Here is a 144,179-nt window from a genome sequence, read left to right as displayed (position 1 = left end):
ATGAGAGCACCAGCTGTTCCGGACGACTGTGTGATCACGCTCGCCGTAGCCAATGTGAGTACGACCTTTAAAGAGGTCAACATTCACAAGTTTGCAGGGCCAGACGCATTACCAGGACGTGTACTCCGAGCATGCGCTGACCAACTGAAAAGTGTCTTCACTGACATTTTCAACCTGTCCTTGGCCAAGTCTGTAATACCTACATGTTTCAAGCAGACCACCATAGTCCCCGTGCCCAAGAACAGCAAGGTAACCAATCTCTATTGCACTCAACACTGCCATTTCCCACCTGGACAAAAAGAACACCTACGTGAGAACGCTGTTCATTGACTACAGCTCAGCCTTCAACACCATAGTGCCCTCAAAGCTCATCACTAAGGTAAGGACCCTGGGACTACTCCTTCTGCAACTGGATCCTGGACTTCCTGATGGGCTGCCCCCAGGTGGTAAGGGTAGGAAACAACACATCTGCCATGCTGATCCTCAACACATGGGCCCCTCAGTGGTGAGTGCTTAGTCCCCTCCTGTACTCCCTGTTCACCCATGACTGAGTGGCCAAGCACAACTCCAACGCCATCACTAAGTTTACCGACGACAGCCTATAGGGAGGTGGTCAGAGACCTGGCAGTGTGCTGCCAGAACAACAACGTCTCCCTCAAAGTGATCAAGACAAAGGAGATTATTGTGGACTACAGGAAAAGGAGGGCCAAGCACGCCCCCATTCTCATCGACGGGGCTGTAGTGGAGCAGGTTGAGAACTTCAAGTACCTTGGTGCTCACATCACCAACAAACTATTATGGTCCAAATACACCAAGAAAGTCGTGAAGAGGGCCGACAAGGCCTATTCCCCCTCAGGAGACTGAAAAGATTTGGCATGGGTCCTCAGATCCTCAAAAAGTTCTACAGTTGCACCATCAAGAGCATCCTGACGGGTTGCATCACTGCCTGATATGGCAGCTGCTCGACCTCCAACCGCAAGGCATTACAGAGGGTAGTGCGTACGGCCCAGTACATCACTGGGGGCAAGCTTCCTACCATCCAGGACCTGTATACCAGGCGGTGTCAGAGGAAAGCCCTAAACATTGTCAAAGACTCCAGCCATCCTAGTCATAGACTGTTCTCTCTGCTACTGCACGGCAAGCGGTACCGAGGCACCAAGTCTAAGTCCAAAAGGCTTCTTAACAGCTTCTACTCCCAAGCCATAAGACTGCTGAACAACTAATCAAATGGCTACCAGGACTATTCACTGATTATTATCTATGCATAGTCACTTTACTTCTACCAAAATGTACATATTACCTCGACAAACCTGCCACATTATTGTTATTTTATCGTTGCTCTTTTAATTTTTACTTTAGTTTATTTAGTAAATATTTTCCTTAACTCTTATTTTTCTTAAACTGCATTGTTGGTTAAGGGTTTGTAAGTAAGAATTTCACAGTAAGGTCTACACCTGTTGTATTCAGGCGCATGTGACAAATACAATTTGATTTGACGTTTCAAACCTTGAGTTGACTGTAGATGAGAGAGCACTACTGACACCTTCTGGACACAGTAGGAACAAGTGATGCCTGATGTGTACCTGTGTCTTTGTGAACAAAACGTTCACAGCAGCTTTCTTCACAGGCTTTGCTCTTTCGGCATTCTTGCTGGCTGTCTCCAGTGCCACCAGTTTACCAATTCTTCTCTACAGCATCTTTCAACACATATACACATTCGTGGCCAAAAGTTTTGAGAATGACACAAATATAAATTCAAAGTCTGCTGCCTCAGTTTGTATGATAGCAATTTGCATATACTCCAGAATGTTATGAAGAATGATCAGATGAATTGCAATTAATTGCCAAGTCCCTCTTTGCCATGCAAATGAACTGAATCCCCAAAAACATTTCCACTGCATTTCAGCCCTGCCACAAAAGGACCAGCTGACATGTCAGTGATTCTCTCGTTAACACAGGTGTGAGTGTTGACAAGGACAAGGCTGGAGATCACTCTATCATGCTGATTGAGTTCGAATAACCTCTTGGGTAGGGGGCAGTATTTTCACCTCTGGATGAAAAGTGTGCCCAAAGTAAACTGCCTGTTACTCAGGCCCAGAAGCTAGGATATGCATGTAATTGGTAGATTTGAATAGAAAACACAAAAGTTTCTAAAACTGTTAAAATGTCTGTAAGTATAACAGAACTGATATGGCAGGCAAAACCACAAGGACAAACCATCCAGGGGAAAAAAATTGAGGTCATAGGATTTTCCAATTGTTTTCTATGGGATCCCCTTATTATTAGGAACCTGGTTGCAGTTCCTATGGCTTCCACTAGATTTAGAAATTGTTCAATGTTTTTCTTTTGAGAAATGAAGAAGTAGTCCCATTCATTGTAAGTGTCACTCCAGGTGGACTACTGTTTTGGTGCGCATGAACTGGAGCGCGCTTCACGTTGTTTTTATCCGGTATTAGAAACAGTTTGTTCCGTCTTAAATTTTATCGATTATTTACATTTTAGGGTACCTGAGGTTGGATTAGGAACGTTGTTTGAAATGGACCAAGTTTACAGGTAACTTATTAGATACTTTGTAGGCATGTTGGGCGAGTTGAAACCGGTGTATTTCTGAATCAAACACGCCAAATAAATTGACATTTTTGGGACATAATCGAACAAAAGGACCATTTGTGATGTTTCTGGGACATTGGAGTGCCAACAGAAGAAGATCTTCAAAAGGTAAGGCATTAATTATATCGCTATTTCTGACTTTTGTGGCACACCTGCCTGGTTGAAATATGATTTTCATGTGTTTGTATGCGGGGCGCTGTCCTCAGATAATCGCATGGTTTGCTTTCACTGTAAAGCCTTTTTGAAATCTGACCCACAGCGGCTGGATTAACAACAAGTTAAGCTTTATTTTGATGTATAACACATATATTTTCAAGAATGTTAAATATTTGAATTTGGTATTTTTGAATTTCGCGCTCTGCAATTTCACCGGATGTTGGCCAGGTGGGACGCTACCGTCCCACCTGCCCATAAGATGATCACAGACTGGAAGCTTCAAAAGGAGGGTGGTGCTTGGAATCATTGTTCTTCCTCTGTCATCCATGGTTACCTGCAAGGAAACACGTGCCGTCATCATTACTTTGCATAAAAAGGGCTTCACAGGCAAGGATATTGCTGCCAGTAAGATTGCACCTAAATCAACCATTTATCGGATCATCAAGAACTACAAGGAGAGCGGTTCAATTGTTGTGAAGAAGGCTTCAGGGCACCCAAGAAAGTTCAGCAAGCGCCAGCACCGTCTCCTAAAGTTGATTCAGCTGCGGGATCGGGGCACCACCAGTACAGAGCTTGTTCAGGAATGGCAGCAGGCAGGTGTGAATGCATCTGCACACACAGTGAGGTGAAGACTTTTGGAGGATGGCCTAGTGTCAAGAAGGGCAGCAAAGAAGCCACTTCTCTCCAGGAAAAACATCAGGGACAGACTGATATTCTGCAAAAGGTACAGGGATTGGACTGCTGAGGACTGGGGTAAAGTCATTTTCTCTGATGAATCTGCTTTCCGATTGCTTGGGGCATCCGGAAAAAAGCTTGTTCAGAGAAGACAAGGTGAACGCTACCATCAGTCCTGTGTCATGCCAACAGTAAAGCATCCTGAGACCATTCATGTGTGGGGTTGCTTCTCTGCCAAGGGAGTGGGCTCACTCACAATTTTGCCTAAGAACACAGCCATGAATAAAGAATGGTACCAACACATCCTCCGAGAGCAACTTCTCCCAACCATCCAGGAACAGTTTGGTGACGAACAATGCCTTTTCCAGCATGATGGAGCACCTTGCCATAAGGAAAAAGTGACAACTAAGTAGCTCTGGGAACAAAACATCGATATTTTGGGTCCATGGCCAGGAAACTCCCCAGACCTTAATCCCATTGAGAACTTGTGGTCAATTCTCAAGAGGCGGGTGGACAAACAAAAACCCACAAATTCTGACAAACGCCAAGCATTGATTATGCAAGAATAGGCTGCCAGCAATCAGGATGTGGCACAGAAGTTAATTGACAGCATGCCAGGGTGGATTGCAAAGGTCTTGAAATAGAAGGGTCAACACTGCAAATATTGACTCTTTGCATCAACTTCATGTAATTGTCAATAAAAGCCTTTGACACTTATAATTATACTTCAGTATTCCATAGTAACATCTGACAAAAAATTTAAAGCCACAGAGGCAGCAGACTGAAAATTTATATTTGTGTTATCCTCAACTTTTGGCCACGACTGTACACACACAGACTGGGCTCACAGATTATACTTATCAATAGTGATAAATATAACACTTAATAAACTACTTTAATATCAATCAAATATGTTAAGAGTTTCCTGTACTGTTTGTGATCTCTATGACTCATCAACAGCTGAGGGGGTTGAGGTTTTTCCTCATGACCTAACGGAAATTACAGTATGTCGTTATGCAAACTGTGAGCATATTCAGGTACAACACTAATGCCGTGTTGTTCACCAATAACTGAGCTGCTACAACAAAGGCCAGGAGTTTTTCCTGGCCATGTAGACAGGAAAAACTCCTAGCCTTGGTAATTACAGATGATGTCTGACCTTGTCAGCTTCCTGGTGCCGAGACTCCAGAACCAGCCCTAGGCCCAGAGTGCTCAAGTTGTTCTCAGCAACACTCAAAGTATTTCTGCCCATGCAAAAACACACAATTAGTGATGCATAAGCATGAAACATGGGAAATATGTCCCCAGTCTTTTTAACTTTCAGCGTTTGGTCAAATGGATATTTCCTTCTAAGGCGATGATGACATTTTACCAGAAACTTGACATATCCTGCAAGAAGAAACAGAATTGGTGAGTCCATTTTAGACAAACCACCACTTCATATACATACACAATGAAGACAGACATTGAACTGTATCTAAATATGGTATCTGTGGTGAGATTCTCTCACTTTGAGAAGAGTCCTCCTCCTGCTCCACACAGAGGTGCAGAGATGTTGAGAAGTATCCACATGCCACTACTAGTTCTGTGGAAACAAACACACTGGAGACAGAAAGTAATTTGCTGGTTCACTTGTGACAATCTAACACACAAATCATGTGAAATCTTAGAACTATTGTGGATATTATTTTGAGCACACATTGTCTCTCGAAGGGTGTCTCAGGGAGAGTTGGGATATGCAAAAAGAACATTTCCAATGCACTGCATATAATACACACTTGTGTAAAATAAGATGAATATAAGCACCCACTAAATTATTATTATTGGTAGATTTGATAGGGCATGTAGGGGTGGGGTTAGTTCTTGTTTGTCTTGTATAATGACATGTGGAAGGGTTAGGTCTTGGTTGTCCAGTGTATTATACTGAGGTACCTTGTGGCCCTCCTTCCTCATCCCCTCCATGGCCTGCCTCAGACGGTTAAAGATGTTCTTCCTCACCCTCTGACGACCCAGGGCCACGCGCACACACGAAAGGGACTGATTAAGGGTACGAGTAACTCTCATTACACTACTCATAAATAAATATTGTTTTACTGTCACATAGGTGCAGTGAAAGGTGTGGTTATACAGGGTCAGCCATGGTAATACGGTACCCCTGGAGCAAATTAGGGTTAAGTGCCTTGCTCAAGGGCACGTCGGCAGATTTTCACAAACAGTCTATCTTGGTTAGCATCATATCTCTCAACACCAGGAGACAGTGATTATGTGGATCTCTCTGTGTCTGATCAGCGCTTTCCTTCATATCACTGCAGGTGAGTCCTACAGTAGCTACAGAATGTGATATTACATGCATTTTCAACTGTTACTCAGCACAAGTGTCAGAGAAATGTATCCCAAAATATCTTGCATGTGTTGAGACATACAAATTTAGCAGAATATCTTGCAGATTCAAAATACATATGGTATGCTTTAGTACATCTGAAATTATAAGAGTGATGCTGGTTTCTTTTATAAGTCTGTATTTATCAATACATTTATCAACAGTCAGTCAATACAGATGGATGTCTTGTATGGTTTACCCAAAATGTTTTATAGCATAGATCTGTATTGCCTGGAATAAAAACCTTTGCTAAATCTCAGACCTGTCAATTCATGTTCCAAAGTTAAAGAAAATATATTTTGGTATTTTTTTTCATTAGTCCACTGTTCACACAGTAAAATGTTTTTCAAGTCAACAATCAAGCTTTCAAGATATAGAACTGTCGAAATACAGAAAGTGTCACAGTATGATGCGTTTTGCAAAAATGTTACAGTAAGAGTTTGTAAACTGACCATCAATGCAAAATAACCTGTAGATACAGTAACTGCCCATGTCTTATATTTCATGGTGTTGTGTGAATGGAGAAATGTAATCCTGCTGCATTGATGTAAAGAACATTAGAAAAGGATAATGTTGCTGTGTTTCAGCAGGCTGTACTCTGTCAAACACAATTAGGGCTGTGGTGGTCATGAAATTTTGTCAGCCAGTGATTGCCAAGCAAATACTGTCTTCTCACGGTAATTGACTATTAATTAACATAAACACAGCATCTTCTGGCTTCCACACATGATGTAGACCTTTGGAAAATCTACATTTTAAAAAGTCTAATAAATCCATGTAATATAGCCTACACGTTCACAATAAATCCATAATTTACTTTAGACAGGTCTAAAGAAACATGATATAAAGAAAATGTAGTCTATTTCAGAAGAACAGAATAGCATACTCAGTTGTCCTTATGTTAGGTCCTGATATGGCAATGCCATATGGCTGTGTGCTACACTAGTTAATTTAGCAGACAAGATTTGGTTAGAATTCCATAGCATTATTTTATAGTATATTGAACAAAGCTGAATAAAATAGAAAGGATATTTTGTCCAAACGATATGAGGGAGTGTGCACATTTGGCTATTCTATGTTGAGCGGTTAAGAAAGAAATAGTTACTCCTATATTATTAATTTAGAGTTTTTAATGTAACTTTAGTAGTTCTGCAAACATTGGGATATATGTTTTGATTTTTAATACATTGCAAGGCTGCATGATCCAACTCTAATGATGATTTGGGAAAAGTATCTTGAAAGGCAAGAGCTCTGCTTTGTTTTTTGCGCAGGCTGTTCACACTTCATCAGTCTCTCATTTGCAATTTGAGAAGCACTTGATAATGATTCGAATTCCCGGCAGCATCCCCTTTGTGTGGCCTTAATGCACCCTAAAAAAAATCCATGCCTTCTGAGGCCCTTCTCCCTGAGTGCTGCATGTTCCGAAGCACCTCTCACTCACATGGCTCTCCATCACTACAAGTGAGGAAAGACACATCGGGGACGCAACTGCACCCGTCCTTATCCAATTCCGAGGTGAATATTGAAAGAACTATCCACATGTACTTTTCATCTGCCAACAAGATGAGTAGGCCTAACTAACAGCAAAAGCATTAGCCTATGTCAATCGACTATCTTCCATAGTACAAAAGTTGACCTATTTTATTCTGTGAGAGAAATAAATATTCCAAACATAGTCTGGGACAGTTGTGGATTGCGAAAGATCCCAAATTAATACATCCACTAGCATAAAAAAAAACAATTACGCAATGAGGATGACAACAGATCAGAACTTTAGCTTAAAATGTTGATAAACGATTAGGCTATTCTTCACATTATAAGCGCAGCAATGCGCACACAGCAGTAGGCTATAAGTGTGAATGTTCCATTAGCGGGAAAACATCATTATCAAAAGTGACCGCAAATGCAATTATGCATGTAATGCTTTTATTATAAAGGTGCATTTTCTTGGTGAAAATTATCATCCCCAAACTTGAAACTCACAAACTGCTTATGTATGCCAGTTAGGCCCTACACCGTTTGTAAAGTGGATTAATGTGCTTAATTTTAAGAAGTTATTTGGCCACTTCAGTTGTGATACTAACCTTATCAAAACATATAGGCCTATGTGTTAAGCTACATGAGGTGTGCGACTATGACTCTAAAAAGTAGCCCCCCAAAAAAAGCATTGTTTCTTGCCTTACGCAGGGCATCATTCACAAATAATAATATATAATTCAGAAGTGATATGTTGTCTTTACATATTGTGAATAATATGGACCATTATCATGCACCTGTCTCGAAACAGGGGCTGGGGAAAAAATACATGTCATCTCTGCACCTAAATAGCGAATAGAGGATGTATTTTACCGTGGTTCATTCTTCATGCCAGCCAGGTAGGCTATACTCCTGTTGTAAAGAGAAGCAATGTGCTTAATATTAGGAAAGTTGAGAAATAAATATAGTAAGCCTAGCCAATAGAGTAGAGGCCATCACTAAGTTCTTGCGCAAATTTCATAGCCTTTAGAAATGTTGTGCAACATGAGCGCATGGGCTCTCATGAAGTGTTTGATTAGATTTTCGATTACACTTGCATTGACGTCAGAGTGATTAGAGGGACAATAGAGAGCTGAGTACCAGGCAGTTAGCAAGTTTGGTAGGCTACTAATGACCATCAGTAGCAGGGGCGAAAATCTGATATCCACTTTGGAGGGGACAATTATATGAAATTTTCTCAAGAGCAATTCCTGAGGGGGACACCAAAAGTAGTGCTGTAACACATAGCCTACATTGTAATATGGTAAATGTATATTGAGGAACCAAAGAAATAAGGTGTTTGCCGTACTCCTAACTACCGGTACCCAAAACTACACAACTAATCACAACAGCAATACCATTGCCTTTAACAAATCTTAGTTCAGTCACCAGTGTAAGTTGAGAGTGGGGGTATCCATGGCATTTTCCAATGATGTTCCTATTTTACAAGTCAAAAAAATTGAGAACCTTTCATAATGTTGCCAAACAAAGACTCAACAAACTTACCTGAGACTCCCTGTCTCTGCCAGTCTGTCCCTGCATATCTGTCCCCAACTCTGCTGTCTGTGTGCCATCTGTTGCCTGCTCTGCCTAATGACATCATTGTGAAACATTTCCATTAGAATTTCATTTCTTTCTTATGAACATTTTATCAACTAGTCTTTGAGATATTAGGCTACTAGGGTTCTTACTATGCATTTTGGTGTATTGAAAAATACTCTGATGTCCGTCTTTTATTTTTCTGCCATTTTTCTACCTGGCTGGCTCGGCACACACACAGTGTGTAGGTTATTTACAGTAGGAGATGGGCTTCTATCATCTTCAATCATTCTATTTGGGCTTCGATCTAAAAGGTAGCTAGCAAATGTGAAACGGATTAAAATGACAAGAGTTGACAGCTGTATGAGTTCACCATTTACACAACATATGCTGCAACCTTTTGTAATTTTAATAGTTTGTTTCATATTGGCTGGCTTCCAACAATAGCTGAATTTGCAAAGCTAGCGAGCACCAATTCAGTTTCAGTGGTGTTTGCTATAATCTTTGCTACCCGGGTTAAATAAAGGTGAAATTAAATAAATAAAAGTTCCCTTGCGACAATTTAGCTTTTGCAACGAGACCATTAAATATATTTAAGACAATGGTAGATGAGAGTGTAGTTCTGTTCAGTTTGGACTTCAGTTTATCGCTAACCTTATCACAGGGACTTTGAAGCACTAACTTACATCATCTGCATGCTGATTCCATCTTTGACGACGCCACATAAATGGAATAGGTACTAGCTAGCTTAATAGTTAATATTTGCGCGCTAGGTCTGTATATTCAGCTAGTGTGTGTGTGCGCGATTGACTGGATGAACCTCACGGCAGTTACGTAGCAAGCTAAGGAACTGGCAGTGGATCAAACCATTGTGAGGCAAAGGGCGGGGGGGGTCGCAATCTTTTGAAACTTAAAAACGCGCTATTAAGTGTCTATAATCAGCACAATTGCTTTCATTGCGTATTATTAATATTATTTAAATTACATAGTTATGTTTCAGTGATATATTGGAGGGGACAAATCATATTTTTCCCAGGATGGGGGGGGTCGTGTCCCCCCCCGGGATTTCCGCCCCTGATCAGTAGCATCAGAGCTTGCCTTCATGATTTGTGACCGCCGGTGTGGCAGTAACAGTCATAATGCAGCCCTAGGCACAATCCACTACTATTCACTACAATCCACAGACATTGCTATGGCAGATTCAATTAATTGAATTCCAACTTGGACATATTTTGCTCTGTGTCTCTGTAGGTTGTACTCTCGTAGAATGTAATCTGAAGGAGATCCACGTCTTCTCAGGCCAGTCTGTTCTCCTGCCCTGCACTGACCTCCAAGCTAAACCTCAAAGCCTCACATGGAACTTCCAAAAACAAAACAGTGAGTGTTGGATACCAATAACCCAGAGTGATCTCTACAGGTACAGCGTGGATATTTTAAATATTGTGAACTCTCCTGGGAACCTCTCTCTCCACCTCTCACACATCACTAAGGAGGATCATGGGGTGTAAAGGTGTACAATCAAGGATAGAGAAGACAGGAACACATACTGTACATCAGACTCTTTGTAAAAGGTAAGAGATGCATCTCAGGCTTAGACAGCTGTGTATAGAAAATATGACAGGAAGTAACAGTATAAGGCAAACATCTGTACAAACAATTCATGGTTTGTTCCCTTAAATATATAAGTTATTTCAGATTACTACAGTATATGGCATTGGTAATACTGAAGGCTAGCAGTAATACTGTTAGTAATGGGTAGTCTTAAGTGTTCATGGTAGCAGTTGTAGAGAACCATCATCTAAAATTGATAAAGTAAATAAAACACATTTCTACATATTTCAACGGGCTGCCCTTTGTTAGACACTACAGCCCTCCAGATCGTTAGATCCACACACCAGTCTGCTTCTGCCCTGTTCCTGTTCTGAACTTCAGGCTAAACCTCCCAGAATCACATGGACTAAATTCAGAGATGGACAGAGACCTGAAACTATATTAACCCAGAGTGATCTCTATAAAGGCAGAGTAAAGATGTTTACTGAGAACTCTCCTGGGAACCGCTCTCTCCTCCTTTCACATCTAACGAGTGAGGATGAGGGGTGGTACAGGTGCCAAATCAGTGCTGTAGAAATCAAAGAACTCCAACTCTATGATAAAAGGTAAGAGATCCCACTCCCGATAAATCTTGGGGCTCATTTTATCTTTAGCTACATAGTATTGGCAAGGACCTAATGATCCACTTTTCTGTTAGTCAGAGCAAACCAAAACACCCACCACCAAACATCCAACAGTAACTCAAACCAAAACACCCACCAATAACTCAACCCACAACTAGAACATCCCTACCAACAACTTCCTCTAAAAGTCAGTGTAAATCATTAAAATGTCTTATATTGCTAAAGACTGTTGCTGGTTAAAGCCATACTTATATAAAAGGATCAGTACATTTCCTACCCAACATAATGTCACGGCTCCTCCTCTGCAGTGCAGGGGCGGTTCCTCCTGCAGGCAGAGGAGGGTCGTTAGTGATTGGAGCTGGTGTGATTGGAGCCACCTGGGCACAGGGTATTTAACAAACTGCTCCACTCTCTCTCGCTTGGCTTGCTCTCTCTCTCCCTGCTCCTCCAGGTATGATCCTGTTTTGGTTGTTCCTTTGTTGGTTTATTTAGTTTCCACTCAGTCATGTTCACACACACATATTCACGCATCCATGCACCTTACATTATGACATTTCCACACCTGATTCCTTTTTCTTTGTGTAGAGTTAATAGTTTTGTTTTATAATAAATAACTTTTTGAATTGGCCTATACCGGTTGTTGATGTCCTCATTTTTGCCACAGGCTATGAGCCGGCCTGTGACAATGCTCAATGGACGATGTGTGAACAAAAAGCTAGATCGATATGCAAGTGATCACAGATTCTCTTTTTAGCGTGTACTGGAAAAGTCACCAAGTCCTGTAGGGACAGACATTTGGGGGACTTCAGAGAAAGCTCAATCTACAATCTACATTGTACTGGCTGTTCTACCAGTCATTATCATCATTGCTGGAGTTGCTCTGTACAGATACAGGATAAATAATGGTTACTTGTCCACAATTGCAACCACTTAGAAAAGCAATGAGTTTAGTTGGTGAAAAGTGACAGGACTTAGTGTGTATTAATTCCTCAATCAAGTACAAGGGAGGAACGAAAACCCAGACACTCGGCCCTCCGTGGAATGAGTTTGACACATGCTCTATCACATTGAGAGTGTGGGGAAATCAAGATCTGACAAAAGAATACATCCCATTTATCATTGTGTTATTGATATGAGGATGGTCAATTAGACAAAGTTACTGTTTGTGTCTCATTGTATCTCTCCTCTATAGGATGATCCCTCTGCAATGTAATCCATGGTTGCAGACAGAAACACTGGTTTAGGTGACAAGACAACCACACCACTCATTACACCAGTAAGATGATGTGTGTGTGCATGTGTTTGTCTTTAAGACTGTTACTGATTAAATCATGTCAAATTCAGTGGGAAAAGGAAGGTCTCACGAAAGATTGCATCTCAATCATTGTGCTACTTATGTGCTAATGGTTGTTGCATCTGTATTGTGTGTTGTGTGTATTACATGTCTCATTGTATTCTCCTCTTCCCTCTTTAGGATGATGATCCCTATGCAATGTCTGCTGCCTGTTCACACAAACATCAAACAAGAGGAGGCAACAACACTCCACAGTGCACCAGTAAGAGAAGTGCAGTGTGTGTGTTAGTATAAATACACTGAGTGTACAAAATTAAGAACAGCCTCAATTTGTCAGGGCATGGACTTTACAAGGTGTCGAAAGCAGTCCACAGAAAATATGGCCTATGTTGACTCCAATGCTTCCCACAGTTGTGTCAAGTTGGATGTCCTTTGGGTGGTGGACCATTCTTGATACACACAGGAAACTGAGCGTAAAAAACCCAGCAGCGTTGCAGTTCTTGACAGACAAACCGATGCACCTGGCACCTCCTACCATACCTCCTCTTCAAAGGCACTTAAATCTTTTGTCTTGTCCATTCACCCTCTGAATGGCACACATTGACAATCCATGTCTCATGCCTTAAAAAATCCTTATTTAATCTGTCTCCTCCCCATTCATCTACACTAATTGATGTGGATTTAACAAGCAACATCAATAAGGGTAGCTTTCACCTGGTCAGTCTATGCCATGGAAAGAGCACTGTGTGTGTATATATAGTGTAAATTAGCTTGAATCTACATCCCTGGATGCTGCAGTGCCTGTATCTCTGAATGTATCTTGTTTCTTATTGTCCCTTTATACAGTGGGGGGAAAAGTATTTGATCTCCTGTTGATGTTGTACGTTTGCCCACTGACAAAGGATCAGTCTATAATTTTAATGGTAGGTTTATTTGAACAGTGAGACAGAATAACAAGAAAATCCAGAAAAACGCATGTCAAATGTTATAAATTGATTTGCATTTTAATGAGGGAAATAAGTATTTGACCCCCTCAAATCAGAAAGATTTCTGGCTCCCAGGTGTCTTTTATACAGGTAACGAGCTGAGATTAGGAGCACACTCTTAAAGGGAGTGCTCCTAACCGCAGCTTGTTACCTGTATAAAAGACACCTGTCCACAGAAGCAATCAGATTCCAAATGGCCAAGACCAAAAAACCTCTCCACCATGGCCAAGACCAAAGAGCTCTCCAAGGATGTCAGGGACAAGATTGTAGACCTACACAAGGCTGGAATGGGCTACAACACCATCGCCAAGCAGCTTGGTGAGAAGGTGACAACATTTGGTGCGACTATTTGCAAATGGAAGAAACACAAAAGAACTGTCAATCTCCCTCGGCCTGGGGCTCCATGCAAGATCTCACCTCGTGGAGTTGCAATGATCATGAGAATGGTGAGGAATCAGCCCAGAACTACACGGGAGGATCTTGTCAATGATCTCAAGGCAGCTGGGACCATAGTCACCAAGAAAATAACTGGTAGCACACTACGCCGTGAAGGCCTGAAATCCTGCAGCGCACACAAGGTCCCCCTGCTCAAGAATACATATACATGCCCGTCTGAAGTTTGCCAATGAACATCTGAATGACTGAGGACAACTGGTGAAAGTGTTGTGGTCAGATGAGACACAAATGGAGCTCTTTGACATCAACTCAACTCGCCGTGTTTGGAGGAGGAGGAATGCTGCCTATGACCCCAAGAACACCATCTCCACCGTCAAACATGGAGGTGGAAACATTATGCTTTGGGGGTGTTTTTCTGCTAAGGGGACAGGACAACTTCACCGCATCAAAGGGAAGATGGACGGGGCCATGTACCGTCAAATATTGGGTGAGAACCTCCTTCCCTCAGCCAGGGCATTGAAAATGGGTCATGGATGGGTATTCCAGCATGACATTGACCCAAAACACACGGCCAAGGCAACAAAGGAGTGGCTCAAGAAGAAGCACATTAAGGTCCTGGAGTGGCCTAGCCAGTCTCCAGACCTTAATCCCATAGAAAATCTGTGGAGGGAGCTGAATATTCGAGTTGCCAAACGTCAGCCTCGAAACCTTAATGACTTGGAGAAGATCTGCAAAGAGGAGTGGGACAAAATCCCTCCTGAGATGTGTGCAAACCTGGTGGCCAACTACAAGAAAAGTCTGACTTCTGTGATTGCCAACAAGGGTTTTGCCACCAAGTACAAAGTCATGTTTTGCAGAGGGGTCAAATACTTATTTCCCTCATTAAAATGCAAATAATTTTATAAAATTTGACATGCATTTTTCTGGATTTTTGTTATTGTCTCTCACTGTTCAAATAAACCTACTATTAAAATTATAGACTGATCATTTCTTTGTAAGTGGGCAAATGTACAAAATCAGCAGGGGATCAAATACTTTTTTCCCCCACTGTATAGGATCATCAATCAGTGATATACTCCACCATTGTCCACATGAAAGGAAAAGGGAAGGCAGCAGTGAGTCTGGAGATGTCACGGTCGTGATAATGGACGGACCAAGATGCAGCGTGTGTTGAGTTGCAGTGAAAACTTAAAGAAAACAATAAACATACAACGACCATGAACTACGTGGTACTGAATGCACTCACACAAAACAATATCCCACAAACACGGGTGGGAAAAAGGGCTACCTAAATATGATCCCCAATTAGAGGCAACGATTACCAGCTGCCTCTAATTGGGAACCATACAAACCACCAACATAGAAATACAAATGCTAGAAACCTCCCTAGTGACGCTCTAACCTATACACAATAGAGAACTCAGAGGGCTCTCTATGGTTAGGGTGTGACAGGAGAAGAGTGGAGAATTTGTGTTTATTTAACTTTTATTTAACTAGGTAAGTCAATTAAGAACAAATTCTTATTTACAATGACGGCAAGAGTATGCCAGCATTAAGATGAGCAGATCCTCCTAGAGCCATTATACAGTAGGCCACAGAATATGAGTGGTTATTGTTACCATGTATTACTTAACTGTAAATATGTTTCCCTCTTCACATTAAAATCTTGATCTTACAACACATTTAAAATACCATATGATAGAAATCAAATTTGATACAAATTACATTATGTATTTTGTCTTTCACTTTTCTTCTGCTATAATACCATAAATTAAATGCATTCTGTAAATATGTACGATATATACATTTTGTAAATTAAATTAATATCATTACTTTTATTAACAGTGTAAAGAATCGGGAAATCTATGGCAATAAAGTTTGAACAAAAAGTTCGGTCTTCTCTTCATTTTGATAAGTTGTGTTGTTTTATGTACGTACATTGGCAATGTTTAGAATCATAGTTCTGCTAAATTCATGCTTAGTCTCTAATGGTGGTACGTGGAGTTATATTGCAATGTGTAACGTCCGCTTCCAACTCACACTCTCAAACACATAGATCCCCTAAACGCAGCTCACTTTCCAGCTCACACTCTCAAACACATAGATCCCCTCCCGTGTGGCTCAGTTGGTAGAGCATGGTGTTTGCAATGCTAGGGTTGTGGGTTCAATTCCCACAGGGGTACAGTACGGGGAAAACATTTTTTTTATGAAATGTATGCATTCACTACTGTAAGTTGCTCTGGATAAGAGCGTCTGCTAAATGACTTAAATGTAAATGAACGCAGCTCACTCTCCAGATCCCAATCACCTGTTCACACACCTGTATGTCATTTACACACACAGTGTACTGTAGTTTTGGCCATCCTCACTAACGAAACCTTTTTGCCTATTCCCTGTACTTTTGCCTATCAGATTTCCTGTCGTCAACCTCTTGCCTTATCTCCCGGACTACGTTATTAGCCTTTTCCCTGCTTGTACTGTTACCTTTTTGGAGTCCCTGGACTTCTGACTTCTGCCTATCACTGGACCCTGCTACCTGCCTCCTCCCGTGGTCCTTTGCTAATAAACACCTGCTGCGCCCTGCGCTTGAAAACCAGCTCTCTGTCTCCCGTTGTATTGATTACACAATGGTGATAGAAATTCTCTTCCACCAGTATGCCTTTGTTGATTTTGGGGAATTATGCAATACCTGCATCATTTTTCTAATATACTGTATGTAGGGTCTATTTTGTTATCTAAAGAGGCTGAGCAGTGTTCCATTTATGAAATGACAGATTGGTGGATTGATGGTCATTTTGTCATGGATAAGATTATCATGGTCAAATGAACTATGATTCCATTCAAAAACTGACATCATTTTGAGAAGAGCTGACCATAACATAGACTGTTTCTGTACAGCACTTTGTGACATCGGCTGATGTAAAAAGGGCTTTATAAATACATTTGATGATGATGATAAGGAGAGGAGAATGACTAGTTAGAGAAAAAGGAGAAGCAGAGAGGTATGTAACCAGATGTGGGCTGAGAGTCAGGACATACCATTCACACACTCTACTTTTACTTCCCATGTGTCACACCCTGACCATAGAGAGCCTTTCTATTTCTCTATTTGGTTAGGTCAGGGTGTGATTTGGGTGTGCATTCTAAATTATGTATATCTATGTTTTATTTCTATGTTGGCCTGATATGGTTCCCAATCAGAGGCAGCTGTTTTTCATTGTCTCTGATTGGGGATCATATTTAGGCAGCCTTTTACCACTTGGGTTTTGTGGGAGGTTATTTTCTGTTTAGCGTATGTGCCTTACGGAACTGTGCGTTTTCGTTTTTCCCTTTTGTTTCTTGAAAATAAATATCATGAACACTTACCACGCTGCGTTTTGGTCCCCTTCTCATTCTAATGACGAGCGTTACACCATGTCACACAGGTACACATATTGTCAGTCTACACTCACAGGGAAGAGGAGCGGCAAACTCAGTCCTTCTTTCAACACACACACACAGAACATACCGTTTCTGTCTTTCAACATCAGGAGACAGTCATCATCATGTGGATCTCTGTGTTTCTGATCAGCTCAATCCTTCACATTACTGCAGGAAATGAAGGTGAGTCCTACTGTCTTAACCTGTATGTGGTTATGGAGGTCATGGAGACCTCACTGTTACTGAAAAAAAAGAGTGTGTGGGAAAAAATACTAATGTTATTTATTATATAAAGTGTACACAATCACATAAAGTGTTGCTTGTTGCTCTTACTCTGGGGAGATTGTTTATCAACAGTCATCCTTCTGCAGTTCTTTTTCTGGTTCATAAACAATGTTTATGGCATATCTTTTTACTTGTGGTCAAATAAACCACTGATTCACTTTGGATAAAAGTGTCTGCTAAATGGCATGATTGGATTCTGTTGCAGATCTCTCAAATAATTATTTATAGTTTCAGACTTAATTTTAGAGAGCACTGCCCATAATGGATTGTACTGTGTACATGCAGAATTGTAATAATACTCATAGTAATAAGAATTATGTTGCTCTGTGTTTCAACAGGCTGTACTCTGTCAGGCACTAACCATCCACTGCAGGAGATCACTGCATTCACAGGCCAGTCTGTTCTCCTGCCCTGCTCCTGTACTGTACGTCAGTTTGATACTCCCAGACTCACATGGACTAAATTCACCCTCAGTCAGGAGCCTGTGATATTAACCCAGAGTGATCTCTACATAGACAGAGTGGAGCTGTTTAATAGAAAATGTCCTGGGAACCTCTCGGTCCTCCTCTCACACCTCACTCAGGATGATCAGGGAGATTACAGATGTACAATCGATGATAGAGAAAACTGGGACAGAGTGAGGGACATCAGGCTCCATGTTAAAGGTAAAATATTCATCTCAGGCTTAGACAGCTGTATATAGAAAGTATAACAGTATAAGGCAAAAATCTGTACAAAACAATTCATGGTTTGGTCCATCAAATATATAAGATATTTCAGATTACTATATGGCATTGATAATACTGAAGGCTACCAGTAATACTGTTAGTAATGGGTAGTCTTACGCGTTCATGTTAGCAGTTGTAGAGAGCTACCATCATCTAAAATTGATCAAGTAGGTTTCCCTCAACAAATTGCTCTGTTTTGTTGTGGAAAATGACATAATTAGTCATGCTATCCCGTGTTTTACTGCTTAAATAATAGTCTCTTGTTATATGCAAGTGTTTTTTCTAACCTGATACAAACTTGTCTTGGTGTGACTTAGTCATAAGACTGGTCTTACAGCTAAAAGACATTTGGGTGCCACCGCAGCATGTGAAATCCTGTAGGTTTACTATCTACAGAAAGTCACATGTATAGAACCTTGCAGAAAGGAGTACAATATAGTGTTTGTTGTTGTGAATGCAGTTAGACGTTTGAGCCCTCTGGCTATCAACCTTGTGCCATCTTAAGTTTACACAGACAACGAATTACCTTTTACACACTATCTGCTGACTGCCACGTATACAGAAAGGGTAGAAGTATGGTAGAAGTTGTAGAGAACGACCATCATCTAAAATGTATAAAGTAAGTACAACACATTTTTACGTGTTTCAACAGGCTGCAGTTTGTCAGACTCTAACCAACTGGAGATAGTTCGATCCCCGGGCCAGTCTGTGCTCCTGCCCTGCTCCTGCAATGAACTCCAGGCTAAACCTCATGGACTGACATGGACTAAACACCCCGATATACCATTAACCAAGAGTGATCTCTACAGAGACAGAGTGACGAAGTTTAATACTGAGAGCTCTCCAGGGAACCTCTCTGTCCTTCTTTCATTCATCACTAAGGAGGATCAGGGGTGGTACAGGTGTACAATCAACAACCTAGACTCTAGAGACATACATATCACTGTTAAAGGTAAGAGATCTGATAATGATCCATTTTATCAGAGAGGTTTCTCCGTAAATAACTTAACATCATAAGAACAGAATGGCCAAGAATGCGTACAGAGCAGCAGTTTGTAGAGTACCTGACAATTGAGTAGAATGTAGCAGCATGGTAGGGTTATTATCACTAGTAGTAACTGTTAATAAGTGAGTGTTGTCTGCACACTGAAAAACAAGCACTGCATTCACCATTTAAGTTGACTTTTTCATGCTCATATAAGAGGTACATAACAAAATAAGTCTGGAAGGGGATAAAGATGGGTATTCAAAACACCTTGAACTCACATTCATAGCACATTTTCATTCATAATAACATAACGCATATTCAACATCAATGTCAACACTGTTGAAGGCCTACCAACCGACATAGTGCAATTGAGTGAGTGGAATCTCTCTCTTTAAACACAACAAACACAGCCAAGATATTTAAAAAAAAAAATTGAAACTAATTTGGGGCTCATGTCATCTTCAGTTGCATAGTATTGGCAGAGCTCTTTCTAACATGTGCCTCTGTTTAGCTGACACTAGGCTAATGGTCCTCTCCTCTATTAGAGACAGATGGGAAGAAAGAAAACACCATCACCAAACACCCAAAAGTAACTCCAACCAAAAGATCAGAGACTACAGAAGCACTACCAACAACTGCTTCTAATGGTCAGTTTATGTCCAATGAATATCATGAAATTATACTCCACAGGCAGAATATCTAAAGGAAATTATTCAAATGTCTCAAAATTACACACATCTGCGACTGGTTTCTATCAAATTGTCAGTACATTTTCTGTCTGACAGGCTCGAACAGATGACATTTGAACAAAAAACGACATCAGCATTCAAGCTGACCACAGTATTCTGTTTTGCACTGGGCAAAGCTCTCTGTTATACTGTAGACTGACTAAACATGTCCATATCCTGTAGGAACAGACAGAGTGAGGACTTCAGGAGAAGCTCCATCTGCATCCTCTCTGCAAAACAATACAATCCAATACATCTTAATGGCTGTCCTACCAGTCATACTGGTCATCGCTGGAATGGCTTTGTACATATACAAGAGAAAAAGTATTTATCCACAATTGCAACCACTAAAAAAAGCAATGTGGAATGTGGGAATGGCTCATTTTGTGTATTAAACTGGTTTTTTTTATCCCAGGAAAGAAAACCACAGGGGATGATAGTAGTGGGATCAAAACAGAAGGAGAGAAGAATGATGAGGTTAATGAATCATTTCGAAGCTCTATCACAGTGAGAGTGATGGGAAATGAAGATAGAAAGAATACACCCCACTTATTATTGTGTTGTTATATGGTTAAGGGTTCAAAGTGACTGTATGCGTGCCTTATTTTCTGTCTCCTAGGATGATTCTACTGCAATGTATTCCACGGTTGCGGACAGAAACACTGGTTTAGGCAACAACACAACACCACTCAGTGCACCAGTAAGAGAACGTTTGTGTTTGTGTGTTTGTTTGTTTTTAAGACTGTTCCTCGATTAAATCATGTCAAATTCAGTGGGAAAATGAAGGTCTCAAGAAAGATTACATCTCAATCCCTGTGCTATTTGTGTGCTGATGAATGTTGCAACTTCATTATACAGTATGTGTCGCATTGTATCTTCCCTCTAAAGGATGATCCCAATGCAATATATGCTGCGGTTCAACACAGAAACGCAAACCAAGAGGATACAACTACACCACTTAGTGCTCCAGTAAGAGAAAGTTTAGTGTGTGTGTGTGTGTGTGTGTGTGTTAGTATAAGCGTTATATATAGTGTGAATCTGTACATCCCCAGATGTTAGCAGCATTGCCTGTGTCTCTGAATGTATCTTGTGTTTCTTACTGTCCCTTTATATAGGATGATCCCTCAGTGATATACTCCACCATTGTCCACATGAAAGGAAAAGGGAAGGCAGCAGTGAGTCTGGAGAGCAGTGGAGAAATAGAATACGCCAGTGTCAAGACAGGCAGATCCTCCTAGAGCCACTATACAACGCTCACAAGGCTCACAGCCTTATACTACAGAGAGATCTCAAACAGTATTGTGCCCAGTATCATGAGGCTTTATCTGGCACACTTAACTGTAAATATATTTCAATCTCCAATAACACATGTTTAGTGGTTAGCTTGGCACAGGAAATCAGGGGCGAACATATGGAATTGTTTTAAGATGGTCATACTATGTATCGTTTAGCTACTTGATTTTCATTTTTTGTTGTGAAGCAGAGACATGCAAAGTGCCTTAAATGGCTTGTGATTTACCTAGTTCCCTTTTTATTTTGCTGTTTTGTAATAGAGACGGATGACTTCAGCCATTTAAAAAAAAAAGGGAGATGTGGTTTTGATGTGTATAGAAACATCTTTCGCAATCACTATTGCAAGAGGTTTCATTGGTGGCTATTCAAAGTGATATATCACCCATTTTAACATATGAATCTTATCTTTCTGCCAAGTAGCTGGTACACCTTGAAGAATTCATAATTCTTGAAGTTGACAACAAAAATGTAAAATGTTTGTATTTTTAAGCCTAAGTTTGTTACAGCCAACTATCTTTGTAAAAACAACCTATTGTCGAAACCAGTCAGTTAGCTACTTCCTCTTTGGTCTAACGGACAAATCACAAATTGTTGTATTCCTGAACAATAAAAGCACTCTAGCAATGTCATCAACTGAAGCATACCCTTTTAAAGTGCACAATTAACAGGGAATGCCATGTTTAAGTGTGTATGTTTCTGTACAGACAGTATCGCCATTTGACAAAGTCAGATTTTCCAATGACTTACTTCAGCACACTCCCACAGACCACAAACAGATGGCCATCTACAGCATCTTTTGCAATATAAAGTGCTTTTGGTGATATTTCAGGTTTTTTTTAATTGCTAAAAACCTGTTTTTGCTTTGTCATTATGGGGTATTGTGTGTAGATTGATGAGGGGAAGAATTATTGAATCAATTTTAGAATAAGGCTGTAACGTAACAAAATGTGGAAAAAGTCAAGGGGTCTGAATACTTTCCGAATGCACTGATCAGATCTATTTTTGATATGTCCTCATTCTCAGCACTAACATGTCTGTGACTTTTCCTTTTAAAGATGATAATATTAACATGCTGGTGTAGTAGACGCTTTTATCCAAAGTGACTAATACGAAGTAAACATATTTAGTAGCCTATATGTAGCCCATGGGCAAGTAGCTAACCTTGTGGATGTTGCCAACCCTATGCTGATAAACTTTACAAAACAAGTGTGAATTAACTGTTTTTGCCTGTCTCTTAAACATTGTTACCATGTTACGAAGTACAAGAAATACAACTGGAAATGGCAAGTTGGAACTCTAAATCCAACAGGGGATTATTGGTGAAGACCCACCAGAATAGACACAAGTCAAACACATTGAGGTGATTTGACCAATAAAATGAAAAGGAGAGGGTAGAACATTGAGAAGAGATTAGGATTAAACAGCTGGAGAAGAAGGGGGTTTGGTGGTAATAATGTGTTCCAGGCATCTGTTCTTGCTGAGCGTGGTGTGTGCTCCCACCTGCTGGAGATACGTAGGTCTCCAATGCCATGCAGTAGGTACGCCAGTCCTTGCCCATGGCCAAGAAACCTACAGAGCAGAGCAATTATAGTAAAGTATTGCACTTCTAACTAATAAAGAACATTGTTGCAAAGTTTGACAATTCTGTTTCAAGACATTAAGATCTGTAGTGTCATATCAAATCAAATTGTATTTGTCACATGCACCGAATCGAATCCACAGGTGTAGACCTTACAGTGAAATGCTTAATTACAAGCCCTTAACCAACAATGCAGTTTTAAGAAGAAGAAAAAAGGTAAGAGATAGCATAACAAATAATTAGACAACATAGTAAATAGCAATAGCGGGGCTATATACAGGGGATGCCGGTACATAGTCAATGTGCACGGGCACCAGTGTCAATGTAATTGAGGTAATTATGTACATGTAGGCAGAGGTATTAAAGTGGCTATGCATAGATAATAACAGAGAGTAGCAGCAGCGTGGAGGGAGACTGTCTATGATTAGGGTGGCTGGAGTCTTTGACAATTTTTAGGGCCTTCCTCTGACACTGCCTGGTATGGTGGTCCTGGATGGCAGGAAGCTTGGCCCCGGTGATGTACTGGGCCGTACGCACTACCCTCTGTAGTGCCTTGCGGTCGGAGGCCGAGCAGTTGCCATACCAGGCTGTGATGCAACCCATCAGGATGCTATCGATGGTGCAACTGTAAAACCTTTTGAGGATCTGAGGACCCATGCCAAATCAATTCAGTCTCTTGAGGGGGAATATGTTTTGTCATGCCCTCTTCAGGACTGTCTTGGTGTGCTTGGACCATGTTAGTTTGTTGGTGATGTGGACGCCAAGGAACTTGAAGCTCTCAACCTGCTCCACTACAGCCCCATCGATGAGAATGGGGGCGTGCTCGGTTCTCCTTTTCCTGTAGTCCACAATCATCTCCTGTGTCTTGATCACGTTGAGGGAGAGGTTGTTGTCCTTGCACCACACGGTCAGGTCTCTGACCTCCTCCCTATAGGCTGTCTCATCATTGTCGGTGATCAGGCCTACCACTGTTGTGTCATCAGCAAACTTAATGATGGTGTTGGAGTCGTGCCTGACCGTGCAGTCATGAGTGAACAGGGAGTACAGGAGGGGACTGAGCATGCACCCCTGAGGGGCCCCTGTATTGAGGATCAGCGTGGCGGATGTGTTGTTATCTACCCTTACCACCTGGATGCGGCCCGTCAGGAAGTCCAGGATCCAGTTGCAGAGGGAGGTATTTAGCCCCAGGGTCCTTAGCTTAATGATGAGCTTTGAGGGCACTATGGTGTTGAACGCTGAGCTGTAGTCAATGAATAGCATTCTCACATAGCTGTTCCTTTTGTCCAGGTGGGAGAGGGCAGTGTGTAGTGCAATAGAGATTGCATCATGTGTGGATCTGTTGGAGCGGTATGCAAATTGAAGTTAGTCTAGGGTTTCTGGGATAATGGTGTTGATGTGAGCCATGACCAGCCTTTCAAAGCATTTCATGGCTACAGATGTGAGTGCTACGGATCGTTAGTCATTTAGGCAGGTTACCTTAGTGTTCTTGGGCACAGGGACTATGGTGGTCTGCTTGAAACATGTTTGTATTACCGACTCAGACAGGGAGAGGTTGAACATGTCAGTGAAGACACTTGCCAGTTGGTCAGCGCATGCTCGGAGTACACGTCCTGGTAATCCGTCTGGCCCACCGGCCTTGTAAATGTTGACCTGTTTAAAGGTCTTACTCACAACGGCTGCGCAGAGCCTGATCACACAGTCGTCCAGAACAGCTTATGATCTTATGCATGTTTCAGTGTTACTTGCCTCTAAACGAGCATAGAAGTTATTTAGCTCGTCTGGTAGGCTCGTGTCACTGGGCAGCTCTCGGCTGTGCTTCCTTTTGTAGTCTAATAGTTTGCAAGGCCTGCCACATCCGACGAGCGTCGGAGCCGGTGTGGTACGATTCGATCTTAGTCCTGTATTTACGCTTTGCCCGTTTCATGGTTCGTCGGAGGGCATAGCGGGATTTCTTATAAGCTTCCGGGTTACAGTCCCGCTCCTTGAAAGTGGCAGCTCTACACTTTAGTTCAGTGCGAATGTTGCCTGTAATCCATGGCTTCTGGTTGGGATATGTACGTACAGTCACTGTGGGGACGATGTCCTCGATGCACTTGTTGATAAAGCCAGTGACTGATGTGGTGTACTCCTTATAGCCATCGGAAGAATCCCGGAACATATTCCAGTCTGTGCTAGCAAAACAGTCTTGTAGTTTAGCATCTGCTTCATCTGACCACTTTTTTATAGACCGAGTCACTGGTGCTTCCTGCTTTAATTTTTGCTTGTAAGCAGGAATCAGGAGGATAGAGTTATGGTCAGATTTGACAAATGGAGGGCGAGGGAGAGCCTTGTACACTTCTCTGTGTGTGGAGTAAAGATTGTCTAGAATTTTTTTCCCTCTGGTTGCACATTTAACATTCTGATTGAAATTAGGTAAAACTGATTTAAGTTTCCCTGCATTAAAGTCACCGGCCGCTAGAAGCGCCACTTCTGGATGAGCATTTTCCTGTTTGCTTATGACGGTTTTAGTGCCAGCTTCTGTCTGTGGTGGTTTGTAGACAGCTTCGGAAAATACAGATGAAAACTCTCTAGGTAGATAGTGTGGTCTACAGCTTATCATGAGATACTCTACCTCAGGCGAGCAAAACTTTGACACTTCCTTAGATATCGTGCACCAGCTGTTGTTTACATAAATGCATAGGCCCCCACCCCGTGTCTTACCAGAGGCTGCTGTTCTGTCCTGCCGAAAGAGTGTTTAACCCGCCAGCTGTATGTTCTTAATGTCGTTGTTCAGCCACAACTCGGTGAAACATAAGTTATTATAGTTTTTAATGTCCCATTGGTCGGATATACGTGCTTTTGCAACATTATGTACAAAACAACTTACGAACAACGTGAAAAGACAAACAAAATAGCATGGTTGGTTAAGAGCCGATAAGACGGCAGCCCTACCCTTCGGCGCCATCTTCCTCAACACAGCAATCAATAATATAGATTAATAGGGTCAAAATAGGCTCTAGGTAAGTGAAATATTTGTATTAAAAATACATACCAAGTTGTTTCAGAACTTTGGTTGGTGCATTTAACTGAGGCTTGGCTGGTAGAGGAGGAAACTAGAGGGAGAAGAAGTCACATTAGTTATATTGAGGCTTGCATTATTTTACTTTATTTGAAAACAATTTACCAGATTGAAGCTTTATATAGGTTTGTTTGTTAGGGTCAGTGTCCATAATGAGACAGGTTTAGGTAGGAAGAGATGGGATACTAACGATAACACCCAGCATCCCAGGCACCTCCTCCTGAGAGAACAGACACTGCTGCATAGCCCTCGTGAGTCCTGGCCACATGGTTCTCCCCACTGTCTGACAACTGGGACACACAGAGACAGAGAGACAGAGAGAGAGAGAGAGAGAGAGAGAGAGAGAGAGAGAGAGAGAGGCGACAGAGAGCGAGATAGAGAGACCCCCCCCCCAATATGGATGTGAAGTTTTTGAGACTTAAGTATTAGAACAAAACGGAGAACACCATCGTGTTCGTGAGGGTTTCATCTTCGTTCGGACTCTATGGACGTTTTCGCGAGAAGACCGATTTTCGGCATGTCTCATGGTCTGACAAACACCGTTGTAGCTCAGCCACCGTCCACCACAGATGCGAAAAGTTGACATAGGCGGATGTTGAGGATTGAAACCCAACTCATGCAAAACTGACGGATTAGTTTAACTAATGGATTTTAATGGGGATTTTTGTATTATGTTACGTAGATTGATGCATGGGTGTGTCAATAGAATCTTAAGGATTTTAAATTAGGAATATTCTGTTTATTCATAGATACAGGGATACTCCTGAGTGGTATACGCTGGCCCGGGTTGAACCAGGCAAAGGCCCATCACATCATCAGTGAATGTGGGGAGGGAGGAGCATAGGGTTGCCAACTTTCTCACTACCAAATAAGGGACAAAAGGTTGCGTGCCAGTGCACGGTGCCACGGCGGTATGGGTATGGTGTTGTGTGAATGAATGAATATACAGTGTATATTCATATTCTTATTCAATTGGAAAGGCAAAACATTTGTATATTCCATTTAGTCTATATCTTTACTAAAACTGTATCATTATTGTAAGGTATGCGTACCTGGCTGCAGGGGAGTCAGGTGCAGGAGAGCAGAATTTGGGTAGCAAACGGAGCCTTTTATTACGGCGAACAAAACACACGGCACTAAGAACACTAAACAAAATACGGGTTGACATAACCCAGCGCAAACCAGTCTAACGTGCACATACACGAAACAACAAACAATTCCACACACAGACATGGGGGGAACAGAGGGTTATATACACGTCAAATAATGAGGGAATGTAAACCAGGTGTGTGGGAAAACAAGACAAAACAAATGGAAAAAATGAAAGGTGGATCGGCGATGGCTAGAAGACCGGTGACGTTGACCGCCAAACGTCGCCCGAACAAGGAGAGGAACCGACTTTGGCGGAAGTCATGACAATTATGTAAACTGATGTGAATAAACCTCAAAATAAATGATCAAAGAAATCACAATTTGGACCTTTACAGCAAAAAAAATACTTTTCAAATGCTGCTCTTGACTGATTCAAGCAGTCTTTTCTCTTTTTGCATAGCCAGAGAGAAGTCATTACACGACAAGTCACAGTTCACAGATATTTGGAGTTCATTTTTGATCAGCTCTGTGCTACAACTGTTTCTTGAGTCTGACCATTTCATGGTCATCAGACAGAAAATCCTCTCTACAAAGGCATTTGAGCCTGGCACACTGAGGACAAATGAGACAATCCTGAACATGATCAAGTTGGCTTTCCCTAGGTTTTTGAAAACTGCCACCCACTTCTCACTGGCGGATTTTGTGGTATCCTGTCTGGCTTTCTGTATTTCCTCCCGGCTAGCACAAAACTTTTCATAGAGTTGGTCCATACTGAATGTCTCTGTCATTTTGAGGACAACCACCACCTGCTCCAGGTCAGTGAAGGAGAGCTCCTCATAGAGGCCTATCAGTTTCACCATTACATTTTCTGGTGAGAAATGAAACCACTTGTGTGTAATGACAGTGTCATAGAACTTCAAAGTCCTGTTGCTGCTTGGACCTTTGTGCTGACAATTGTTTGTCCATCAGCTGCTTGGTCTGGTATCCAAAAAAAACGGTCCTGTTTCAGCTGAAGCATCTTAATTTTGAACTGTTGGACTTCCTCGTAAACATCTGTGATGCAGAGCATTGTTTCCTCCAGCTTTTTACGAGCTGGTCTAAAACACACCCACGTTGTGGAAAAAGCACAGATAAATCTCAGCAGCTTCCGTTTTTTCTTCATACTCAAGAATACTCGAGTGCCACAGGAGTATGATGTAAGAGCTGGCCAGCTTTGCAGGAGACGATCGACAGCTGGATGAAGAGAGAGCCATCGTGTCCAAACATGTCGCAGAATTTCACGCCACTCAATCTCAACAAAGGCAAAAAAATGCACGCAGTTCCTCTCTTCGGGAAGCAGATACTAATAAGTGGCTGTAGATCTATAAAAGAATTGTCACAATATCCACTGACAGCTGATCGCAGGCGTGCTTGCAGGCATTATGAGCTATGTGAGCTGGGCAATTACAATCTTTGACAGTGGGAGTGAAGTTTTTGGAAAAAGTGGACCCTTGGCTTTTGGCTGATCCATTTGTGGTTTCTGGGTGGGTGAAACCAGAGTTGGGAGCTGTGGAATCGGTGAAGGTAACCAGAAGTGGTCTTGTGATAATTGTGTTTCTGCTGGTCAGAGGGAGCAGGCGCTCCGCGTTAAACGAATGGGGACAAGAGATGTGAATTGTTTCGCTCTCAAGAAAAGGGCGTCATTGAAAGGAGTTATTACTGGGGTAGCGGTAAATGTGAAAGTTTACCAACTGAAGGGGAAGCTTCCCGGTGTTTGTGATGCTCGTCGTTTGGTGCGACGCAGACTGGGTGGCGTGAGTGGTGAAACAGAAGAGTCGTTGTCTGTTGTTGAGTCTTTGCCTGACAAAGTGATGTTAGGATATATAAGTTATCCTGTACGAGCTTTTGTGCCGAATACATTACGTTGTTACAGGTGTCAAGCTTATGGGCATGTGGCAGCAGTGTGTAGGAGGGCAGTTCAAAGGTGTGAGAAGTGTCCAGAAGGGCATGAGACAAAGGAATGTGTAGCATTGGGAAAAGTAGTGATACAGTATGTGTTCATTGTAGGGGTGCCATAGGGCAGGGTATCAGAAATGTCTGGTGCAAGAGAGGCAGGTTGAGGTTTCCAGGGTTAGAGTAGTGCAGAAGTGTTCATATGCTGAGGCAGTGAAGAAAGTAGAGGAAGATGAGTCAAGGGGGAGGGATCCTGAGAAGAGTGGTGTCATGGCTGTCTAGGACCAGTGGAGATGTGGAATCAGGAGCAGTAGACAGAGGGCCGGAGCAACTGTGTTTTAATAGTAATAGTAACACGCAATAGCCGTAGGGCACCAGGCGCGTGGCGAAGTCTGCCAGGGGAAAAACACCTTCCCAAAATAAGCGCACTGGAAACAAAAGCCCGCAGCCCGGCAATAATAATCGACAATAACAATTTACAATCACAACTGTCCTGAGTGGACAATAAACAATCCCGCACGAGAACCCCAACTGAAAATACACACTAAATAACCCCCCACTAATGACAAACACAAAACAGGTGCGAGATAGACAGACAGACAAAACCAAAAGACACAGAAACAACGATCGGTGGCAGCTAATAGGCCGGCGACGACGACCGCCGAGCGCCGCCCGACCGAGGAGGGGCGCCACCTTCGTTAGATACTGTGACAGTACCCCTCCCCTGACGCCGGCCTCGGGGACGGCCCGGAGGGCAAGGCGCCGGCCGATCCGGACGGCGACGGTGGAATTCTTGTAGCATAGGTGGATCTAGAATGTCCGCCGCCGGAACCCAGCACCTCTCCTCCGGACCGTACCCCTCCCAGTCCACGAGGTACTGCAGGCCCCCGACCCGACGTCGGGAGTCCAGGATGGCTCGGACTGTGTACGCCGGGGCCCCCCCGATGTCCAGGGGGGGCGGGGGGACCTCCAGCACCTCATCGTCCTGCAGTGGACCAGCTACCACCGGCCTGAGGAGAGACACATGAAACGAGGGGTTAATACGGTAATATGAAGGGAGTTGTAACCTGTAACACACCTCGTTTATCCTCCTCAGGACTTTGAACGGCCCCACAAACCGCGGACCCAGCTTCCGGCAGGGCAGGCGGAGAGGCAGGTTCCGGGTCGAGAGCCAGACTCTGTCCCCCGGATTATACACGGGGGCGTCACTGCGGTGGCGGTCAGCGCTCTCCTTGTGACATTCACCAGCCCTCCTTAAGCACTCCTGGACACCATTCCAGGTCTCCTGAGAGCGCTTCACCCATGCCTCCACCGCAGGAGCCTCCGTCTGGCTCTGTTGCCATGGCACCAGGACCGGCTGATACCCCAAAACCACCTGGAAGGGTGATAGGTTGGTAGAGGAGTGGCGCTGAGAGTTCTGGGCCATCTCGGCCCATGGCACGAACTGCGCCCACTCCCCTGGCCGGTCCCCGCAATACGACCGCAGGAACCTGCCCACATCCTGGTTAATGCGCTCCACCTGCCCATTACTCTCGGGGTGGAACCCCGAGGTCAAGCTGACCGAGACCCCCAGCTTCTCCATAAACGATCTCCACACCCTGGACGTGAACTGGGGACCCCGATCAGATACGATGTCCTCGGGCACCCCATAGTGCCGGAAGACATGGGTGAACAGGGCCTCCGCGGTTTGCAGGGCCGTAGGAAGACCGGGCAAAGGGAGCAGACGGCAGGACTTAGAGAACCTGTCCACAACGACCAGGATCGCCGTATTCCCCTGGGACGGCGGGAGATCCGTGAGGAAATCCACCGAGAGGTGAGACCAAGGCCGCTGTGGAACGGGGAGGGGCTGTAATTTCCCTCGAGGCAGGTGCCTAGGAGCCTTGCACTGAGCGCATACCGAACAGGAAGAGACATAACGCCGAACATCCTCAGCCAAGGTGGGCCACCAGTACCTTCCCTTCAGGCCCCGCACAGTCCGTTCCACCCCAGGATGACCCGAGGAGGGTAGAGTGTGGGACCATCGGATCAGGCGATCGCGAACACCAAGCGGAACGTATTTCAGGCCCACGGGACATTGAGGAGGAGTGGGTTCTGACCGACCCACCCGCTCGATGTCCGCATCCACCTCCCATACCACCGGTGCCACCAGACAGGAGGCGGGGAGTATGGGAGTGGGATCGATGGTCCGCTCCTCGGTGTCGTAGAGACGCGACAGTGCGTCAGCCTTCCGGTTCCGGGAACCTGGAATGTACGAGAGGGTAAAGTGAAACCTCGTAAAAAACATGGCCCACCTTGCCTGACGGGGATTAAGCCTCCTCGCTGCCCGAATATACTCCAGGTTACGGTGGTCGGTCCAGATGAGAAAAGGGTGACGTGCCCCCTCAAGCCAATGTCTCCACACCGTCAAAGCCCTGACCACGGCTAACAGCTCCCGGTCCCCCACATCATAGTTGCGCGCCGCCGGGCTCAGCTTCTTAGAAAAGAAGGCACATGGGCGGAGCTTCGGAGGAACGCCCGAGCGCTGCGAAAGCACAGCTCCTACCCCAGCCTCGGACGCGTCCACCTCCACTATGAATGGCAAGGAGGGGTCCGGGTGCGCCACGACAGGTGCATTGGTAAACAGAACCTTCAGACGATGGAAGGCTCTGTCCGCCTCTGCTGACCATCGTAGCCGCACCGGCCCCCCCTTCATCAGTGAGGTAATGGGAGCGCCACCTGGCCAAAACCCCGGATAAACCTCCGATAATAATTAGCGAACCCCAAGAACCGCTGCACCTCCTTCACAGTGGTTGGGGTTGGCCAATTACGCACAGCCGTCACGCGGTCACACTCCACCTCTACCCCCGAGGTGGAAATGCGATATCCTAGAAATGAGACGGCTCGTTTGAAGAACTCGCATTTCTCAGCCTTGACGTATAGGTTATGCTCCAGCAGCCGCCCAAGCACTTTACGCACGAGGGACACATGCTCGGCGCGTGTGGCGGAGCAAATCAGGATGTCATCGATGTACACCACCACACCCTGCCCGAGCATGTCCCGAAGGACCTCGTCCACAAAGGATTGGAAGACAGCGGGAGCGTTCTTTAACCCATACGGCATGACCAGGTACTCATAATGGCCCGATGTGGTACTAAATGCGGTTTTCCACTCGTCTCCATCTCGGATACGCACCAGGTTATATGCGCTCCTGAGATCTAATTTCGTGAAGAAGCGCGCCCCGTGAAATGACTCCACTGCCGTAGCAATGAGAGGTAGCGGGTAACTGAAACCCACTGTGATAGCATTTAGACCTCTATAGTCAATGCACGGGCGCAGACCTCCCTCCTTCTTCTTCACGAAAAAAAGCTTGAGGAGACGGGGGACTTAGATGGCCGAATGTATCCCTGTCTCAAGGACTCAGTGACGTATGTATCCATAGCCACTGTCTCCTCCTGAGACAGAGGATACACGTGACTCCTAGGAAGAACCGCTTCGGCCTGGAGGTTTATCGCACAATCTCCTCGTCGATGGGGGGGTAATAGAGTCGCCTTTGGCGATAGCCAAATCGGCATACTCTGAGGGAATGTGCACGGTGGAGACTTGGTCTGGACTCTCCACCGTAGTCGCACCGATGGAAACTCCTATGCACCTACCTGAGCACTCCCTCGACCACCCCGTAAGAGCCCTCTGTCTCCACGAAATCTGCGGGTTGTGCGTGGCTAGCCAGGGGATTCCCAGTACCACCGGAAACGCTGGGGAGTCAATGAGGAACAGGCTGATACGCTCCTCATGACCCCCCCACGTCTGCATAACCAGTGGCACTGTGACCTCCCCTACTTGGCCTGACCCTAGCGGTCGACTATCTAGGGCGTGCACGGGGAAGGGGTGGTCCAGCTGAACCAGGGGAATCCCTAACCTCTTCGCTAACCCACGGTCCATAAAACTCCCAGCTGCACCTGAATCGACTAGTGCCTTATACTGGAAGTGAGGCGAAAAATCAGGAAAACAAACAGAGGTGTACATGTGATTGACAGGGGGCTCTGGGTGTGGCTGGTGCGGACTCACCTGGGGGGTCGAAGTAGTGCTCTGCCTGCCCTCCGAACTCCCGGGGGGACCACTCCAGCACCGGTCCACAGTGTGTCCTCTGCGTCCACATCGGGTGCAGGAGAGACCCCCCCCTCCAGTCCTCCTCGACGCAGTCCCCCCTATCTCCATGGGCTGTGGAGCGGGGGGACTGGGAAGCGGAATGAACAGGCCCCGACTGGAACGTCCCCGGGAAGCCAGCAGGTTGTCCAGTCTAATGGACAAATCCACCAGTTGGTCTAGGGTGGAGGCGTTGTCCCTACAGGCCAGCTCCCGGCGGACGTCCTCGTGAAGGCTACACCTATAGTGGTCTATCAAGGCCCGCTCGTTCCACCCCGATCCAGCGGCGAGAGTCCGAATTCTAGGGCGAAATCCTGAGCGCTCCTCATCTCCTGTCTCAAGTGGAATAGCCGCTCACCCGCCGCCCCTGCCCTCCGGGGATGATCGAAAACCGCCCGGAAGCGGCGGGTGAACTCAGGGTAGTCGCCCCGAGCCGAGTCTGGGCCATCCCAGACCGCATTGGCCCATTCCAGGGCTCGACCCGTGAGACAGGAGACGAGGACGCTCACCCTCTCTTCGTCGGAAGGGGGGCGGACGGTCGCCAGGTATAGTTCCAATTGGAGCAAGAACCCCTTGCACCCAGCGGCCGTCCCATCGAACTCCCGGGGAGGAGTAATCCGGATACCACCGGCGACCGCTTCAGGGGGTGTGTGTAGGGGCGCAGGGTGAGGGACCGGAGCTGGTCCAGCTGGGGAAGCACCTCTCTCCCAGTTCTCCAACCGGGCCAACACCTGGTCCATGGCCGAGCCTAGGCGGTGGAGGAGGCTGGCGTGTTGAGAGACCTGCTCAGCCATGGATGGCGCTTCTGCTCCTGCTGACTCCATATTGGGTGCGGGATTCTGTCACGGCTGTCTAGGACCAGTGGAGATGTGGAATCAGGAGCAGGAGACAGAGGGCCGAAGCAACTGTGTTTTAATAGTAATAGTAACACGCAATAGCCGTAGGGCACCAGGCGTGTGGCGAAGTCTGCCAGGGGAAAAACACCTTCCCAAAATAAGCGCACTGGAAGCGCACTGCAGCCCGGCAATAATAATCGACAATAACAATTTACAATCACAACTGTCCTGAGTGGACAATAAACAATCCCGCACGAGAACCCCAACTGAAAATACACACTAAATAACCCCCCACTAATGACAAACACAAAACAGGTGCGAGATAGACAGACAGACAAAACCAAAAGACACAGAAACAACGATCGGTGGCAGCTAATAGGCCGGCGACGACGACCGCCGAGCGCCGCCCGACCGAGGAGGGGCGCCACCTTCGTTAGATACTGTGACAAGTGGTGTGAGTAGTAGATCTGTACCAGTACAGCACGGAAGCCAACAAGTGATATATGTTTCAGTAAGATTGGATTTTTTGCATTTATAGCAATGGTTATCAACTGTACTCCAGGGAAGGAACGTGCGTCGCAGAAAATTGAGGTTGTGGTGGCAGCTGCAGAGAGGCATTTGGGTGTGCGAGACTTGACATCAGAAGAGTTACAGGGTGTGTTAAGTGGTGGTGTCCATCCTTTCAGGCTGTTTGCCTGAAGTAGGACTAAATAGATTTAAATAGTGGAGTAGGGTGGTGTTTTAAAAATATATATATGTTTTAGTGAGTTTAGTTTTAGGGTATTGGTAGGGTATTTGTTTATTTATTTTTTCAAGCAAAGTATAAGGGAGTTATACTCCAGTCTAGTAGGTGGTGGTAATGTAACATTTATTGGATGCCAACCGCTGTTAAACTTCCTCGAAGAAGTACACATTGTTGGATTACTTCATGGAGCAAAACATTTCTTAAATGTAATAATGAAGCATTTTCTACATTCAAATGAACCCCCTGCAACTAGACATGGAAGTTTGAAGACATGTTGTCTTCCAAGTCGGTAATTGAGAAAGTATCATCACCAAGTAAAGGTTGGTTGAACATTTGTGCTATGCTTAACATTACATTTTAGTCATTTAGCAGACGCTCTTATCCAGAGCGACTTACAGTTTTGCATTCAGACTTGCATTCATCTTAAGATAGGAGGGACAACCACAAATCACAGTCTTAGTAAGTAGCCTACATTTTTCCTCAATAAAGTAGCTATCAGCAAAGTCATAGATAGTAATGGGGAAAAAAGTAAAGTGCCAAGTGTTAATTCACGAAAGGCTCACCCAGCTGGATCAGTAAACATAGTCTGATTAGGCGATTATATGTTTAATAGCATGCCCAGTCTAGTAAATAAGCAGCAGCCACAAGATGTTCAAAGTCGTCTTCCCTTTGAATTTTAAGATTATATGTGACAAGTTATATAATTACCCAAGCTCTGCTGGTACCTAAAAGGTTATTTCAGCTTTCAGTTTAGGCCTTTTAAGCTATGAAGCACAGGGAAAGACTCTTTTCACGCCACTTCGATACCAAAGTGACTTTTTCGTAGCAGGTTAAGAGAATTAACGCAGAAGGTTAGGTGAATTAATGCAGCAGGTTAGGAGAATTAACATAGCGGGTTAGGAGACTGAGGTTAAGCTTAGCAAAAATTCTCTCCTAACCTGCTATGAAAGTCCCATGAAGCACCACCGCCAGCAATGCATCTTGGTCTTGTTTTCCAGCTGTACGCACCCCCTAACCCCACTTTCTTCAGGCAGGTACAGGATCACCTGTCCTCTTGCAGGCCCCGTCGTGTCGGAATCTTCTTCTTCTATGGTATATTGGCGATGGTATATCGCCACCTACGGTGCGGGATGGAAACAGGATTCCCAAAAATTGAACAAAATACCAATAAATAATAAAAATATACATGTATATAAAAAGAAATGAACTAAAATAAAACTACCAAAAAATAAATAAACTAAATCAAACAAGTTTTCTGTTAAAAATGTAACAGATCTGATCCATACACAGGCTCAAGGGGAACCTGGGAGAGCGGGTCTTCCGACGCCAGTACCCATTAAGCCCCAAAAACGTTTCTGCCGCAGCCACAATAATGTCCAGTTTCTTAGACTTCTTTGAGATACACACAGGGTATCTTTTGACTGGCAGCAAACATTTACTACAGGCTGTGATGTATCCACTACCATATCTTCACTAGCATCACTTGTGTTCTCAATTATTTTAATCGCCTCCGCATAGGAGATTCGATAGACTGCTCTAACTTTTGCCACGTAAATCTCCTTCACCCTTACAGGGCATTCCAGGAACGTGGGACCATGATCCCCACCACAATTGCAACGCTGTCCTCCTTCAACACACCATTCTTCAATATACTCTTTCCGTCTGCACATACTTGAAACATGGCCAAATCCTTTACAAAGCTTACACTGCAATGGTTTGGGGATGAAATATCTTACAGCGTATCTTACATAACCATGCTTCACATGCGTATGTATTTGCTCTTTATCAAAAAACAACAGGACCGGCAGACTTTCTTATTTTTCTCCATTCACCCGCCGGGAATTGTCTTCAGGTATTCAACCTGAACATCGATTTTCACCCCTGAGATGACTCCTTTGATGGGTGCTCTACTCCAAAGTTCAAAACACAAAACTTCTGTTGTTCGGATTCTTTTGAGGCTCACTGCAATCTTACTCTATTCTTCAGAAATACAATTAATCAAAATAAGGTCACTCCTGGTCTTTCTGACAGACTCCACTCCACTTTTCCCAGCGCATACTTAACCATTTGACACCTCAAACGTGTTTTTCCCACATATGCATCCTTACTCAACAAACACATTACAACAAGAAGTGATTCATTATCATTCATACACATATCCTCCACTCCAATTTTAGCCAATTTAATTTTTGTTCCAGTTTTCACTACTACTGTTGTCCATTCAAAACATTTGTCTTCACCAACTTTGCTCGACGCGCTGCTTGATTCGAACTCAGCATCCACTTCCGCCATCTTTTCCCTCGTGTCGGAATCACCCCACAAGAGGCGCTCTGATGTCGTAATTAGCACAGGCGGTCGGTAGTGGAAAGACAGGAAGAAGAGAAAGCAGTGGAACGTCTAGTAAAGAAAGCATAAAGAGGGCCAAGGTAGGAAGCAATAGTAGTGATGTGTTGGAGTGGAAAGTGGTGATAGTGTTGGATGAGACCACAGGGCTTCACTTACACGCTATCTGACTAACTAATGCTGTAGAGAAAGAGGTAGGTGATGTGAAATTAGCCCGGTTCATTGGAAATGGTAGATTGTTAATATTGTGTGATAGCCAGGCTCAGCAAGAGAACATTTTGAAAATGGAAAAGCTTAATGGGAAGAAGATTAAAAGCCATGTCCCTGGTGCTTATCCTAGATTGAGGGCAGTCATCACTGGGGTCCCAATATCTTTGTTCATAGATTATATTAAAAAGATATAGGCTCAGTCATGATGTAAGGTTATCAATACGACCCTGGTTGTGGAAAGCAAAAATGCCAGGTTGAAGGTTATTGTGGAGATGACAAAAGAGATATTGGGGTTAACAGATGTAACTGTTGGTTGTTGACATGCTGAACAATCCTAAGGGTGGAGTGTTTCAGCATGATATAGATCAACTTTAATGGGGTTGGGGAGGTGTTTTGGGGGGAGGGTGTGGTAGAAGTTAGGGATTTATTTGGTTTTGAATGTTATTTTCATGGTAGTACAGAATTGGGCAGATCATGATTGATCCTACATTCCAACACAGTAGGTGGCGGCATTCACTTTAACGATTGTTTGCGGGCCGCCATAATATCATAGAATAATTAGAATTAGCGCAAGCGCAGCAAGTCTGGTGTTTGTTTTCATCCCCTACGTCCAGTAGATGGCAGCAAATCTGCAGGACGATGTGGAAATATTTTTGGAACAGTAGAGGTAGAAAATCTTCTTCTCTGGTGGTTTTGTTTTGCGTCTTTGGAGGACCAAATAACACGACAAATAATGTGTTAAAAGCCCATAGGAATGATAGTTAAACATTTGTCTCACATTCGTAAAATAGAAATACCATCAGCTAACATCGAAAGTACACCGTTCCTTTTGCGTTAAATGCTCCTGAAGTCATCATTTTGGTAAGTTCTTTGACGGCTAGTCATAGGTAATTTAGATAGCTAACGTTAGCGGTGTTACCAGACATCTTCAACACACTGTGTAGCAGCTGAATGCCTGTATCGAGTTATCTTGCACAATTGTACCATGTGACTTTGCAGCTTGTACGGTTGCGTTAGCTAGCTAGCAACAAAAATATGCACCGGTTAGCTAGCTATATTAATAGCTATAACGTTAGCTAGCTCTCCTTCAGCTACCTTCCCGGGTAAGCAACCTGGGCTGGGCCGTGATTTAAAATATATATATATATATATATATAACATTTTATTTACCTAGGCAAGTCAGTTTTAAGAACACTTTCTTATTTACAATAACGACCTACTCCGGCCAAACCATAACGCGGACGACGCTGGGCCAATTGTGCGCCGCCCTACGGGACTCACAATCGGTTGTGATACAGCCTGGAATAGAACCAGGGTCTGTAGTGACGCCTCTAGCACTGATATGCCTTAGACCGCTGCGCCACTCGGGAGCCCAGGGGCTAACGTTATGTCGCTAGTTAACATGTTTAGCTAACCAGCTCGTTAGGGCCAAGGTTGCTATTTACCTCTTAAACAGCAAGAGACTGTTGTCTATAGCCAAGTCTAGCTAGCTATGTTAGTCTCAACAGAGATTGTCTTACATTTTTTATTTTCTTATTTAACCTATGTTTAACTAGGCAAGTCAGTTAAGAACACATTCTTATTTACAATGACAGCCTACTTGTAAAGCCCCCCCGGCCGAACCCTCCCCTAACCCGGATGAAGCTGGGCCAATTGTGCACCGGCCTATGCGACTCCCAATCACGGCCGGTTGTGATACAGATGGGATCGAACCTGTGTCAGTAGTGACGCCTACTTAGTGCCTTACCCACTCTGGAGCCTTGTTGTTTAATGTTCCTATACTACATTTGGTCTGTATAATTATACTTTCCACTCACTTCTGTGTTTGTCCAATCAATGATTTTAATTGCAAGCGTTTGTTCTCGCAGATGCCATTGCCTAAGTTAAATCTACACAATTTAGCTAGATAACGGTCACACATATATTTCAACTTGTTAACAACCAACTTGACATGTATCTTTCAGATGCCATGGTAAAGGATTTCATTGGTCCGAAGAGCATCTGAGCTACAGTCATTATCATGGAATGGAAAAGGCTTTCAGAATAAGTCACTTGCCCACACACATGAGTGCTGTGTTCCCCTTGCGCTGGGCCAAGCGCCATGCCTGACCTGGACAGCACCTACCTGTCAGGTGGTGGTGGGAGCAGCAGCAGGGTGGGTACTAGTGTGAGCGAGGAAGTGGGGTCTGGTTTAGGAGGGGGCACGGGAGAAGGCCGGGGGGGATCCGCAGGAGGTGAAGACAGTGGCTCTGGTTCTGGAGGCATGGGTGGAGGAGGGGCCCTGGGGAATGGGAACAACTGCAGGGGAGGTGGAGCCGGGGACCCGGGGTCAGGACCAGCCCCGGATGGGGTCTGCAGAGACTTCTTGAGGAACGTGTGTAAGAGGGGCAAACGCTGCCGCTTCAAACACCCCGACTTCAACGAGGTGCCAGACCTCGGGGTGCAGAAGAACGAGTTTGTCTTCTGCCACGACTACCAGAACAAGGAGTGTGTCCGCTCCAACTGCCGCTTCGTCCACGGCTCCAAGGAGGATGAGGACTACTATAAGAAGTCAGGGGAGCTGCCCCTCAGGCTGAGGGGGAAAGTAGCTGCAGGACTGGGCCTGTCCCCCATGGACCTCCCCCACAGCCGAGGTGAGGTCCCCATCTGCAGGGACTTTCTGAAGGGTGAGTGCCAGCGGGGCAACAAGTGTAAGTTCCGCCACGTCAAGAAGGACAACGAGTACGAGCCGGCAAGAGTGGGTGTGGGGAGTGTGTTGGGCCCAGGGGCCAGTGGGATGGTGAACACAGGTGGGGGGGGTTGGGGTGGGTGCCTGTGGAGGCATGGCTGGACTAGTGGGGGGTGGAGGTGGGGGCAACATGATGGGGATGGGCTGCCCCAGCCTTGGGGGTTGCAGAGACCCGGGTATCTTAGGGGTGGGAGGAGTAGGGGTAAGTGGGATTGGGGGGTTGCATCTCCATGGGGGCCTCAGGACCTCGTCGCTTTGACAGGGGCCCCTGCTCGGCGTACGACCCCCTGTTTGAGAGCGGTCTGTATGAGACATCGCCTCTGGAAGCCCCTGTTGACCACACAATGCTGCAGCTGAAGAGACGCAGGCTGGAGGGTCTCCGGCTGGACGGGAACGTAGGGGGGCACTATGAGCTGGGGATGCAGGCGGCCCTCTCACCCCGGCCCCTGGAGTACAGGTTTCTGGAGGAGGAAAACACCCTGCTGAGGAGGAGAGTGGATGAATTGAAGAAACAGGTCAGTCTAGCAGACGTGTGATGATGAACATCCCTCCACACATAATCAACAACCACACATAATAATACAATGTATCTATTAACCTTTTAAGATCACTCCTCAAACACCTTGTTAATCTTTTCTTTAGGTGTCAAACCTCATGGCCACCAACGAGGTGCTGCTGGAGCAGAATGCCCAGTTCCGGAGCCAGACCAAGGTGTCGGTGATGACCCTGTCCTCCACCCCAGCCCCCTCTGAGCAGACCATGGCGTCCCCCATGGGCTCGGTCAGTTCCTACAACCACAGCATCGCCCAGACCCATACCACCCTGAGCAGCGCTGGGCTGCAGCCTCGTACCGTCACCCTCACACAGCAGGACCTAGTGGCCCCCACCGGTGCCCCTACAGTGCCCCCATCTAACGCTGCCCCACCCAGCACTCCCCTGCCCCACCTCAACCCCGAGATCACCCCGCTCTCAGCCGCCCTGGTTCAGACCATCGCCCAGGGCATGGTGCCTCCCGTCTCCATGGCACCCGTCACTGTTTCAGTGGCGCCGGTGGCTGTATCCATGGCACAGCCTCTGCCTGGCATCACTATAAGCCATGCCACCACCCCCATGGTGTCATACCCTATCGCCAGCCAGAGTATGAGGATCACCACCATACCTCACTGATGCAGCACACTCTCTAGGACCCTCCCATGGAACTAAAGATGGAATTCTACATACCATCCCTAGCTCAAGTTTTAATTACCCACTGCTGAATGACTTGAGGGGAGACGTTGAGGTGGGTGATCCTTAATGCCCACATGCCATGGGCAGAGAAAAGGTTAATGATGATAGGATGCCTTCACCACACAAACCCTGCTCTGTGGCAGCGTTGCAGGTAGTCCTTTGAGGTGACCTCTGAACTTGTTAAAGGTTTGTGTGCCAAAGGGACTTCTTCAAACAGACACCAAAAATAACGACAAACTGTAAAAATGTAAGGGTGATATTCATAGTTCTTTGACAAATTTGACTGTCATGACATTGCAAGGGGTTTATGACATTTTTCAGTTAGCTTCCATTATTTATGTTTATGGGTTTTGCTTGTGTAACTTAGATATTTTGCACACATTTAAGGGGAATAACAACCACAAGAAAATGAATCTGTCCTGTTATTACTAATTAATCAAGGTATCTAGAGTAATGTTATGGGAGGATAAGGTTACTGATTGACACACCATCAGATACATGTTTCAGTGTTTGAAGCATTGGTATCTTTGCCCTTTCCAGCCTAAACTCATTTGAGCCTAAACAAAGGTACGTCTACCATGATGTGAATAGGTAAGCTTGGAATAGAAACACCTTTTAGTAAACATGTTTTTGATCAATTCCAAATGTACTCGTCGTTTTATTCATTTGTAATTTAGCAGACGCTCTTATCCAGAGCGACTTAGTTAGTGCATTCATCTTAAGATAGCTAGGTGGGCCAACCACATTTCAGTCATAGCTACTTTGAGGAAAGATGTACTTACTATCTGTAAAGTCAGTGCTCAGGGGGTTGCACCTTGGGGTGCCAGGACAGAGAAAAGCTTTGACTGAGCTGGAGCTGCCCTCCTGTAGGGGCGGGAGGGCCAAGAGACCAGAGGTGGCAGAATGGAGTACTTGGGTTGGGGTGTAGGGTATCAGCATAGTGTGCTTCACGGTGTACTTCTACACCTGCATTGCTTGCTGTTCGGGGTTTTAGGTTGGGTTTCTGTACAGCACTTTGACAGCAGCTGATGTAAGAAGGGCTTTATAATAAATTAGACTGATGATTGATTGAGCCTGAAGGTAAGGAGTGACAGTTCCTCTTGCTGCTCCGTAGGCAAGTACCTTGTAGTGGATACGAGCTTTGACTGGAAGCCAGTGGAGTGTACGAGGAGCGGGGTGACATGGGAGAACTTGGGAAGGTTGAACACCATGCGGGCTGCGGCATTCTGGTAAGTTGCAGGGTTTTGATGGAACAAGCAGGAAGCCCAGCCAACAGCGTTTGCATTAGTCCAGATGGGAGAATACAAGTGCCGCTTCCTGTGTGAGGTAGGGTTATGCTCTGTTGCCACCTGGGTGTCTATGTCATCTGCATAGCAATGATAGGAGAGACCATGTGAGGATATGACGGAGCCAAATAACTTGGTGTGAGAAGACAGGACCTAGAACCAAGCCCTAGGGGACACCAGTAGTGAGTACGTGGTGCAGACACAGATCCTCTCCACGTCACCTGGTATGAGAGACCTGCCAGGTAAAATGCAGTCCAAGTGTGGAGAGGAGGATCTAATGTTTCACGGTGTCAAAGGCAGCGTATAGATCTAGGAGGATAAAAGGAGAGCGTGTCAGCCTCCGTGTCACAGGAGAGCAGTCTCGGTTGAGTGACCGGTCTTGAAGCCTGACTTGTTAGGGTCAAGAAGATAGTTCTGAGAGTGATAGCAAGAGAGTTGGTCAGAGACCGCACACTCAAGTGTCTTGGAAATAAAAGGATACCGGTCTGTAGTGTGATGCCAGAGGGGTTGTGTGTTGGTTTCTTGAGGGGATCGACTCAGGCCATTTTGAAGTCAGAGCGGACGAAGCCTGTGGTCAGGGATAAGTTGAGGGAAGTAAGGAATGGGAGAAAGTCTCCAGAGATGGTCTGGAGGGGATGGGGTCGAGCGGGCAGGTTTTCGGGAGCCGGACCTCGAGTCCCGGATTTCATCTGGAGAGAGAGGCGAAAGATGTCTACGAGTAGTTCTGTGTGAATGGGACAGAGAGGGAGGGGGTGGAGGCTTGAGGAGGAAAATAGTTTCCTAGGGTTAGAGGCAGAAGTTGGAAATGTAGAGTGATAGTGGCTTTAGCAGCAGATAGAGGGGGGAGTGAAAGGGAGATTTAGTTACCTCCATTTTCACTCAGCAGCCTGCAGCCCTGTTCTGTAAGTTCACAATGAGTCACTCAGCAGGGGGGGAGGGCCGAGACGGACAGACGGGAGGAAGAGGGACAGTGTGAGTCATTGGATACAGAAAAGGAGGAGAGTAATGTTGAAGAGGCAAAATCGGGGGATAAAGATTTAGCAGAAGGGAGAGAATTGCGACGGCACGTGACCGTCTGGGTAGGGGTTGAGTGGATAGGGTTGGAGGAGAAGGAGACCGACACTGAAACAAAGTAGGGATCAGCGACCTGGAAGGGGGTTTCAGTGAAATTAGTAGGCAAACAGCCTCTAGTAAAAATGAGGTCAAGCGTATTACCAGCCTTGAGTGGGAGGGGACTAGGAAAGGGTAAGGGCAAGGAGGGAAAATAAATAAATGAATCGATGGCAGACGTCGGGAGGTTGAAGTCGCCCATTACAAAGAGAGGTGAGCCATCGTCAGGAAATGAGCTTAAGGTGTCAAGCTCATTGAGGAACTCTAAGGGCACCTGGTGTGCGATAGATGACCATGTTTGAGAGGACAAGTGACAGTGACTGCATGGAATTCAATTGAGGAGATGGACAGGTAGGTGAGGGAGAAAAGAGAATCTACACTTAGGACAAATCAGTAAGCCTGTGCCACCACTGTGATAACCAGGGCCAAAAAGTCTAGGGACTGAAGGCAGCATAGGCTAAGATGAACTTGGTGTTCTTGACCACAGATCAGCAGTTCCAAATGCTGCCGAGACCAGGAATTCCACATGGGTTGTGCGCGCAGGGTACACTAAAAGGGTTGCAGCCAAGGGGTGGGGAGCATCTATAAAACCTACAGGGAAAGAAGCAAACAGGTATAGAAAACACACATAGTTGACAAAACTACAAAATAACAAAATGAGACCTGAAAATAACTAGCTAAGATATTCAAATCAAATTTTATTTGTCACATGCGCCAAATACAACAGGTGTAGACCTTACAATGAAATGCTTACTTACAAGCCCTTAACCAACAATGCAGTTAAGATAAAATACCTGTAAGAAATAAAAGTAACAAATAATGAGTGAGAGTGGTGTTAAGAATTCCTCTTTCCTTCCTCGTTCAACTCTGCAGAACTGTCTTTGTTTTGGGGACACCGCTTACAGCTGCCACTGAGGAGACTGAAGTACTAACACTAATTGGCAAGCAGAGGTGAAAAGCACACCTCCCGGTACTAATTCTTGATTGCCTTTAAGAGGATAAACCACTCCCCCTTCAATTCAGCCAATGATGAACAAAATGGCAACAATCACAAATTGCCCGGCCTCATAATCCTGGTTGATGTGCCAACAATCAGCTGCAAGTTATGAGCTGGTAGCAGTTCACACACCAAGTAGGCTACTGGGAAGACAGGCAGTACTTAAAGTACACTGAACTCAAATAAACGCAACATGTAACAATATCAACGATTTTACTGAGTTCGTTTATATAAGGAAATCAGTCAATTGAAAAATGAATTAGGCCCTAATCTATGGATTTCACATGACTGGGAATACAGATATGCATCTGTTGGTCACAGATACCTTAACAAAAAAAGTAAGGGTGGAGATCAGAACACCAGTCCGTATCTGGTGTGACCACCATTTGCCTCATGCAGCGTGACACATCTCCTTCGCATAGTTAATCAGGCTGTTGATTGTGGCCTGTAGAATGTTGTCCCACTCCTCTTCAATGGCTGTGCGAAGTTGCTAGATATTGGCGGAAACTGGAACACTGTCGTACACGTCGATCCAGAGAATCCCGACAATGGGCTTCAGGATCTCGTCACGGTATCTCTGTGCATTCAAATTGCCATCGATAAAATGCAATTGTGTTCGCTGTCCGTAGCTTATGCCTGCCCATACCATAACTCCACTGCCACAATGGGGCACTCTGTTCACAACGTTAACATTAGCAAACTGCTCGCCCACAAGATGCCATACCCGCTGTCCACAATCAGCCCGGTACAGTTGAAACCGGGATTCTTCTATGAAGAGCACACTTCTCCAGCATGCCAGTGGCCATCGATGGTGAGCATTTGTCCACTGAATTCGGTTACGACACTGAACTGCAGTCAGGTCAAGACCCTGGTGTGGATGACAAGCATGCAGATGAGCTTCCATGAGACTGTTTCTCACAGTTAGTGCAGAACTTCTTCGGTTGTGTAAACTGACAGTTTCATCAGCTGTCCAGGTGGCTGGTCTCAGACGATCCCCCAGGTAAAGAAGCCAGATGTGGAGGTCCTGGGCTGGCGTGGTTATACATTGTCTGCTGTTCTGAGGCCGGTTGGACGTACTGCCAAATTTTATAAAACGATGTTGGAGGCAGCTTATGGTAGATAAATGAACATTCAATTCTCTGGCAACAACTCTGGTGGACATTCCTGCAGTCAGCATGCCAATTGCACACTCCCTTAAAATTTGATAAATCTGTGGCATTGTGTTGGTGACAAAACTGCACATTTTAGTGGCCTTTTGTTCCCAGCACAAGGTGCACCTGTGTAATATAATGCTGTTTAATCAGCTTCAGTCGGCAGGTTTCCATTGACCCAGGTTTATTCAAGTATGGCTATCTGTAGAGTATGGAAAGCGAATCAGCTAATTGGGCAGATTTGTTGCCACTCCAGCTGATTTTGCGTGGCTGATTGGGCTGCACAACGAGTCGATAATAAGCCGGCAACCAGTGCACCCATTTCCACCCTGCACTAGATAGCACAACCACAAAGTCAAAGTGCCTGCCAGCTAATATGGCGACAGAAGAGGAATATTGGGACGGGGACACAAAGGTGGATTTCTAAGGAGGATTGGAGATGAAAAAAGAGGGAAGAAGAGGGTGGAGTTGAATTTTAGGAAGATGGCAATAAAAATGGAGATTGGGTGACGAAGAAGATTGGTGTCAAGTGCAAAGTGCAAACAGAGTGAGCCGTGTGCCAGACCGACTTCTGGAAGTGAATGAGGGTGAATTAGGTGGGGTGGAAGGTGTGGTGAGGAGCTGGCATTGATGGACATAATGATGAAGAATCTGGTCCAGCAGGAGTGCCATTTTTGGAGAAAGTGGATCCTTGCCTTTTAGCGGATACATTTGTGGTTTCAGGGTCGATGGGAAAGGAGTTGGATGCAGTTCAATCAGTGAAGGTAACCTGTAGTGGACTTGTGATATTTATGTTTCTTCTGGGCCCTCCGTGTCTTGCAACTTGGGTCGGTTTCTTGCTTTGTGCTTAAGAATAGGGCACCATTGAAATAAATTATTTCTGGTGTAGCGTTACGTGTGGAGGTGGAGCAATTTGAAGTTGAAGATTCCTGGTGTTTGACGTTCGCTGTTTGGTGAGATGCAGACCCGGTGGTGAAAGAGGAGTCACTGTCAGTCCTTTTGAGTTTTTACCTGACAAAGTCATGTTAGGATATATCAGGTGTACTGTTAGAGCTTTTGTGCCAAATCCACTGTGCTGTTTCAGGTGTGTAGGTGGGAGATGCCAAGATGTGGGAAGCGTGCAGGATGGCATGGGACAGAGGATTGTGTTGTTTCGGTGGCTAAAATTGTGTGTGTCAATTGTAGGTCTGCCCATGCTGCTGGGAATCGGAAGTGCCCGGTGCGAGAGAGGCAAGTTGAAGTGGCCAGAGTCAGAATGTTACAGAAGGTGTCATATGCTGAGGCAGTGGATGGGTGAGGGATCCGGAGAGGATCCCTATGAGTAGTAGATCTGTGCCAGCACAGGAGGATAGGCCAACGAGTGATATATGTTTCACTAAGATTGGATTTTAGCGTTCATAGAAATGGTTGTCAACTGTACTGCAGAAATGGAATGTAAATCACAGTATATAAATGTGGTGGCAGCTGCAGAGAAGTACTTGGGTATATGAGGTTTGATTTCAGAAGAGTAACAGTTGAGTGGTGGTGTCCCATCCTCTTAGGTCGTTGATATGGTGCAGGAGCAGATGGGGTCAAAGTAGTGGAATGGGGTAGTGGGTTTTTAATGAGTGTAGGGCTGTTGGAAGGGGGCATTATTTTATTTTTCTGTTTTTATGAAATAGTGGTGTGTAGGGTTAGTTGGTGGTGCAATTGTTATTATAATTATATATTCTTTCCTTTCTCCATTTTTGTATCACAAGTGTAACGTGATTGACCACGCACTACCGCACAGTGGGTGGCGGCATGCACAAACAAAATGTGCGAACGCCATGATATCGAAGAAGAAGAAAGTGCCTGCTGACTTGAGATGATTCCACAAAACCAAGTTATGCTTGATCCAAAAATGTGGTCGGAGGCGGTAGGTGGGGGCGGCATGTTCTGTATAAACAAACTTACTTTCTTGACAACTTCCTTCACAATAGCTCTGCTCCGCTAAGAGCAAGAAGTATGAAAGCACTGACATCTACGGAGGCTGCATCACAGTAAATGCTGTATGGCCACTTCAGATTCGGATTGACCATTCAGATCATTTTATGCTTGATGTGACAATGAGATCCAGAGGCTCGCTATGGAGCGTGTGACAATTGCGGAGCCTCTTGAGGTTTGCGGAGGCCAAATCGAGTTCCACCCCGCATCTCTGTGGGCCTCCCAATTGTAGCAATGCAGAGGGCTCCGTATAGCTCCGCATTTACATAATTGGTTACGGTAGGTGGGGGCGGTACATCCTGTAAAAGCAGTGGAGGCTGCTGAGGAGAGGATGGCTCATAATAATGGCTGGAACGGTGCGAATGGAATAGCATCAAACTATATGTTTGATGTATTTGATACTATTCCACTTATTCCCTAACAGAAAGCGCCCCAGGTTAGCGAGTCCTTATTCCCGCACTACACACTCAGTGCCCCCCTGCCAAAAAAAAAGCACCATTCTGCACTAACTGTAATTTTTATTCAGACATTTGGAAAAACACAAATAAACAATCATAACATTTAAAACGATATAAATATAAACATATATATATACAAAGAAATACTCATAAATATCAAAAGAAGTAACAAAGACAAAAATAAACATTTGTGATGATTTGGCACTCCGAGCATCAAAACGTTACCCATCCCCCAACACTGTCAACCAAGAGTCAATACTAAACCAATTCACCTTGGTGGTGTGCAGACTGGTTTTATATTATTCTTCGCGATTTCGCACAAACCAGAAAAAAAATGCAACAATAAGTCTGTGAAACTATATTTTCAAAGTATTATGAATTCATTGAGGGTTATTTGATAGCAATTCGTAGTGTGACTGATTTTACTAATTGCGTTAGTACTGTCCAAAGTTAGAGGTGCGCTATTTGATAGATTCTCCCGCTCCCCCTACCTCGGGCTTCCAGTGGGGAGACCCGAGGTCAACCTAACCCGCCTGTCTAGCTCACAAACTAGAATCAGGACGCCCACTTCGACAAGGTTAATTGACCCACAGTCCCACACGGTGACATGATATCATTGACGTGACGAGCAAATGAGCCATAGGAAACCGATCGCACAAATGTCACCATTCCAAAGAATTGTGCGGGTGCCCCTTGCCACCCCCGGCAAGATGCTGCCCATGTAGTCTATACCTAAATCCGCCACTGTACACACTAGACTACTGCAATACAGTTTCCCCTGCCATAAACCCTCACATTGGTGCCACAAAAGAGAGATGATTATGTGGAGGTTCGCACACAGAAATTCCCAAATGTGTCTTTTAGTTCAGATTATTTGTCTGCAATATGTGATCTTTATGGATTGTGAGGTTTGAATAGTGTGAAGACAATATATTTGGTGAGAATCACAACATAGGGTACAAAATCTATTCTAGCTCTTAAAGGGGCAGTAGCCTGCCTTGGGTGTACAATTTTCAATTACAGTATTATATATTCTGGTGTTATTCTATTGCTATTTATTCTGTTACCAATCAAATGTACATGTTAATAGTAGCTTCTGATTACAATTATTATGTCTCATATTACAACTAAATGCAATCTATTTGCTTCCAAAATGTAAGTAGGTATATCTAGCTGTCCGATAACACATTCTAATTTGAATGGCTTGTCCTGTACTTTGTAAAAACCCAGAGCGCATGTTGGAAAAAGATCTAGCTTCCTTTCTAAACATAGCAATGTGAATGCAAAGAGGACTCGGCCCACAAAATAAGTGAAGTGAACTGGCAAAAGACTTGAGTCCTGAGGGCAGTGTGAATACAAAGAGAACTGAGTTGTTTAGCTTTTTTTTTACCCCGGAGTTCACTTTAAAGAGGACAGATCAGTTATTTTAAAGAGGACTATATGAGAAAACACCCTTAGTGATTCAGGGTTAAACAAACTTTGCTGCCCTGTTTCCAATTGTCCACATGACTGGGAGAACCTATTCAAGTAAGTAAATACATTTTGAAAATGTAAAAAAACGATGTATTATTAGCTAACTAGCTACAGTGGAGGCAAACTCAAATTAGCTGCTAAATGAGCTAGCTAGCTATCTAGCCAACTTCACATTCTAAGTGAATGAAATATCATCATCTACCTAACTTAATATTATCTAGCTATCATAGTGTATTTATCACTGTAAAAAACAAACTCCAAATGCATTTGTAGGTAGCTAGCTAACAGCCATGGAGGAGGGTGAAAGGATAACAGTCCCAACTGTCAAAGTGAGAGAGTAGGCTATTCTGGATAGGGCAGGTACTTTTGTGTAGTTCCTATCCCTAGAAGTGAGGATGGAGATAATAGTAACATAATATTCAGTCCGGTGTAAATTGACTATAATGAAGTCTGTTTCTGTGATGTTTTCTGTCCTCAGATAAAGAGAGCTGCTAAAGCCTGTCTACATATGAAAAGGTTCCAATGAAGAGCAGTGGTTCTCACTCCTGGTCCTGGGGACTCAAAGGGGTGCACATTTTGCCTTAGCACTGCACAGCGGATTCAAATGATCAACTCATCATCAAGCTTGAAGTGGTATTTATGTATTCATTTGTGATGCTATCCTTGTTATGATCCTGTTATTGTCACATGCTACACGTGCACATTTATTTATTTTATTTTTATCTCACCTTTATTTAACCAGGTAGGCAAGTTGAGAACAAGATAAAGCAAAGCAGTTCGACACATACAACAACACAGAGTTACACATGGAGTAAAACAAACATACAGTCAATAATACAGTAGAAAAATAAGTCTATATACAATGTGAGCAAATGAGGTGAGATAAGGGAGGTAAAGGCAAAAAAGGCCATGGTGGCAAAGTAAATACAATATAGCAAGTAAAACACTGGAATGGTAGATTTGTAGTGGAAGAAAGTGCAAAGTAGAAATAGAAATAATGGGGTGCAAAGGAGCAAAATAAATAAATACAGTAGGGGAAGAAGTAGTTGTTTGGGCTAAATTATAGATGGGCTATGTACAGGTGCAGTGATCTGTGAGTTGCTCTGACAGCTGGTGCTTAAAGCTAGTGAGGGAGATAAGTGTTTCCAGTTTCAGAGTTTCACATACAGTGGGCTCCAAAATTACTGGCACCCCTGACTGGCAATGCACAAACAATACTTAAAATAATATAAACAATATAATTATAGAGAGAAACTCAAAATACCAACATGTGAGAAATACTGTACTTTATTAATGTTTCAATGAAACCCACCAAAATCATACAATTATTTAATACAAAATACATTTCACCAAAATCAAGGTTTCATAATGATTGGCACTCCTCACTCAGCACTTAGTGCCACCACCTCTGGCAAGGATAACAGCATGGTCTTTTCCTGTAATGTTTGACAAGGTTAAGGGAACACATTTGGATAGATTTTGGACCATTCCTCTATGCAGATCCTTTCAAGATCCTTCACATTCTTGGGTTTGCGCTTATCAACTGTCCTCTTCAACTCAGCCCACAGGTTTTCGATTGGATTGAGGTCTGGCGACTGAGATGGCCATGGCAGAACATTGATTTTGTTGTCACAGAACCATTTCTGTGTGGATTTTGAGGTATGTTTTGGGTCATTGTCTTGTTGGAAAGTCCACATACGGCCAAGTCCCAGCCTTCTGGCAGAGGCAACCAGATTGTCAGCCAAAATTGACTGGTACTTGGTGGAATTCATTATGCCATCAATCTTAACCAGTGCCTCTGGACCTCTGGAATTAAAACAGCCACAAAACATCACTGACCCACCACCATATTTCACCGTGAGTATGAGGTGCCTCTCCTTGTATGCATCTCTGTTTCGACGCCAAACATGCCAATGCTGTATCTGACCAAAAGGTTACATTTTGGTCTCATCTGACCAGAGCACCTGCGTCCAATCATAATTTAAATGACGTTTGGCAAACTCCAAGCGCTTGCGTCTGTGTCTTGGGGTCATTAAGGGCTTTCTTCTGGCAACCCTTCCAAAGAGCCTGTGGTTGTGGAGGTGGCGTCTGATGGTGCTTTTTTTAAACCTGGTGACCAAGACACCACCAAGGCCTGCAATTCTTTCACAGTGATTCTTGGGGATTTTGTTGCTTCTCTCACGATCCTCCTCCCTATCCTGGGGGGCAAAATGCATTTGCGTCCTCTACCCGTGAGGTTTTCAATGGTTCCATATCTTTTGAATGTTTTAATAATCGCCCTGACAGTGCTCAGTGGTATATTCAATCGTTTGTGGATCTTCTTGTAGCCATTATTAGATGTATGAAGGTCTACGACCATCTGTCTCTTTTGAACTGCCAGTTCTTTTCCTTTCTTCATGGTGTTGGATGACAAAGGGATATTGCATGCCTGTTACCTTATTTTTATACCCTAGTGAAAAAGGAAGTGATGTAATGGCTCAATATACACTGCTCAAAAAAATAAAGGGAACACTAAAATAACACATCCTAGATCTGAATGAATGAAATAATCTTATTACCGTAATTTCCGGACTATTAAGCGCACCTGAATATAAAATATATATTATTTTGAACATAAATAAGCCGCACATGTCTATAAGCCGCAGGTGCCTACCGGTACATTGAAACAAATTAACTTTACACAGGCTTTAACGAAACACGGCTTGTAACAAAAAATAAAAAATTTGCAGTAAGCTTTAGTTGTCTTTTTGCACTTAGTCAATTCCTCACGCTGCTGTTTCCAACGTCTTATCATCGACTAATTAAGACCAAGCTCCCGTGCAGCAATAAATCAATGGAAATCCAATTTATCAACCCATGGAGGTCTGGATTTGGAGTCACACTCAAAATTAAAGTGGCAAACCACACTACAGGCTGATCCAACTTCGATGTAATGTCCTTAAAACAAGTCAAAATGAGGCTCAGTAGTGTGTGTGGCCTCCACGTGCCTGTATGACCTCCCTACAACGACTGGGCATGCTCCTGATGAGATGGCGGATGGTCTCCTGAGGGATCTCCTCCCAGACCTGGACTAAAGCATCCGCCAACTCCTGGACAGTCTGTGGGGCAACGTGGCGTTGGTGGATGGAGCGAGACATGATGTCCCAGATGTGCTCAATTGGATTCAGGTCTGGGGAACGGGCGGGCCAGTCCATAGCATCAATGCCTTCCTCTTGCAGGAACTGCTGACACACTCCAGCCACATGAGGTCTAGCATTGTCTTGCATTAGGAGGAACCCAGGGCCAGCATATGGTCTCACAAGGGGTCTGAGGATCTCATCTCGGTACCTAATGGCAGTCAGGCTACCTCTGGCGAGCACATGGAGGGCTGTGCGGCCCCCCAAAGAAATGCCACCCCACACCATGACTGACCCACCGCCAAACCGGTCATGCTGGAGGATGTTGCAGGCAGCAGAACGTTCTCCACGGCGTCTCCAGACTCTGTCACGTCTGTCACGTGCTCAGTGTGAACCTGCTTTCATCTGTGAAGAGCACAGGGCGCCAGTGGCGAATTTGCCAATCTTGGTGTTATCTGGCAAATGCCAAACATCCTGCACGGTGTTGGGCTGTAAGCACAACCCCCACCATGGAGTCTGTTTCTGACCGTTTGAGCAGACACATGCACATTTGTGGCCTGCTGGAGGTCATTTTGCAGGGATCTGGCAGTGCTCCTCCTGCTCCTCCTTGCACAAAGGCGGAGGTAGCGGTCCTGCTGCTGGGTTGTTGCCCTCCTACGGCCTCCTCCACATCTCCTGATGTACTGGCCTATCTCCTGGTAGCGCCTCCATGCTCTGGACACTACGCTGACAGACACAGCAAACCTTCTTGCCACAGCTCGCATTGATGTGCCATCCTGGATGAGCTGCACTACCTGAGCCACTTGTGTGGGTTGTAGACTCCGTCTCATGCTACCACTAGAGTGAAAGCACCGCCAGCATTCAAAAGTGACCAAAACATCAGCCAGGAAGCATAGGAACTGAGAAGTGGTCTGTGGTCCCCACCTGCAAAACCACTCCTTTATTGGGGGTGTCTTGCTTATTGCCTATAATTTCCACCGGTTGTCTATTCCATTTGCACAACAGCATGTGAAATGTATTGTCAATCAGTGTTGCTTCCTAAGTGGACAGTTTGATTTCACAGAAGTGTGATTGACTTGGAGTTACATTGTGTTGTTTAAGTGTTCCCTTTATTTTTTTTGAGCAGTATACATTTACCATATTACAATGTAGGCTATGTGTTACAGCACTACTTTTGGTGTCCCCCTCAGGAATTGCTCTTGAGAAAATTTCATGTAATTGTCCCCTCCAAAGTTGATATCAGATTTTCGCCCCAGCCTACACACTCATGTATCAATCTGATTGATGGATTGTGTTGTGCGGTAAGCAGGCTCAGGTGTATAACTGTAGCCCCTTCCACCTTCAAAGAATAGGCAAGAGTGACAACCATGGAGAATAGTAAGACACTTCATTATTGCTATATTGTTTGTCCTTGTGTGTCCGTTCATGTTTTTCAGCATAAAGTACTCTGCAGCCACTTAGTGTGGTGTGGACACCAGGTGAGGCCACATGTAACAGTATAGCTTCCGTCCCTCTCCTCACCCCTACCTGGGCTCGAACCAGGGACCCTCTGCACACACCGACAACAGTCACCCTCGAAGCATCGTTACCTATCGCTCCACTTTCACACCAGTTACACAGATTCCTGTTGAACACTGTCTCTTTAACTACCTTATTTTCTCAATAACAGTCTCTCTCCTTCACTTCATCCCTCTCTCCTCTTTTCCCTAAATCCTCTAGCTTATATCAGCTGTGTCGGTGAACCCCTCCCGCATCTGAACTGGCTACATAGAAGGTACAGCATGATCAGAGGTGAGAGGTCAATTGGTCAGGTCAACAGGAAGTATTATTAAATATGCTTTACATTGAAATACAGATAGAGATGCCGTAGTCCCAGATTTAATGATCCAAGGTCAGTTTTACATTTCACCTCCTGATTATTATGATGACTAACAATGTTAGAATAAAAAAATAAACAAGGCTTAAACATGCTATCGCTCTCTCTCCATCTGTCTCTCGTCTGCAGATATGTTTTGATGTGAGAGAGGATGCCAACCCCCAGTCCCATCATCACCACCTCACCCGCTTTTAAGATAACCTTCGGGTCGACTAGAGACACTTATGTAATTGTGATTAACTGGGAGAATATTTGGGTTCCACTGTGATTCATTAATCATATGCTGCCTTCCCTGCTCCTATGTTCTTACCTCTTTCCCTTTCTGTCTTAAACACCTCTCTCGCCACCTTCTTTCTGACCTATGTTTTTATAATGCACAACAGATGTGCATTGAAGTACAGATTGAACTTTTATTTATAATATTACAATTATAATATTTATAATGCTTGTATTTATAACACTTGGATAATGAACTTCTTTCAATAACGCGTTTCACATTCTCTGCTGTTGGAAATTAACTCCCATTTGATGAATACTACACCTATCCTGTTTATCAGATCAATGCAGATGAAGGGCATTAGATATTGAGATGAACCAGTTTGAGTATTTACATGAGGCATAGGAAGTGTAGTGTACTGTTTTTTAAAATGATATTTCTGTATATATGAAATACAAATCAGCCTTTAACTAGTTAAATCCTATTTCTAGTCTTAGTTACAATGTGTAACCATTGATGTCCCAGGACCAAGATTGGTAAACACTTTTGAAGTGTATAGTTGTAATACATACATGCAGACACAGCATCATACAAAGACTGGAATGTGATACTCCTGGTATTGGATATGACTGAAAAATAATCTCAAAGACATTCATACCTGAACTGCACCTTTATTTGCCAAGGTAGAGTACATGATCAGTGAATATATTAAATGTACAGGCTACAATGTGGGGATCTCATGCTATAATAACTACATGTATATACAGTTGAAGTCGGAAGTTTACATACACCTTAGCCAAATACATTAAACTCAGTTTTTCACAATTCCTGACATTTAATCTGAGTAAAAATTCCCTGTTTTAGGTCAGTTAGGATCACCACTTTATTTTAAGAATGTTAAATGTCAGAATAATAGTAAAGTGAAAGTATTATTTCAGCTTTTATTTCTTTCATCACATTCCCAGTGGGTCAGAAGTTTACATACACTCAATTAGTATTTGGTAGAATTGCCTTTAAATTGTTTAACTTTGGTCAAACGTTTCGGGTTGCCTTCCACGAGCTTCCCACAATAAGTTGGGTGAATTTTGGCCCATTCCTCCTGACAGAGCTGGTGTAACTGAGTCAGGTTTATAGGCCTCCTTGCTCGCTCACACTTTTTCAGTTCTGCCCACACATTTTCCATAGGATTGAGGTCAGGGCTTTGTGATGGCCACTCCAAAACGTTGTTGACTTTGTTGTCCTTAAGCCATTTTGCCACAACTTTGGAAGTATGCTTGGGGTCATTGTCCATTTGGAAGTCCCATTTGCGACCAAGCTTTAACTTCCTGACTGATGTCTTGAGATGTTGCTTCAATATATCTACATAATTTTCCTCCCTCATGATGCCATCTATTTTGTGAAGTGCACCAGTCCCTCCTGCAGCAAAGCAACCCCACAACTTGATGCTGCCACCCCTGTGCTTCCCGGTTGGGATGGTGTTCTTCGGCTTGCAAGCCTCCTCCTTTTTCCTCCAAACGTAACGATGGTCATTATGGCCAAACAGTTCTATTTTGTTTCATCAGACCAGAAGACATTTCTCCAAAAAGTACAATCTTTATCCCCATGTGCAGTTGCAAACCGTAGTCTGGCTTTTTTATGGCGGTTTTGGAGCAAGGGTTTCTTCCTTGCTGAGCGGCCTTTCAGGTTATGTCGATATAGGACTCGTTTTACTGTGAAAATAGATACTTTGTACCTGCTTCCTCCAGAATCTTCACAAGGTCCTTTGCTGTTGTTCTGGGATTGATTTGCACTTCTCGCACCAAAGTACGTTCATCTCTAGGAGACAGAACGCGTCTCCTTCCTGAGCGGTAGGACGGCTGCATGGTCCCATGGTGTTTATACTTGCGTACTATTGTTTGTACAGATGAACGTGGTACCTTCAGGCTTTTGGAAATTGCTCCCAAGGATGAACCAGACTTGTGGAGGTCTCCAAAAAAATTTCTGAGGTCTTGGCTGATTTCTTTAGTTTTTCCCATGATGTCAAGCAAAGACGCACTGAGTTTGAAGGTAGATCTTGAAATACATCCACAGGTACACCACCAATTGACTCAAATTATGTCAATTAGCCTAGCAGAATCTTCTAAAGCATGACATAATTTTCTGGAATTTTCCAAGCTGTTTAATGGCACAGTCAACTTAGTGTATGTAAACTTCTGACACACTGGAATTGTTTTACTCTACATTAACTAACATTCCTGTCAACTGTCAATTTTTTGCATGATTCGTTATGACGTTATAATAACTTACATTTTATATTTTTCACCGCCTCCCACGCCACCTTTGCACCGCCCAAAGATCCCCCGCCCTCTCCGCTTCTCACTGCTTCTTACCGTTTTTCTTCCATTGAAATTAATGTGAAGCGGTTTTTCAGTACGGAGCGAAATGGCCCCTGCAAGCCTTCGGAGGCTCCGCAATTGTGTCACACCCTCAGTATGGTTAGTAAGTGATAAGCAGTAATGGGCAGTCACAACCATCAGGGGTCTTTTATAATTTTTTTATTCTGTGTTACAGCATTCAACCCACAAAATGCACAGTGAATGTTATATTTAAAAAAATATATCGAAAACGAAAAAAACATGATTATTTTTAAAATTACCGAAACGAACCATGCTAAAAAAGCACTAATCACTCAGCACTAAAACGCCGCTAAGGGTGGCAGAGTTTTGTCAAGAAGGGAAACAGCTTTTGTCAAAATGGACTTTCCGTAGCACTAGCAGGTTATGATAATTAACGTAGTAAGTTAGGATAATTAGGTTACGGTTAGGTGTTACGTACCCCAGCAAGAAAACCAAAAATGTTGCTCAAACAGAGGGGGGAACTAACAGGTGGGATTTTAGGAGGGGTTCTGAAAGTTGACTGGCAACAACAACTGGGACCTAAGACACCCACCATGAGCACCCACTAAATTTGCCCAAGAAGAGCCAAACAAAATAAAAACCCACACCAAACTTAAAGACAGGAAGCAAAACATAAAAATGAGGTAAATCAGATAAAGGATTGTTTTTTAGAAATTAAATAGGGAAAGCCAACCAAAGGTATTAACCCTCCACATCTCTCAAGCCAACTGGGGCACTGACTAAAGAGGCGCCCAGTGTGCTAACGTCCAACCTCGAAATATAAACGGAAAAACCAAAGCCTTTAAAAGTTAGGAAAAGGGTTAGGGTTAGCTAAAATGCAATAAATAAATAGTCTGACATCAATTTGACAAAAGCTGTACCATCTAGCCATGACCCTGGTACAGGCTTTAGGGGGGATTGCATTGGCGACCTGTCATTCAGGGCAGGTAGAGCAGTTTGCAAACAATGTAAAAGAATATATGAAAAAATAAAGCTGCATACAAACATGATCTATTTTTTTGCTTTCTTGAGAACGGCGGCTCCAAAATGCAGGTGTTTGCCCCACTAAGGTGTACTAAAATCGCCACTGGGGGATTGGGAAAGAATAGGAGCTCTGCAAGTGTAAAATAAACAGAGGTGCATGGGTTATAGTCTGTGAATTTCTTTTCTGTATTGACTATATGGGTAATTTTGGGTACAACTCTGAAAAACATAATGAATAGGCCTAGGCCTACTGCATGTTTTGGGGGGGATCCAATGTGTTAATTTCCCCCGCAGCTGTGCCTTTCCGTCTCTCAAACCGAAATAGACGCCTGGGGTGGGAGGATTTTTCATAGACATTTTTACAGATTCGATCAATTTAATACTGCTTTCGCGGCACTTCCGCACGCAGTGACAGTTCGCTTCAGTTTTTCCGCAACCCTAACCTTTAGTTGCCAACTATCGACCCATGACAAGTCAAGCATGCGAAGTCAGGAATGAGTCAAATAATTCGACTGCAGTTTTTATCTTCGGTCCTTGCTAACTGGGATCCTTAAGACGTCGAACTCTGACGTCACCCCATTGAAATATACATTTTAACTGGTAATAGTTTCATGGTTAAGGGAAGGGACGTCCGAAGAATCCCAGATAGCACTAATCATTTTCATTTTATGGGCTGGGCGTATTTCGGTTCTGCTAACGGCACAGGCTAGATTCTAGAACACAGCCCTAGCCTAGTCTAGTGTGTTCATATTTTTTTCCTTCTTGAAAGACAACACATGGAGGAGTAGCTAGCTACGTATTGAAATGTGTTATTGTACTTTTTTAGTAAATGGCTTATGAAGTTGTGTACTCAACGTTTAATGCCACGCATTGTCTAAATTTGGCAGTACCCGTACAGTACCCGCTAAGAAGACTGGCTGGATTATGAACATATAGAGATGCAGTTTTAAAATCAACTAGATACCTAGCCTATTCGTCAGTACTGAGTTGTAGCCTACATTAGATAGCAGTCTGTTGAAAAGTAGACATTGAAGAACTTGCGCTAGCTTACATTTTCTGTCAGAAAACGCCACAATGCAAAATCCGGACTCGGGGCAGGGAGAATCCACCAAGGACGCATCTGGGTCGGCCCATTCCGAAAAGAATACACCGAATAGCATAGAAATTGAAACCACCAAATCACAAGGTGTTGACGCTGTATCGGTTCTTTGGACATTCGGCAAGTGCCTAGGTGCCTTGCTTCCCGTTTATCTGGCAGGGTACTACCGGGTTAGCACCAGTCTGTTGGTGTTCGGGCTCATGGTCTACACGGGATGGAAGCACTCACGCGAGGCAAAAGAAGCTCGTCTGCGGTCCGCCATTCATCACAATGACAACGAACAACAATATACAGACATGAAACTGTTCAAAAGTAAAAAGGATCTCCCTGCTTGGGTAAGATAACTTTGATAACCATTGGTCACTGATAAGGTGCTCCATTATCTATGTTTAACGTGGTCCCCTTCCCCCCCATCAGATGCCACAAGTCGACCTCCTCCTCCTAGCTAGGTCTATGGTCCTAGCGAGCCAGTCTGTTCCACACAGAAAATATCAAAGGACCAAATATATCCTCGCAAATGTATCCTAAACCATAGCTAGTTTGATCGAAATGATTACTGTGCACTAGGAAACATTAACATCATTTGAACAATGTTATTATACAGTTATTACATCTACATGCTAAAATCCCTGGCTCTAACTGCCTCCAATATTTGTATAGCTGGTATACTGTATGCAGGCCCTATGCCATCATCCCCATGCAGCTGAGCTGAGACAGAATTGATTTTTCTTCTCGTATACAAAGGTGCCTGTAAAGTAATAATCTGAAGCACTCAGACCATCGATGCCTAGGTATAGAGGCCATTTGAGATGTACTGATTGAGGCGTGGTCTTTTGATGCTGTCTCTTTTTCTCTACAGTGTTTCTCTCTATTCTCTCTAGTTTAATTCTCTTCCTTTCTCTCTCTCTCCCTCCCTATGTATGATTCCTCCGCCTCCTCAGCTTCTTCTATATTAGGCAATTCTCAATATGTCTTCCCTCGAGACTAAGAGGGAAAAAAGGAGGGAGTGAGTCAGAGAATGAGTCTATTTCAGAATAACAGATAAGGGGAATAAACATGCTTTCCCAACTACTGGTCACAACATAACCTTTAGCACTTAGTCTGTTTGGGGTGTCAAATCTGTTTGGGGTGAAGAATGGTGTTTGTTTACACTATAATCAGTGCTTGACTGAAATAGGTTCCGGTACTCATTTTGTGTGCCAGTACTGTTTATATTTAGGTGCAGGAGCTCTACAATACTTTTGAGTTAATATTCTATAAGAGGAACAGTAGCTCAAGCGGTAGAACATTTGAGGTGCCTGTACTCAGCTCCGGTGAGCTCCTGCCCAAGTCAAGCACTGACTATAAGGGAGTTGTGTTTAGTGCCAAAAGAAGGCATTGAGATGATGGTGCACTTATGTCTTTCTCACCCACTTCCTGTCCCTCGGATGTAGACAGTTTCCGTTGTGGCATTCACTAACAACACCGACAAAGCACTGGGAAAAGCTAGTCCGATAACCCTAGCTATACAACTCATTATGTACATGATAAGACAACTCTTGTATTCCTCCTAAATCTGTGACTGATTTATTTATTTATAATTCCTCACAGGTCAACTTCCCAGATGTGGAAAAGGTGGAATGGCTCAATAAGGTACTGCGACATTACCTCCCTACATCAGTTTTCATCTGGTAACCTCTCCGCTTACAAATGCCTGCCCTTTAGAGAGTGCAAAGAGAAACCCTATTCATCATTCTCCCATTAAACACACAGCAAACACACATGCCTATCGCTGTCTCTGTGAGCCAGCTGCTATGTTGATAGACAGATGGTGGGGCATGGTAGCTGAGCGATTAGTGCTGCTGCTGCTACACTGCTATGTTACAGCAGGGACGCCCACCCCAGTAGCCTCGCCACTGTGTCTGGGCTGTAGGCAGCTTTCTCCCCTCCTACAGTAGAGAGCAGAGCAGGCCCATTGCCAGGCCACTCTGTCAACCTTTCCATATTAGTGCTGCCTGACTCACAGGAAGAGGGAGGGGCCAACTAAACCCCTAAAATCCAATCAAATGGCAACAATTGTCCCTTCTTCCCCAACCTCTCTTTCACTCCGTCTCTTCCAGCCCTGTAAATTATTGTAATTATTTTTAAATTGAACCTTTTTTTTAACTAGGCAAGTCAGTTACAATGACTGCCTACCCATTGTAGCGGCCCAGCCTGCAAACCAGGCTGGGCCTGTGTTCTAAGTATAGGCCTCAGCCAAGACTGAAATTATGATTTTCGCTACAATGGGAACACGAGGTCCGAGCACAGCTATCTCTTAGACAAAGCAGATATTTGAGTTGGATTTTCCTACAGGGGCATCAGCAGACTCTAGGTGCCATTGCCCAGAAACCCTTGCTGTTCATGTTGCTGATGACTCACTCTAGATTTACCAGACTGGACCCAGATGTAATTTCTTTCTATAGCACGCATCTACAGTATACAGTGCATTCGGAAAGTATTCAGACCCCTTCAAGTTTTCCTCATTTTGTTACATTACAGCCTTATTCTAAAATTGATTAAATTATGATTTTTCCTCAATCTACACATAATACCCCATAATGACAAAGCAAAAACACATTTTTGCAAATGTATTACAAATAAAAAACAGGTACTTTACATAAGTATTTACATAAGTATTTACATAAGTATTCAGACCCTTGCTCTGAGACTTGAAATTGAGTTTAGGATGCACATCCTGTTTCCATTGATCATTCTTGAGATGTCCACCAGTGGTAAATTCAATTTATTGGAAATGATTTGGAAAGGCACACCTGTCTATTTAAGGTCCCACAGTTGACAGTGCATGTCAGAGCAAAAACCAAGCCACGAGGTTGAAGGAATTGTCTGTAGAGCTCCGATACAGAATTGTGTTGAGGCAAAGATTTGGGGAAGGGTACCAAAATAAATTTTGCAGCATTGAAGGTCCCCAAGAACACAGTGGCCTCCATCATTCTTAAATGGACGTTTGGAACCACCAAGACTCTTCCTAGAGCTGGGTGCCTGGCCAAACTGAGCAATCGGGGGTGAAGGGCCTTGGTCAGGGAGGTGACCAAGAACCCGATGGTCACTCTGACAGAGCTCCAGAGTTCCTCTGTGGAGATTGGAGAACCTTCCAGAAGGACAACTATCTCTGCAGCGCTCAACCAAATCAGGCCTTTATGGTAAAGTGGCCAGACGGAAGCCACTTCTCAGTAAAAGGCACGTGAAAGCCCGCTTGGAGTTTGCCAAAAGGCACCTAAAGGACTCAGACCACAATAAATACGATTCTGTGGTCTGATGAAACCAAGATTGAACTTTTTGGCCTTAATGCCAAGTGTCATGTCTGGAGAAAACCTGACACCATCCCTATGGTGAAGCATGATTTTGGCAACATCATGCTGAGGGTATGTTTTTCAGTGGCAGGAACTGGGAGACTAGTCAGGATCGAGGGAAAGATGAACAGAGCAAAGTACAGGGAGATCCTTGATGAAAACCTGCTCAGGACCTCAGACTGGGGTGAAGGTTCACCTTCCCACAGGACAATGACCCTAAACACACAGCCAAGACAATGCAGGAGTAGCTTCAGGACAAGTTTCTGAATGTCCTTGAGTGGCCAAGCCAGAGCCCGGACTTGAACCCGATCTAACATCTCTGGAGAGACCTGAAAATAGCTGTGCAGCGACGCTCCCCATTCACCCTCCCTATCCAGCTTGAGAGGATCAGCAGAGAAGAATGGGAGAAACTCCCCAAATACAGGTGTGCCAAGCTTATAGCATTATTCGGGGCTGCAGGTAGCCTAGTGGTTAGAGCATTGGGCCACTAACTGAAAGGTCGCTAGATCGAATCCCCGAGCTGAGGTAGAAGTTTGTCGTTTTGGCCCTGAACAAGGCAGTTAACCCACTGTTCCTAGGCCGTCATTGTAAATAAGAATTTGTTCTTAACTGACTTGCCTAGTTAAATAAAATAAAAATATATATACCGTAATTTCCGGACTATTGAGCGCACCTGAATATAAGCCGCACCCACTGAATAAAAAATAAAATAAAATGTTTGAACATAAGTAAGCCGCACATGTCTATAAGCCGCAGGTGCCTACCGGTACATTGAAACAAATGAACTTTACACAGGCTTTAACGAAACACGGCTTGTAACAAAAATAAATAGCCTTTAACGAAACACGGCTTGTAACAAAAATAAATAGGCTTTAACGAAACACGGCTTGTAACAAAAAATAAAAAATTAGCAGTAAGCTTTAGTTGTCTTTTTGTACTGAGTCAATTCCTCACGCTGCTGTTTCCAACGTCTTATCATCGACTCATTAAGACCAAGCTCCTGTGCAGCAGCTCTATTTCCTTTTCCAACAGCCAGATCAATCGCCTTCAACTTGAAAGCTGCATCATATGCATTTCTCCGTGTCTTTGACATGATGAGGGTGACAAAATGACTACCGTAATCAGAATGATGGGAAGTTTGAGAGCGCTCGATTTAATCTAAACAGTAAACTAAAAAGTTGTTTGACCTTAACCCGTTCGGCAATTTCATTGGTCTAATGAAAGCTTCATGCCGGCAAAAAACTGAGCACGTCACAGAATGTGTTTTTTTGGAGAAAAAAAATTGAAAGCGGGAAAAATCCATATATTAGCCGTGTCATTGTTTAAGCCGCGAGGTTCAAAGCGTGGGAAAAAAGTTGCGGCTTATAGTCCGGAAATTACGGTACCCAAAAAGACTTGAGGCTGTAATAGCTGCCAAAGGTGCTTCAACAAAGTACTGAGTGAAGGGTCAGAACACTTATGGAAATGTGATATTTCTGTAATTTTATTTTTTATATATTTGCAAAAATGTCTAAAAAACTGTTTTTGCTTTGACATTATGGGGTATTGTGTGTATGTTGATGAGGGGAAAAAACGATTGAATCAATTTTACAATAAGACTGTAACATAGAAAAATGTGGAAAAAGTCAATGTGTCCGAGTTCTTTCCGAATGCATTATATATTCACTGCCAGGGAGGGAGTCTGGTCCTGCTTTTAAACAAACGTGAAACCCCCCTAGAACTGGACAGAGATCAAATGTGAGGCGGCCTACGAGAATTGGTCTGATGTCGTGCAAATTCATTGTTGGGAAAAAGACAAAATGCAACAAAAATATTTGTTGTGGAAATTGAGATTTTGGTTGTTTTGGATACTTTAAACCATTTATTTTATTGGAATGTAAAAAATATTGTATGATTATTTAAGGAAAATAGTTAATTTACAAGTTGTTGTTTTTATGTTAGATAGCATGCCCAACGTGAAAACGCTAGTGCTAACTTCCCAAACCTGAGAGTGTTACTGTCACGTCCTGACCAGTTAAGGGTTATTTGTTGTTGGAGTTTGGTCAGGATGTGGCAGAGGGTATTTGTTTTATATGGTTTGGGGTGGTGGTGTAGGCAGTAGGTCGTTTTATTTATGTATTCCGGGGGTTTTGGGCACTGCTCTGTGTTTATGTATTTCTAGGTTTAGTTAGTTAGTTGTGGGTATAGGTTCTAGGTTTGTTTTCTATGTAGAGTTAATTGGGATTGGACTCCCAATTGAAGGCAGGTGTGTTGAGTTGCCTTTGATTGGGAGTCCTATATTAGTAGGGTGTGTTTGTTTGTGGGTAATTGTTTGTGAGCATTGCTTGTTTAGCCTGCCACACTGTTTGGTCGTGAGTATCGTTTATTGTTTGTTTTTTCTGTGGATGCTTTACGTATTTCATTAAAAGAATGAGTATCCACATTCCCGCTGCAGTTTGGTCAATTCAACAACGCACCTTTTGTGACAGTTACAGCTGAGTTGACCAATTCAAAATAACATGCTACAGAGAAATTCAATCAGGCTGGTTTAGATACAGAATAATTAGCTAGCTAATTAGTAATGTAGTATAACGTTGTAATTTACAATCAACAATGTAGTTATGAATTTTCATTTGTCTATAATTAGCCGTACGCCAGTGCTAACGTTCATAAGAGGTTCACACTTTCTTCCGATGTTGCTTGATCAGTGTGTAGGCCTATTAGCTGACCAAAATGACAAAGTGATCAAAATATATTTACAGTATTGCAGCAGTTTTAGCCATTCAGAATTATTTAGATTTTAGGTAGCAAAGCAAACTAATCAATATCCTATCTTAAACTTGGAAGCGAGAGGCATCTTGCTGTCATTCGTTAGCTGTGTCATTTTGAGCTGCATCCCATTTCTTGCTAGCCCTGGCCACTCCCCTCAAAGATGTACAACTTTTGGATCGGTGTAGATTAATTATCTACCACTACAGTTACACCAATCCACTGCTTTTAATCTTTGAAGGTGTGTGAATGAGTGCACAGGTGAGACAGAGTGCAAATTGGGATTGTGCTCCTGTCATCCTAGTAATAGCACACATCCGCAGTCTTTCTGTTTTCTACCCTGAACAAAAATATAAACGCACCATGTAAAGTGCTGCTCCCATGTCTCATGAGCTGAAATAAAAGATCCCAGGATTTTTCCATACACACAAATGCTGATGTCTTGTCAAGATAATCCATCCACCTGACAGATGTGGCATATCAAGAAGCTGATTAAACATCATGATCATTACACAGGAGCACCTTGCACTGGGACACTAAAAGGCTACAATGTCTCAAGTTTTCAGGGAGCATGCAATTGGCATGCTGACTGCAGGCTTGTCACGAAGAGCTGTTTCCAGAGAGTTGAATGTTAATTTCACAACCATAAGCCAACGTCGTTTTAGAGAATTTGGCAGTACGTCCAACCGACCTCACAACCGCAGACTACATGTAACCATGCCAGGCCAGGACCTACACATCAGGCTTCTTCACCTGCAGGATCGTCTGAGACCAGCCACTCGGACAGCTGATGAAACTAAGGAGTTTTTCTCTGTAATAAAGCCCCATTGTGGGGAAAAACTAATTTTGATTGGCTGGGCCTGGCTCCCTAGTGGTTGGGCCTGTCTCCCAAGTGGCTGCACCCCTGCCTAATCATGTGAAATCCATAGATTAGGGCCTAATACATTTATTTCAATTGACTGATTTCCTTATATAAACTGTAACTCAGCAAAATCGTTGCATGTTGCGTTTATTTTTGTTCAGTATCATTAGTTAATCATCATTGAAGCTGACAGCTGACTTCTAAGATAAATAGCAACCTTGCTTGTTGTTTGATTTAGCTAATTAGTTATAATTACTTTGAGCGAAACTGCCAGTATGCTCTGAATTCCCGGAAATCAATGATTATTTTACGAGTGGTCCCAACGATCTTCTGTCACCTCATGAATGGAGAGCTGAGAGCATCTTCAATGAGGAGCAAGCAAGGTATGTTAAGCTTTCTAGACTTCATAACTATCATGCCTCCACTACCTGCATCTACTTTGTATTTGTTTAAGTTAGGCTGTAGCCAATGTTGGTAGAGAGTGACAGTACTATTGAAGACAAGCTGATATAGCTAACTTTAGCCTAAATGTTTCACTGACTATTTCACTAACCATGGTATTTTTCATCCCTGTAGCCCACAAAACATGTTAGCTAGCTAACAAGTTCATGTTAATTCATGGAGATATAGGAATAGAGATAAGAGACACACAAAGGTTTGAAAAGGAAGAGAGCCCCTTTGTGTGTGTTTGTGTTAACTTTTGGGTCTCCATGACAATTTACTGTATTGTGGACCCAAATAAATAAGACTGATGAAGCACTGAAACATGCTTTTCTCCCCCTCAGGGTAAAATGGTGAAGGGAATGGGCAGGCTCATGGATCTGGTGGCCAGCGCTGGTCCAAGGTGGTCGCCACCATGGAGCACTTAACTAAGATAAGAATGATGACCTAGTAGTTTGTGTTTGTTCGAGATATCTTTGTTAGTTTGCCAGAGAGTCAAATTCATTCATATCATTATGATTTAAATCCTTCTTGCCCACTGCCATCCAGGTCTTCAACAACACCAGGTCGCAGTCAACACACGACACTACCCAGTCACTTTATTTGCTTTTGCACACTAGTACTGTACTATTTCACTCTCTCTACAGCTATATTTACATTTTGTGTGATTGTCTTGTTGTGTTGTGACTACTTGTATTGTTTTTACATTGCCTGTATGACAAACTAATTTCATCTCATCTCTCAGCAGATGAGAGAGTTTTTCCTGGCCATGGAGACGTCAGCAAATTGTTCCAGTACCCATTCCTGCAAGATTCATTTCAATTCTAATGATTATTTTGGACATCTATAATGCCATCCAGTGTTGTGTATATAGTCAAATCAAACAGCTCTGTCTTTAATGTTTTTCTTTTTAAGTGTTGTTGATAGTTCATAATCGCACAGAAATTTACACTTATTTTGGCTCCATGTATCTATTATTGTACAGTATAATAATTAGTTCTAGTAGGGATTAGTTAATGCAAACCATACCTGCAGTTGCTGTTTAAAAAATAATAAATATAGTGACACTCTTTTAAAACAATCAAAGGAAAGGAAGTTGAGTGTTGGTGTTCTCTCTTGCCTCAATGGAATTAGAAAAAAACGTAACTGAATCTTTGAATGCTGTTTTTTCAGTTTTTACTTTTTGGCTGAAGTCAACTTTAAAAGCTCATAACTCGGGTTCTGATAAAGATATCTCAGTGATTTAAAAAAGGATCTGGGACAGTTTTAAAAATGTGTAAACATTTCCTGATGTGAAGGGTTTCCCTAGGCCATTACGAAACCGATCAACTAGCCTGCTAATATTGTTGCACTCGCCAATTCTAGGAGGCCTAGTTAACTGGTATGTAATCTGAATGAATGTGTGTATTAATGTGGGAAGTCAGTGTTTGAGGACTGTGTTGGATGCACATGTGCCCAGGGAGACAGCAACCTTACCTTAGGTTCATGGCCAGCTCTGTCTTGACTCGTTTGGGTCAACGAGCCCAAGTCGATTATTAGGTTCAGATGGTGACGGAAACAAATATATACAAAAAGGAAAACTACAAACTAAAGATTCAAACTCAAACAAAAGGCCTCATGGCCACCAAACCAACCAGCAGCCTCACAGCTTACAAAACTGGGACACTGACCTACGATCGCCTTAATTGGCAGCACCTGGTGTGCTTATCAACCAGGCTCAGCACCTGGACAAGGTTGCTGCTGCCCCCTGGGGGAATGGAGGTTGGAAGTGTTTCGTGGATAGTGTTTGTCTACGTCCTAACACTAACCTTGCCCAATAGGAACCATATTATCTAAACAGTGAAGGTTGGACATAAACAGATCTACAGGTAACGGGTGGGCCCAGAATCCTGAATATGTGAAACTATGTCTATCATGGAAAAGACAGACGTGTGCACAGCTGAAGTCTAATCTGTCACATGCATGTTGCCCTGGTTCTTATTGACACATTGAGTACGACCACCATAAGATAATCATGCCTGGGTATTTGAAGCTGAGACATTTTAAAGTAGTAGGCCTATTGCCGTTAGAGAGTGGTGTGCTTGTGCTTCCACATTAACTCCTGAAGTAGCAAGGGGTAGAACAAGTCTTATCTGTGTTTCCCTCAGAGAAAATGTTGCAATAACCTGATTTAGTATTGCTGAAAAGCAATTACCTGCTGTGCATTACACAAATTATAGCCATCATCCCTGCTCCTCTCCCTGTCCCCCCAACTCAGATCCTGCAGCAGGTGTGGCCATTTGTGGGTCAATATCTGGAAAAGCTGCTAGTGGAGACCATCGCTCCATCCATCCGTGCCTCCAGCACTCACCTCCAGACCCTCACCTTCACTAAGGTGGACTTTGGGGACAAGGTAACTTCTAAGATAACATCCCCCATACACACACACACTGCTACAGGTCTCATCATACTAATACATGACACAAGATTTTCTTTCACTCTCACTGAGATGGACAGTATTGGTCTATGGTCTTTCATAGTCTTACATAATTGTGTTCTCTTGGTGTGTGTATGTTCTTTGTTGACTATGCTGTATGTGTGTTGTAGGCCATGAAGGTGGTGGGTGTAAAAGCACACACAGAGAATGAGAGGGGACAAGTCCTGCTGGATGTGTACATCAGGTGACCTTCAACCCTTCAATGTTTAACTTTCCTCCAGGCCTCAGAGGCACCATTCACTCTCTCTTCCAAAATCGGAAGTTCAAAACCATTAGCAATGTGCTACAGTATCCTTCTCTTTTACCTTGCAGCTATGTTGGAAATGTTGAGATCAATGTGGAGGTTAAGAGGTATTTCTGCAAGGCAGGAGTCAAGGGAATACAGGTATGTTTTATTTTCTCTCTCTAGTCTGTAATAAGGCTGTGGGATATTATGGAAAATAGGGAGACAAAGAAGGTATTGACCTGACTAAGAGAAAGGGAGAGGCAGGAAGAGATATTGGTAACACAATAATGTTAAAACATAAATAAGAAATGACGTCTTTATTTTTAATGTACAGTACCAGTCAAATGCCAAGAGTGTGCAAAGCTGTCATCAAGGCAAAGGGTGGTTACTTTGAAGAATCTGAAATATAAAATATATTTTGATTTGTTCAGCACTTTTTTGGTTACTGCATGATTCCATATGTGTTATTTCATAGTTTTGATGTCTTCACTATTATTTTACAATGTATGTATAAACAAATAATTCACAGTCTATACTTATAAATCCCTATAAGTGTTTTTATAAGTCCTTTATAAATCTTCTGTCAGTTTTGTGACTTTATATTAATGTATTCCCTCCTCTCTCTTCCCAGCTGCATGGGATGATGCGGGTGATTCTGGAGCCTCTGATTGGAGATGTCCCCATCGTGGGCGCGGTCACCATGTTTTTTATCCGCAGGCCGGTGGGTAGCTGGAACCATCCCCCTCTTTCCTTAACACCAGCAGTCTGTCCATCTTTCCCTTCATATCCTCTTTACTCCCAACACTCCACCATCTCACACTCCCTGTTACTTCACACAAAAAAAGAATGGTTCCAAATAGTACCAGCTTGGGGGGTTCTTTGGCTTGTAACCATAGCGGAACCCTTTTTGGTGCTATATAGAACCCTTTTTTGAAGGTTCTATAAAGAACTATGCTCATTATGTCTGAAATAGAGCCTGTATTGTGCTATAAAGAACCCTTTCCCAAGGTTCTATAAAGAACCATTAAATAAGGTTCTTTATAGCACTAAAAAAGGGTTCCACTATGGTTACAACCCTTTTTGGGGCTATATAGAACCCTTTTTTATGGTTATTTCTTTCTCCACAATTTCGGTCTCGTCTCATTGCTCCAACGGGCAGCGAAGGTCGAGTCATGCGTCCTCCAACACATGACCCACCAAACTGCGTTTCTTTACACCTGCCCGCTTAACCCTGAAGCCAGCCGCACCAATGTGTTGGAGGAAACACATTTCAACTGACGACTGAGGTCAGCCTGCAGGCGCCACAAGGAGTCGCTTGAGCGCGATGAGCCAGGTAAAGCCCCCCCCGGCCAAACCCTCCCCTAATCCGGACGAAGCTGGGCCAATTGTGCACCACCCTATGGGACTCCGATCACGTCCAGTTGTGATACAGCCCGGGATTGAACCCGGGTCTGTAGTGACACCTCTAGCATTGCGACACAGGGCCTTAGACCGCTGCACCACTTAGGAGGCCCCTTTGTAGATCCTTTTGAAGAACTATACAGGGTTTATTATTCTGATCAGACATTATATTGTTAAAATTTCATAGGTGTTATAATTGTGTTAATTGGCAAGTTGAATCAAATTAGCTATTTCTAGAACAGCTGGTGGTCCCTGAGGAAAGAATTGAGAATCAACCGTTCTCGAGTGACACAAGACACTGTCACTGGCCATAGTCATATATAATGTGTGTTGGCATAACACAACACATTGGATAAACTGGAATGACACCCTCACTCACAGTTGCACAAAAAGAGCTGTGTGCAAACCACACCACAAAATATTCTAATGAGCCATCGCCTGTACATTTGAATTATCACTAAAAGAGCAAAGAACCCTTTTCTGTTCTGTAAAGAACTATTGAAGAGCTCAAATGGTTCTTTGAGTAATTATGGTTCCACATAGAACCATAACCCTTCCCAAAGAACCTTTGAGGAACCCTCATTTTTGTGTGTGTTATGTATCTCTCTTTCTCTTTGTATTGGATGTCTGAAACCCCAACATTCCTCATATTTTCCTTAATCTCCTCACCCCTGTCCTATAGAAACTGGACATCAACTGGACTGGACTGACCAACTTACTGGACATCCCTGGCCTGAAGTGAGGCTGACTTTGTCTGTTGTTATTGTTCTGTAATTGGAGTCACTATGTCATGTGATGATAATTCACTTCATGTAACACATAACTATACTTTACTGTATGCCCCAACTGATACAATCAGTGCTATGCTATGATATTGCTGTATTTTGATATACCGTAATTTCCGGACTATTGAGCGCACCTGAATATAAGCCGCTGAATAAAAAAAAAAAAAAAAAAATTGAACATAAATAAGCCGCACTTGTCTATAAGCCGCAGGTGCCTACCGGTACATTGAAACAAATGAACTTTACACAGGCTTTAACGAAACACGGCTTGTAACAAAAATAAATAGGCTTTAATGAAACACGGCTTGTAACAAAAAAATAAAAAATTTGCAGTAAACAGTAGCCTACCAAGAAAGTCATTGGTCACTATCTTCCTCCTCCTGTGCACTGAAACCACTGAAGTCATCTCCTTTCAAAACAAATTTAAAGCGGGAAAAATCCATATATTAGCCGCGTCATTGTTTAAGCCGCGAGGTTCAAAGCGTGGGAAAAAAGTTGCGGCTTATAGTCCGGAAATTACAGTACTATGTTTGTGCACTTCCATGTGTTTACTGTATATATAAAGTCGAGTGCTCCCTCTCCTGTGTTTCTCAGCATTATGTCTGACACCATGATAATGGATGCCATAGCTTCCCACCTGGTTCTGCCCAACCGTCTGACTGTTCCCCTGGTAGCAGACCTGCACGTTGCCCAGCTTCGCTCTCCTCTGCCTAGGGTGAGTCCACACTCTCCACAAACACTCTCCACAAACACACACATTTATTTACTCAGACCACAGACTCTATGTGTCTCGTCTGCACTTGTAACTGCCAGACTGATATACAGACATGACACACAGTAGAGCTTATACCAGTATCAATCCCCTCACTGTCTTCCTCTCCCTCCCTCCCCATGAAATAATTAATTGTTCCTTCCTACTCTGTATCTGAGCTCTCTCATCCCTCTATTTCTCTCTCTCCCTATCTCTCTCTCTCTCTCTCCCTCTACCCCGCTCTCTCTATCTCCCGCCCCCTCTCAGGGTGTGGTGCGTATCCACCTCTTGGAGGCTGATGACCTGCCAGCTAAGGACAACTACATCAAGGGGGTGATAGCGGGGTTGTCTGACCCTTACGCCCTGTGTAGGGTGGGTCCTCAGACCTTCACCTCCCACGTTGTGGACAACACTGTCTGTCCCAAGTGGGGAGAGATGTACGAGGTGAGGGCCAGGAGCCAGAGGATTGCGTAAAAATCACTCATTCCTATTTCATTGAATGTCATTGCCACATGTTAGTGTTGCATTTACTGTTGCAAAACGACATGTCTTCATTTCCAATTATTTGTTTAGGGAGAGAATGCATTACTTGGTAGAGAATGCATTGGTCCAGTAGCAATGTGGGGATTCCCCTGGGGATTCCCCTATGTATGTCTGTCTACCAAGGACTATCACTCTGCCAATGACACACAGTCAAACTGAGTAATCACAGAGTAAAGACACATTGTCTCCTTATTGATGTCTCTGTGTTGTTGGTCCTCATTGTGTGTGTACAGTGCATTCGGAAGTATTCAGACCACTTGACTTTTTCCACATTTTGTTACGTTACAGCCTTATTGAATTACTTTTTTTCCCTCATTAACCTACACACAAACCCCCATAATGACAAAGCGAAAAACAGGTTTTTCGAAATGTTTGAAAAATATCAAAACTGAACTATCTTATTTACATAAGTATTCAGACCCTTTGCTATGAGACTCGAAATTGAGCTCAGGTGCATCCTGTTTCCATTGATCATCCTTGAGATGTTTCTACAACTTCACCTGTGGTAAATTCAATTGATTTGACATTATTTGGAAAGGCACACACCTGTCTATATAAGGTCCCACAGTTGACAGTGCATGTCAGAGCAAAAACCAAGCCATGAGGTCGAAGGAATTGTCCGTAGAGCTCCGAGACAGGATTGTGTCGAGGCACATAACTGGGGAAGGGTGCCCCAATTTTTTTGAAGGTCCCCAAGCATCGAAGGTCCCCAAGAACACAGTGGCCTCCATCATTCTTAAATGGAAGAAGTTTGGAACCACCAAGACTCTTCCTAGAGCTTTACTCCCCGATCAAACTGAGCAATCGAGGGAGAAAGACCTTGGTCAGGGAGGTGACCAAGAACCCGATGGTCACTCTGACAGAGCTCCAGAGTTTCTCTGTGGAGATGGGAGAACCTTTTAGAAGGACAACCATCTCTGCAACACTCCACCAAATCAGGCCTTTATGGTAAAGTGGCCAGACAGAAGCCACTCAGTAAAATGCACATGACAGTCTGCTTGGAGTTTGCCAAAAGGCACCTAAAGACTCTCAGACCATGAGAAGCAAGATTCTCTGGTCTGATGAAACCAAGATTGAACTTTTTGGCCTGAATGCCAAGCATCATGTCCGGCGGAAACCTGCGCCACCCCTACGGTTAAGCATGGTGGTGGCAGCATCATGCTGTGGGGATGTTTTTCAGCGGCAGGGACTGGGAGACTAGTCAGGATCTAGAGAAAGATGAATGGAGCAACGTACAGAGAGATCCTTGATGAAAACCTGCCCCAGAGCGCCTGGGACCTCAGACTGGGGCAAAGGTTCACCTTCCAACAGGACAATGACACTAAGCACACAGCCAAGACAAGAGTGGCTTCGGGACAAGTCTCTGAATGTCCTTGAGGGGCCCAGCCAGAGCCCGGACTTGAACCTGTCTGGAGAGACCTGAAAATAGCTGTGCAGCAACGCTCCCCATCCAACCTGACAGAGCTTGAGAGGATCTGCAGAGAATGGGAGAAACTCCCCAAATACAGGTGTGCCAAGCTTGTAGCGTCGTACCCAAGAAGACTCGAGGCTGTAATCGCTGGCAAAGGTGCTTCTACAAAATACTGAGTAAAGGGTCTGAATACTTATGTCAATGTGATACGTAAAAATGTCAAAAAACCTGTTTTTTCTTTGTCATTATGGGGTATTGTGTGTAGATTGATGAGGGGGAAAAAACTATGTAATCCATTTTAAAATAAGGCTGTAACGTAACAAAATGTGTAAAAAGTCAAGGGATCTGAATACTTTCCGAATGCAACTGTATGTCCATGTGTGTATGTCAGGTCATAGTCCATGAAGTACCAGGTCAGGAGCTGGAGGTGGAGGTGTATGACAAAGACCCAGACCAGGATGACTTCCTGGGGAGGTAGCTACATCTCACTGACTGTCCATGGGTTTCTGTGTGCCACACTGCCACTTTTGACTGTTTCCCTTCCCTTTCACCTGACATAGCCATGTAACTGAGTAGAAAGAGTAGAAAGTCTCCTAGTGTTTTACATGTAGTGTTCTCTTCTCTTCCTTAAATACGGCTGGATCTCTTTTCCTTCTTTTTCTCCATTGTCTTGTTTTCTCTGCTTTTGTTTATTTCTCTTTTTGTCTCTCTCCCACTCTGCCGTTTCCTACAGAACCAAGATAGATTTGGGTATTGTGAAGAAGTCTACAGTTGTTGATGAAGTGAGTTATTTTGAGAATTATTGAATGTCTGACACGGTTAGACACTACATTGTCATCACAATCTGTATTTTTGTTTCTCAGTGGTTCACCCTGAAAGAAACCAAGTCAGGACGGGTCCATTTCAGACTGGAGTGGTTGGTCTTGCTGCCCAATACAGAGCAACTGGAGCAGGTCTGTATCCGTATCCTCCCTATCATATTATTCCTCCCAAAGTTAATGTTACAGCAATATGAGGCCCATTCCGTCTTGTTTGATTATACATTGTGGTGACTGTGTACGCTGGCAGTGAGCTGTAGTGAAGGAATGTGCAGAATGAAAAGTGCTTAGAGCTAAGTGCCTCTCCCCTTCTCTCAACTCCTCCCCCTCTCCCTTCCTCTCCCAGGTTCTTCAGAGGAACAAGAGCTTGACAGTGTCCAGTAAGACTTCTGATCCCCCCTCGGCAGCCATCTTGGCAGTGTATCTGGACAAGGCTGAAGCCCTTCCTGTGAGTCACACCTCGTCAACCTCTCCCCCCTCCTCCTCCTCCTCTCTCAGCCCTTAAGCTGCATCCTGTCTGTGGCTGCAAGGGTAGCGCTGTAACTGTCACTAGGGTTCTTGTTACACAGAGTTGTTCCCTACCCTCGGCCCTTGTTCACTTCCCATCACTGATCTGAGATAATTGCAACATCGGCTTTAAAGGCTAGCTTTCACGACATGTTGTTTTCACCTATCCAGTCCTGTCTGATCTGCAAAAGGAAGTGAATGGGAGCCAAGGAGAGGGAACAACCTTCTGCAATGAAACACACCCATAGTGGTGCTGTGTTTAGACTTCCTGAAACTCTTGGCACTCAACTTGTTTCCTCTTTCTACTGTTTTTCGGCGGTTGCCATGCAACGTCTATGCCAGTGGTTACCAACCCTAGTCCTGAAGAGCTACAGAGTGTGCACGCTTTTGTTACAAACCCAGCACAAACACATCTGTTTCAACTAATCAAATCTAATTATCAATAACTTGATTAGTTGAATCAAATGTTGATAGTGCTGGGCCGAAACAAAAGCCCCCGTAGTGCTACATTAATAAAGTGTTAAAGTTGTTTGTGTGTTTTATATGTTGATGTGTGTTTGTATGTGTGTGTTTTAGATGAAGAAGGGCAACAAAGAACCCAGTCCCATGGTGCAGTTGTCTGTGCAGGACATCACTCGAGAGAGCAGGGTAAAACTACCAGAGTAGTGACTTACTTGACTTATTCCATCCGGCTCCTATAGTGGAACAAAGGACCAAACGGGGCTACCATAGTAATAGACTATCATAACCCTTTGCTTTGAAGTCAAACCCACTCCTATTTTGCATTCTCTCTAATCCTTTACACTGTTTTTAGACCTGTTGGACGACAATCAACCCAGAGTGGGAGGATGCCTTCACCTTCTTCATCCCAGATCCACGCAAGCAGTCAATAGACATTCAAGTACCTTGATATTCTAACTCCATAACATGTTTTGCACCAATTTGTTATTATTTGAATGCATTATTTCTGTCTGTTACCTCATAGCAATCTGTTGAATGACCACACTCTTTCCTATGTGTGTATTCTTCATTGAACATTCTCACTATCCTCCCATCTCTTCCAGGTTAAAGACAACGACCGGATTCAGACTCTAGGTAGCCTGTCCATCCCTCTGTCCCGTCTGCTGTCCAGCCCCAACCTGTCTCTGGACCAGTGGTTCCAGCTAGACAAATCTGGCCCTGCCAGCCGCATCTACATCAACACTGTACTCAGGGTAAGGACTGGTTCCTCCTCTCAATCCCAACCTACAGTAAGGTGGATGCACATCTCTAAAGCTCAGTTTGGCCTATGTGTAATGCATTCTTCTTTCTTTCTTTCTTTCTTTCTTTCTTTCTTTCTTTCTTTCTTTCTTTCTTTCTGACTCTCTTTGTTTATCTCGCTCTCTCACTTTATCTGTCTCTCTCTCTTTGTTTCTCTCTGTCTCTCTCTCGCTTTGTTTCTCTTTCTGTCTCTCTCTTTGTTTCTCTCTCTTTGTTTCTCTCTCTCGTTATCTGTCTCTCTCTTTATGTTTCTCTCTCTCTCTCTTTGTTTCTCTCTCTCATTGTTTTTCGCTCTCCCTTTCTCTCTCAGGTGCTATGGTTGGATGAGAAGAACATTCCCACTTCCTCTACAGAGGCAGCTAGCCTAGCAGCTGGTCTCTCAAAGATACGCCCCCAACAGACCTCCCCTGACCCCAGCTTTGCCACAGAGGTAAAGCATGTAATATACATGGACATACATGTTATTGTTAGTAACTAAGGTAGTTACAAATAAACCAAGTTAAAGTGTGATTGCAATGTTGAAGAGTCTGAGTCTATGATGACATTGTGTTTTGTTTTAGGGGGTGCTTAGAATCCACCTTCTAGAGGGCCAAAATCTGGTCCCAAAGGACAACATGATGGGGGGCATGGTGAAGGGCAAGAGTGACCCCTATGTCAAGATCAACATCGGGGGTGAGACCTTTGAAAGCCGGGTCATCAATAGGAACCTCAACCCCACTTGGAACGAGATGTATGAGGTACGATATCAACCTAATATTTTCTTAATTTTCAAGTCGGAACATTTTAACAAAACAAATAAAGTAATTGGTTAAAACGGACAGTCATACGACTGTAGGGTTATAATGAGTTCAAGGAGGCCTCTGGTCATCAGAAAACAGAACCACAGAAAGAGTGCTTATCAACCAGTGATACTTTTGGAAGTTATTTTAGATTTAGTTTTAGTGTTAGTCTTTATGACTAAAATACCTTTTAGACTTAGTCACATTTGAGTGTTTTCATTCTTGGTTTTTGTTGTCAGTCAGCTAAAACTCTGGACAATTTTAATCTAGTTTTAATCACAGTAATTTTATTGCATTTCTCCCCCATGAAATAATTGATATCATCATGTGCACATTAAGATAGCCTTGTCCAACTAGACCTACTATCCCCTCATATAGCTGGCACATTGCTATTGTGGCAGATTGTAACCATTGCCATCCATGATTTACCATAGGCTACAAAGCCTTGGCTACAGGTAAAAAATGTAGGCATACATCTCTTTTCTCCCCGTCATAACCTTGGGATTGGAGTAAATAACAATGAATCCCCTAAAAGGGGGAGAATCTGAGCTTTCCAACGATGCCAGACATGTTAGGCTACTGTACTCCTAATATTCAGCAAATAGCATTCATATTTCCAATCGGGGGATAAAACTACTGCAGTCGCATTTGCGAAGCGCGAGAGCGACAACACAGATGAATAACATAGAGCTTCTGATGTGATCAAAGCAGAAATAGCCTACATGAAAGTAAGAGAGAGTAAACATTATTGTTTCTAGTTTAGGTTAGTTACAACTGAAGTGTCCTGAATGCACACCAGTTCAAAAGAATGACGAGTGACTGAAGTGACCTCCCGGGAGCTGTGTGGAAGAGCCGGACCGCGCTACTGAAAGACTCTTCATTCTGCCAATGAGAGGATTGCATTAAATATTCAGCAAAGGCATTCATGCTTATGATTGGACAAATCAGATGAAAAGGAGCTTCATGTCAAATTGAATGTCCATTAGTCACACGTGAAATCCTCGTCTCGTCACATTTTCGTCAACTAAAATGACAACTAATTTGTTACATTTATCGTTTTTTTCCCCCATGCCATCTCATATCGTTATCGTCATTAGTTTTCGATATGAAAAATAGGTCGTTGCCAAATATTTTCAATCATAGTTATTGTTGACGAAATTAACAACCAAGACAGCAGTCTACAAATGAGGACTTACACCTTATTTAGATGAAAATAATAGGTGACCTTAAAATCTCAGTGCTTCCCTGTGTGTTTCTAGTTTTAGTATGTAGAATATTGCCTTTAGTGAAGCTGTTGTTGTGTGTTGTGTTGTCTCCCAGGTGGTTCTGACCACGCTGCCTGGCCAGGAGCTCCATGTAGAGATATTTGATAAGGACATGGACATGAAAGATGACTTCATGGGCAGGTATGCAGGTTGTGACCCAAATGGCAATATATTCTCTATATAGCGCACTACTTTAGCGTGTCATTTGGGATGCAAATGTAGTCTCTGGGAGCTAGATAGATGTCTATGTGTGGTGACTTTGGCACCCCCTTGGGCAGGGACATGTAACTACTCCCACGGATTAGATTTTGCTCCATATTCCGTTTGTTTGTACAGTTGTTTGCACTCTAACCTATATTCCTATGTACCTATACAGGTTGAAGATTAGTTTGAAGGATATCATCACCTCTCAATACACTGACCAGGTGAGATCTGCCTGCCTGCATCGGAGTTAACATGACTTTATACTTTCCTTCACACAAACAGATCACTGCATATGTTACCATCCTATGTAAAAGCTCATTCGTTTCCCTGTTTCAGTGGTAGACTACACTGAGTTGTTGTCTCTCTGTTCCAGTGGTACACTCTGAATGATGTCAAGTCAGGTCGTGTTCACCTGGTACTGGAGTGGGTACCTATAGTATCAGAGCCAGGCATACTGGACCAGGTCAGTCCTTCTTCCTCTTTTTTTTAATCAGAAGTTTATTAGAGATATCTTATTGTGATCAGAGAATCTCTTTTGCAAATCAGACCTGAGTACAAAACATAAGCTTTATAATAGGCAGTATTAAACAGTAGTGTAACGTGTCATGGGGTTCCTGAGTGGCACAGTGGTCTAAGGCACTGTGTCTCGGTGCTAGAGGCGTCACTATAGACCCTGGTTCGAATCCAGGCTGTATCACAACCGGCCGTGATTTTCGAGTCCAATAAGGCGGCGCACAGTTGGCCCATCTTTGCCCGGGTTAGGCCTGGGTAGGCCGTTATTGTAAATAAAAATGTGGTCTTAACTGACTTGCCTAGTTAAATAAAATAAAAATAAATCAAATCATTATACACACTGCCATCAGAGTAATGCATCCTTGTACACAGTGCCATACAGACCCAGTGACCTGTGTAAATGTCCCTAAGGTGTTCCAGTTCCAGTCCAGGCAGTCCTACCACAACAAGGCTGTTCCCTCCATGGCTCTACTCTTTGTGTTTGTGGAGAGGGCAGACGGCCTGCCAGTGAGTCTTCCACCTCTTTCTCAGTTTGGAGGGGGTCTTATGATTTCGTGTGCAGGGCTAATGTTAATGATGATTATGTTTAGAGGACTAATATTATTTTGCATATGTAACCTGGGTGCTTATTTTGTGCACATGTAGTGTGTTTGTTTTGAATGTGTATTTATTGTGGCGTGTTTCTAGCTTAAGAAGAGTGGGAAGGAGCCAAAAGTGGGAGCTGAACTTGTTGTGGGGGGGACTTCCCATAAAACTACGGTGAGACAGACAACCCATTTAATGTGTCCTGTTAAAAATGGACATATGACACTAAAACCATTCAATGTGTCTTAAAAATAATATGGTAATATTAATATGGTATTCTACCTCCAAGCCATAAGACTGCTGAACAATGAATAAAATGGCCACCCAGACTATTTACATTGACACCCTCCCCTTTTGTTTTTACACTGCTGCTACTCGCTGTTTATTATCTATGCATAGTCACTTTACCTCTTCTTAGATGTACAAATCATCTCGACTAACCTGTACCCCTGCACATTGACTCTATACTGGTATCCTCTGTATATTGCCTCGTTATTGTTATTTTATTATTACTTTTTATTTTATTTTTTACTTTAGTTTATTTAGTAAATATTTTCTTAACTCTATTCCTTGAACTGCATTGTTGGTTAAGGGCTTGTAAGTAAGCATTTTACTGTAAGGTCTACACCTGTTGTATTCGGCGCATGTGACAAATACAATTTGATTTGATATTTTGATCTGTGACAGTGAATTATTGCTCATGCCTCCTTTCTATCTCTATTAAGGTGTGTGATCGCACCATCTCACCCCAATGGGACGAGGCTTTTTACTTCCTGGTTCATGACCCCAGAGAAGAGCTCCTCATAGTGAAGGTAAGTGTGTATGTTAAAATATTTTTTTTAGATCAGAGCTTAATAAAGATGTGGGTTTTTATAAAAGGGTACTATACTCTTCACAGAATTACGAGGTCATTCATCCATCTTCCATTTTCTCTTCTCCTCTAGTTGTCTCACAGTTGGACCTTGCCTATTGGTTCTCTGGTGGTACCAATCAGAGAGCTGCTGTCAGAACCAGATCTGGTCCTGGATCAGTGGCTGAGTCTGGATGGAGCCTCACCTGACAGTCAGATTCTACTGAGGGCTGAACTCAAGGTGAGACACACTTGCACTTAACAAACACTCTATTTCTCTGTAGGAGGCACTTTAGACTTGTGTTAATTCAATGCATGATGTTTTGTAATAAGGTTATATGGTGGTGTTATTAAATGTGTTGTTCTACTACAGCTGCTGTGTCCCAAGAAGTGTGAGATTGATGTGGAGAGGGCAGATCAACCCAGAGCTCGAGCCGCCTCTACTGCTGAACAGAGACTGGAGAGAAACACAGTGCAGAAGAGGTAGAACAAATGAGGGTGTACTAATACACACATGCACACAAACACACACGATTAACCAATTTCTCTTTTATTCCACCAAGTCTGCTCAGGTCTAGTTCAGTGGACACTCCCAGTGCTCCAGTCCCCAGCCTTCCCTCTATCCCAGCACCAGAGTCAGAGAAGGCTAAGAGAGTAACAGCTACTGAGATGGTCCCTGGGAAAGTACCTGAGGAGCTCACTGAGGAACCCAGTCCTCCTGAAACACTCCCCACACACACCACCCTGATCCCAGCTTTGGCTCTGAGGTGAGATACAGTATGCCAGTGAAGGCCATTATTACAGTTGTTTTCTTTTGAGGTATACAGTACAATACCACATACAGTACTGTGTGAATTAGGTATGTCATGCTATACTGCTGTATTTGTGCAGTCTTGTTACTAGTGTTTGTTTTTAGGGGGTGCTGAGAATCCACCTACTGGAGGCCGAGAATCTTATCGCCAAGGACAACCTGATGGGTGGCCTGAAGAAGGGCAAGAGTGACCCTTACGCCAAGATTAACATCGGAGGGGTCAAGTTTAAGAGTCATGTGATCAAGGAGAACCTCAACCCTACCTGGAACGAGATGTATGAGGTATGGAGGGAGTTGGAGTTTTTAGGAAAAATGTGTTGTGTCTATATACATTTTGAACCGTAAACCCACATTAACTTGTATTTTGTCAGTACAGCTCCATGTACATAATATATTATACAGTATTACATAATACTTAGGGTAGTGTTACATCAGTCTAATCATAAACATATAGTAGGGTGTTCACCCATAAAAGGATTAATTAATTAAAGGTTTACACAAATATACCCATTCAATTCAGTAAGAAAAACAACAGTCCAAACCCCATGTCTCTACCATACAGTGCGTTCGGAAAGTATTCAGACCTCTTGACTTTTTCTACATTTTGTAAGGTTACAGCCTTATTCTAAAATGTAAACTGAAATCACATTTACGTAAGTATTCAGACCCTTTACTCAGTACTATGTTGAAGCACCTTTGGTAGCGATTACAGCCTTGAGTCTTCTTGGGTATGACGCTACAAGCTTGGCGCACCTGTATTTGGGGAGTTTCTCCCGTTAATCTCTTCAGATCCTCTCAAGCTCTGTCAGGTTGGATGGGGAGCGTCGATGCACAGCTATTTCCAGGTCTCCAGAGATGTTAGATCGGGTTCAAGTCTGGGCTCTGGCTGGGCCACTCAAGGATATTCAGAGACTTATCCCGAAGTCAGTCCTGCATTGTCTTGGCTGTGTGCTTAGTGTAGTTCTCCTGTGGAATGGTGAACCTTCACCCCAGTCTGAGGTCTTGAGCGCTCTGGAGCAGGTTTTCATCAAGGATCTCTCTGTACTTTGCTCCGTTCATCTTTCCCTCGATCTTGACTAGTCTCCCAGTCTCTGCCACTGAAAAACATCACCACAGCATGATGCTGTCACCACCATGCTTCACCGTAAGGATGGCGCCAGGTTTCCTCCAGATGTGACACTTGGCATTCAGGCCAAAGAGTTAAATCTTGGTTTCATCAGACCAGAGAATCATGTTTCTCATGGTTTGAGAGTCCTTTAGGTGCCTTTTGGCAGGGCAGGGCAGCCAGCTGTAGGAAGAGTCTTGGTGGGGATGGCATCCCAGGTGGACTCCAATCAAGTTGTAGAAACATCTCAAGGATGATCAATGGAAACATGATGCACATGAGCTCAATTTCAAGTCTCATAGCAAAGGGTCTGAATTCTTATGTAAATAAGGTATTTGTGTTTAAAAAAAAAAATACATTTGCAAATGTAAATTTAAAAAAAATAAAAAAGGTTTTCGCTTTGTCATTATGGGGTATAGTGTGTAGATTGATGATGACATTTAAAAAAAATCCAGGATAAGGCTGTAACGTAACAAAATGTGGAAAAGTCAAGGGGTCTGAATACTTTCCGAATGCACTGTATGACATTACTTTTGGGATTCAAGCATGAAGCATCACCCATCAACTCACGTGGTTGCTATGACTTAAGCTCCACCCCTAAACCTGACCTGTATGGATCTCAGCCACGCCCACAAGCCCTCTGATTGGTCAAAGCCTTCTGAGCATTTTGAGACTAGCCAGGATCTATCTATTCAAACAGGGACCACAGAGCCTGCCTCATCCATATATCCATGAATCAACGAATGTCATTTTTTATTTTCTGCTGTCAGTTCAATTGCCTTTACAGTTCATAAAGGTTAAAACATTGTAAAATAAACAGCAATGTTCCCTCAAAACTACTTCCTCCAGGACTGCGGTGCAGGATATATGCCAATGCCGCGCAGAGACGCAAGAGATTGAATTGAACTGAATTCGCCCCATTAGTTTCACTATATATATCAATGTTTTTCCTGTGATCGAATCAACATTATCTCAGCCCCTTTTCAATGTAACAAAACAAATCTAACGAGTCTGTGATTTTGTTGTAGGCAGAGCCAGAGCGCAACGGAGTAGAATTCTTTTGTCGGGGGTAGCCCACGAGCAGTCTTTCAATCACCCGCGAGTGAATGCACTTTTCAGATCAGAGCGCAGAGCCGTGCGTGTGCACATTTGTTGATATTCTTTGCTAGTTGGCGAGTTATTAGCTCAGTTATAGAGAAGTATAGGTCAGCCATGGGGAGTTACTGCTTCCTACAAGCAACACAATCTCACACTCAATTCGTGCAAAAATATACACAAAAAGTATTTCAGCAGATTTTGTGATATGTACAAAAAGTATTTCAGCAGATTTGGTGTGTTTTCGTGTGGCTTAATTTGTGTGAAAAGACCCCAAAAATGGTGTGACTTTATTCGAAAAGACACACATTTTTGTGCGACTTCATTGATAGGAAAAAAACATTTGGTGGGGCCAACGAGTCAGCACTAGGATAGATTTTGGGCAATCATGTTCTACACTGCTTTTTTTTGTGTTCCACATTTATTTATATAAAAAACAAACGTGTTAACAACACAATATTGTTAATCAACCAGGTTGTCACCGAAATACATATAATATTATAGTTGCCTTACGTTTTAATTTTTTTGTATTTAATGCCAATGCTGTTTTTTATGCTTGTTTTCGCTTAATACTTTGGGATACTGGTACTATGTCGGATTTCATGAGGGTCGCCAGATTGGAGTAAAAAGGTATATTTGTCTGTGTTTTTGTGGTATCGATGAAGGTATTTGATTTGGGAATGGGGATACATTTTCTTGATGGGAAATTAATTCATCAATAAATGTGGGGAAACAAAAGACCTGCAAAAAAGATCTGGTTTAAATTCCCCTTGTGTACCTTCATGGTATTTTCAACTATAACGAGTCTGGACTATGATCAATTAAGCCATATCAATGCAGTTAAACAGGTTAATGTAAAAATAATGAATTATGTTGGCTTATACTTATGGCACTTCCAAGGCCGTTTCATGATGATTATTACGGTTGTGTCAATCTCACGTCTAGTTATGTGATCTAGTGGTGGGAAGCATTCTGTTTTTCAACATTTTGTTGGGTGTAATTACATTGATATAAGCTACAATGGGCGTGACGGATAGACGTAGTCACTACACGTGGGATAGAGCCTTACATCAACGTTGCATGAAGCTGAATGGAAAGTGCTATGCTCTGATCAGTTATTCAGAAGAAAATCCTCTGTGACTTGTATCATTATTACAAGGCTGTGAAACCCACATTGAACATAGCTTAGGTTTAGGGTATTTCATTCATTTCAGACTCCTACGCCACTATTCCCAACATCCTATACCCCATAGGTTGTAAATAAACCCTTTTTAAGGTGATATAACTTGTATCATTATTATAGGGCTGTGAAACCCATAGCCGAATGGCTTCAGACTGAGCATTTCTCACCATTTATTTACGTAGAGCAATTTCCGTTTAATAGCAGGTAGTGTCCATTTATTTACAGTAGTATGTTGATTAATTATTGCTTTCTTCAGTGGAAATACAGAATATGTATCAAAATGGCAACTATGCCAAAGCTAAATCAAGCAGAGACTTACGACTATTTAACCATGTTAATCATTACTGAAACATGCAAACTATAAACATTTTACCAGATAAAGATAATTAATACATGAATCTAGTTGGCTATAACATGAGTACAATCAAAGTGAGTGTGTCTATATTTTTGAAGTGTGTGTGTGTGTATAATTTCCCACCATAAAAATGTATTTCCATTCCCCAATCAAATACCTTCATCGATACCACAAAAACAAAACAAAAAAATCTGTATTTTTTTATCCAATCTGGCAATCCTCATAAAATTTGACATAGCTATGTATAAAATGCATTATGAAAGAAATGGTGTAATGTACACGAAAAAGTGGAGCCTTGTGTTAAATGCATTATGAAAAGAATTGTGTAATGTAGACTACATGAAATATGAAATGTGTTATGAAGAAAATTGTGTAGGCTTAATTAATAATAATGTATAGTATTTTGTAAAGTGGTTTCTTGCATCATATAACACAATACAATGCAATTTACAGTCACCTATTTGGCCCATGGTGTTACAGACTGAGTAAAAAATAATTAATTAATGTCAAGCCCTGGATAATGTAAAAACTTTTTTTAAAGTCTCATGCAATGTAAGCCTGCATTGAACACAACATATAGGCTACTGTAGGCTATATCATAGAAATCAAAAGCTATTTCCATGTGAACATTTTATGTGATTTGCCCCATTGGTTTTGTTGGTTGGCCTACATTATGCTCAAATAGCCACAATAGCCTGTTGCCTACTGTCTCAAACTGTAAGGGTACAGCATCAGTGTTTACTGTAAACGCGTGCCAGAAGTTTTACAAAATTCCACAATGATCAAGTTTCCGCTCACAAGACCGAAAATTTGCTCCGTGCCCCAAAGAATTAGAGGGAACATTGCTCTACAGTCTACCACACCTCTACAATTAAAAACTAGACAGTTCTGATAAAGATATGTCTACTCACCAACGCCCAGTCACCTTACTAACTGTCTATGCCAGTTTGTCACTACCAAAGTTCCCACATTCTAGTTATATAGGTTATATATTTTATGGTTTCCATGACCACATTCATAGAATTTAGAATGAAGTACCATTCTATCCATTCCACAACTACACTACATGACCAAAAATATGTGGATACCTCCTCGTTGAACATGTCATTCCAAAATCATGGGCATTCAAATCAAATCAAATGTATTTATATAGCCCTTCTTACATCAGCTGATATCTCAAAGTGCTGTACAGAAACCCAGCCTAAAACCCCAAACAGCAAGCAATGCAGGTGTAGAAGCACGGTGGCTAGGAAAAACTCCCTAGAAAGGCCAAAACCTAGGAAGAAACCTAGAGAGGAACCAAGCTATGAGGGGTGGCCAGTCCTCTTCTGGCTGTGCCGGTGGAGATTATAACAGAACATGGCCAAGATGTTCAAATGTTCATAAATGACCAGCATGGTCAAATAATAATAATCACAGTGGTTGTCGAGGGTGCAACAATTCAGCACCTCAGGAGTAAATGTCAGTTGGCTTTTCATAGCCGATCATTCAGAGTATCTCTACCGCTCCTGCTGTCTCTAGAGAGTTGAAAACAGCAGGTCTGGGACAGGTAGCACGTCCAGTGAACAGGTCAGGGTTCCATAGCCGCAGGCAGAACAGTTGAAACTGGAGCAGCAGCACGGCCAGGTGGACTGGGGACAGCAAGGCGTCATCATGCCAGGTAGTCCTGAGGCATGGTCCTAGGGCTCAGGTCCCCCGAGAGAGAGAAAGAAAGAGAGAAAGAGAGAATTAGAGAGAGCATACTTAAATTCACACAGGACACTGGAGAAATACTCCAGATATAACAGACTGACCCTAGCCCCCCGACACATAAACTACTGCAGGATAAATACTGGAGGCTGAGACAGGAGGGTTCAGGAGACACTGTGGCCCCATCCGATGATACCCCCGGACAGGGCCAAACAGGCATATGGAATTGGTCCCCCCTTTGCTGCTATACCAGCCTACACTCTTCTGGGAAGGCTTTCCACTAGATGTTGGAACATAACTGTGGGGACTTGCTTCCATTCAGCCACAAGAGCATTAGTGAGGTCGGGCACTGATGTTGGGCGATTAGGCCTGGTGTTTCATGGGGTTGAGGTCAGGCCTCTGTGCAGGCCGGTCAAGTTCTTCCATACCGATCTCGACAAACCATTTCTGTATGGACCTCGCTTTGTGCACATTGTCATGCTGAAACAGGAAAGGGCCTTCCCCAAACTGTTGCCACAAAGTTGGAAGCACAGAATCTTATAGAATGTCATTGTATGCTGTAGCGTTAAGATTTCTCTTCACTGGAACTAAGGGGCCTAGCCAGAACCATGAAAAACAGCCCCAGACCATTATTCCTCCTTCACCAAACTTTACAGTTGGCACTATGCATTGGGGCAGGTATCGTTCTCCTGGCATCCGTCAAACCCAACTTCGTCCATCGTACTGCCAGATGGTGAAGCATGATTTGTCACTCCAGAGAACGCGTTTCCACTGCTCCAGAGTCCAATGGCGGCTAGCTTTACACTTCTCCAGCCAACGGCAAGCTTTACACCTCTCCAGCCAGAGGGATCCTCTGGGAGGAGAAGAGACACAGTCTGGTGCTAGTCACCATGACAGCCGTGAGTTGGGGAGGAGTGAGCACTTTGGGGCAAAGGTCAGGTCAGATGAAGTGAGGAAGAACAGATATCACTAAGGTTCTGTCTAGCAACAGAGATGCATTGGCTGTTCAGATGTGTAGGAGGAGACTCAGCATAGGTTAAATATCAGTGCTTGTGTGAATATGTCTTTGTCTGTTCAGCTGTTCCATCCTTTGGGAAGAATAAACTTGGTTTGAGCTTTCGTATGTGTCCGTGGAGTTCTTACTCTGATAATTAGAACCTAACATAATGAATCAAAAATCATTTGATTGGATATTGACTCAAACATGATTCTGGCAGTGCTAGAAGACCGTTTTGCCTTACCCTGTAATCTTCTGATTGAATAGGACCCCTGTTATTTTAATTAGGCCAAATGCTTACTACTGCTGTTGTGAAGGAATGCAACGTTTCAACTAAAGGTGTACTTTTGTCAATTACCTATGTTAGGTTCTAATTATCAGAGTAAGAACATGACGGACGCTATGAAAGCTTATACCAAGTTTATTCATCCCAGAGGGTCAATACAGCTGCTTCAGACTCAGACATGGTTACAGTAGTGGTGGTATATGTACCCCACTTTGGGTGGAGTCTCCTCCTTCTCGCTAAACATTGCATCTTTATTGCTAGGCAGGAAACTAAGTGATACGGGCAATAAACGGTTCCTTTTCCCTTAACGTGACCTGACCTGACCTCGACCCCCTCATCCACAGCTCTCTTCCCCCCTTATCAGTACTGCTACATGTGACCGTTTTCCCTGCACTCAGCCCCTCCCAAGCTTAACTGCACCCCTCATGTCTCTATTATAACTAATGATTAATAATAGTTAAAGCTCAGAAATCCAAACCCATCACCTAAGTAATGTGTGGTCATTTGTAGCAGTTATCCTCAGAGAATGGTCATACAAATAAGATGCCAATGTCTGTTTTCTCACTGAAAAAATGTAAGTTTTGCCTAAATACTAAAATAAAATGCAGGTACTTACCAACACCCTCCTTCACAGAACTGACTCCAAATCTGAGTAACTGTCTGTTAAATGGAATCTTTGACGTCATCCGCATTGCGATGTCATCATTTATGACCACTCTTAAAGGTGCTGAGCCCTGTGCGCAGTTGCATAAAACACCTTGAGTGAAAATGTTGCACAAAATCCCCCATAATTTAATCTCAAAATCATTGAAATGATTGAAAATAAACCATTTGTCACGTTTAAATATTTCCTGTGAATTATTATTTTTTTTACACGTTTTTTCCAATTACCTTGACTGTTCTCTGAACAGAAAAGATATTTGCTTCAAGTAACTCCTAAGCAACCTGTATAGCGACTATAGAATTGACCCCAGCTCTGGCCAAGTGTAACCAACATTTTATTCTGACTGTAGTCAACCTTGTTTTCAACTTTAGCTCTCTGCAGCACTGTCTCTTCTTTCTCTATCTAATTGTGGTCTTTGTCTGTGGAAACCGTTTTCTATAACTCCATTTCATGAAATATATTGCTCTCTGATGAGTGGAAAGAGTGGAAATGCGTACTTTGTACACTTTACTGTAAAAATATTTGTATAAAGTATTTTACATTTTGTCTATCACTGACTGTCGTGCTCTATATGTGTGATTCCTCCCTATGGTTTTAACATTATTGTGATGTTTGTCCCCAGACTGTGATGGCACCACAGGCAGGTCAGGAGGTCCAGGTAGAGCTGTATGATAAAGACATGGACAAGGATGACTTCCTGGGCAGGTGAGAAACTGCTTTTGTGTCCCAAATGGCACTCTATTCCCTATATAGTACACTAGTTTTGACCAGAGGCCATAGGGCGCTGGTCTGGTACTCAGCCGATGTCCTGTAATGTTTTGTGACCCTGTTGTTGTCTTGGTTTGAAGCATCCTTTGTAGTTCCCTGTAAGTGTTTAGTTTAATTTTGGACTACATTGATGCTCAATTCTTTTGTACAGGTGTAACATCAGTATGAGAGACATCATACACTCCCAGTATACAGACCAGGTAAGGTTTACATGTCTCCTTCTTCTCTTGTACTAAATAATGTCTGTACTCTCTTACATTGGAACACTCATCTTCATATTGCATTACTTTTAGTTTCAGAACACTCTATCTGATGTGTGATTTGTGTCTGTTCCAGTGGTACACTCTGAATGAAGTGAAGTCAGGTCGTGTTCACCTGGTACTGGAGTGGGTACCAACAGTATCACAACCAGACAGACTGGATCAGGTCAGTTCTACTTCTCTCCTCTTCTCTTCTCTCCTCTCATTCTATTACTAGTTTTTAACCTTTTAACCACCTGTTTTGATGTGATTTAACTCTAACCTCCTCATGTTCTAGGTGCTGCAGCTGCAGTCTCTCCAGTCCTACCAGAACAAGGCTGTTCCCTCTACTGCTCTGCTCTTCGTCTACATGGATAGAGCCCACTCACTGCCTGTGAGTCACCTCAGACACTGAGCCACTTTGAACTTATGAACCCTGGCATTGGTTTGTTGCCATTGGGTCTGTTGTCTTTGCAGCTGTAATATGGGTTAAGCACAGATGTTGCTTTTTTATTTTGTCTAGTGTCTCGCAATCATTTTTTGTTATGACTGTTGTATTGTTTGATCACTATGTTTTTTGTAGTTTAAGAAGAGTGGGAAGGAGCCAAAGGCTGGAGCTGAGCTAGTTCTGGGGAAGACAACCTACAGAACCAAGGTGAGATACAGTACATGTAGAGCTGGGATGTTTGACTTGTAACAGGATCTGCTGTGAAAGTAAACTTATTTGTCACTCTGAAGGTGTGTGATCGCACCAACTCCCCCCTGTGGGATGAGGCTTTCTACTTCCTGGTTCGTGACCCCAGAGAGGAGATACTCATAGTGAAGGTGAGAGTTCAGTCTGCTTCAGGATGGAGTTGCTAAACATGGATAATGTTTAATCTAAACATAATGTCACTCATTAGGGGTGTAACGGTACACATATTTGTACCGAACCGTTCGATAAAGGGACGTCGGTTCGGTCCGCACTGTGAACCCGAAGGAATAAATGTAAAAAATTATATTGACAAAATAAAAACACTAAGCCTATATACATTGCGTTTTAGGCCTATGCCTCTTGAGTAAATCTGAGCTGATAAAACATTTCAGGCTATTCCGTTAAAATAACTAGAGCCTATGTACACGTTGTAATCAAAATTCAAATCTTAATGGCCGCATTTCAAATTGTCCTTTTGTGAAGCGCAGCCAGGAACTAGTTCTGTATGATGGCGAGTGGTGGGATCGATAAACCAGAATTGGAGGATCCTTTTCTCATTTAAATCTCCAGTTTGGGAACATTTTGGATTCCCAGTAGATTACAACGGCGATGGACAGAGAGTTGTGGATAAAAGATTAACAGAATGTTGCCACGCTCAACGAGAATAGCTTATGCAGCTGCCAACAACTCAAATATGTTGACACATTTACACTGACATCACCCGAGTATACCGGAGCAAGATGGAAACGCAAAGAAACAACAACACAACATTGTCTCCCCTCTGCATTCAAGCAGCCCTTGGCAGCTGATTCTGACCTGGCCAAAGAAATTACAAGAACGATAGGTAGGCTATGTTTATATTTTTTTACAGTCTTTGGTTTATAGCACCCCTTCTGTGTGGTTGAGAATAGGGGGGTTTCAGCACCTCGTGAAAGTGCTCGAGCCACGTTACGAACTTCCCTCTTGCACCCATTTCAGCAAACAGGTAGTACCCGCTCTATACAAGCAAGCCAAAGCCGAAGTTTTCAATTAATTGGCCGATGCACCCTGTGTTACACTTACTTCACAGTGACAGCCTATCATATTACGCCATAGTGGGAGATGTACTGTGCTATAGACACGCCCCCTTTACGAGAGTCACAAGTGCGCATCTGGCACTAAAGGAGGTGCGTGTCATGGTGCGTTCGTAACCAAGTAGGAAGTGGGATTTTACCACATACAACTGGGAAAAATCCACTTGATTGGCCCTCCAACTTCTAAGTTAGTGGGAAACTCATCTATAATTCTGAGCACCCACTTCTCCTACATGGTGACCTCTGATGTAACCTACTAAGGAAATGCCTCTATAACACCATTTTCGGGAGTTAAATGCAACAACAAAACATTATTCATAAAAAGCCATCTATTATTGTGTTTTTTTTACTTTATAATTTGTTTTCAAGCCTAATAGCTGTACTCTTAGTTTATAGTTGACGTAGCTTGTTGGTTGTTAGCCAATTGTTCAAAATTTCCACCTCCCATAACGCCCAACATAACAATCCTGTCACAACAGTCAATCCTGGGAACATTGTGAATGCTGAACATTGTGAATGGCATTTAATTTCCCCGCTGTACCGAAACCAAACCAAACCATAACCCCACTGTAAACAGCTTGCACAGTCACTGCAATTCATCCACACAAATCTCCCATTCTACCTTTTTCTCTTTTCCTTTCTAATTCACTCTGTATTTATCTTTCTCTAGCTCTCCAGTGCTTGGGATCAGGCGATAGGTTCTCTGGTGGTACCAATCAGAGAACTGCTGTCAAAACCAGATCTGGTCCTGGATCAGTGGCTGAGTCTGGATGGAGCCTCGCCTGACAGTCAGATTCTACTGAGGGCTGAACTCAAGGTGAGACACACTGTAAAAAATATATTTGTCTGTGTTTTTTGTGGTATCGATAGAGGTATTTGATTTGGGAATGGGGATACATTTTCTTGATGGAAATTAATTCATCAATAAATGTGGAAACAAAAATCAAAGATCTGGTTAGAATTCCCCTTGTGGCCCCTTCTTGGTATTTTCACTATAACGAGTCTGACTATGATCAATTAAGCCATATCAATGCAGTTAAACAGGTTATTGTAAAAATAATGAATTATGTTGGCTTATACTTATAGCACTTCCAAGGCCGTTTCATGATGATTATTACGGTTGTGTCAATCTCACGTCTAGTTATGTGATCTAGTGGTGGGAAGCATTCTGTTTTTCAACATACATTGGGTGTAATTACATTGATATATAAGCTACAATGGGCGTGACGGATAAGGCGTGGTCACTACGGCGTCAGGATAGAGCCTTACATCAGCGTTGCATGAAGCTGAATGGAAAGTGCTATGCTCTGATCAGTTATTCAGAGAAAATCCTCTGTGACTTGTATCGTTATTACAAGGCTGTGAAACCCACATTGAACGTAGCTTAGGTTTAGGGTATTTCATTCATTTACAGACTCCCTCGCCACTATTTCCCAACATCCTATACCCATAGGTTGTAAATAAACCCTTTTTAAAGGTGATATAACTTGTATCATTATTATAGGGCTGTGAAACCCATAGCGAATGACTTCAGACTGAGCATTTCTCACCATTTATTCACGTAGAGGCAATTTCCGTTTAATAGCAGGTAGTGTCCATTTATTTACAGTAGTATGTTGATTAATTATTGCTTTCTTCAGTGGAAATACAGAATATGTATCAAAATAGCAACTATGCCAAAGCTAAATCAAGCAGAGACTTACGACTATTTAACCATGTTAATCATTACTGAAACATGCAAACTATAAACATTTTACCGATAAAGATAATTAATACATGAATCTAGTTGGCTATAACATAAACACAATCAAAGTGAGTTATCTATATTTTTGAAGTGTGTGTGTGTATAATTTCCCACCATAAAAATGCTGTTCCCCAATCCAAATACCTTCATCGATACCACAAAAACAAAACAAAAATCTGTATTTTATCAATCTGGCAATCCTCACTAAAATTTGACATAGCTATGTATAAAATGCATTATGAAAGAAATGAATTGTAATGTACGAAAAAGTGGAGCCTTTGTGTTAAATGCATTATAGAAAAGAATTGTGTAATGTAGACTACATGGAAAATATGAAATGTGTTATGAAGAAAATTGTGTGAAGCAATTAATAATAATGTATAGTATTTTGTAAAGTGGTTTCTTGCATCCTTATAACACAATACAATGCAATTTACAGTCACCTATTTGTGGTGTTACAGACTGAGTAAAATTAATTAATTAATGTCAAGCCCTGGATAATTAAAACTTTTTAAAGATACTCATGCAATGTAAGCCTGCATTAACACAACTGGCTACTGTAGGCTATATCATAGAAATCAAAAGCTATTTCCATGTGAACATTTTATGTGATTTGCCCCATTGGTTTTGTTGGTTTGGCCTACATTATGCTCAAATAGCCACAATAGCCTGTTGCCTACTGTCTCAGGCTGTAAAGGGTACAGCATCAGTGTTTACTGTGTAGCGTGCCAGAAGTTCTAAAATTCCACAATGATCAAGTTTCGCTCACAAACTACGAAAATTTGCTCCGTTACTTTAAAGAATTAGAGGGAACATTGCTCTACAGTCTACCTCTACAATTAAAACTTAGACAGTTCTGATAAGAATATGTCTACTCACCAACATGATCCACCTTACTAACTGTCTATGCCAGTTTGTCACTACCAAAAGTTCCCATTCTAGTTATATAGGTTATATATTTTATGGTTTCCATACCACATTCACTTAAATTTAGAATGAAATACCATTCTATCCATTCCACAACTACCTACATACCAACACTATGTGATACCTCCTAGATTAACATTCATTCCAAAATCATGGGCATTCAAATCAAAATCAAATGTATTTATATAGCCCTTCTTACATCAGCTGATATCTCAAAGTGCTGTACAGAAATACCTAAAACCCCAAACAGCAAGCAATGCAGGTGTAGAAGCACGGTGGCTAGAAAAACTCCCTAGAAGGCCAAAACCTAGGAAGAAACCTAGAGGAACCGCTATGAGGGGTGGCCCAGTCCTCTTCTGGCTGTACCGGTAATTATAACAAACATGGCCAGAATGTTCAAATGTTCATAAATGACCAACATGGTCAAATAATAATAATCACAGTGGTTGTCGAGGTTGCAACAATTCAGCACCTCAGGGTAAATGTCAGTTGGCTTTTCATAACCCCGATCATTCGGAAATATCTCTACCGCTCCTGCTGTCTCTACAGAGTTGAAAACAGCAGGTCTGGGACAGGTACACTCCAGTAACAGGTCAGGGTTCCATAGCCGCCCAGGCAGAACGTTAAACTGGAGCAGCAGCACGGCCAGGTGGACTGAGGACGCAAAAGCGTCATCATGCCAGGTAGTCCTGAGGCATGGTCCTGGGGCTCAGTCCCCCGAGAGAGAAAAGAGAAGAAGAGAATTAGAGAGAGAGCATACTTAAATTCACACAGGACACTGAGAAATACTCCAGATATAACAGACTACCCTAGCCCCACACACCAAGCTACTGCAGGATAAATACTGGAGGCTGAGACAGGAGGGTTCAGGGAGACACTGTGGCCCCATCCGATGATACCCGGACAGGGCCAAACAGGCATATGGAATTGGTCCCCCTTTGCTGCTATACCAATCTCCTCTTCCTGGGGAAGGCTTTCCACTAGATGTTGAACATAACTGTGGGGACTTGCTTCCATTCAGCCACAAGAGCATTGAGTGATGTCGGGCACTGATGTTGGGAATTGGGCCTGGTGTTTCATGGGGTTGAGGTCAGGCCCACTCTGTGCAAAGGCTTGATTGAGATTCTTCCCATACATCTCACAAACCCATTTCTGTATGACCTGCTTTGTCACATTGTCATACTGAAAACAGGAAAGGGCCTTCCCCAAACTGTTGCCACAAAGTTGGAAGCACAGAATCTTATAATATATTGTATGCCAGGCGTTAAGATTTCTCTTCACTGAACTAAGGACTACCAAACCGAAAAGTACTACAGACCATTATTCCTCCTTCACCACTTTCACAGTTGGCACTATGCATTGGGGGCCGGGTATCGTTCTCCTGGCATCAAGTCAAACCCAACCGTCCATCATTGCCAGATGGTGAAGCATGATTCCTCCACACTCCAGAGAGCAACGTTTCCACTGCTCCAGAGTCCAATGGCGGCTGGCCCACTTCTCCAGCCAACGGCAAGCTTTACGCCTCTCAGCCAGAGGGATCCTCTGGGAGGAGAAGACACACAGTCTGGTGCTAGTCACCATACATGGGAGTTGGGGAGGAGTGAGCACTTTGGGGCAAGGTCAGGTCCAGATGAAGTGAGGAAAACGATATCCACTGGAGTTCTGTCTAGCAACAGAGATCTAGCTGTTCAGATGTGTAGGGGAGGGGAGACTCAAGCATGGGTTAATATCAGTGCTTGTGTGAATATGTCTTTGTCTGTTCAGCTGTTACCATCCTTTGGGAGAATAAACTTGGTTTGAGCTTTCGTATGTGTCCGATGGAGTTCTTACTCTGATAATTAGAACCTAACATAATGATCAAAATTCATTTGATTAGATATTGACTCAAACATGATTCTGGCAGTGCTAGAAACCGTTTTGCCTTACCCTGTAATCTACGATTGAATAGACCCCCTGTTATTTTTAATTAGCCAAATGCTTACTACTGCTGTTGTGAAGATTACAACGTTTCAACTAAAGGTGTACTTTTGTCAATTACCTATGTTTAGGTTCTAATTTATCAGAGTAAGAGGTATGTTGAAGACAGCTATGAAAGCTTATGCAAGTTTATTCATCCCGCCAATACAGCTGCTTCAGACTCAGACATGGTTACAGTAGTGGTGGTATATATGTACCCCACTTTGGGTGGAGTCTCCTCCTTCTCGCTAAACATTGCATCTTTATTGCTAGGCAGGAAACTAAGTGATACGGGCAATAAACGGTTCCTTTCCCTTAACGTGACCTGACCTGACCTCAGCCCCCTCATCCACAGCTCTCTTCCCCCTTATCAGTACTGCCACACATGTACCGTTTTCCCTGCACTCAGCCCCTCCCAAGCTTAACTGCACCCCTCATGTCTCTATTATAACTAATGATTAATAATAGATTCAAAAGCTCAGAAATCCAAGCCCATCACCTAAGTAATGTGTGTGGTCATTTGCCCAGCAGTTATCCTCAGAATAGTCCTTCAAATAAGATGCCAATGTCTGTTTTCTCCACTGAAAAAAATGTAAGTTTTGCCTAAATACTAAAATAAAATGCAAATTTGCCTGCTTCCTCCTTCACAAACTACTCCAAATCTGATAACTGTCTGTTAAATGGAATCTTTGGCGTCATGCTGATGTTCATCACATTTATACCACTCTTAAGGTGCTGAGCCCTGTGCGCAGTTGCATAAAACACCTTGGTAAAAATGTTCCTTCCCCATAATTTAATCTCCAAAATCATTGAAATGATTGAAAATAAACCATTGTTCGCGTTTAAATATTTCCTGTGAATTATTATTTTTTTACTACGTTTTTTTCCAATTACCTTGACTGTTCTCTGAACAGAAAGATGTTGCTTCAAGTAACTCCCTAAGCAACCTGTATGGCGACTATAGAATTGACCCCAGCTCTGGCCAAGTGTAACCAACATTTTATTCTGACTGTAGTCAACCTTGTTTTCCAACTTTAGCTCTCTGCAGCACTGTCTCTTCTTTCTCTATCTAATTGTGGTCTTTGTCTGTGGAAACCGTTTTCTATAACTCCATTTCATGAAATACATATTGCTCTCTGATGAGTGGAAAAGAGTGATTGCATTACTTTGTACACTTTACTGTAAAAATATTTGTATAAAGTATTTTACATTTTGTCTATCACTGACTGTCGTGCTCTATATGTGTGATTCCTCCCTATGGTTTTAACATTATTGTGATGTTTGTCCCAGACTGTGATGGCACCACAGGCAGGTCAGGAGGTCAGAGTGAGGCTGTATGATAAGGAACATGGACAAGGATGACTTCCTGGGCAGGTAAAACTGCTTTTTGTGTCCCAAATGGCACTCTATTCCTATATAGTACACTAGTTTTGACCGAGGCCATGGGCGTTGGTCTGGTACTCAACCGATGTCCTGTAATGTTTTTGTGACCCTGTTGTTGTCTTGGTTTGAAGCATCCTTTGTAGTTCCCTGTAAGTGTTTAGTTTAATTTTGGACCCCATTGATGCTCAATTCTTTAACACAGGTGTAACATCAGTATGAGAGACATCATACACTCCCAGTATACAGACCAGAGTTTGGTTTACATGTCTCCTTCTTCTCTTGTACTAAATAATGTCTGTGCTCTCTTACATTGAACACTCATCTTCTTATTGCATTACTTTTAGTTAAACACTCTATCGATGTGTGATTTGTGTCTATTCAGTGGTACCTCTGAATGAAGTGAAGTCAGGTCGTGTTCACCTGGTACTGGAGTGAGTACCCAACAATGTCACAACTGAGCCAGACTGGATCAGGTCAGTTCCACTTCCTTCTCTTCTCTCCTCCATTCTATTACTAGTTTTTAACCTTTTAACCACCTGTTTTGATGTGATTTTAACTCTAACCCTCCTCATATTTAGGTGCTGCGGCTGCAGTCTCTCCAGTCCTACCAGAACAAGGCTGTTCCTCTACTGCTCTCTCTTCGTCTACATGGATAGAGCCCCACTCACTGCCTGTGAGTCACCTCAGACACTAGCCACTTTGAACTTATAAGGCATTGGTTTGTTGCCATTGGGTCTGTTTGTCTTTTGCAGCTGTAATATGGGTTAACCTCAGATGTTGCTTTTTATTTTGTCTAGTGTCTGCAATCATTTTTGTTATAGCTGTTGTATTGTTTGATCACTATGTTTTTTGTGATTTTAAGAAAGAAGTGGGGAAGGACCAAAGGCTGGAGCTGAGCTAGTTCTGGGAAAGACAACCTACAGAGACAAGGTGAGATACAGTACATGTAGGCTGGGATGTTTGACTTATGTGCAGATCTGCTGTGAATAAACTTATTTTGTCACTCTGAAGGTGTGTGATCCACCAACTCCCCCTTAGATTCACTTCTGGTCATTCATCCATCTTCCATTTTCTTCTCCTCTAGTTGTCTCACAGTTGGACCTTGCCTATTGGTTCTCTGGTGGTACCAATCAGAGAGCTGCTGTCAGAACCAGATCTGGTCCTGGATCAGTGGCTGAGTCTGGATGGAGCCTCACCTGACAGTCAGATTCTACTGAGGGCTGAACTCAAGGTGAGACACACTTGCACTTAACAAACACTCTATTTCTCTGTAGGAGGCACTTTAGACTTGTGTTAATTCAATGCATGATGTTTTGTAATAAGGTTATATGGTGGTGTTATTAAATGTGTTGTTCTACTACAGCTGCTGTGTCCCAAGAAGTGTGAGATTGATGTGGAGAGGGCAGATCAACCCAGAGCTCGAGCCGCCTCTACTGCTGAACAGAGACTGGAGAGAAACACAGTGCAGAAGAGGTAGAACAAATGAGGGTGTACTAATACACACATGCACACAAACACACACGATTAACCAATTTCTCTTTTATTCCACCAAGTCTGCTCAGGTCTAGTTCAGTGGACACTCCCAGTGCTCCAGTCCCCAGCCTTCCCTCTATCCCAGCACCAGAGTCAGAGAAGGCTAAGAGAGTAACAGCTACTGAGATGGTCCCTGGGAAAGTACCTGAGGAGCTCACTGAGGAACCCAGTCCTCCTGAAACACTCCCCACACACACCAACCCTGATCCCAGCTTTGGCTCTGAGGTGAGATACAGTATGCCAGTGAAGGCCATTATTACAGTTGTTTTCTTTTGAGGTATACAGTACAATACCACATACAGTACTGTGTGAATTAGGTATGTCATGCTATACTGCTGTATTTGTGCAGTCTTGTTACTAGTGTTTGTTTTTAGGGGGTGCTGAGAATCCACCTACTGGAGGCCGAGAATCTTATCGCCAAGGACAACCTGATGGGTGGCCTGAAGAAGGGCAAGAGTGACCCTTACGCCAAGATTAACATCGGAGGGGTCAAGTTTAAGAGTCATGTGATCAAGGAGAACCTCAACCCTACCTGGAACGAGATGTATGAGGTATGGAGGGAGTTGGAGTTTTTAGGAAAAATGTGTTGTGTCTATATACATTTTGAACCGTAAACCCACATTAACTTGTATTTTGTCAGTACAGCTCCATGTACATAATATATTATACAGTATTACATAATACTTAGGGTAGTGTTACATCAGTCTAATCATAAACATATAGTAGGGTGTTCACCCATAAAAGGATTAATTAATTAAAGGTTTACACAAATATACCCATTCAATTCAGTAAGAAAAACAACAGTCCAAACCCCATGTCTCTACCATACAGTGCGTTCGGAAAGTATTCAGACCTCTTGACTTTTTCTACATTTTGTAAGGTTACAGCCTTATTCTAAAATGTAAACTGAAATCACATTTACGTAAGTATTCAGACCCTTTACTCAGTACTATGTTGAAGCACCTTTGGTAGCGATTACAGCCTTGAGTCTTCTTGGGTATGACGCTACAAGCTTGGCGCACCTGTATTTGGGGAGTTTCTCCCGTTAATCTCTTCAGATCCTCTCAAGCTCTGTCAGGTTGGATGGGGAGCGTCGATGCACAGCTATTTCCAGGTCTCCAGAGATGTTAGATCGGGTTCAAGTCTGGGCTCTGGCTGGGCCACTCAAGGATATTCAGAGACTTATCCCGAAGTCAGTCCTGCATTGTCTTGGCTGTGTGCTTAGTGTAGTTCTCCTGTGGAATGGTGAACCTTCACCCCAGTCTGAGGTCTTGAGCGCTCTGGAGCAGGTTTTCATCAAGGATCTCTCTGTACTTTGCTCCGTTCATCTTTCCCTCGATCTTGACTAGTCTCCCAGTCTCTGCCACTGAAAAACATCACCACAGCATGATGCTGTCACCACCATGCTTCACCGTAAGGATGGCGCCAGGTTTCCTCCAGATGTGACACTTGGCATTCAGGCCAAAGAGTTAAATCTTGGTTTCATCAGACCAGAGAATCATGTTTCTCATGGTTTGAGAGTCCTTTAGGTGCCTTTTGGCAGGGCAGGGCAGCCAGCTGTAGGAAGAGTCTTGGTGGGGATGGCATCCCAGGTGGACTCCAATCAAGTTGTAGAAACATCTCAAGGATGATCAATGGAAACATGATGCACATGAGCTCAATTTCAAGTCTCATAGCAAAGGGTCTGAATTCTTATGTAAATAAGGTATTTGTGTTTAAAAAAAAAAATACATTTGCAAATGTAAATTTAAAAAAAAAAAAAAGGTTTTCGCTTTGTCATTATGGGGTATAGTGTGTAGATTGATGATGACATTTAAAAAAAATCCAGGATAAGGCTGTAACGTAACAAAATGTGGAAAAGTCAAGGGGTCTGAATACTTTCCGAATGCACTGTATGACATTACTTTTGGGATTCAAGCATGAAGCATCACCCATCAACTCACGTGGTTGCTATGACTTAAGCTCCACCCCTAAACCTGACCTGTATGGATCTCAGCCACGCCCACAAGCCCTCTGATTGGTCAAAGCCTTCTGAGCATTTTGAGACTAGCCAGGATCTATCTATTCAAACAGGGACCACAGAGCCTGCCTCATCCATATATCCATGAATCAACGAATGTCATTTTTTATTTTCTGCTGTCAGTTCAATTGCCTTTACAGTTCATAAAGGTTAAAACATTGTAAAATAAACAGCAATGTTCCCTCAAAACTACTTCCTCCAGGACTGCGGTGCAGGATATATGCCAATGCCGCGCAGAGACGCAAGAGATTGAATTGAACTGAATTCGCCCCATTAGTTTCACTATATATATCAATGTTTTTCCTGTGATCGAATCAACATTATCTCAGCCCCTTTTCAATGTAACAAAACAAATCTAACGAGTCTGTGATTTTGTTGTAGGCAGAGCCAGAGCGCAACGGAGTAGAATTCTTTTGTCGGGGGTAGCCCACGAGCAGTCTTTCAATCACCCGCGAGTGAATGCACTTTTCAGATCAGAGCGCAGAGCCGTGCGTGTGCACATTTGTTGATATTCTTTGCTAGTTGGCGAGTTATTAGCTCAGTTATAGAGAAGTATAGGTCAGCCATGGGGAGTTACTGCTTCCTACAAGCAACACAATCTCACACTCAATTCGTGCAAAAATATACACAAAAAGTATTTCAGCAGATTTTGTGATATGTACAAAAAGTATTTCAGCAGATTTGGTGTGTTTTCGTGTGGCTTAATTTGTGTGAAAAGACCCCAAAAATGGTGTGACTTTATTCGAAAAGACACACATTTTTGTGCGACTTCATTGATAGGAAAAAAACATTTGGTGGGGCCAACGAGTCAGCACTAGGATAGATTTTGGGCAATCATGTTCTACACTGCTTTTTTTTGTGTTCCACATTTATTTATATAAAAAACAAACGTGTTAACAACACAATATTGTTAATCAACCAGGTTGTCACCGAAATACATATAATATTATAGTTGCCTTACGTTTTAATTTTTTTGTATTTAATGCCAATGCTGTTTTTTATGCTTGTTTTCGCTTAATACTTTGGGATACTGGTACTATGTCGGATTTCATGAGGGTCGCCAGATTGGAGTAAAAAGGTATATTTGTCTGTGTTTTTTGTGGTATCGATGAAGGTATTTGATTTGGGAATGGGGATACATTTTCTTGATGGGAAATTAATTCATCAATAAATGTGGGGAAACAAAAGACCTGCAAAAAAAGATCTGGTTTAAATTCCCCTTGTGTACCTTCATGGTATTTTCAACTATAACGAGTCTGGACTATGATCAATTAAGCCATATCAATGCAGTTAAACAGGTTAATGTAAAAATAATGAATTATGTTGGCTTATACTTATGGCACTTCCAAGGCCGTTTCATGATGATTATTACGGTTGTGTCAATCTCACGTCTAGTTATGTGATCTAGTGGTGGGAAGCATTCTGTTTTTCAACATTTTGTTGGGTGTAATTACATTGATATAAGCTACAATGGGCGTGACGGATAGACGTAGTCACTACACGTGGGATAGAGCCTTACATCAACGTTGCATGAAGCTGAATGGAAAGTGCTATGCTCTGATCAGTTATTCAGAAGAAAATCCTCTGTGACTTGTATCATTATTACAAGGCTGTGAAACCCACATTGAACATAGCTTAGGTTTAGGGTATTTCATTCATTTCAGACTCCTCGCCACTATTCCCAACATCCTATACCCCATAGGTTGTAAATAAACCCTTTTTAAGGTGATATAACTTGTATCATTATTATAGGGCTGTGAAACCCATAGCCGAATGGCTTCAGACTGAGCATTTCTCACCATTTATTTACGTAGAGCAATTTCCGTTTAATAGCAGGTAGTGTCCATTTATTTACAGTAGTATGTTGATTAATTATTGCTTTCTTCAGTGGAAATACAGAATATGTATCAAAATGGCAACTATGCCAAAGCTAAATCAAGCAGAGACTTACGACTATTTAACCATGTTAATCATTACTGAAACATGCAAACTATAAACATTTTACCAGATAAAGATAATTAATACATGAATCTAGTTGGCTATAACATGAGTACAATCAAAGTGAGTGTGTCTATATTTTTGAAGTGTGTGTGTGTGTATAATTTCCCACCATAAAAATGTATTTCCATTCCCCAATCAAATACCTTCATCGATACCACAAAAACAAAACAAAAAATCTGTATTTTTTTATCCAATCTGGCAATCCTCATAAAATTTGACATAGCTATGTATAAAATGCATTATGAAAGAAATGGTGTAATGTACACGAAAAAGTGGAGCCTTGTGTTAAATGCATTATGAAAAGAATTGTGTAATGTAGACTACATGAAATATGAAATGTGTTATGAAGAAAATTGTGTAGGCTTAATTAATAATAATGTATAGTATTTTGTAAAGTGGTTTCTTGCATCATATAACACAATACAATGCAATTTACAGTCACCTATTTGGCCCATGGTGTTACAGACTGAGTAAAAAATAATTAATTAATGTCAAGCCCTGGATAATGTAAAAACTTTTTTTAAAGTCTCATGCAATGTAAGCCTGCATTGAACACAACATATAGGCTACTGTAGGCTATATCATAGAAATCAAAAGCTATTTCCATGTGAACATTTTATGTGATTTGCCCCATTGGTTTTGTTGGTTGGCCTACATTATGCTCAAATAGCCACAATAGCCTGTTGCCTACTGTCTCAAACTGTAAGGGTACAGCATCAGTGTTTACTGTAAACGCGTGCCAGAAGTTTTACAAAATTCCACAATGATCAAGTTTCCGCTCACAAGACCGAAAATTTGCTCCGTGCCCCAAAGAATTAGAGGGAACATTGCTCTACAGTCTACCACACCTCTACAATTAAAAACTAGACAGTTCTGATAAAGATATGTCTACTCACCAACGCCCAGTCACCTTACTAACTGTCTATGCCAGTTTGTCACTACCAAAGTTCCCACATTCTAGTTATATAGGTTATATATTTTATGGTTTCCATGACCACATTCATAGAATTTAGAATGAAGTACCATTCTATCCATTCCACAACTACACTACATGACCAAAAATATGTGGATACCTCCTCGTTGAACATGTCATTCCAAAATCATGGGCATTCAAATCAAATCAAATGTATTTATATAGCCCTTCTTACATCAGCTGATATCTCAAAGTGCTGTACAGAAACCCAGCCTAAAACCCCAAACAGCAAGCAATGCAGGTGTAGAAGCACGGTGGCTAGGAAAAACTCCCTAGAAAGGCCAAAACCTAGGAAGAAACCTAGAGAGGAACCAAGCTATGAGGGGTGGCCAGTCCTCTTCTGGCTGTGCCGGGTGGAGATTATAACAGAACATGGCCAAGATGTTCAAATGTTCATAAATGACCAGCATGGTCAAATAATAATAATCACAGTGGTTGTCGAGGGTGCAACAATTCAGCACCTCAGGAGTAAATGTCAGTTGGCTTTTCATAGCCGATCATTCAGAGTATCTCTACCGCTCCTGCTGTCTCTAGAGAGTTGAAAACAGCAGGTCTGGGACAGGTAGCACGTCCAGTGAACAGGTCAGGGTTCCATAGCCGCAGGCAGAACAGTTGAAACTGGAGCAGCAGCACGGCCAGGTGGACTGGGGACAGCAAGGCGTCATCATGCCAGGTAGTCCTGAGGCATGGTCCTAGGGCTCAGGTCCCCGAGAGAGAGAAAGAAAGAGAGAAAGAGAGAATTAGAGAGAGCATACTTAAATTCACACAGGACACTGGAGAAATACTCCAGATATAACAGACTGACCCTAGCCCCCGACACATAAACTACTGCAGGATAAATACTGGAGGCTGAGACAGGAGGGTTCAGGAGACACTGTGGCCCCATCCGATGATACCCCCGGACAGGGCCAAACAGGCATATGGAATTGGTCCCCCCTTTGCTGCTATACCAGCCTACACTCTTCTGGGAAGGCTTTCCACTAGATGTTGGAACATAACTGTGGGGACTTGCTTCCATTCAGCCACAAGAGCATTAGTGAGGTCGGGCACTGATGTTGGGCGATTAGGCCTGGTGTTTCATGGGGTTGAGGTCAGGCCTCTGTGCAGGCCGGTCAAGTTCTTCCATACCGATCTCGACAAACCATTTCTGTATGGACCTCGCTTTGTGCACATTGTCATGCTGAAACAGGAAAGGGCCTTCCCCAAACTGTTGCCACAAAGTTGGAAGCACAGAATCTTATAGAATGTCATTGTATGCTGTAGCGTTAAGATTTCTCTTCACTGGAACTAAGGGGCCTAGCCAGAACCATGAAAAACAGCCCCAGACCATTATTCCTCCTTCACCAAACTTTACAGTTGGCACTATGCATTGGGGCAGGTATCGTTCTCCTGGCATCCGTCAAACCCAACTTCGTCCATCGTACTGCCAGATGGTGAAGCATGATTTGTCACTCCAGAGAACGCGTTTCCACTGCTCCAGAGTCCAATGGCGGCTAGCTTTACACTTCTCCAGCCAACGGCAAGCTTTACACCTCTCCAGCCAGAGGGATCCTCTGGGAGGAGAAGAGACACAGTCTGGTGCTAGTCACCATGACAGCCGTGAGTTGGGGAGGAGTGAGCACTTTGGGGCAAAGGTCAGGTCAGATGAAGTGAGGAAGAACAGATATCACTAAGGTTCTGTCTAGCAACAGAGATGCATTGGCTGTTCAGATGTGTAGGAGGAGACTCAGCATAGGTTAAATATCAGTGCTTGTGTGAATATGTCTTTGTCTGTTCAGCTGTTCCATCCTTTGGGAAGAATAAACTTGGTTTGAGCTTTCGTATGTGTCCGTGGAGTTCTTACTCTGATAATTAGAACCTAACATAATGAATCAAAAATCATTTGATTGGATATTGACTCAAACATGATTCTGGCAGTGCTAGAAGACCGTTTTGCCTTACCCTGTAATCTTCTGATTGAATAGGACCCCTGTTATTTTAATTAGGCCAAATGCTTACTACTGCTGTTGTGAAGGAATGCAACGTTTCAACTAAAGGTGTACTTTTGTCAATTACCTATGTTAGGTTCTAATTATCAGAGTAAGAACATGACGGACGCTATGAAAGCTTATACCAAGTTTATTCATCCCAGAGGGTCAATACAGCTGCTTCAGACTCAGACATGGTTACAGTAGTGGTGGTATATGTACCCCACTTTGGGTGGAGTCTCCTCCTTCTCGCTAAACATTGCATCTTTATTGCTAGGCAGGAAACTAAGTGATACGGGCAATAAACGGTTCCTTTTCCCTTAACGTGACCTGACCTGACCTCGACCCCCTCATCCACAGCTCTCTTCCCCCTTATCAGTACTGCTACATGTGACCGTTTTCCCTGCACTCAGCCCCTCCCAAGCTTAACTGCACCCCTCATGTCTCTATTATAACTAATGATTAATAATAGTTAAAGCTCAGAAATCCAAACCCATCACCTAAGTAATGTGTGGTCATTTGTAGCAGTTATCCTCAGAGAATGGTCATACAAATAAGATGCCAATGTCTGTTTTCTCACTGAAAAAATGTAAGTTTTGCCTAAATACTAAAATAAAATGCAGGTACTTACCAACACCCTCCTTCACAGAACTGACTCCAAATCTGAGTAACTGTCTGTTAAATGGAATCTTTGACGTCATCCGCATTGCGATGTCATCATTTATGACCACTCTTAAAGGTGCTGAGCCCTGTGCGCAGTTGCATAAAACACCTTGAGTGAAAATGTTGCACAAAATCCCCCATAATTTAATCTCAAAATCATTGAAATGATTGAAAATAAACCATTTGTCACGTTTAAATATTTCCTGTGAATTATTATTTTTTTTTACACGTTTTTTCCAATTACCTTGACTGTTCTCTGAACAGAAAAGATATTTGCTTCAAGTAACTCCTAAGCAACCTGTATAGCGACTATAGAATTGACCCCAGCTCTGGCCAAGTGTAACCAACATTTTATTCTGACTGTAGTCAACCTTGTTTTCAACTTTAGCTCTCTGCAGCACTGTCTCTTCTTTCTCTATCTAATTGTGGTCTTTGTCTGTGGAAACCGTTTTCTATAACTCCATTTCATGAAATATATTGCTCTCTGATGAGTGGAAAGAGTGGAAATGCGTACTTTGTACACTTTACTGTAAAAATATTTGTATAAAGTATTTTACATTTTGTCTATCACTGACTGTCGTGCTCTATATGTGTGATTCCTCCCTATGGTTTTAACATTATTGTGATGTTTGTCCCCAGACTGTGATGGCACCACAGGCAGGTCAGGAGGTCCAGGTAGAGCTGTATGATAAAGACATGGACAAGGATGACTTCCTGGGCAGGTGAGAAACTGCTTTTGTGTCCCAAATGGCACTCTATTCCCTATATAGTACACTAGTTTTGACCAGAGGCCATAGGGCGCTGGTCTGGTACTCAGCCGATGTCCTGTAATGTTTTGTGACCCTGTTGTTGTCTTGGTTTGAAGCATCCTTTGTAGTTCCCTGTAAGTGTTTAGTTTAATTTTGGACTACATTGATGCTCAATTCTTTTGTACAGGTGTAACATCAGTATGAGAGACATCATACACTCCCAGTATACAGACCAGGTAAGGTTTACATGTCTCCTTCTTCTCTTGTACTAAATAATGTCTGTACTCTCTTACATTGGAACACTCATCTTCATATTGCATTACTTTTAGTTTCAGAACACTCTATCTGATGTGTGATTTGTGTCTGTTCCAGTGGTACACTCTGAATGAAGTGAAGTCAGGTCGTGTTCACCTGGTACTGGAGTGGGTACCAACAGTATCACAACCAGACAGACTGGATCAGGTCAGTTCTACTTCTCTCCTCTTCTCTTCTCTCCTCTCATTCTATTACTAGTTTTTAACCTTTTAACCACCTGTTTTGATGTGATTTAACTCTAACCTCCTCATGTTCTAGGTGCTGCAGCTGCAGTCTCTCCAGTCCTACCAGAACAAGGCTGTTCCCTCTACTGCTCTGCTCTTCGTCTACATGGATAGAGCCCACTCACTGCCTGTGAGTCACCTCAGACACTGAGCCACTTTGAACTTATGAACCCTGGCATTGGTTTGTTGCCATTGGGTCTGTTGTCTTTTGCAGCTGTAATATGGGTTAAGCACAGATGTTGCTTTTTTATTTTGTCTAGTGTCTCGCAATCATTTTTTGTTATGACTGTTGTATTGTTTGATCACTATGTTTTTTGTAGTTTAAGAAGAGTGGGAAGGAGCCAAAGGCTGGAGCTGAGCTAGTTCTGGGGAAGACAACCTACAGAACCAAGGTGAGATACAGTACATGTAGAGCTGGGATGTTTGACTTGTAACAGGATCTGCTGTGAAAGTAAACTTATTTGTCACTCTGAAGGTGTGTGATCGCACCAACTCCCCCCTGTGGGATGAGGCTTTCTACTTCCTGGTTCGTGACCCCAGAGAGGAGATACTCATAGTGAAGGTGAGAGTTCAGTCTGCTTCAGGATGGAGTTTCTAAACATGGATAATGTTTAATCTAAACATAATGTCACTCATTAGGGGTGTAACGGTACACATATTTGTACCGAACCGTTCGATAAAGGGACCTCGGTTCGGTCCGCACTGTGAACCCGAAGGAATAAATGTAAAACATTTTATTGACAAAATAAAAACACTAAGCCTATATACATTGCGTTTTAGGCCTATGCCTCTTGAGTAAATCTGAGCTGATAAAACATTTCAGGCTATTCCGTTAAAATAACTAGAGCCTATGTACACGTTGTAATCAAAATTCAAATCTTAATGGCCGCATTTCAAATTGTCCTTTTGTGAAGCGCAGCCAGGAACTAGTTCTGTATGATGGCGAGTGGTGGGATCGATAAACCAGAATTGGAGGATCCTTTTCTCATTTAAATCTCCAGTTTGGGAACATTTTGGATTCCCGGTAGATTACAACGGCGATGGACAGAGAGTTGTGGATAAAAGATTAACAGAATGTTGCCACGCTCAACGAGAATAGCTTATGCAGCTGCCAACAACTCAAATATGTTGACACATTTACACTGACATCACCCGAGTATACCGGAGCAAGATGGAAACGCAAAGAAACAACAACACAACATTGTCTCCCCTCTGCATTCAAGCAGCCCTTGGCAGCTGATTCTGACCTGGCCAAAGAAATTACAAGAACGATAGGTAGGCTATGTTTATATTTTTTTTACAGTCTTTGGTTTATAGCACCCCTTCTGTGTGGTTGAGAATAGGGGGTTTCAGCACCTCGTGAAAGTGCTCGAGCCACGTTACGAACTTCCCTCTTGCACCCATTTCAGCAAACAGGTAGTACCCGCTCTATACAAGCAAGCCAAAGCCGAAGTTTTCAATTAATTGGCCGATGCACCCTGTGTTACACTTACTTCACAGTGACAGCCTATCATATTACGCCATAGTGGGAGATGTACTGTGCAATAGACACGCCCCCTTTACGAGAGTCACAAGTGCGCATCTGGCACTAAAGGAGGTGCGTGTCATGGTGCGTTCGTAACCAAGTAGGAAGTGGGATTTTACCACATACAACTGGGAAAAATCCACTTGATTGGCCCTCCAACTTCTAAGTTAGTGGGAAACTCATCTATAATTCTGAGCACCCACTTCTCCTACATGGTGACCTCTGATGTAACCTACTAAGGAAATGCCTCTATAACACCATTTTCGGGAGTTAAATGCAACAACAAAACATTATTCATAAAAAGCCATCTATTATTGTGTTTTTTTTACTTTATAATTTGTTTTCAAGCCTAATAGCTGTACTCTTAGTTTATAGTTGACGTAGCTTGTTGGTTGTTAGCCAATTGTTCAAAATTTCCACCTCCCATAACGCCCAACATAACAATCCTGTCACAACAGTTAATCCTGGGAACATTGTGAATGCTGAACATTGTGAATGGCATTTAATTTCCCCGCTGTACCGAAACCAAACCGAACCATAACCCCACTGTAAACAGCTTGCACAGTCACTGCAATTCATCCACACAAATCTCCCATTCTACCTTTTTCTCTTTTCCTTTCTAATTCACTCTGTATTTATCTTTCTCTAGCTCTCCAGTGCTTGGGATCAGGCGATAGGTTCTCTGGTGGTACCAATCAGAGAACTGCTGTCAAAACCAGATCTGGTCCTGGATCAGTGGCTGAGTCTGGATGGAGCCTCGCCTGACAGTCAGATTCTACTGAGGACTGAACTCAAGGTGAGACACACACACTCATACTCGCACTCACACACATCAACTATCAATGTGAGGAACAAAATGTGCCATATAGTACACAAAGTGCATGTATGTAATTTAGCAGACGCTCTTATCCAGAGCGACTTACACTAGTGAGTGCATATATTTTTGTACTGGTCCCCGTGGGAATTAAACCCACAACCCTGGCGTTGCAAGCGCCATGCTCTACCAACTGAGCCACATGGGACATGCTATGTACTTTACCTGCACCTAGCAGTCTAATCTTAAAGCTATTGGTAAGTAATTAGCTGCATGTTTTCGTTCACAGATCCTGAACTCAAAGATGACTGAGGGTGTTGGGCTACCACAAGGTCCAGAAACTATTACTCTTGGGAGATACAGTGAGGAGCAAGTTACTGCGACCAATGAGGAGAAACAACACAGGGAGGTGCCCTCTGAGGAGTGAGTTTTGTCTTGGCCCCTCCCCGTATTCAAATTGTTGAATTGTAATTATAAGTTTATTGCAAATGCAAATGTTTGCAGTGAAGGGTTTTCATGTGGCAAGGGAACAAAACATGAAGCGGACAAAATGTCCTGAAGAAAACAGTCCTAATGTTGGTAACAAGCAGCCTCATGTTGTCCCCCAGAATGACATGTTTTTTATTGCACACAATATGTTACATACAGCAGGTTTTTTAAAGGACCAAAGAGTTTAATCTGCTTTGTGTTTTCCTTTTTGCCACAGAAAATCAGGTATCGTATGTTTGTGATACTGGTATCGTGACAACCCTAATAAAGTGTATGTAAATGATAAAACCCTTCAACATGTGTGTCTCTGCGTGTATTCTCAGGTCTGTTGCCGTCTCCAGCCAACCCGCTGTCTCAGAACCTGAAGAAGAAGAGGTCTTTGAGGCCGCCAAAGAAGACCCCAGCCCTCCTGAGACACTCCCCACACACACCAGCCCTGATCCCAGCTTTGACACTGAGGTGAGATCCTGGATGTGGATGTCTGTATATGGGTTTCAAGATGCATTCTGTGGATGGAGTCAATGTGTTTTTATGTATTAAGAGTTTATGTATTAACAAGACAGATTCTAATTGATTTTGATATGAATTGCATGACCGACTACAACTTTATAGCTGCAGGTGAAAGTATTGACGTGTGTTTTTGACCGACAGATAGAGGAGCCAGAAGACAGTGATGTGGAGGAACCTATCATCATCACCCAACAGTCAGTCACAGCAGACACTGAGGAGCTCCAACCCTGGCAGAGGCCAACGGCAGGGTGAGCTCCATTCAACAACGCATGCAGAGAGCTTTTCATGTACTCTGACTCTGCATAGACTGTCTTCAGTGTGGTGAAGCAACTGTAAACATGCTGTGTGTGTGTTTGTGTTCCTGTGTGCGTATACTCAGGTCTGGTATAGAGGACATTGCCAGAGCTACAGTGTTTAGCCTTCCCTCTGTGTCTGTACCTGAGAAAGCTGAGGCCATGCCTGATGTCGTCCTTGAAACACTCCCTCCTCACACCACACCAAACCCCAGCTTTGGCACAGAGGTGGGTGCTTCACTGAAGGGACAACACAAATATATTGCTTAGACCAACATGATCCAAAATGTAAAGGATTAAACCAAAAATGTGTGAAAAAGACTTTATAATATTTCATATTTTGAGAAAACTAGGATGCCTTCAAAACGTACTTGAGTGTCACTGGGGTTATGTTGTTTGTCCTGTAGGGGGTGATGAGAATCCACCTATTGGAGGCCAAGGATCTGGTTGCCATGGATAAGCTGATGGGTGGCCTGAAGAAGGGCAAGAGTGACCCCTACGTCAAGATCAACATCGGAGGGGTCAAGTTTAAGAGTCATGTGATCAAGGAGAACCTCAACCCTACCTGGAACGAGATGTATGAGGTATGGAGGGAGTTGGAGTTTTTAGGAAAGCTAATCTCTCTAGGACAGGGTGTTGGACATTGTGCACATTTAAATGAGCAGTAAAATGTATTGTGCGGTGCTGTAAAAAGTAAAAGCTATACATTTTAGAGTTTAGAGTAGAGATTGTTTGTATGAGCTGCAGTGTCTCCACTTGTGGATCATTATGAAGGGTTTTGTCGTAAAAATGTATCTGAGACCAATAGAAGTTTATGACCTTTGTACATTTTCTTCCTTATTATCATGTAATAGTATTATTTATGTGTTAAGTTTTGTTGTTATTGATTTTCCCTGATGTGTGTTTCCCAGACTGTGCTGACCCCCCAGGCTAGAGAGGAGATCCAGGTAGAGCTGTATGATAAAGACATGGACTCTGATGACTTCCTGGGAAGGTGTGTTCTAACTGGGCAACTATACACTGTTTAATCAGTAACCTGTTATTGATACTCAAGGGATACGTCCCAAATGGCACCCTATTCCCTTTATAGTCCACTACTTTTGACCAGAGCCCTATCAGCCCTGGTCAAAAATAGTGCACCAAGTGAGGAAACAGTGCTATTTGGGGTGCACACAAGATACACTTTGGCCTTATGGTAGACAGCTTTGCAAAGTTTTTCTACTATTACGTATCAAACAGGTCTATATAAGAAGTCACAAGAATCTAATGCCATTTTGGACAGTTGCCAAAACTTTTTTGTTTTCTTTTGTGTGCAGGTTTATGATCAGGCTGAGTGATGTCATCAGGTCCCAGTACACAGACCAGGTGAGTCAGAGTCTTTATACAGGAAGTCAGGGCAGAGTTTGGAATTGATTTAATTCCTCTGTCCTGTGGCCCTTTTATCACTTGTAATATAAGTTTTGATTGTGAGGTTATTAATGTTGTCACAGTCTAGCTTTACATTCTACCTCTACTGATTGTGCTAGATTTGTACACAGTCTAATGCGTATATTTCTGTGTTCCAGTGGTACACTCTGAATGAAGTGAAGTCAGGTCGTGTACATCTGGTACTGGAGTGGGTACCTACAGTATCACAACCAGACAGACTGGATCAGGTCAGTCCCACTCCTTTCTCAGTTTCTTCTCTGTCTCTCATCTCCTATCTCCTTCACTATGATTTCAGTTCAGCAATCTCTTTCCTCCCCGTCCTATCAGTCACTCCAAGAAAGTCTTTCTATTTGCAGAAAGCAGTTGATTCACATTCCATAACTCCTGCTATGTGGCATAACAGAGCACAGCATTAGTATCACGAGATGTCTCAATGTAACTCTTTCCTCCCCAACCTCCAGGTGCTGCAGCTGCAGTCTCTCCAGTCCTACCAGAACAAGGCTGTTCCCTCTACTGCTCTCCTCTTTGTCTATATGGACAGAGCCCACTCACTGCCTGTGAGTCACCTTTGACCTTTTACCTCTGATGGGATTCTGTTGTCATGATCTTGATGGCCTACTGTCATCTGATGTTTGTGATAAACTGTGATGCTTCACTTGGTTATTTTCTCTTGTGTTGTTTCATTGCTGATACATTATCTCACCATAATAGTCTTACATTATCAATTTTCCCTTATCAGTTATGTGACTAAGTGACCTAGAGTGACCTTTATCTGTGTTTCTAGTTAAAGAAGAGTGGGAAGGAGCCAAAGGCTGGAGCTGAGCTAGTTCTGGGGAAGACAACTTACAGAACCAAGGTGAGACTCAGCTTACAATATCACGCTTGTAATTTGTCTTAGATTGACCAACTAACATCTCTTTTCCCTATCTCTCTTAAGGTGTGTGATCGCACCCACTCCCCCCAGTGGGACGAGGCTTTCTACTTCCTGGTTCGTGACCCCAAAGAAGAGATGCTCATAGTGAAGGTGAGTGGTTGTTTGAGTATCATTGCAAGCATTTTTCTTTCTCTTGCGTTACTCATTTACAACAAAATACAATTTCTTTATTGTCGTTCATGTGGACATTCTGTTCAGGTCAGCAGCAGGTCAGAAACTTAAGGGTGTCTCCGTCTCTCTCCATCTCTACATGTAGCTCTCCAGTGCTTGGGATCAGGCGATGGGCTCTCTGGTGGTACCAATCAGAGAGCTGCTGTCAGAACCAGATCTGGTCCTGGATCAGTGGCTGCATCTGGATGGGGCCTCACCTGACAGTCAGATTCTATTGAGGGCTGAGCTTAAGGTGAAACACACACACACACACACACACACACACACACACACACACACACACACACACACACTTCTGTATCCTCTTGTTTCTGTTGAAATGATTACTTACAAAATGTATCTTTCAACAGATTCTGGACTCTAAAATGGTGGAGTTGATAGGTCAAGGGACTCTGCCGTGCGCTGCAGGAAGCTGTGGGCAGGTGAAGCTGTCTCTTTCCTATGCCTCAAAGGAGAAGAAACTCACCATTGCAGTCCATGCCTGCAGGTCTGCATCTGAGTGTCTGCATCAACTCCATCTTTTCATACAGCAAGAGCAAAGTTTGTCATTGTCAGGTCACATAATGGTCTGCATACACTACTGCCCCCTACATATAGCCTAGCTTTGAACTCACTGCTAAAGAAAGGGTCCATTCATGTAACGATATCCCTATTATATATTTTCAACAAATTCCTCATACTGTACCTCTCTCTTACTTTACCATTTGACCAGACTGGTTTTTAAGGCCATGGATCATGTTATATGTTGTGTGTTTCTGTATAGGGATCTGGAGTCCTCCAGTAAGGATGGCCTAGACACCTACATCTCCCTCATGCTGCTGCCAGACAAAACCAAGGCCACCAAGAGGAAGACAAGCATCAAGAAGAGAGACCTGAACCCAGAATATAACGAAAGGTGTGAGATGTTATGTGTGTGTGTCTCACTGCCAACTGAGTCATTTGAACCTATCTGTGTTAAATGGCAGCAGAGTGTAAAAGTATTGTCCCTGCACCTCTGTGTAGGTTTGAATTTGATCTGTCTGTGGAGGAGGCCAGGCGCAGGCGTCTGAGTGTGTCGGTGAAGAACAGCTCAGCGTCCTTCAGGAGCAGCGATATCATTGGACAGGTCAGCCTGGGCTTGGATTACTGCATCTTCTTTTATGGCTATATTTTACTCATCATAATAAACTGTATCAGCTGGGTAGCTTTGGAGTAAACATGGGTGTCTGAACATTGTTTTTTCTTTCTCACCTGGTGCAAATGATGACTCATGCTTCTGTTCCACCCATGAAATATCATGTTAGTATTATGCAAATGGCACTTGTTTTGAATGCTGTGTATAGTAATATTTGTTCTTACCACATTTCTTCTTTCAGGTGCACATAGAGCTTGCTCAGATTGACCTGGCCTCTGGTGTCACAGAATGGTGAGTAGTAGCCATAAAACAGGTAGTAATTGACTAATTGATTGATTACGCTAACAAAGGTCTGTTGACTGACAGTTTAGCCATAATACACTGACCTTTATGTTGTTATTATGTGTGCGTCTTCTCGTTAAGGTAGTAGCCATACAAAATGATTGATCAATTAATTAAACCACTTTTACTTTATATTTTACTTTAACCCTCCCACAGGTTTGACTTGAAAGAGGAGGCTGAATAGTGGATCTGTCTGCAGCTGTCATAACTGTTATACCACAGGTTTAAAGTTAACCTGTACAGCCTAACTCACGCTGATGCCTTCCCCCACCTACCTTTACCGCTGCTTCAGCCTGCTCTGTCCTTTCACCTCTCGTCACTTGTCTGCCTGTTAATGTCTATCTCTATATATTCACATATCAATATTATCACTAAGACAGGGCAACTCAATACGTCAGACAATCTGGATTGGACCAGAAAGTCAGTATTAGATAGTTTAATCTGAAGTTTATACCTAGTATTAATAGTTATGATGTAATAGTTATGAAGGTCAACATGTGTATATACTTACGAATGTTACACACTTTAAGAAGGGTTATACCTGCTACTTTAAGAACTGATGAGGGTTATACCTGCTTATGAAAGTTACTTTTTAAGTTTATATTACCAACTTGTTAGGGTTATTTGAAGATCATTTGAAGATTATGTACGTTGAAGGTTAATGTACTAATGAATGATAGTTATATGCATTTATCTTGCCAGTGAGGAAGGAGTTCATGTTATCAAGGTAAAGAAACTCTTTCCTTAAACAGGAAGTGAATAGGGACCAGGAAAATGCGTTGTCAGGATACAGTACCAGTTCGGTATTTGATAATACCAAAGTAACAAACATGATTTAGAAGATATATCAGGGAATTCCATAATATATTATGGAATGTTATTTGTTGTGGGTTGTTAAGTATGTTAATATTAATAGAAGGATAATGAGGAATATCTAAGATTGAAAGTACAGTATTATGGGCTTAGATACAGTATGGGTCCTTGCATATTCAGTCTCATGTAGTCAGATACACAATACACCTTAACCCACATGCCTTTACTCAGTGTCTAGTCAGGAACCTCCCTTATTAAAAGAGCATTGCTTTTATGTTACCTTACTTTGCCTTATGTTACCTTACTTTGCCTTATGTTATTACACAGAGACTACCACTATAGTATATAACAATGATATACACAGTACTGTCATCCATATATTATCCATGTGAAATGCACCCAATAGCCAAAGTCACTCTGATAATACAGATTACAGATACTGACCAGTGGGGTTCAAATGTGTTAAATGGAGTGTTAACAGTTATTCCTTTCAAACTATTTATCTGCCATTTTTAGTTTCCTCATTCATTGTCATAGTGTTGGTTATGCTCCATTCCATTTTGTTACATGTCTTTTTGTTTAAACTTTTAAAACATTTTACTTGCCCGTGTTACTATACTGCTTTGATGTGTTTTACATTTGTGTATTTTTGTTTTATTGCAGCAGATTTTTTAACACATTACAATTGTGCATATATTGTCCCTTAACTTTGCCAAAATGAAAATACCATTGAAAAAAATAAAGATGATAATAAAATCAGTGCATCGTGGCAGTCAAACACTTTTTTGCACCTTAAGAAGAGAGCGATCTCCTGTGGTACAGAAACTAGTCCTCAAGTCCTACAAACCTACTAGTGGGGTTCAAAATTGACGCAAAATGATTCTGCAAACTGATTAAAATGCCATATTACTCCGTGTGGTATACATTAAACTATTATAAATGCAGCAAGGGCACTCTTTTTCAAACAACAGAAGTGGCCATATCCATCAACGTTATTTGAGTCGCTCCTTGTGCTTTTGGATAATTCCCATTTCCTTTCATTTCTGCAAGACCAAACGAGGAAATACATCGTTTTTTAAATAATTGTTCGAGTTGAAATCTAAAACTGGATATCAACTCGTTTATAGTTTCCAAATTGTGCATCGAGTAACACAAACAAAAAAACATTCCATTTTTTAAATTTTTGTTCATACCTGGAAGTACACGCCCCCTAATATAATATTCATGACGCATTAATGGCTGTGTTTAGTAGCTAGCTAGTGGAAGTAAGTTAACTTTAGTCTCAACCTGCTACAAAACGAAGTCCCCCGCCCAGAGGTACCTGCTGGAGAAAGGTGAGATTTCTACGTCTGAACCCCCACACACAAACAAACAATATCAATAGGCACCAGCCAGACAGAATATCTAGCTACGTTAGCTACAGAAAGTAATGTAGAAATCTTGTAGCAGGTTGAGGGACTAACGTGATTTACTTTCACTAGCTAACGTTAGTTACCATGAGGGAGGGACTAATTACTTCCACTGACTATCATGATTATAGGCAGTAGTCGGGTAGGGCTAGCTAGCCTGCTAGCTCTAGTCAGTTAGCCAACTTGCTAGCTACAGTAGTCAGCAGTAACGTTAGCTGGCAGACTTTCGGTTTCTTGTTCAGCCCGTTGTCAGAATATGCTGCAAGAAATTGATTGAGAACGTCACGCAGTGCGCACTTGTAAGTAAACTTTAATCGCACCTAAATTGTATCTATTTTCTTTTCTTTTAGGATTGTGGTTGTGGTTCTAGAACTTTTACCAGCCTATCACGAAAGCAACTGTTTACTAGAATTTTGTGGATTCATTTTAATCGATATGCAAAGATGATCAATTCTGTGTAAAACGAAAGTGATACTATTCTGTATTTGGGCAGTAAAGCAGGCTACATAAAACATTGAGTTGATCCCATATTTGTTTTAATTCAAGAGACAATACCCGAAATCGTATTTGTATCTTATTTGTAATGACATTGCATTCGAGGTGTGTGTAAAGCAGAGTATGTGAGAGGAGCAGGGCATCCCTATTTGACTGGAGTGTATGGGGGGTGATGAAGGTCATAAATAATACTCGGAAGCTACTGATACCTCTCATGAAGTCACCTAACGTCTTCCTAGCGCCATAAAATACCACTATGTATTAACATGGACTGTCAATGGAGACAAGTTTTTTTTCTAAGGCGTCAAACTGCCGGGTCGTTCACGTCACGTGACACGTCATGTAGATGTAGTGTTCGTGTGTTAGTTTGCGTGTATGTTTTATTGTAGCGACCCGCACAGACTGCTGTGTGTTATGTGTTGTATTGAACCCAAACCGGCTGAGCGTGTGCGCCATCGTGAATACATTTATTTTGTCCCACCACACCAAACGCGATCACGACACACAGGTTAAAATATCAAAACAAACTCTGAACCAATTACATTAATTTGGGGACAGGTTGAAAAGCATTAAACCTTTATGGCAATTTAGCTAGCTAGCTTGCACTTGCTAGCTAATTTGTCGTATTTAGCTAGCTTGCTGTTGCTAGCTAATTTGTCATGGGATATAAACATTGCGTTGTTATTTTACCGCAAATGCACAAGGTCCTCTACTCCGACAATTAATCCACACACAAAACGGTCAACTAAATCGTTTCGTGATCACGTTTGGTGTGGGGACAAAATATATTTATGCACGGTTTGGGTTCCGTGTTAGCCCTTGGCAACGCAGACGCTCGTTGGTGCGCATCAGCAGTAATTGAATAATATAGATTTCAAAATGTATTTTGCAACGCTCGCGCACACGACGCAAGCAGTGGAGTCAGCCTGTTAGGCTATTAGTTGGTTGTGTTGTACTTACCAGTACCCAGTGATCGCGGGATTCGAATGCCTGGAATGTTCTGATGCTGGGCATCCTGGTGGTTGGCTGAGTGGTGTGGGGGGGATGGAGCATTGGAAGTTTAAGACCAGGTTTAGCCGTTCTCTCTCTTACGTCTGGCCTTCACAAGAGAAGGTCACGGTTGTTTTATTGGGTATCCTTCATTTATTTGTCGTGGTCTACGGCCAAACAGTGGCCTGTGTGAAGTTGGGTTAATAAACCGTAAATTCGTAAACTCAAGCCTCTGTCTGGACAATTCTTCCTTTATGATCTAGCCAGGTCATTACATTATTATGAACGATCTTACCATGAACACCTCAACGTCTACTTTTATTACGCGTCACGTGTTAGTTTGTGACTTTAGTTTATTATTATTAAAGATCTCATAATGAAAAGCTTACAAACGTCTACATGTACATGATTTTGCAAAAAATATTTTTCATTGTCAGACTAATCTAATCAAATTCATTTGTCGATTTCGCTAAAATAGGTTTATCACCTCAATACAAAACTTATTAGGCTAGTTGATATCACAGCCACCATTACTGTGTAGATATGTCTATTTCTCACATCAATACAGACAAGGGCTTCTTTGTTGGAGGTAGCCCTATTCAGAAACAAGAGATAGCTTAGGTCTCTAGTGGCGCATTCAAAACAACTCGGAAGTCTGCAATCTCTGACTTCCGACTTCAGTGCGTTCAAGACACCTGGATTTTTTTTTAAAGATCATCCAACTCGGAAACTCAATTCAGAAACATCTTTCTCTGACCTGAAAATCACTGATGTCATAATTTGACCTAGTTTTTTTTCTCCACTTCCCAGTTTACCAGACACAATCACTGTCACCATGCAATCCTTAGGCTATACATTTCTGTGGAGATGTCGTATGGTTAAAAGCAGGGTTCGTGAGGATATAGGGCTAACTCTTGTAATAGAGACTGGCAAAAGGCATATACCTACCACTTGTTTTCTTAGCCATAGGAAAAGCAATGGTCCAGATGATATAAAGCGATCTAGGCTATAACAATGATTAACTCCACAATTATTTCTGCATAGTCTACAAGCCTATAGATTAGGTCTCGCTAAACCTCAACATCGCAGGAAAGTGTGGTTGGTTTATTAAATGCCCTGCAATTTAGAGCTATGTCTACCGCAAAATTCCAAAAAGTTAGAATCAGTATGGGTCTATGCATAGACCAAATAGCTTAACAGATAAAAACGTTTATTATTCAGGAGAATCCCATTGAATCAGGCTATTCATTTCAGTGCAGTTGCGTTCTTACGCATATCCTTAGACTAAACGGAACCGAAAACACCCCAGCCTGTTCTGATCACAGATCATGATGAAGCCTGAACTTTTCAGCTGTTTGTCATTGATTTAGCCACAATAGCCTAGATTTGATACACATGAAGACCTTTATTTATTATTTATGTATTCCTATTATTTTGCATAGGCTAACCATTGCAATTATTGTTATTTACCATCTTCTGCTTTTTATGAATAAACAGGCATCATTTATCTTGGCCAGGTCGCAATTGTAAATGAGAACTTGTTCTCAACTTGCCTACCTGGTTAAATAAAGGTGAAATAAATAAATAAATAAAATCAGGGTAAAAAATTATAATTTCAATGCCTCCCCACACATTGTTACTTACCTTACAGATCAAAGTCATCCAATTTCCACTCCATTCATATGCAAATACATTTGATTCGTACACTGGCTTGTCTGGCTGGCATGTTTTTCATTTTAAACAGGCCTTCCCTCAGCAACACTAAAATAATATTAGTCGTCTTATGATTTAAAAAAAACTCAGCTCATTAGTACACCCTTGTGGTTGAATATATCTATTGTATGTCCTATGATATAACAATGTTGAACTAACAAATACCATCAAGGGATAAGTTACAATTTACAATAATCAACACCTTATGAAATAGCTGTGAAAACCAATGTGGCAATATTTTTTATTTAAATACATAAACTTTATTTTTTTGGTAGATGTGTGTCAATTTACTTTCAGATTTTTTTGTACACTCACATAGCAATCAGACTGAAATACTGAATTCCGATGTGTGGACTAGAGAGGTGATGGGTATTGTGTGGATGGGAGGTTCTACCTGTCACTTGTTTTCATCAGGTAGTCAGTCTTGGAAGGTAGACTCGAAGAGGGAAACTGCAAAGTCCAGGCGCTGCTGCCGTCTTTATTCTGAGTGTTTGCAGTGCTACTGTTTTTAGCTAATCTGTGCATCGCACATTATGTGCCCAGTATGATAGTTTTCTTGCTCTTTCTTAGCAGATAATGACAACTTGACAATAACAGTAGCTGATGTAATGAAAAGCTGGAGGGTGGTTGGTAATGAAGGACATCAGCTGGATCCATGTCTGGGTGTTAGGCAGAACCCCTAGGTCCTGTCCTGGAGAACAGGAGCAGAGTAAAGGGTAGGAGACAGATGTAAACAAGCAAACACACTGGTTAAAGGATTATCAGATATGTAAAAATACAGTTATTGAATCATTTAATTTAAATGTTTGATTAGACATGCAGTAATGTTAATGGCAGACAGAAAAGAAAGCATAAGGTAAGGGTTGGTCCCTGGAAAAGATGAGATGAGTTGAGCGAAACTCCAGGGTGGCGTCATGACCACTGGAGTCATATACCTTAACAGTACCTACCTGGAGATAGTTGAGGACTTGGTGGACTGTATATTCTTTAGGGTTAGGTTTTACTTAGCACTGTGTTCTCTCGCAGGTGCTTGTAAGAGCACAGATGACAGACTGGTATGATTCCAGTTGAGGTTGTTTAATGATGCTGATTCACAGAGCAGTAGCAGCACAGCACAGTGTATGGCTTAACAATTGTGTTAACTAAGAGTTTGTGTGGTTCTGAAAAGGGGGAAATGAAATACAATAGTAAATGGCAGGTATAGGCTTAATACAACCTCCAATTACATAACCAATTGTAGCCATATTATTTATATCTTATCTGCTGCACAGGGCAATACAACCTAACATGGCTGTGACTTCACTAAGGAATGATCAGAGGAGTGCAACTACACACCACCATCATCCTCACACTACTGCATGAACTTGAATGTATAATGCATCCACAAGGCTCATTGCTAACAAAATACCCACAATCAGTATACATCCATATAACCACAGGGCATAAGACTAGACATTGAAATGCTAACGTTAAATGTCTGAAATGAGATGACAGAAACAACAGGGTTAGCAAGCTTACAGTTGCTAGCTCTTGGTAAAAACGCTAATTAGCACAACAAAGGAGTGCGTCCATAACACATGAATTGTAAGATATGAACTCGCATTTCTGAAGGACGCACACTGGCCTTGGCTAAAACAAAGAATGCTAACTAGAGGTAATCACAGGAGAAGGCTGGAACTCATCACGGCTTGTGTACTTTCTCTAGTTACTTCCGTCTACTCAGAGATCGCCCAGAATGCTCTGCACCATATCACCGGTGGGCGGAGTTACAGCTCTCCCTATGATGAACTAATATTTACTCTCAATAGTCTTTCGTACACTGGAAGTAGCGGTTACTTAACGTGACCCAGTGGTTAGCCTTGAGATTGACTATTTTGAGGAACCCCTGGGCCAGTGTTGGTACTATTGACAGCATGGCGATGCCGCCCACCACGAGGCGGCAAATGCAAATAGTTATGAGATTTTTATATTCACCTTAACTGATGGTGACCCCAGCTAGGAGCACCAAGCTTTCCCGGGTCTCGCCTTCCTTTCGTCCTTCTTCCAAACCAAGTCATTCGCCCGGATGTCAAAGCACTTGGTCCCCTTGATTCTTCTCCGGTGGCTCTCCTTTTTCTCATGCACCTTGTCCATGTTCAGTCTCACCTTGATTGATAATATAAATACATGTAATTATATTTCATATTATTACAAATGCATATCTTATATATCTTGGAAGGCCAGAAAATAAATTAACAGCGGATCATTTTTACCTGGTCAAATACCTCCACATCCTTCAAAGACCACAGTCAAGGTAGTCTTCGAAGGCGTTCTGATCTGGTTCAACAACTTCCACCACATCAGGTGGATTATCAGTGATCTCAAAGTCCGTTATACAAAAACAGCAACAGAAAAACACTAAGTCAATAAAAAATGTAAAAATACTACAGTATATGCAATGTTATACACAATTGCATCGTTTACGTCAGTAAACTGCTGCGGCTCCCCTCCATACTGTAGGCGATAGGGTGAGTACTCTGGAGGCCTGGACCTGGCCTGTGTTGTGTGCAAAGATAATTAACGTTACCTTCAGATTGTCCTTCCACCATTCCTGTTACCCGTCAAGGGACTTGCCCATGGCAGTCCCGTTCATCCAAACATGAAGTCACCATACATCTACATTACATATAACTCACTGTCCTATCAGTGTCAATTTTGAAAAAAACTCTCTAAATCACTCGACGCCTATGCGAAACAACGCTACAACCATTACATTATTAACCGCTGACATTGACTAAAACCAACTAGGCTAGAGCTACTAAAATGTCAAAAAATGTAAAGTTAGGCCAATATAAGGCCAATATAACTTCAAATATGGAGGGTGCTGGGCAATAATGTTGAAAGAAAAACATCTTTAAAGAGGCAATCTGCAGCTGATACATCCATTTTGACTTATAAATGAATGATATGAACCCATCGATTCTTGAAGAATATAACTTCTAAATAAATGCCTCATGAGCTTGTATCAACTGTGGTACCCCATCAGAACCCCAAATATATATATAAGCTTGTTGTACTCCAATGTCTGTAAACAAAGTAAATGTAAACAAACCTTAAAACATGGTTTAAACTATAATTTTGATATCATGGATGGTCAGTCCTTGCATCCATAGCTCTGTTTATACATCTGAGAATGGTTATATTTCTACAGCCCCATCCCTCAGCTTTTTACTACAACAGGGGTGGCGAAAATTGCTTTAACTGCTGCATGCCGCTTTAAAGGAGTCCAAAGCCTAGTTTATACCTGCCGCTAACATGTGTCCTTTGCCCTGATCTCCACATTCTGATCGTGCCCACATTTTCAGAAATACAGTGTCTACATGTTATTAAAATGTATTTTATCTGTGTCCGCGTTGTGACCACATTTCCTGGTCCTTCCCTGTATGGAAATTATTTGACCGCTATTCTTTCAAAATGTTGATTTATTTTAAGACACATTGATTTCGTAAGTCAATGGGGTCACCTGTCAATGATTTTAGAAGGTGGGATAATGATGATTTAAAGAATTGTCTATACTTGTAAGATATCCAGACACAATCCGTGCCTGACTACCTCCGAAGGTGGTCAGGAAGATCTGATCACAATCAGACCACAATGCGTCTTTTAATCATCTACACCTGTCTGGAAAAGTAGGCACCATCAGAATGTGGACAAGATCAGGACAAAGGATGCCTGTCAGAACCGGGTATAAACGGGGCTTAAGACATGCTGAGAAACACAAGAACAAGAGTAATAGAAAAGTGAGAACCAACCCAGTGTCCCCTAATAGCCAGCGAAAGCAATTGCCTTTTCTATACTTTATGATAATACAATGAACATTTTATATCTAATTTCGCACACATAGTTGTTTTTCACATACCAGCTTGACGTGCATTATGTTCAAATGGGCAATTAAAATGCTAAACCTATGGTGTTTAGGACTGGCTGAAGTGAAAGTGACATCTTGAGTGGTGTAAGCACAGAGACTAAACATGTCAGACGTAGAGGACATGGATGTGAGTATATGCACTTGTATTGTGGATAGATCATGGAACATTTTTATCCTAACAGAACTTAAGAGGAGAACTTAACAATCATTATTTCTTTCAAGACATCAACCACAGAGATGGACAGAAACAATGAAGTCTCTGGACCAGAACAGCAACGGACCCCTTACCCTTCGCAAATACAGATTCATGTGGTGGGTATCAAAGGATGGGACCAGGGGAGGCATATGTTACACAGGTGTGACATTATTAAAACCGGTGACTTAATTTGGGTATTTAGGGTTAACATCAACTAACAGTATTTCATAAAGGCCTACAATGTTCTTGTGCTCTAATTATTATGACTAAACACTTTTGTCTCGGGGTAGGCTACTTATATTTAGAATGCAGGTACACGTCCGACATCACCTAAACAAAAGCAATGAAACGGCTATGCAGTTGTCAGTTATTGCGGGTTAGCGCTGGAACTGATTGAATATAGGCCTTAGGCTTGGATTCAATCCATTCGCGGTGTGTCGACTACGCACTATTTAAAGGTAGTTTGCTATTGAGCCGACATGTGGAGCGTTTACCGTGAATGTGGTCTCGTGAATGCGGTATTGCCTTTAACCTTGTACTGCAGTGAGCTAAATCAGGGTCACACAGAGTGTTTCTTGGTATTCTTTAACAAATCTACTTTGAAACAAAAGTAAACACCTCACACACATGGTTATGGGCTTCAAAAAAAGAAGACACCTGTACCATGTCAGATATATAGTTGAAATGTATTCAATTTTGAGTTTGCATCTCAATATTTCACTTTATATACATTGGAGAAGACTGAAATATAACAACCATTTGACATAAACAACTGATTTTCGGCTGGTTTTGCATTGCCGACAATGCGGGATCGGCTTGAATCCCGGCCTTCGCCTATCACTGGACTAAAAAGCATCCTCAATGGAGAATCTCTATTGAAAATGCATCTTTAGTCCAGGAATAGAGTGTGTCCCGAACCTTGTCCTAAGACTTCAGTTCAGAGCCACTGAGAGAGAATTCACCAATATAATAATAATAATAACTATAACTTTGTGAGGCACAGGTTTATGATGATGGTAAAATAAAAGTGCTCTCCACTGTCTCTCCCAGCCCACAGGAACATCCAGTGGCCCTGCAACAGTGATACAGTCACAGCCTCAACGGTCTAGTGTTTCTCAAAGTGCTTTTACTTATAAGGTAAGGACTTTTATAGGACTCTATAGTTGGTATACTAACACCGCTTGCTGTTGCTCAGTATCTTTTGAGAGCTGTAAACAGTGTCACTTAACCCGTAAATCTAAGCCCTGTCTAAGTCGGGGAAGGGTGGGGGGGTTTACTAAGCTGATCTTAAATTTTTTTTTATTTTTAAAAAGGTCATACCAAGGATAATTTTGCTATTTGATTTTGAATTTTCAGACCCCTTGAAGTATCAAAATATATTAGCCCACACAAACGGATTGAATAACAGATTCACTACATGGACCAGATAGTCCCATAAAGAAAATCTAAAGGAAGTTTGTTTTGATGTGTCTGTCCTGTATCTGAGAGATATAAGAAAGATCAGGAAACATTTTTTTTAATATATATGTATTTAGCCCCTTATTTTTGGCACTAAACAGTCTAAGCCCCTGTCTAACCTGGGGGGGAACATTTGTTATTTTTCTTGACATGTATTTAACCCCTTATTTATGGCTCCATATATACACTACCGGTCAAAAGTTTTAGAGCACCTACTCATTCAAGAGTTTTTATTTCTTTATACTATTTTCTACATTGTAGAATAATAGTGAAGACATCAAAAATAATGAGAACACATATAGAATCATGTAGTAACCAAAGAAGTGGCATTCTCTCAACCAGCATCATCTGGAATGCTTTTCCAACAGTCTTGAAGGAGTTCCCACATATGCTGAGCACTTGTTGGCTGCTTTTCCTTCACTCTGTGGTCCGACCTATCCCAAACCATCTCAATTTGGTTGAGGTTGGGGGATTGTGGAGGCTAAGTCATCTGATGCAGCACTCCATCACTCTCCTTCTTGGTGGCGATGTGTTGGGTCATTGCCCTGTTGAAAAACAAATGATAGTCCCACTACGCCCAAACCAGATGGGATGGCATATCGCTGCAGAATGCTGTGGTAGCCATGCTGTTTAAGTGTGCCTTGAGTTCTAAATAAATCACAGTGTCACCAGCAAAGCACCCCCACACCATCACACCTCCTCCATGATTTACGGTGGGAAATACACGTGCGGAGATCATCCGTTCACCCACACAGTGTCTCACAAAGACACTGCGGATGGAACCAAACATCTCCAATTTGTACTCCAGACCAAAGGACAAATTTCCATTGTCTAATGTCCATTGCTTGTGTTTCTTGGCCCAAGAAAGTCTCTTCTTCTTATTGGTGTCCTTTAGTAGTGGTTTCTTTGCAGCAATTTGACCATGAAGGCCTGATTCACGCAGTCTCCTTTGAACAGTTGATGTTGAGATGTGTCTGTTACTTGAACTCTGTGAAGCATTTATTTGGGCTGCAATTTCTGAGGCTGGTAACTCTAATTAACTTATTCTCTGCAGCAGAGGTAACTCTGAGTCTTCCATTCCTGTGGCGGTCCTCATGAGAGTCAGTTTCATCATAGCGTTTGATGGTTTTTGCGACTGCACTTGAAGAAACTTTAAAAGTTTTAGAAATGTTCCCGATTGACTGTCCTTTATGTCCTAAAGTAATGATGGACTGTCATTTCTCTATGCTTATTTGAGCTGTTCTTGCCATAATATGGACATGGTCTTTTACCAAATAGGACTATCTTCTGTATACCACCCCTACCTTGTCACAAATGATTGGCTCAAACGCATTAAGAAATTCCACAAATGTACTTAAGGTACACCTGTTAATTGAAATGCATTTCAGGTGACTACCTCATGAAGCTAGCCCATCCAACTACCTCATCCCCATATTATTTATTTTTGTTCTTTTGCACCCCAGTATCTCTACTTGCAAATCTATCACTCCAGTGTTAATGCCAAATTGTAATTATTTTGCCACTATGGCCTATTTATTGCCTTACCTCCCTTATCTTACTACATTTGCACACACTGTATATAGATTTTTCTATTGTGTTATTGACTGTACATTTGTTTATCCCATGTGTAACTCTGTTGTTTTTGTTGCACTGCTTTGCTTTATCTTGGCCAGGTCGCAGTTGTAAATGAGAACTTGGTCTCAAATATAAAATATTTTCATTTGTTTAACACATGATTCCATGTGTTATGTCATTGTAGAATAATAGTGAAGACATCAAAACAATGTAGAAAATAGCATAAATAAGGAAAACCCCTTGAATGAGTAGGTGTTAACCTTTGACCGGTAGTGTACTTCCATTCATTTTTTCCCAACTGGTACTGGGGGACCTTCAGATGAGTCTTGTGAGGCCTGTGGACATCCTATAGCAAAACAACATGTTGGTGAGAGTCTCACCTTTCCTACAGAGGGGTCGTATTAGTGTGTAGCCCAAACTGTTCGGACGCTACAGACAGAAGTTAGCAGATCGGCTGTACCGACTGTACAGACGAGTCCCAAGATGCTTGTGGGGGGCATAGAGCAAAACGGAGAACACCATCGTGTTTGTGAGAGTCTCATCTTTAAAGGGGTCATCATAGTTTGTAGGCCAAACCGTTCGGACGCTACAGACGATTTAGTGAGAAGACCGATTTTCGGGATGTCTCATTGTCTGACAAACACCGGAGCTCCAAGTCTAGGTCCAAAAGGCTTCTTAACCACTTCCACCCTCAAGCCATAAGACTGCTAAACAATTCTTCAAATGGCCACCGGACTATTACCCCCCCCCTCCCCTTTGTTTTGTACACTGTTGCTACTCGCTGTTTATCATCTATGCATAGCCGCTTAACCCCTACCTACATGTACAAATTACCTCTAACCTGTACCCCCTAACACTGACTCGGTACCGGTACCCCCTGTATATAGCCTCGTTATTGTTACTTTTTATAATTTTTTACTTTAGTTTATTTGGTAAATATTTTCTTAACTCTTCTTGAACTGCATTGTTGGTTAAGGGCTTGTAAGTAAGCATTTCATGGTAAAGTCTACACTTGTATTTGGCGCATGTGACAAATAAAGTTTGATTTGACGTGTTGGTAGAGCATTCCAGAGCTGAGGGGCCTCATGTCTGAAGGCCCTGTCACCCATGCTCCACAGGTTTGTGGCTGGTGTGACCAGGCTGTTTGAGTCTGATGATTGTAGTGTGCGTGCTGGGGAATAGTTCTCTAGAAGTTGGCATATGTATTTAGGTGCATCACCCTTGAGGGCCTTAAAGGTGAGCAGCGTAATCTTACATTTTATCCTGTATTGAACAGGAAAACCAGACTATTTGCATTGTCTCCCCTCTTTTATACTGCTACTACTCTTTGTTTATTATCTATGCATAGTCACTTTAACTCTATCTACATATACATATTACCTCAGTTACCTCAACTAACCTGTGCTCCCGCACATTGAATCTGTACTGGTACCCCCTATATATAGCCTCGCTACTGTTATTTTACTGCTGCTCTTTAATTATGTTATTTTTTTACTTATTCATTTTTTACTTAACTAACAATGCAGTTGTAAGAAAAATAAGTGTTAAGGGCTTGTTGGTAAACATTTCCCTAAGGTCTACACCTGTTGTATTCGGCGCATGTGACAAATACAATTTGATAACGTTTGAAAATTTGATTTGATTTTCACCGCAAATGTGGAATTGGGACATAGGCGGATACGTTGGATTGAGGCACATCCAATACAAAAAAATACCTAAACTTAGCAAAAAAAGAAATGTCCCTTTTTCAGGACCGTCTTTCAAAGATAATTTGTAAAAATCCAAATAACTTCACAGATCTTCATTGTAAAGGGTTTAAACACTGTTTCCCATGCTTGTTCAATTAACCATAAACAATTAATGAACATGCACCTGTGGAACGGTCGGCAATTAAGGTCACAGTTATGAAAACTTAGGACACTAAAGAGGCCTTTCTACTGACTCTGAAAAACACCAAAAGAATGATGCCCAGGGTCCCTGCTCATCTGCGTGAACGTGCCTTAGGCATGCTGCAAGGAGGCATGAGGACTGCAGATGTGGCCAGGGCAATAAATTGCAATGTCCGTACTGTGAGACGCCTAAGACAGCGCTACAGGGAGACAGGACAGACAGCTGATCGTCCTCTCAGTGGCAGACCACGTGTAACAACACCTGCACAGGATCGGTACATCCGAACATCAGGTACAAGATACAGGATGGCAACAACAACTGCCCGAGTTACACCAGGAACGCACAATCCCGCCATCAGTGCTCAGACTGTCCGCAATAGGCTGAGAGAGGCTGGACTGAGGGCTTGTAGGCCTGTTGTAAGGCAGGTCCTCACCAGACGTCACCGGCAACAACGTCACCTATGGGCACAAACCCACCATCGCTGGACCAGACAGGACTGGCAAAAAGTGCTCTTCACTGATGAGTCGCGGTTTTGTCTCACCAGGGGTGATGGTCGGCTCGGCGTTTATCGTCGAAGGAATGAGCGTTACATCGAGGCCTGTACCCTGGAGCGGGATCGATTTTGAGGTGGTGTGTCACAGCATCATCGAACTGAGCTTGTTGTCATTGCAGGAAATCTCAACACTGTGGGTTACAGGGAAGACATCCTCCTCCCTCATGTGGTACCCTTCCTGCAGGCTCATCCTGACATGACCCTCCAGCATGACAATGCCACCAGCCATACTGCTCGTTCTGTGCATGATTTCTTGCAAGACAGGAATGTCAGTGTTCTGCCATTGCCAGCGAAGAGCCTGGATCTCAATCCTATTGAGCACGTCTGGGACCTGTTGGATCGGAGGGTGAGGGCTAGGGCCATTCCCGCCAGAAATGTCCGGGAACTTGCAGGTGCCTTGGTGGAAGAGTGGGGTAACATCTCACAGCAAGAACTGGCAAATCTGGTGCAGTCCATGAGGAGGAGATGCACTGCAGTACTTAATGCAGCTGGTGGCCACACCAGATACTGACTGTTACTTTTGATTTTGACCCCCCTCCCCTCTTTGTTCAGGACACATTATTCCATTTCTGTTAGTCACATGTCTGTGGAACTTGTTCAGTTTATGTCTGTTGTTGAATCTTGTGTAAATATTTGTATGAACACATGTTAAGTTTGCTGAAAATAAACGCAGTTGACAGTGAGAGGACGTTTCTTTTTTCGCTGAGTTAAGTTTATAATGTCAGATTTATATGGGGGTATTTGTATTATGCTAATGAGATTTCCACGGGGTGCAGACATCGACCTTTGTTAAGCCTCAGGGACCTGAAGTGTATGTTAGTACATGACCTCATGATACTGTGACTCAACTAATCTCTGAAAAACCAGGATTATTATCAAACCAATAATCAAGTTTTTCTATTGAATTGTCCAAAGTGGCTTCCTTTTTTGAACTAGAATTGCCGCTCATACTTATGTTCAGTTATTCCTTCAGGCAGAAATATCCGAGGACGTGTCTGAAGAAGACGCAAGTTCATCAGCCCGAGATACTGCCGATCGGTACTCTGGGACTTCTGGAGGAGGGACACCTTCAGCAACCTGTGTTAATATCCCAAGCTCTGATAATGTTAGTCATTTTATTTTTAGACAGCTGTGAATAATTGTAGAATACATATATTAATGTGCAACAAGGGCACACATTCACCGGACAAATCAATATTTTCATATGTTAAAATCCAGGACCCAGACCTGTATCAAGCGGATAATGACTTTAAGGTGAAGCATCCCTCAGCACCCCTGTATGACCCCAGACACTTTGGCAATGTTAGTAATTTTGTCTTTTGATAGCTGTGAAAATCTGATGAACCTACTTTACATGTTAAATAAGGACATGTACTTGTTTTCTTTTTATTGGTGTTTTTAGAATATATATCTCCATAAGGCTAAAATTATATCTCTTGAAGCATTAATGATGGTAGATATTTTACGACATGTACAATATTTGTCATCACTCTCCATTCTCTCTAGCCTCAGTCATCCTCTTCCAAAGAGACGAGTGTGGATTCTCCTGCTGAAGGAGATAATGGCTCTACTAGAAACAAACAATCACAGCGAGATCAACATTCTCCCATCAACCCCCAAAGCACTCAAGATGAGGTAATGATCTAGCAGATCAAAGGATGTCATTTTTCTAACTAGCTTTAGACACTTTACTGTAGTACACTCTGGCCAACGCTCAGGAGACAACAGTTTCTGTTATTGCCCCTGTCAATCAGACTCTGATATCTGCCTTGAAAGCATGACGTCATCCTAAGCCACCTGAACAACGCAAAAATAATACATGTTGTAATTTTTTCAGGACCTGAATCAGGCAAAGGACGAGACAGAGGAAAAGCAGACCACTGGAGCTCTAGATGAGGCTACAGTCTGTCAGTGTAGTGTGGCCTGGGAAAAAACCCATCTCTAGCTTAAACTGATATTTCTATGGGGATTTTCTATTATGCTAATAATAAAGCTGTGAATATTTGTATAATATATTGATTAATGTGCAACAAGGGCACACATTCACCAGACAAATCATTATTTTCATATGTTAAAATCCATAAAGTTGTCTCTAATGATTAACACCATATGAATATTCTGTTGTTTCCAGGACCCAGACCTGTATCAGGCACCCCTGTATGACCCCAGGCACTTTGGCAATGTTAGTAATTTTGTCTTTTGTTAGCTGTGAAAATCTGATGAACCTACTTTACTGGTTTTCTTTTTATTGCCGTTTTTCAAATTTATATTTCTATAAGGCAAAACTTATATCTCTAAAGCATTGATGGTGGTAGATATTTTACAGCATTTACAATATTTGACATCACTCTCTCTAGCCTCAGTCATCCTCTTCCAAAGAGACGAGTGTGGATTCTCCTGCTGAAGGAGATAATGGCTCTACTAGAAACAAACAATCACAGCGAGATCAACATTCTCCCATCAACCCCCAAAGCACTCAAGATGAGGTAATGATCTAGCAGATCAAAGGATGTCATTTTTCTAACTAGCTTTAGACACTTTACTGTAGTACACTCTGGCCAACGCTCAGGAGACAACAGTTTCTGTTATTGCCCCTGTCAATCAGACTCTGATATCTGCCTTGAAAGCATGACGTCATCCTAAGCCACCTGAACAAAGCAAAAATAATACATGTTGTAATTTTTTCAGGACCTGAATCAGGCAAAGGACGAGACAGAGGAAAAGCAGACCACTGGAGCTCTAGATGAGGCTACAGTCTATGTCAGTGTGGAGTGGCCTTGGAAAGCAACATTGTCATGGAAGTCTACACTTCAAAAAAGTCTCCAGTCGTGGTTTAATAATAACTTTAAAAAAACAGAATGCACCGTGGGAAGGGTGAACGGAAACGTAGCAGAAGTCAAGATACATCCCCCATCAGGTTAGAATGATACATTAATACCTGTATCATTTCAATGTTGAGGAGACGCTCAAGACATAGAGGTGCTGCTATAAGAAAATAATCTTCACTAACGTTGATGCAAACAATGTGTCCCTGTTCTAAATTCCCAAACCTATAGCAAAGTTTTTTTGACATGTTAGCAAGTTGGATTTGGGAATGCATTTCTGTCTTTTATTCTAAGAGTTGTAATTATTATTATTATTGTGTGATTGTCTGCTATTATTCATCTGCCCTCTTAAGTCGTTGAGGACCTTCTGAAGCAGAAGGAAACACAGGTGACCTTCAAAGACAAGGCCAAGACATCAGCCACTGTGCGGTTTCACAGGGCAATACCACCAGCATTTATTAAACTCTGGAATCAATCAAACTGTAAACCCAGCTCAATGGAAGTCTTGCCTCCAACATCCGCACACATGCCACAGGATGTATGTAAATCAAATGCGTGATTATTTGACAGCATTTTCAAATCAACTATAATATAAAAAGTATAATGTACATTTTTTAAATATTATTTCCCCCACCTCTAGGTCAAACTCCCAATAACTGTAAGTGCTAGCATTGACATCGGTGGCTACAAACCTGAAGTACGGGCTGCCCTTCTCCGTCATTACCACACCACCGATCACAAGTTGGCTGTAAAAGGGAGCTTTGATGAAGTGAACCAGATCTACAGAGAGTTGACCAAGATCGTCAGGGAGACGGAAACCGAGCCAGAAGCGGATTGGAACGATAATGCAGAAGCGGCACAAAGCATGACTCACAATGGAATGAAGACCCATGAAGACCCTGGGCAGAAGGAAATTGGCTTTCCAGTCCCACTGATCCAGTTTGTGTACTTGAATCAGGCCTACCGGAAGGAGATGGAGGACATAGAGAAAAGAAATGGAGTCAAAATCAGTGCAGAAGTGAAGTTGTCCATCAAAGAGGACACACAGAAAACAGGCAGAGATTTTATGCTGACCAAAGCCCACCAGGAGTTCAGTGACTTCTTCCAGAAGCGTGTAGTTGATTTGGACAGCATTTCCACCCATCTGACACCTGGGGATCCAGGAGACCTCATGAATATGCTGAAAAACATCCAGAATGAGGAGACCAGGCTGGTACTAAATGTGTCTGCCAATGGCTGTGTTGTGTTTGGGCCGGCTCAGAACATCATGGCAGTCAATAAGGCTTTTGGGATGAAGACTACAGTAATGACATTTGGAATGGATCACAGCTCCACAGAGGAAGCATCTGGATTTGCTGGAGGACCTGTTTCGAGATCTCCAAAAACACCACGGATGATTGGGATGGACATCAAAGATCCACTTTTGTTACATGGGCTGGCCATGGACCAGACTCACTGGGATCTGATGAAATCTGCCTTTCATGAGAAAATAACAGCAATCAAAAATACATTTGGAGTGGATTTCATGGAGGAAAAGTCTCCAGGCAAGGTAAAAATTAAAACCAGACCTACAACATCACCGGCAGTCTCTCTGGAAAGCAACGCCATCAGAGCTCTCATGCACCTCTACCAGAAGGTTGCGACATCAGCGATGAGCTTCCACCTTCTGGACACTACCCATGCAAAGACTGTGGGGGACAAGCTGGAGGAGATCCATCCTCGACACCGCTGTGTCTGGGCAGGAGAAAACTATGGTCCCTGGAGGCTGATTGGCCTACCGCAACATTTGGGCCCTGCTGTCAAAGAGCTAGAGATGATGCTGAAAAGGCCTATGTTTAAAGAAGACAAGCACAAGATTGAGTTTCCTGGAGACAGATCCAGCACTGGAGCAGCCACGGGGGGAGCAGTCAGAGATGGAGGAGCAACAGGAGGGCCTGAAGATGATAATTGCCCCATATGCATGGACAGATTTATCAACAAGATGAAGTTGTCCTGCAGCCATGAGTTTTGTACAGATTGTCTGGAGAAGGCAGTGGAATTCTCAGGCCCCAGCTGTCCTTTGTGTAAGGATGTGTTTGGAAAGGTGGAGGGAGACCAGCCTGAGGGAACAATGAAAGTGTCACATGACCGTTACCGCAGCATACCTGGATACCATGGCTATGGCGTGATAGTTATCGACTATGTCATACCAAGTGGAAAACAGACGGTAAAACCCTTGATTTTCTTTAATTATAAATGTAACAAATTACAGCCCTGAATTATCTCATAATGCATTATGTTTTTACTAATCACCACAGTGAGGGTTAACAGCAAAATGTTTTAACTACACTGACAAATATTTTCTTGACATTTTCTTGACTTTAGAAGAAACATTCCAACCCTGGAAAAGGGTTCATTGGGGCCCATAGAACAGCTTATCTCCCTGACAACCAGGAGGGCAACGAAGTGCTGAAGTTACTGATGAGAGCTTTCGACCAGAAGCTGATTTTCACAGTTGGGACCTCCAGAACCACTGGGACAGATGACTGTGTGACATGGAACGACATTCACCACAAGACCAACATCGATGGAGGGGCACAAGGGTAAAATAAAATATCTAAAACGATGGATATGATTATATTAACCTTCTGTAACGGTTGACAATTATTTGACATTTGATTAATTTACAAAGGGTAATTGGCTATTTTCCACTGCCTTGGAAGTGCCTAGTAACCTGCCTGGGGGAACAACAATTCAAGATTGTGATGTGTGCTTTGTGTTTTTCCACAGTTTTGGTTACCCTGACCCTGACTACCTGAGCAGAGTGAAGAATGAGCTGAAAGCCAAAGGCATTGAATGAAGACAGTCTTGAAAATAGAACAGACTAGTTCAGTTGAGATTTTAAACTGTTTAGAATATATGCCTTTTAAAGAGTTGTGAAGTGTTGATCCATAATAACAGTACACTTTCTAATCAAACAGGGAGGGGACATGTATTCTATGAAATCAAGATGTTTGTTGATTAATATGCCATATTTACAATATCATTGTAACCTCAGTGTGGGTTGTTTTGACTAAACTAATGTACTACAATACTCTTTTGGAGAATAGTTGTGTGTCTGGAACCATTTTGATCAAGATTTATTTTTTAAAACCATACAAATGGAAACTTTTAGTTTTGATTGGTGTACAAGTAGTTCATAATAGATGCTTGAATGCAGGGTGACATGTAGAGCTATGACAAAAATACATGTATTGAACGAATAGAACTATGGAACATAAAAAGCACTGACAGAATTATCAAACAATTATACAGAATAGTTTGCCTAACGACAAACTGAGCTGTTTTCTACATACTTCAGACGTAGAAAGGACTGCCATTGTGTAAGTTTTTTGGGGTGAAGTCTAAATGAGGGATGTTGTACAAAACAAAGTGATCAGCTTTAGCTCCGCCCGAACGCTGGTGAGTTTTTCACTTTATTGCGGAAACTAACGTCCGTGGCACAGCGTTCGGCCGGAGCAAGGAGTTTGAGTAGCCAGGCAACAGAATAGTAACATTGAGTGGAAACAACTTCAATATATTATAATTACCAGTTGGTGAGCTCTCATAAGATAAAGATACTTGCTGGAACTGAAAAGCTTGGTTCAGTGCTCACTTATGAAGGACACGTGTTATTGTGTGTGATAAACTAGAACGCTCACCCTTGTTTAAGTTTTCTTTGAATTTTGCTTGATGATTAACAATGAGAATAAAACATACATTAGACAGTGATCTCACTTTTGTGGTTAACTTGGTATTAATTGTTGTATCGTCCACAATATGCCAACTCTAGTCCTGTCTAGTTAGATATAAAAACAACCAGAGAAGTGACTGAGGTTCAAAGGTGATCAAACTGCAACACTAATGGAGTGTTGCGCTGCACGATGAGTACATTCTTGACAACTGTAGCATTTTAGCTAAGCCTAACCCTATTCCAAACCTTAACCTCGTTCTCCTAACCTGCCATGTTAATTATCCTAAACTGCTATGCATTTCAGCGTCGAACCAATAATGGAGCGCTGATGTTACCCATCGCTGTTGATCCATCCACTCATTTTGCAACGCCCACTTTCAGACGCAGTTAACCATACTTGCACCAATACCGTGTTCACATGCTAATGGGAAGAGTCCGAAATGTTTGACGTGCTAACTGGTTGTAGATATACAGTTGAAGTCGTAAGTTTAGCCAAATACATGTCAACTCAGTTTCACAATTCCTGACCTTTAATCCTAGAAAAAGTTCCCTGTTTTAGGTCAGTTAGGATCACCCCTTTATTTTAAGAATGTGAAATGTCAGAATAATAGAAGAGAGAATGATTTATTTCAGCTTTTCTTTCATCACATTCCCAGTGGGTCAGAAGGTTACATACACTCAATTAGTATTTGGTAGCATTGCCTTTAAATTGTTTAACTTGGGTCAAATGTTTTGGGTAGCCTCCCACAATAAGTGGGGGAATTTTGGCCCATTCCTCCTGACAGAGCTGGTGTAACAGTCAGGTTTTTAGGCCTCCTTGCTCGCACACGCTTTTTCAGTTCTGCCCACAAATTGTCTATAGGATTGACGTGATGGCCACTCCCATACCTTGACTTTGTTGTCCTTAGGCCATTTTGCTACAACTTTGGAAGTATGGTTGGGGTCATTGTCCATTTGGAAGACCCATTTGAGACCAAGCTTTAACTTCCGGACTGACGTCTTGAGATGTTGCTTCAAAATATCCACATCATTTTCCTCCCTCATGATGCCATCTATTTTGTGAAGTGCACCTTGCAGCAAAGCACCCCCACAACATGATGCTGGCACCCCCGTGCTTCACGGTTGGGATGGTGTTCTTCGGCTTGCAAGCGCCCCCCTTTTTCCTCCAAACATAACAATGGTTATTATGGCCAAACAGTTCTATTTTTGTTTCATCAGACCAGAGGACATTTCTCCAAAAAGTATGATCTTTGTCCCCATGTGCAGTTGCAAACCGTAGTCTGGCTTTTTTTATGGTGGTTTAGGAGCAGTGGCTTCTTCCGTGCTGAGCGGACTTTCAGGTTATGTCAATATAGGACTCGTTTTACTGTGGATATAGATACTTTTGTACCTGTTTCCTCCAGTATCCTCACAAGGTCCTTTGCTCTTGTTCTGGGATTGATTTGCACTTTTCGCACCGAAGTACGTTCATCTCTAGGAGACAGAACGCATCTCCTTCCTGAGCGGTATGACGGTTGCGTGGTCCCATGGTGTTTATACTTGCGTACCATTGTTGGTACAGATGAACGTGGTACCTTCAGGCGTTTGTAAATTGCTCCTAAGGATGAACCAGACTTGTGGAGGTCTACAATTTTTTTTCTTTCTGAGGTCTTGGCTGATTTCTTTTGATTTTCCCATGATGTCAAACAAAGAGGCACTGAGTTTGAAGGTAGGCCTTGAAATACATCCACAGGTACACCTCCAATTGACTCAATGATGTCAATTAGCCTATCAGAAGCTTCTAAAGCCTTGACATTTTCTGGAATTTTCTAAGCTGTTTAAATGCACAGTCAACTTAGTGTATGTAAACTTCTGACCTACTGAAATTGTGATACAGTGAATTATAAGTGAAATAATCTGTCTGTAAACAATTGTTGGAAAAATGATCCATGTCATGCACAAAGTAGATGTCCTAACCGACTTGCCAAAACCATAGTTTGTTAACAAGAAATTTGTGGAGTGGTTTAAAAACGAGTTTTAATGACTCCAACCTAAGTGTATGTAAACTTCTGACTTCAACTGTAGACGTGCTGCAATCAAACAGTTAGCAAATCAGACATTTCAGAGTTCTGACTAGCACAAACGCATAACAATGTTATGCCAGTCATGGCATCTTCTGATAGTAATTAGGTACTGAAAGAAGACAAAATCCAACTGACTGTTTTCTGTACAGGTCTTAATTTTATTTATAACAATCTTATTTATTCTGTAAAGTACTCCAGCAAAAATGTTAACATTATTTTTATTTTCTTTCCAGAAGAAAGTTTGAACCTCCATGCATTTTGTACTATAAAAGTGTAATTTTTCATTATAAAACAAGAACTAATCAAAAACAACTTAAATCCCAAAATGCATGTAAGATTTTGCAAAAATGTTCTTTAAGTAAAATGATTGTACTTCTCTCCTTTTAAAATAAAAATAAAAAATGCGACAGCATAAATCAAAAATAACACTTGCTGACAGGTAAGCAAAATAAGGATTTGTTATTCTAGTTACTTGAATGTGTTTTCTCACATGCATTAAAATATGGCTGATCACCTTCTGACAGAAGCAGCATTTTGGGACAGCGGCCGAGCTTAAAGACACGTCAGAGAGACCAAAACGGCGGCACCAGCAGCAGGGTACAGGAGACCAAGAGATGATCAGGAATGGCTAAAGGAAAAACAGGGAAATGCTATGCAAGCTATGCAAGTGAAAGGAATGAATGCACTTCAGAGGGAGCTGTTCCAAAACCATAAAAGCACAGATCTCAAGGTTAGAAGGATTCATCTATACAGTCTGACAGCCAGTCTCTAGGCCAGAAACCAAATGAAGAAATGCTGCAGGGGGGGGGGGGGGGAACACAGACCAAATGTTATCCCATCTCTTTTCTCTGTCACCACAGTCCACTGAAGGGGTGCAGACCGACGGGTGACGTTCTTCTCAGTAAAGGTGTCACACTGTCACAGTATCTCTTGTCCGTCCCTTCGTTAGAATGCTCTGACCTGCCGTGATATGGGCACTGGGCACACTTCCCACCACATGGAAGCACTCACAAGCCTAGAATGTTGAACACATCTTCAACATCATCACCAGACATTAGTCAGTCACTCCTCAGTCGCTTCAACACTTTGATTAGGCTACTTTATCATCACAAGCCCTACACACCTTTAGAATATGCTAGAAACAAACATATATTGACCTGCGTTACATGTTACGGTATATACACCGCAAAACATTACATTTGTGCAAGGAAGAAAACAATTTCATGAAGATCGTTCTCTGAGAAAATAATATGGAAATACTGAAGTTGCCATCCGGTTTTGACATTTTACACATGCTGTACACAAATCGTGCTGTATTATTCCTGTCTTACGCACTCCCGCAGACAAAACTGTCATCAAGACAACATTGGTATCAACTTACAAAACTTTGAGTTAGCCTCCCCCCGCTCGAAGTCAACATGAACAGAGTTGGCACTGGTGACATGGAACAATGCTTTTTTCTCTATACAATTCATACAAAAATAAAAATTGTCCAATGATGATGTTTTAACTTCTAATTTTCTTTTTCCATTTCATTTTGCACAGAGGTAGTGGCTATTTAGGTAAAGGGGAAGGGACAAAAAGTAAATAAAAAATATCTTATAGAAAACGCTTTTGTTAATTTTTGACCAGAGGAATCGTAAAAGAACAAAATATAATACTGCAATCACATACAAAAGTAGTCCTTCATTTTTGTACATTTTATACAGTGTTCAGGCTTTTTTTATAGCTTTTTTTTCTTAATTTTAAAAGGCAAAAAGAGGGGTGTGTTTGGAATGGTACGCCCCGGGCTAATGGACATTCTATGCCAGCGGGTCCACCAGGGGCTCCTCATCCCCCCGTGACAGAAGCTCCTTCTTCTCATCCGTGCTGGCCAGGGAGTTGCGGCTATTGTGGGCTCCCATGTACAGGGTGGCGTACACTGGGTTTGTGAAGTTGGTGGGCTAGGAAGAGACCAGGGAGGACCATTAGATAAACTACATTCATCAGAGTAAGTGTGTTTGTATGTTGCCTCATTTGTGTCCAGGGTGTGTGTGTGTATGTGTGTGTGTGTTCGCGTGTACAGGTCTGTGTGACATGGTGTAAGTGTGTTTGTGGGCTTGCTTTTATTACCGTGTGTGTTACCTTGTCTGGGTCCAGTGTGAAGTCTGAGTCTAGAAGCTCCCCAACATCGTCGTCTGGCTCGCCCTCATAGATCTTGTATGCTGGGTTTCCTATCTCCACGTTCATGGCTCCGTTGGTCATCCTCTGGTGCTGGAAGCCCTTGGCCCTGCGGACACAGAGGTGAAAGGTCATGACCCCTGAGGTACAGACGGGTCCTGAGAACGTCCACACAGCGCGGGCAGCGACACGGCCACGTCACAGGGTCGGGGGGGGGGGGGGTAGTGGCTGTCACATCACTGTGCATGGATCCAAAGCCACAGCACAGGCAACAATGCAAACCCAGCATTCACCTAGCTAGAATACACTAGACACACTGGTCCTGGAGAGGGGTGTGTAACAGTACCCTAAGTGGTACTACGGAATGCCTGTTTAACAGCTTGCTTGAAAAACATAAGCAAGGTCAAATCTATTGATGTCTTGAAAATCTATAGGCATTTTGGATAAAAATGTATGTTGTCAGTTTGGAGCATTAGCATATCGGGTCAAACCATGGACTTGAAGAATAGTAAATGCTGGATTTTTCATGTTGCATTTTCCAAATCCTGGTTTGGAACAATGCAGTCAGAGCGCCCCCTCAGTATGGTACATACAGTAGCACTCTACACAACAACATGATACAGTACAATACAGTATGATGGAGAACAGCATGGGTCACTCTGCACGCTGGGGCCATAGACTGATCTATTTCACAACCTCTTCAATAGATCACCACCTGTTTAATACCCCCTCTAGGACAGTATAGCGGGGAGGTTTGGAGAGAAGGACCAATCCTGAACAGGGATTCAGAACGGGAGAGGGAGGGGCAAGCTGAACTAGAGCACTGCTCATTCACAGCGGAGAGAAAGAGAGTAGAGACACTGACCACAGGACTATACACTGCACAGCAAAAGAGACTGATGAAGGGAGAGATGAAAAGAGAGAGAAATGGACGGGATGCCATTTTGAATTGGGAGAGAGAGGATGGAAAGCGTAACCCTGGCAACCGTTACCGCGAGAGTCTGGCGCAGGATTTGCCCGGCCTGCCAGACCTGAGGGACAGAAGAGATGCAGTTACTCACAGTAGAGAGAGAACCAGAGATAGAAAGAGAGAGAAAAGGAGTGAACAGTAAAGACCAAGAGATAAAGGACAGGGAGGCTGAGAGTACAGAGACCATGAAGAAGACAGAGCTTGAGAGGGAGTTAAGTTAATGTCCCAGTGTTCCTCTTCTAGTGTATTGGAGTTGTGTAGTGTTGTTTAGTGTGGTGTTACTCACCCCCTCACCCTCTTCCTGTACCAGAACACCGCTCCTCCCACCAACAGAATCAACAACAGCAGTAGCAGCATTAGGACCACTATGGAGGCAGTACCTGCACACGGACACACAAACAGTATACATAGTTAGGCTGAGTCTGGCGACCGTTCTACACAGAACTGGCAACCCTGGAGGTCATTTTTGATGGTAGGAGACTTCAATTAGCGTCAAGTTGATGTGCAGCCAAAATAATATGTGTAAAATGTAGGAGCATCTCTTGCGTTTTAGCTTTGATGGCCAGCCGACATCTACGTTGGAGTAAAACTCACAAGCAAAAGTTACGCCTCTACTTTTTGCAATACCTTTCGAATAGTTTACTTACGTCCGCCAGACTCTGAGGAGTCGACACTAGAGGCCACCATCTGACAGCGATGCCCCACCCAGCCTGCAGAACACCTGGGGAGAGAGAGAGAGATGTAACGTCATAGCAACCAGAGATAACATTCTAGTGACTGAGTGCGAGTGTGAGAACGTGTGTGTGTGTGTGTGTGTGTGTGTGTGTGTGTGTGTGTGTGTGTGTGTATATATACACTCACTTGCACTCTGGTAGGTGTGTGTGTGGGTTGACAGAGCACTGGCCATTAGCACAGTACTCATCACACGTGTAGCAGCTGGGCTGGACTCTTCCGTTGGTGCAGCTACAGGACACACAGGTAACAATAGGTTGGGACAGGTGTGTGGGTGGTGGGTGTGTGTTATGAATTGATGTGTGTTGGTGTCTGTTTCTGTCAATATCAGTTTCTCTGTGTGTGTGTGGACACTTACACGCAGGTGACCTCTCCTGTGGGCTGGAAGGAGTTGGTGGGGATACACTTGCCGTCGCGACAGTAGTGACACTTGTCCACCTCACAGGTGCTGCCGCTGTACTGGGGCAGACAGCGACACTGGTGCGCCCCGCTGGCACTTTGCAGACATGTGCCCCTGTTCAGACAGTGGCCCTCGCAGCTACCTACTCACACACAGGCATACAGAAGAGACAACTATCAGTCTGAGTATACTGAGCGCAAGGAGCCTTAAGGTAGATCTCAAAAGAGTACCAAGCAGTTAACATTTTGTAGAAAGCACCATGTAACGTGCCATAGTGTTATACTGCCAGCCTGTGACAGTACAGACAGAGACAGACTTTATTTGAGTTCATTACGATCCACATTATAGAAATACATTCATGTAATTTAGCAGACGCTATTA

At 42.7% G+C, this 144,179-nt stretch overlaps 5 protein-coding genes and 2 long non-coding RNA genes across 23 annotated transcripts in view; 5 read left to right on the top strand and 2 right to left on the bottom strand.

The window, feature by feature from the left end:
* The first annotated feature begins 10,001 nt into the window (after positions 1 to 10,001).
* LOC106565513 (uncharacterized) lies at positions 10,002 to 15,800 on the top strand. The gene is made up of 4 exons (XR_006758052.1): positions 10,002 to 10,446; positions 12,242 to 12,325; positions 12,524 to 12,605; positions 14,781 to 15,800. It is a non-coding gene; the product is annotated as an uncharacterized lncRNA (long non-coding RNA).
* A 1,171-nt stretch (positions 15,801 to 16,971) lies between these two features.
* On the top strand, positions 16,972 to 21,796 carry LOC106565512 (polymeric immunoglobulin receptor). Of its 2 annotated transcripts, XM_014132730.2 has the most exons (9): positions 16,974 to 17,328; positions 17,769 to 18,095; positions 18,811 to 19,110; positions 19,692 to 19,793; positions 20,058 to 20,198; positions 20,290 to 20,351; positions 20,494 to 20,574; positions 20,763 to 20,843; positions 20,990 to 21,796. In XM_014132730.2, exons 1-9 carry the CDS (start codon positions 17,271 to 17,273, stop codon positions 21,110 to 21,112), a joined length of 1,275 nt encoding a protein of 424 aa, XP_013988205.1. In that variant the 5' UTR covers positions 16,974 to 17,270; the 3' UTR covers positions 21,113 to 21,796. The 2 variants fall into 2 exon arrangements, with proteins under 2 accessions (XP_013988207.1, XP_013988205.1); XM_014132732.2 differs by lacking the exon at positions 20,058 to 20,198 and having other exon boundaries at positions 16,972 to 17,328.
* A 16,225-nt stretch (positions 21,797 to 38,021) lies between these two features.
* Positions 38,022 to 41,678, top strand: LOC106565472 (zinc finger CCCH domain-containing protein 10). Its single transcript, XM_014132687.2, is given in 5 exon segments — positions 38,022 to 38,187; positions 39,049 to 39,892; positions 39,894 to 40,022; positions 40,024 to 40,327; positions 40,455 to 41,678. Coding segments are annotated over 4 exon segments (1,665 nt in total). The 5' UTR covers positions 38,022 to 38,187; positions 39,049 to 39,185; the 3' UTR covers positions 40,980 to 41,678.
* A 16,812-nt stretch (positions 41,679 to 58,490) lies between these two features.
* On the top strand, positions 58,491 to 117,509 carry esyt1b (extended synaptotagmin-like protein 1b). Its single transcript, XM_045692129.1, has 63 exons — positions 58,491 to 59,481; positions 60,737 to 60,778; positions 68,787 to 68,921; positions 69,116 to 69,189; positions 69,318 to 69,390; positions 69,863 to 69,952; positions 71,315 to 71,370; positions 72,012 to 72,132; positions 72,436 to 72,612; positions 74,514 to 74,596; positions 74,856 to 74,904; positions 74,986 to 75,075; positions 75,287 to 75,388; positions 76,024 to 76,095; positions 76,262 to 76,348; positions 76,512 to 76,661; positions 77,018 to 77,137; positions 77,268 to 77,444; positions 78,807 to 78,892; positions 79,128 to 79,176; positions 79,329 to 79,418; positions 79,880 to 79,975; positions 80,156 to 80,227; positions 80,779 to 80,865; positions 80,998 to 81,144; positions 81,277 to 81,386; positions 81,467 to 81,662; positions 81,820 to 81,996; positions 89,711 to 89,793; positions 90,008 to 90,056; positions 90,193 to 90,282; positions 90,394 to 90,489; positions 90,679 to 90,750; positions 90,834 to 90,920; positions 92,533 to 92,679; positions 98,957 to 99,103; positions 99,236 to 99,345; positions 99,426 to 99,630; positions 99,780 to 99,956; positions 107,669 to 107,751; positions 107,966 to 108,014; positions 108,151 to 108,240; positions 108,352 to 108,447; positions 108,638 to 108,709; positions 108,793 to 108,879; positions 110,492 to 110,638; positions 110,946 to 111,079; positions 111,469 to 111,604; positions 111,797 to 111,903; positions 112,035 to 112,176; positions 112,356 to 112,532; positions 112,860 to 112,942; positions 113,265 to 113,313; positions 113,514 to 113,603; positions 113,838 to 113,933; positions 114,161 to 114,232; positions 114,314 to 114,400; positions 114,567 to 114,713; positions 114,832 to 114,968; positions 115,245 to 115,376; positions 115,484 to 115,586; positions 115,837 to 115,886; positions 116,094 to 117,509. Exons 1-63 carry the CDS (start codon positions 59,122 to 59,124, stop codon positions 116,119 to 116,121), a joined length of 6,825 nt encoding a protein of 2,274 aa, XP_045548085.1. The 5' UTR covers positions 58,491 to 59,121; the 3' UTR covers positions 116,122 to 117,509.
* A 431-nt stretch (positions 117,510 to 117,940) lies between these two features.
* On the top strand, positions 117,941 to 137,511 carry LOC106565470 (E3 ubiquitin-protein ligase DTX3L). Of its 10 annotated transcripts, none has more exons than XM_045691631.1 (14): positions 117,941 to 118,084; positions 125,315 to 125,391; positions 125,487 to 125,576; positions 126,511 to 126,597; positions 131,898 to 132,041; positions 132,155 to 132,190; positions 132,443 to 132,571; positions 133,068 to 133,118; positions 133,294 to 133,422; positions 133,625 to 133,853; positions 134,115 to 134,299; positions 134,402 to 135,967; positions 136,126 to 136,343; positions 136,531 to 137,511. In XM_045691631.1, the coding sequence occupies exons 2-14, from the start codon at positions 125,368 to 125,370 to the stop codon at positions 136,598 to 136,600; spliced, it is 2,958 nt and encodes a 985-aa protein (XP_045547587.1). In that variant the 5' UTR covers positions 117,941 to 118,084; positions 125,315 to 125,367; the 3' UTR covers positions 136,601 to 137,511. The 10 variants fall into 10 exon arrangements, with proteins under 10 accessions (XP_045547587.1, XP_045547580.1, XP_045547590.1 ...); XM_045691624.1 differs by having other exon boundaries at positions 132,155 to 132,238; XM_045691634.1 differs by having other exon boundaries at positions 117,942 to 118,084; positions 131,910 to 132,041.
* LOC106565471 (uncharacterized) lies at positions 121,573 to 123,083 on the bottom strand. 2 transcript variants are annotated; one of them, XR_001319675.2, is made up of 3 exons: positions 122,876 to 123,075; positions 122,308 to 122,517; positions 121,573 to 122,048 (listed from the first exon to the last, which is right to left on the bottom strand). It is a non-coding gene; the product is annotated as an uncharacterized lncRNA (long non-coding RNA). The 2 variants fall into 2 exon arrangements; XR_001319674.2 differs by having other exon boundaries at positions 122,308 to 123,083.
* Positions 137,512 to 139,671: 2,160 nt separating the features above from the next.
* LOC106565466 (low-density lipoprotein receptor-related protein 1) overlaps positions 139,672 to 144,179 on the bottom strand; it is a 181,727-nt gene continuing 177,219 nt past the window's right edge. For 2 of the 6 annotated variants that reach the window (XM_014132678.2, XM_014132679.2), the window contains exons 83-89: positions 143,757 to 143,940; positions 143,528 to 143,629; positions 143,314 to 143,387; positions 142,953 to 143,046; positions 142,689 to 142,727; positions 141,649 to 141,805; positions 139,672 to 141,479 (exon numbers count right to left, since the gene is read on the bottom strand). In XM_014132678.2, coding sequence (XP_013988153.2) covers positions 141,339 to 141,479; positions 141,649 to 141,805; positions 142,689 to 142,727; positions 142,953 to 143,046; positions 143,314 to 143,387; positions 143,528 to 143,629; positions 143,757 to 143,940 — 791 coding nt within the window. In that variant the 3' untranslated portion in view covers positions 139,672 to 141,338. The remainder of the gene's footprint in view (positions 141,480 to 141,648; positions 141,806 to 142,688; positions 142,728 to 142,952; positions 143,047 to 143,313; positions 143,388 to 143,527; positions 143,630 to 143,756; positions 143,941 to 144,179) is intronic. The other 4 variants (XM_014132682.2, XM_014132684.2, XM_014132680.2 and 1 more) reach the window with 3 other exon arrangements.

The sequence above is a fragment of the Salmo salar genome, chromosome ssa12 (genome assembly GCF_905237065.1).
Source record: "Salmo salar chromosome ssa12, Ssal_v3.1, whole genome shotgun sequence".
Classification (NCBI taxonomy): domain Eukaryota; kingdom Metazoa; phylum Chordata; class Actinopteri; order Salmoniformes; family Salmonidae; genus Salmo; species Salmo salar.
Note: the sequence above shows the minus strand (reverse complement) of the source record. Positions and strands in the feature narration are given on the sequence as shown.

Bases quoted from the DNA above. Each gene is read 5' to 3' on its own strand.
- LOC106565470 (XM_045691624.1), top strand. From the start codon at position 125,368: ATGTCAGACGTAGAGGACATGGAT. The intron at 133,423-133,624 runs GTAATGATCTAG...TAATTTTTTCAG, and splicing joins CCCAAAGCACTCAAGATGAG to GACCTGAATCAGGCAAAGGA. The intron at 134,300-134,401 runs GTATGTAAATCA...CCCCACCTCTAG, and splicing joins CCGCACACATGCCACAGGAT to GTCAAACTCCCAATAACTGT.
- LOC106565512 (XM_014132730.2), top strand. From the start codon at position 17,271: ATGTGGATCTCTGTGTTTCTGATCAGCTCAATCCTTCACATTACTGCA. The intron at 20,199-20,289 runs GTATTTATCCAC...TTTTTATCCCAG, and splicing joins GTACATATACAAGAGAAAAA to GAAAGAAAACCACAGGGGAT. The intron at 20,844-20,989 runs GTAAGAGAAAGT...CCCTTTATATAG, and splicing joins CTACACCACTTAGTGCTCCA to GATGATCCCTCAGTGATATA.
- esyt1b (XM_045692129.1), top strand. From the start codon at position 59,122: ATGCAAAATCCGGACTCGGGGCAGGGAGAATCCACCAAGGACGCATCT. The intron at 92,680-98,956 runs GTGAGACACACT...CTTCTCCTCTAG, and splicing joins TACTGAGGGCTGAACTCAAG to TTGTCTCACAGTTGGACCTT. The intron at 112,177-112,355 runs GTGGGTGCTTCA...TTTGTCCTGTAG, and splicing joins ACCCCAGCTTTGGCACAGAG to GGGGTGATGAGAATCCACCT.